The sequence below is a fragment of the Lytechinus variegatus genome, chromosome 3 (genome assembly GCF_018143015.1).
Source record: "Lytechinus variegatus isolate NC3 chromosome 3, Lvar_3.0, whole genome shotgun sequence".
NCBI classification, from domain to species: Eukaryota; Metazoa; Echinodermata; class Echinoidea; order Temnopleuroida; family Toxopneustidae; genus Lytechinus; species Lytechinus variegatus.
Window position 1 is genome coordinate 26,294,801 of NC_054742.1, and position 144,179 is coordinate 26,438,979.

At 35.4% G+C, this 144,179-nt stretch overlaps 3 protein-coding genes across 4 annotated transcripts; 1 reads left to right on the forward strand and 2 right to left on the reverse strand.

Annotated features, from left to right (window-relative positions):
- Positions 1-1,079: 1,079 nt before the first annotated feature.
- On the reverse strand, positions 1,080-3,550 carry LOC121411995. The gene is made up of 2 exons (XM_041604907.1): positions 3,251-3,550; positions 1,080-1,355 (listed from the first exon to the last, which is right to left on the reverse strand). Exons 1-2 carry the CDS (start codon positions 3,455-3,457, stop codon positions 1,080-1,082), a joined length of 483 nt encoding a protein of 160 aa, XP_041460841.1. The 5' UTR covers positions 3,458-3,550.
- Positions 3,551-39,488: 35,938 nt separating this feature from the next.
- On the forward strand, positions 39,489-114,346 carry LOC121410634 (NADPH oxidase 5-like). 2 transcript variants are annotated; one of them, XM_041602852.1, is made up of 14 exons: positions 39,489-39,601; positions 40,229-40,725; positions 51,369-51,519; positions 59,349-59,559; positions 74,840-75,036; positions 85,156-85,356; positions 93,376-93,566; positions 94,834-95,025; positions 98,466-98,598; positions 103,427-103,743; positions 104,178-104,270; positions 105,225-105,434; positions 107,715-107,978; positions 109,434-114,346. In XM_041602852.1, exons 2-14 carry the CDS (start codon positions 40,543-40,545, stop codon positions 109,563-109,565), a joined length of 2,475 nt encoding a protein of 824 aa, XP_041458786.1. In that variant the 5' UTR covers positions 39,489-39,601; positions 40,229-40,542; the 3' UTR covers positions 109,566-114,346. The 2 variants fall into 2 exon arrangements, with proteins under 2 accessions (XP_041458786.1, XP_041458785.1); XM_041602851.1 differs by lacking the exon at positions 39,489-39,601 and having other exon boundaries at positions 40,019-40,725.
- A 10,802-nt stretch (positions 114,347-125,148) lies between these two features.
- On the reverse strand, positions 125,149-131,737 carry LOC121410635 (ras-like protein rasD). The gene is made up of 5 exons (XM_041602853.1): positions 131,487-131,737; positions 130,911-131,074; positions 128,057-128,113; positions 127,702-127,775; positions 125,149-127,082 (listed from the first exon to the last, which is right to left on the reverse strand). The coding sequence occupies exons 1-5, from the start codon at positions 131,510-131,512 to the stop codon at positions 126,552-126,554; spliced, it is 852 nt and encodes a 283-aa protein (XP_041458787.1). The 5' UTR covers positions 131,513-131,737; the 3' UTR covers positions 125,149-126,551.
- Positions 131,738-144,179: the final 12,442 nt, after the last annotated feature.

A 144,179-nucleotide genomic window follows, 5' to 3' on the forward strand; every position in this document is an offset into this window, starting at 1 on the left:
AATTCAACGTGAGGACAGAGTTTAAAAACCCCACGTAGTGCCCACTGGATTAGTTTTCCAATTCTAGGTAAAATTTCCCATCCACTATGTGGAGGTATATAGTATGTAGGTGTGTGAAGCTATAACCCCTCTTAGACCTTCAGTTAACCAAACATGGGAGGGAGTGGAGGGCACATTAGCTCTTCACTACACCTACTTCATAAAATGGAGATCAAACTTCAAACAGGTAAGTTTTCGTTTAATCTCTTCATTTTATTTCGAACGGTGTACGTTCGATCTAATGTGAGACTTTAAAGTAAACTCTGGCCTCGAAACCATAACTGAAAAGACAAATGTTTGACGTAAAACTCACATGAGCTATTTACAAATCCGTTACTTCATTGGTCGAATCTGCAGTATCCCCTAAGAGCGCAGACACAAACGAGTCAACTTCCTCTACTATTGGCTTGTTATAGAATTCCTGGAATGTTGCTTCTGACCTCCATCCCACATGATGCATAATGTTTTCTACTGGTAAAGTCCTGCCAACTTTAGAGGCAGCAGCAGATCGCGTGGAGTAGGGTTTAAACACCCCAATGTCTATACCTGCTTTAGACATTACTAACTTAAGTCATCTGGCAATAGTATCCCTAGACACACGGCAATGTGGTTTCCGGGTGCTGATAAACAGGTAGGTTTCCTGTCCTCTAAGAGGCCTAGTACGGCCAACATATTCTAACAAATGCGTATAGATGCAAACACGCGAGTCATGTCCATACTTCTTAAGCACTAACTTCTGCCCAGTTTTTCCTGGTTTGCTTGTTTTTAACAGTTCATCTACTGAAAAGGTGACTGCTGAGTCTGTAACATCCATACTGGTGAGACTAAGAAGGTGAAGGGTCTGCTGTCGTTGAGCAGACACTAATGCTAAGAGCATGCAAGTTTTCATTGTCAAGTCCTGAAGGGATAAGGACGTCATGGGCCATAATCCTCGCAAATAAGATAATACAATTGTCACATCCCAAGTTCTTTCATACCTAGGTCTGGGAGGCTTCAAATTAAACACACCCTTCATGAAGCGGGTAACAAGTGGATGTGTACTAAGACTGATACCATCTGACAGTCACTGTAGCTGCCAGTGCTGATCTAGCTGTATTAACCGCACTGTATCCTACTCTCTCATATAATGAACTCAAGAATTCTAGCACAGCTATCACAGATGTTTGCACTGAATCAATTTTTCGTGTGCGACAAAAGTCCAACCACTGGTTAATGTAGGTAGCATACTGCTTAGTTGTTGAGGGCCTCCAGGCAGCAATGATAATGTCTGCAGTCGATCTCGAAAGGCCCTTGTCTTGGAGGTCTTTCCTGACAATCTGCAAGACATAAGGTTTAAACGGTTAATCAGTGGGTGACTGTCCCTGGTATTTGGGAGAGTAATCAAGTACTTTCCCTTTGGAAGAATGATGGGCTTACTGATGAGCATTGTCAGCAATTTCCCAAACCATGGCTGAGTGGGCCATCTAGGCACTATCATCATGACTTCACATTCATCAATTTCTATTTTTTGCAAACACTTTCCAATTAAACAAAAAGGTGGGAAGGCATAGAGCAACTTCCCTTGTTGCCAAGTGATAGAGAAAGCATCTGTGCCCACTGCACCTGGGTCTGGGAGCCATGAAACATACGTCTCAACTTGAGCATTAAGGCGTGTTGCAAATAGATCAATCTCTGGCCTACCATGGATATCACACAATTTCGAAAAAACATCTTTATCTAATGTCCACTCCAGTTGGTCATTGAAATTCCGTGACTTTTTGTCTGCTATAGTATTCATCACACCCGGCAAGTGTTTAGCTGAAACTGAGATATCTCTCTCAATACACCAGCTCCAAAAAACCTTAGCAAGTTCGTTACATGATGGGGATTTCATTCCACCATAATTGTTTATGTAGGCAACTGCCGTGACATTATCTGACTCCAAAGACACATGTATGTTCTTTTTATTGGAACAAAATGATTGCATAGCTAGGAAGGCTGCCTTTAATTCTAAATAGTTAATCTCATTATTCTGTGCTCTGATCTCTTCTTGAGCATTCCAACGTCCTCCCACATGGACCGAACCATTAGATGCACCCCAACCTAAACCAGAGGCATCACTTGTGATATGCATAGCCGGGGCTTGCTTAGAGATTCGTGATTTTGAGCATTGAATGTTTGAGATCCACCACCTCAAGTCATCCTTAGCAGCCCTTGACAGGGTCATATCGCGGTCATAGTGACCTTTATTGAGCTTAAGTGCTTTTTGTTTCTCTCTCTCAAGCTCTCGGTAATGTAGCTGACCAAATTGAACACCCGGAAAAGCTGCAACAAGCTTTCCAATTACTGTTGACACAAAACGTATTGTTACTGTGCCGGATGATAGTAGTTGGGAACACAAATGGCTAATTTCTTGAGTCCTCTCTGTCAGCCTGACACACATGCCTTGAGAGTTCAGTATACAACCTAAAAATGTTATTTCTTGTACAGGCTTCAGGATTGACTTTTGGGGGTGGATGACAAAGCCTAGGTCAGATAATATTTGGGCTGTGTCTCTTACAGCTTCTTGTGCTGCTTGGCTTGAATTGGCAACTATCAATGTATCATCAATATAGGCTACTACACTGTGCCCTTTGCACCTCATAACTGACAAAGGAGGTTTTAGGAGTTTTGTAAATATCCTTGGCCCTGAACTGAGCCCATTTGGGAGTGATTTAAATTGCCATAAATCTTTGTTCCAATAGAACTTAAGATATTTCCTATGATGCACAGCAATAGGCACAGAGTAATATGCATCCTTGAGGTCTATGGAAGCTAAGAAGCAATCTGATCTCAGTAATTGGAGTGCAGTCTCTAGAGTATCCATCTTAAAATGATGATATTCTAAATGATCATTCAATCGTGACAAATCTAAAATCATCCGATGGCTACCATCTTTCTTAGGCCTTGTAAATATATTGGAGATGAATTCTCCTTGCTCATTCACAGATTTTTCAATCACACCTTTGCTCTGAAGACGATCAATTTCAAGAGTTACGGCCTGTTTTTCCCTTTCATCTAATTTATATGGATAAGGAATATGATCTTGGACTGGTGGTCCATTTTCATTGAACTCTAATTCATAACCAGAGACTGTTTTAAGAATATTACTGTCAGAAGTGATTGCTTTCCAAGCTTCAATATGACTCCTCAAACGTCCACCAATCTGCTCAAAAACTGAACATTCACTTACTTGTGATATGTGTTGTCTTGCTTGCCCTTCTGGCATGTCTTCTACCGTCTCTCTGGATTTGGGTAGGTTGAGGCTGGCTTGCCCCGCTTGGGTTTCATGGGGCGGTGACCCCTGGTTGGTGCTTGCTGGAACGGGGCGGCAAACTGCCCCTGCCTTCCGCCTAAAAAAGGCTGGTGTCCCAAGCTTGAACTTGAAGATGACACCCATCCAGCGTCCTGGTATCTCTGGCTGGGTTTAGCATACGGCTTTGCAAAAGGCCTGGCAAATCCTCCAGCTGCAACCGGCCCTTGACTGGGATTGATTCGATATCGATGCTTCCGCATCACTCCCACTGCCTTTTGTTCTTCATCCATTTCCTTTATGGTCCTGGAAAGTTCATCTCCGAACAACCACTGCGTGGTTTTGACAGAGGGTTTGCACAAGTAAGTGTATCTAGGGTGCAATTCCGGTTTGATAAAATTTTTACGGAGCTGGTTTAGTTCGAAATGTGCATTCCCTAACAATGCCACGGCATCTTGTTGGGTTTCATTCAGCTCAGGCACGTCCTTTAAGGAGTTCATAAGAGCAGTAATCCCTTTAACTAAAGGCCTCTGGCACCTCTGAATTTTCATATCAAGTGTACGGGCATGAGGACGCAGATTATCCCAAACCAACGGGTTAACTCGAGGAACTAGCAGGTGAGTGGAGTTAGCAGGTCTCATATACTTCTCGCATGTCCCTGCCAAATATTTTTCCTCGAGTGGGTGTGTAAGAAGAAAATCAACACTTCGTGCGTGCTCAGATCCGAGAACGTCGCCTACCTCAGCAGAGACAGCGAACCTAGAAGCGAACCCAATTTCTTCCTGACCTTCATCAGTTTGCAGGGTATTAGCATCAGTTACATGTTTAGTCAGTCTTCGTTTCTTGGCAACTTCAACCTGCTGATCTGGAGCAGTGTCAACCGGCTGCATAGTTTCAGAGGATGCGTAAGTAGGAGAGTCTGGGTACCCCATCTCTATATCTACGTCCATTTGAGTAGATCTATCATAATCATAATCATGTTCTCCATAGTCTGCATGTTCATAAACATCCCCATAATCATATTCTTCAGGGTCATAATCACGCGTATGATCCCGCTCAAACCTGTGAGTACGTGCACTGCCTGCACCACCAGGCCTTAATCTAGATTTTTGTTTATCACTCTGAGTCTGAGGTTTTGTTTGTGACTGCGAGCACAAAGTCTCTAACATAGACTTGATCTCTATCCGCTCCTCCCGGGAGCGTTTCAACTCCTCCTCAAGTTTTCCCATCCTGCTTACCAAACTTATATTCTTAGTTTTCTTCATACCTGGCTCCGCGGAACCGGTACTTGCCGTACCGGGCGAGCTTGAGCTCCCTCCCTTGGCGGCAGCGGTAGCTGTAGCGGCGGCTGTAGTCCCGGGCGCACCCGAAGCTCCGGCGGAGGACCCGCTCACGGCGTGGTCCCGAGAAACAATGCCTGACCCCGCAGGATCGACAGACAATTTCTTCTTTTGGCTTGGGCCCGCAGGCTCGCCAGTTTTCCTCTTTGTGCAGGAGCCCGCAGGCTCCACTTTCTCCGAATCCTTCATGATGTTTTGGTCGAAAAAGGAGAAATTTTCTGAACTTTTGTAGGTCCACAGATCTTCAAAAGTGTAGTGGCAAACGCAAAAACGTAGCGAAAGTGGCAAGGCGCATGCGCGGGGCGGGCTTCTCACATTAGATCGAACGTACACCGTTCGAAATAAAATACCCATTATGGCGCGAGTGTCAACGTCGACTATCTTGACTGCTAATTCTCCCCAGGTAATGAAGATTGTAAATAAACTGTATGCGAGCTAGCCAAAATCCTGTCTGCAAAATACTTCGAATGTGGAAAGTGCCGGTATATAACATATTGATGTAAAAATTGAATAACATTTAAAAAAAATGTTTGGCCCCTTATCTTGTATTTCTGGTTTGTACTATTTCATCAAGTTTGCAATAAATTTTTGATTTACAGTTTGTTGATTCTTCTCAAGTAATGGTTTTGGCGGGCTTGATTTTTAATCAAATTGGTCATATTCTCGGAGTATATTCTCTATTCATTCTATGTTCATTCTCTAGAATGAAAAGAAATTGGGGCCAAAAATAGTACAGTAGACATGGTACAGAGTTAGAGAAATGATAATCTGTATCACCTAACTGACTGTATACTAACTATCCATTCATAGTGATATGTGGGTACAATTTGGTCGATTGAAATAAACTTTCTTCCAAATCCCTTTTCCTTGTAAGCCAAGGCACGTGTGGAATACATGTAGATAGATAACCTACCTGTCGCCACCATGTGATAAGTGGGTTTTCCACATAACAAACACACCCTATGTTGTTTAAATATATAAAACTACGTCACTCTCAGTAGGGGCAATTAAAAGGTCAGGGAATGGATGTCCTACTTCACATGGGATACTCCGTTTATTCGAGCTTTACCTTCTTCTCCTTCATTGTGTGTGTCCTTGGACATGACTATATGGACTTTACTCTATGGTTACAGGACTAGAACACTCCCAAGAACGCCAAATACTACGATAGGATTGAATAGAACAAAACCAAATCGATTCTCCTTTAATGCATGCGCATGCGCCGTCTTCTGTATTTTCATGTGAACGAGCAACTCCTTTGTCTAACTATAGGCCTACTTTCATAAACTTTCAAGCTGGAAATATTACCTGAAAGTGCGCGCATGACTGAATTGTCTTGTAGTATTATACGTTCTCAGGAACGCTTCCGCCCTGTAACATACAGCAAAGAGAACGACAGATTCAAGTAAAATTGATCTGTGCATGCTCAGTCCTAGATTTCATGGGACTGAGCATGCGTATAATATATAGATCTATATCTAAATACACCTTCATCTATATACCCATTCCGTCGAGATTTTGTTGAAAGCTCACAAAATAAACCCAGTCTTAATTGGCCCACCTCGATCATCCCGTGCATTTTCTAGATCAGTACAATAAACTAGATTTTATCGACGCTTCTGTAAATTTACGAGGAGGTGTCAGGTGCAGTGTAACGATTTATGTGTTGAGTTTACTCATTATCAATTTAACAAGTTCAATGTGTTATAATAGGAATATTGGTTGTACGGTTAATATGTGCGGTGATTATGTCTAGCGAAACAGAATAAATTTTTAAGTAAAAATAGGAAATTACTACGTGAATAGTAATACATTCTCCTTAAATCCTTTATAGCATAATATTGACAAGCCAAATGCGCCCCTCCTAAGAGCACATACCGAGGACATTGTGATAATATTTGCTTAACACGGAGCAGTGATTCACATGGAATGTGATAATCATTGTCATGCTTGGGGAAAAATGTGAAGAAAAAAGTATCGAATGAAATATGGAATGTAAACCCACTTTGAATGATGAAAAATTTGTTAAAAAAATGCTGGAGATGTCTAAAATAAACCTTTGTTTACATTCAGTTATGTCCTCAGATCCAGCTGGCACAGAAAGGTAAAGATTATGCTCACCTCGAGTTAAAATGCTAATTTGAGTTGCAAGGTTGTTGCAAAATGTTGAAATGTATCTGTTGTCTTTAAATTGGTTGAAAATGCAAAACGAAAAATATAAGACATGTACCACACGGTCAGTTTGTTTTCAACATTTTCGTTGACACAGTGTGGAAACGAGCATGTCCGCACAAACCGATTTCTGCAAGCTTTACTAAAATGGACAGTGCTTACTCAAGTCTAACATTCTGTCAAAATTGTAACTTTCATTCGATAGAGGAGACACAAACCCAAGAATACATGCATGTGAAAACATTATCCCCAAGGTTGTATCTTTTTCAATTCCCAGACTTTTTCAGTGTTAATTGTCTCGCCCACCAGAGGTGAAGGTGAGACTTAGGGATCCAAATGTCGTCCGTCCGTCCGTCACAAACCTAATGACACATAACTCCACAACCATAAGTCGCTTTTCAACCAAACTTGGACGGTAGATGGACTTGGGGGACCTACATATTGTGCTGCAGTCGGAGGTCACATGGTATGGTCAAAGGTCATTTTCAGGTCAACGATAAAGTTTACATGCAAGACTCTCTTACGACACCTAATTCCGCAACCATTAGTCACTTTTCAACCAAACTTGGATGGTAGATGGACTTGGGGGACATGCATGTTATGCTGCAGTCGGAGGTCACATGATAAGGTCAAGGATATTTTTTAGGTCAACGTTAAAGTTTACATGCAAGACTCTCTTATGACACCTAACTCCGCAACTGTAAGTCACTTTTCAACAAAATTTGGATGGTAGATGTACTTTGGCGACCTGCATGTCCTGATGCAGTCGTAGGTCACATGGTAAGGTCAAAGGTCATTTTCAGGTCAACATTAAAGTTTACGTCCAAGGATCTTATGACAAGTGTTATTCCATCCCAGTCATTTCACAATGAAGTTTCGATACAATTTTGTTGCGTGCCCTCGCAAATCACGATATTTCTGGTTATTCTCATAAGTGGGCGAGACACAAAATCGCATTTGCCTTGTTTTTTATTGATACGCACTGTATGTCACATTATGCAGATGCAAAACCATGAAGGCAGACAGATTCACCCCTTGATATTTCTCACGGGCATTAATGAGGATATGGTTATTGTTTGAAACCATTTGTCAAACGCTCTTTTAAATCTCTTTAAATCGATGGGAATACGAAAGACATCTTATCAGAGCGCGAGCAATCAATACGATTACACGTTTTTATCCTTTTTCTTTCTTCTGATCTGGATACTTAATCGCTGAAGTGAAAAGACCTATTATGAAAGGGTGAATGTACATGTGGAGCTCAAGAAAACATGGATTGTGTAAACTGACTAACCGATGTCGACCTCTTGGCTCTTGAGTAAGGTTGCTGGTGATACAGTGGGTTGAAGCCGGCGTAGGATGCGACCTCAAACCCGACGCAAGTGTATCAGGGGCAAAGAGTAGACTTTAGCAAACTTGCTTGTAGAGGGAATACCCATTGGCTATGACTATTGAGGTAAATGGTCAGTGATATCCGACAATGAGAATGACCAGTAAACCCTCTTGGGATGAACCAGTCGGCATCATTAGGATTATTACAAAGCACATTGGATTACAACAGCGGCACAAGGTAATTAAAGCGATATACTTTAAAGAGATTTGATCTGTACTATATATATTCATAATCAATGTTTGTGACAGATTGATGAATCTCTGAAAATTGAAAACTATAGTTATGTCTGCCCTCTGATACAGTTTAATGACTGTCATTCTGCCAGTCGTCATTGCAACCAATAGTCTTTACAGACTAATTGTATTATAGGCCTGCCTCTAGCCAAACTTTAATCAACTTCTTTTAAGGTTTTACTGTCTACTGCATTTTTGGAGATCGGATTTGTCTGACCTGTGTTATGAGGAATTAGTGGGTGTTTTTTTTCCTGTTTGCAGCATGTTTGTATTGTGGATAATCGTTATCATAATTTTCGTTTTATAGTCCCGATTTGCTTATTACGTTGGCATCTTTTGTCGTGAAAATATAATATGAACTGAATATCTATATGATATTTAATACTACCGACAAAATTGTGACTTTATCTTTGCAGAGTGGACTTGGCGCACGATAAATTATCTATACCATTATTATTATTATTAACATTATTATTATTACATATCATTATTAACATTATTATTATTACTATCATTATTTCTTAATCATAAACATATATTGTTCATTTCATTTATAATGCTCGTTCTTGTTCTGCTTATTTCTAATCTTCATAATTACTTTCTTAGATACCCTATTTTATTTTTATACATGACTTTTATGAACATTTTGATATTGAAAATATCACACTTTTCACTCTCGTTTTCCTCCAAATATTGCATTTTTTCAGCAGGTGTCCCATCCATCACATTTAATGTATGAAGATCTTATGAAAATACAATGCTTTGAATGAGAATAGGTCTCAAAATATTATTTCATCTTGTCATAAATTGCAATCTGAATAGTATACAGTTCATAGCCAAGTCCTTGCGTACCTATACTTGATGGAAAGACAACATAGTTTTGCTTTACCTAAACGCTCTTTCGTGTATCTTTCCTCAATACACATTCTTCTATATCATACATGTTTTTTTTAATCTGAAGAGACATAATAAGCTAAAAGGGATGGAACAAAAACATGACTAAACATAGATAAGAGATGCTTCGTAGTTCTCCTCATGCTTGTAAAACGAAATAGATAATACCTGTCATTCCTTTTTGCATGTTGAAGCGTGAAATGCTGTGAATCGGAGGATTGCATCCCTTGTAAATCTTCATCGATTTTGATAATTCATGATATCTCTCTGTGCGTGCCAAATCTACTCTACGCAAGACAAAATGCAGATACGTATATTGGTATTTTTAGAAATGATTTTGAAAACTCATTTTAAATGGTACTCCCTTTCAAGAATTCTCTTAACATTTTTTTCCTGAAAATTTTGAACAACATGATATTATATGATTTTGCTGTAATTATGATGCTCTGTATTTTTGTTTTATTGTTTGACACAAAAATATAAGAGGGTAAGATACTAACTTACGGATATGTAGAATACTATAACCCATATGCAACACTAGAAATACATTGTAAGAATCAAAGAGAAATTGTTATACAGCATGATTATTGAGATCCTAGATCGCCTAGTTAAAAAAAGAGGGAATTGTGCTTGTATGTAACATACATACATGTGAAGATGAAATGGCAAAATCGACAAAAGTCCTTCTTTATAACCTTACCGTCTAATTTCCGTCGCCTTACCAAATGGGATTTATGGATATAATGCGATCACGGAATGTTTTTTGAAGTTTGTGAGCACGTCGGAAGGGAGTAAAGGGTCCAGTCTGTAATTGCAGTATCTGTTAGTTCTGGTAAGCTCAGGGCGGTTCCACAAGGAGAGATTACCAACCAAGACGGAGAGAGTGGTCATCGCTGAATGCATCCCTCCATCTCATCAATCATGCCGACAATGATAATGATAAGAAAATACAAATGATTTGCACAGAGTGTGTGCACAAGAATTCGGTGTCTCTCAACTTCGAAAATATACGCAATAATGAAATGTCTCTCAAAATTTAAATTTGTGATGACTGCATGACTGTGTCTGTGTTGAGGGATAAGGGTGATGCGAATCGTTTGACTGTGACCATTATTCTACATGTATACGATTAGTATTATTGCTGCCATTGCATTCTATATACTCTTCTACTACTTCTACTTCTACTACTACTACTACTACTACTACTACTACTACTACTACTACTACTACTACTACTACTACTACTACTACTACTGCTACTACTATACTACTTCTACTACTACTACTTTCATCATTCTACTGCTGCTGCAACGATTGCTTTTACTAATTATAATAAACTGCTATGAACTTCTACTGCTATACTGCTATTGTTCTATTTCTCTACGAATATACTAGGCCTACTATACACTGTTACCAATCCCAGGTGTGTTGATATACCACACTTCGTTCCGAGTAAGAAAAAAATGACATGGAATAAAGTCCAATGTAACTATTCTGGGTCAGATCTTATGTGACGTAATTTCGACATGGCAGTATTACATAAAATCATATTTTCAGGACTTGTAAAACAGCAAAGCCATACCGCAAAGCGGGCCAGCTTTCAACTTGGAATATTTTCTCCTCCGAGAATATTTGCGTCGGCGCAAGACCTCAGTCTGACGTGACTGATTACACAAACATATGAATTGAAAATTGTTTGGCATGAAACGCAGTTTCATGATTATGATGTAAAAACAATTTATATTCTCAATTATTAGCAGTTATAGTACTACAATACTGTGATGTGTCTTCTTCCTTCCGCTTTAGCTCTCTATTTTTTCCTCACCCTATTTCACTCTTACCTTTTCTCCTTTTTTCTCCTATAGCTCGCCATCTACAGTTCTGGTGTACACTATTCCCAATTCTATGTACAATTTTATCATTAGACGTAAATTAAACATTCAATCTGTTTATGTTTATAATCATGTATCTGTCTACTAAAGTGTCTAACATTTTTAAAGAATACCAAATTAAAAGAAAATAATTAGCAATTTATTGTTTGGGTGTAAACATTTTTATTCACCCGTTTTACCCTTGTCCCTCTTCACTTGTGATAGGCCTAAGTAGTTTCCTGTGAGCATAACATGTTTACCAAAATGACAATGAAAACAGAAACATCTACATTTCTGTTGGCTAAGGCATTGTCTGATTATTATCATGATTATGTCGAAATAAGGTCTTAATATCGACACTCATACATATCAGAAATTGAAATCAGTGCCCACAGAAGATCTTATTCCTTGAAGCAGTTATACGATTTACGAAACATATCAAGAACCAATGATGAACAACGACAAATTACATTGAGGTATGACATTATTTGCCTCAGGTTCGAAAATAAAATGATCAGATCAAGGATATTGAATTACACCTTCAGCGGTTTTTACATAATCAGAACCGTATATAAAATGTACTGCACATCATTTTCTTAATGAATTACGGAGAAATACTGAAATTGGCTTTATCATCAAGAGCAATCAATAATGCCTAACAACTTACTTTGCAGAATTCGAAGTAAACTAATTCATCTTGAAGGGAGTTTGAAGTCATCTTTCTCTCTTCATAATTACGCCCCATGCAGTGGCGAACGATGGACGGTCTTGGGGCGCTTGCCCCCCAAAAAAAATAATAATAATGATAATAATTAATAAATAAGAGTTAACCACAATCACAATCATATGATCACAAACTTTGATCTTTGTGATGAAAATGTTGACATTTTTGCTCGCTTGCAACTTTTTAATAAATATGCCATATCTAGCCCCCTCAAAATTTTGGACTGGTTATGCCACTGATATTTCCATCATTTCTTTATTCGTACAAATGAGAAAGTTCATAATCATCAGATGCGCTTTGCAATAGATATCTTGGGTTTGCCAGAACATGCCTCGCCTGGGTTGGGTTCAGCATGTTTTGGCTTGACAAATTCTTGCTGACTGAGGGTAACACTTGGGGTAGGCAGCATGATTTTGGGCATTAGGTGTTTAATACTTTTCTAGCTCTACCCTTACTTTTAAACGTCATGAACCCTGCCCATGTCACTACGTACATTTTACATGATGTTTATGCTTTCCAAAACTTATCAATGTTAACGGATTTAACTTGATAGCCACACCATATTTTAATCCATCAGAATATTTCGTAAAATGTGAGGTAGATAGATAAGATTTCCCAATGACCTGTGTATTTGTATGGTATTTTTTCAATGCAATTATATTTGTATTGACTTGACAATGATCGAATAATGAAAATGGCAATGGCAACATCAAGAAGCCAACGGATGGGCCATAAGAACGTGCTTGAATCATTTCTTTCTAAGGATTTCAATGACAAGCTGACCACACCATTACACCCCTTTCCACCTTCTTTCTAAATCAAACAGGAACTGACTTTCTCAATCCTCATGTCGACAAGAAAGACCGTTGTTTAACCCTCTTTTACCCCATTATTCTCCTATCCTCGGTCTCCCTTTCCTCCCAGTGGAGATATCCTTAAACGTGCTGCTGGAAGAATTTTGCTTTTCACCCCCACCTGCCGGCCACTTCACATTGGCTTTCCAATATTGAATTTCTCTCCACGTTTCATCTGCAATCTACACTTTTTTGTTCAAGATGGTCTTTTATAAGACCTCTTGCTCTGATATGCAGGCAAACAGCTCACACTATCATGAGTACAAACATGTAATGTGAAACTCACCTTTTGACAATGGATTTAAACTCACGTTTGTATACAACGAAATGAATGTCGATTACATTATTAACAACTGTGGAGTATTGAATGATATGAAACTCGTTATACACCTCCAATTATACTTATGTTTCATCGATCTAATTTTAGCAAATGTATTTTCGAAATATTTAAGCCTTTACTGAGTCTTGATATCAACTGTCGTAGTTCATTCTTGCAATTACTAAAAACTCCAAGTCGAAGTGTCGAGCTGATACTGATAAGTAATCGAAGAAAGACATGGAAATGTCCATTAAAGGGGAATGAAACCTTTGGAACAAATAGGCTTGTGTAGAAACAGAAAAATCAAAAAATAAGAATAAAAAAGTTTGAGAAAAGTCGGACAAATAGTGAGAAAGTTATGAGCATTTGAATATTGCAATCACTATAATGCTATGGTGATCCTCACTTTGGCAATGCGACAAGGATGTGTGATGTCACTGATGAACAACTTTCCCTTTGGTGGACTATAAAATACCCTCAAAATGTCTCTTTTTGCTTTTTCTTATGATGATACAAACTCTTTATCCATGATGTATTCTTGAAAATATGTATTACATGCCCTCATGAAAACAGAACACATTATTTATGGATAGATGTGATAAAAGAGGCAATTCTAGTGAAATATATACTGAAGTAATGGGAGAGTTGTTCACAAGTGACATCACACATCTTTGTCGCATTGCCAATTTGCTATCTCCATAGCATTAGTGATCGCAATATACAAATGCTCATAACTTTCTCATTATTTGTCCGATTTTTCTCAAACTTTCGTTGATCTGTTTCTTTGTTTTTTTCTGTTTTCACACAAGCTATCTTGTTCCAATGGTTTCATTCTCCTTTAATGACTTACCAAATGAGCTGTCATATTTCTCTGGCATACTGTTATACTGTGGACTATTAAATGAACAAAATTACAATATACACCTCCAAAAATACTTATTATGTTTCATCGATCTAATTATTACAAATGTATTTTTCGAAATATTTAAGCCTTTACTGGGTCTTGTCACATTTTTTTAAAATAAAAACTTTCAGGGGCTCCCAATCTTATGTTTTTTTAATTCAAATTTGCATATACCTGTATTTTGATGATTGATTGATCGATTGAAATATATTTTGAATTGAAAAATATTCAATCTTAAACGACCGTCCTCTTTGGCTTCCGTCATGTTTGTAATTCTCAAAGTATGATATGATTATCGCTTTGTTGGTTGGTTTTGGCATTCATGATATGTATTTTATTATGCATGCAATATGAAAAAGCGCAGAAATCCTACTAACTGCCCTTCATGTCTTATGTCCAAAACTTGTTTGTACAATATTTTGTCGTACTCCACGATCCTGTGAATGGTTTTCATTAACGATGATTATTATTCAGGGTGGATTTTCTTTATGATCCCATAAATATTTCCACATATTTCACTCATCCTCAACTCGGGAGATACTGGCCCTATAACTCGTGGAATATTTCTGGTATCCCACTCTGAGCCACCCAACATTACGTACAACATATTCAAGGGAGGGGGTCTATAAAGATGTCTTCATCGCATGGCAAAGGGACTGTTTTGAAAAGGTCGATTGAATTTACGGAGCTCTTTATCATATTGCAGTTGATTAGTCGATATACTCTTCGGAAGCCGTGAATTCTCTTGAAAACACCATCTTAACGACTTTCATGAAATCATCTTCTGCTTATAAATACCCAAATTATCTTCGAAATGGTCGTATTAGATCTATGATATATAAGGACAAAACAACTGACACTGCAAAATAACAATAGTGATTTGCAGTTTGGTACAATTAAAAGATATTCTGAATGCTATATGGTGGAATATCTTCATATCTACTTGAGATTGGTGCAATAGTAATCATCTTTAGAACACATTTCTTATCTTTCTTTTTTACCAGTCACACTATTCAAAGTATCTGTTGTTTGACAAAGGTTTCTTGACTTGCGTCGTGTACCCAATCATTCTCCTGACTAGACTTCTTGAATAATGGCTTCTTGTGTATTCTTCATTATGAAAACAAATAAGACTGAGCAATCGTGACGAGTGTAGAGGTCTAGTGTATGATAATGATTACTAAAAAGAAAATGCTATAGGAACCGCAGAATTCCTCAGCAACTTGAATTACCCCCTCTAATTCTCCACCCTCTCTATATAAAGCCCCCCCCCCCCTCTTAAAACAACTCTCCCGTTCTACTTTCCAACTGTTCTTTATTTTTCTTATTTCCTTTTCTTTCCTCTATTGGTTTTTAGTCGATGTTATACCTAACTTATTAATTTGGTATATCTTACTTCATTTATCTTGTGCTTTTGCTTTTCCATGTTCCTTTTTTTTCCATTCTCGCTCTCTTTTATTCGTATTTTCCTTAGTCCAATAGGGTCCATCAGTCAATCGATTTATGCTGTCTATATCTGTCTATTATTACTTGACGTAAACAACATTCTTAATCTGTTATCATATCAAATTATAATAGTTTCTACAATGCTCCCGCTCTCTCTTATCCTTTGCTATCTCTCTTTAACTTTGCCTTTACCCTCTCCACCCTTTCCTTCGTTTGTTCTTCTTTACCCCCACTATTCCCCTCTCTCTTTATCTATCTTCTCTATCTCCACCCCATTTCTCTTCATTCATCCCTTACGCTATTATCGAGATATTTACCTCTCCTCCACTAAATTTTTCGTCATTTTTTTTCTCATCTTGAGCATTGATAATAGGATGTGTAACCAAGTGCACATCCACATGTAATATATTCCAGTCTATTGCGAAGCGTTTTCAAACTCAGTGTTCCTTGGAGCTTTCCTTATCCTAAACAGTTAAATATTTCAATCACGATAATTTTGTTTTTAAATTTCGATCCAGCTCTCTTTCCTTTTATTTTTGATAGTTAATGTAATTATAATGACACATGAGAATTAATTCATCACCATCTAAACCAATTACATGTTTAACTTTCGTCTTCTTTGACATACTCATTAGGATCTCTTCCTAGTTTATAGTAATAAAAACATTCAAATTTCCTTCACATTGATCATTGAGACAGCTATCCAAATAATATCTTGAATGATTTGGCACTGTTTGCATTATTAATTTCACCGCTTCTACAAATTCTTGGTGGTCCCTTCTTTATTTGCTTTGCTCTCGGAGAACGGTAATTATGGTGGCGTTCATGGTGGTATTCATTTCTCTATTTAACAACAGAAAGAACTTAATGTCAGAACCGATATTGGAAGAGGCATAAATTATCTAAGCATAATGCGTCATACACCCATACGAATTTACATCTTTTTTTTCAGGAGTATATGAAATATATGGAGCCAATACTAGATATACTGAGTGAATATTTCTAAATATCAATATGCCTTCATGGGTTTTTAGATATACAGAATATAGATATATAGAATAACATAATCCCAATTCTCGGATTATTCATTTGTGTAAAAGTTCACTTAATTGGAATTTTACACTTTAAGTTATCCGATGATAGTTGAAAAAAGACGTTAAAATCCTTTTATTTCAATAAACCAAGTTACCTTGGTGATAATCCTCAACAGATGATACCGCGATTTATAAGTTCTTAATTCACTCTCTGAACAGATAACCTCAGGATGGTTTACACCCCCATATGCTTGAATTTCCGTTCGTAAAACACCATATCAAAATATTAACTGTAACCTTACCAAGCTTAGGCTACCTTCTGAAAACACCGTTTGACGTGAACTTCATATCGATTTCTTATTACCTCTACGCCGTGCATATTTTGCCAAAGTTGATATTATTCATTATGATTATGTTTAAGGTCTTGATATATTCGTTCATGATTTTAGATTGTCATCATTCGATGTCCGGCAAAACCTTCACAGGTTCAAGGCCATACCGATTTAGAGCAAACTTAAGTATATAAAGCAACTTTGATGATGCGGCTCAAGACCTTCAGTTATTACATAGTAATTAAATCCGACCTGTACATCCAAAAGTTGACTGACGCAAAGACCACTATGCTACATTCACATTCACTAGGGTAACCAAATCAACATTTAAACACCTGTTATATAATATGTTCGAAACTTATCACATTTTTAAAATGTGTGATTGTGTAAAGTTGTAAAGTATTACATGCACATTGTACCAAAGGAACTGATTCTAATAATGCACTATGTTCAAACATGCGCTCTTATCAGTTCTATTCATTTAAGGGTCAGTTTCACTCTGCTGAATGTTACATGTCGTGTTGTGAAACTAGTGTTTTTTGAAAATTAGTCATTCTTTTGATTTTTTAAGGGGGTTGGGATAAACATTAATGAGCATTCTTATTCTTGGATCATATCGGAGTAGACATTAGTGATTTAAATTGAAATACAAAGCGCTATGTATGATCAGGGTAGTGTTTCATTAATCCATGATGGCTTGCTGGCATCTGAATAATTGTATATTCATTCATACGTCATACGAAAAGGGGTAGGTGCTTCAGAAAGTAGGCAGAGATAGCATGGAAATACCGATATGAAATTTCAAAATCGTCTTACATGCATACTTACATTACATTGTTGGGGGAGGGAATCACGCGAATTTAGGAGTATTAGAATTGGAGATATTTTCATAGATAAAGGACTTTTGCTGCCCTCTTTCGTATTTTGGAGATTTCCTATAGGGACTTCCCCCATAAAGTGGGGGCTTTCCCTATGTCAATAATGACAATTTTAATGATTTATTACTTTTAATTTGTACATGGATTAAAGACAAAACCAATGCCCCATAATTTAATGTTAGATCTCTTATTGCGCACAGTAATTCACCTCAAATACGTAATACAGGTTGATATTTGTGAGAAACAGAGAGTGTGAAAAGGGCCTTAAGCTTTGCAGACGGGAGAGAAAGGGGAGGGTGGTTTTCGGAAGTGAAATTTTGTTTCAATTTCTCGAGCAGCTTGGCAAGAAGTGGTGCAATATTTTTTTGCTGTGATCTTGAAACACGCGCCTCTAGTTGAGATTATAGCCTTTAGTTGTTCAAAAACGATCGAGTCGAAGATAAAAGGAGGCCGCCTTTGCAGAGTCTGATTGCTCTATATACTCTTTTTTCTCGCTTCATTTAGAATAGGCCCTAGTGATGAAGCTCTATGCCAGTCGGTAACATCATATCGTCTTCGCTATAAACAAAGCACTTTGAAGATTTATTAATTTTCATGCTCTGTAATTGCTTTTCTCTTATTAAAATATGAGAATGTAGTGGACAAAATTATTTTGCAGAAGTGTAATGAATTGTCAACCATACGAAAACCGTGAAGCGACTCAAATTAAAAGTTCATGGATTTGCTTTTTTTTTCTTTCGTAATCTCAGTGTCTGTCATCGCATATAATATTTGGTCAAGTTTCAGCATCTTTGAATAATTAGACTAGTTGATAAAAATGGATTTGCCATCAAATTTTAAGTTTTGCTGACCTTTTCGTATTGCATCTATTAATCTAGTTATTCTCCTACCGTTTCTTTGTTATCTATTATTGCTGCTAATCTTGATAATCATTTCTGTTTACATGCAATGATAGGATAAAACCTTGTACATTTAATTTGCTGGATTATTTTCACCGAGCTATACAAAACGGAGACATTGTTTTCAGAAGGGAGAAAACGCAGTTACAATATAGATTCAAATAACTTTGTTTGATGTGTTCCCTTGTTACAGATTGCATCAGTTATTACCTTGTTGATTTTTTTCTTTTGTTGTAAATTGTTCTAGTATTAATTTTCAAGTTCAAGATAACTCATACAATTTATGCAAACAATGATTTAAAATAAATTGAAGAAAAAACTATGTTGGGATCCGTTAGCTACAGTTAACTTGTAAAAAGCGGTCCATTGATAATAAGGAACCAAACAAAACATGACATAGAAAAATATATGAAAATCAAAAGGGAAAACTTATAGCATTTGTTCTTAGAGTCTCTTATATTAATATATTATATTAAATTGAACTGCAAGGTTCTGTTTCTCACTTTTCATACATATTTGTGAGAGATTAAAAAAGTTTTATAAAAACGAAGGGTGCTGTAGCCCCCCCCCCCCCCCACTGCTGGATACAGCTCATGGCCATGTGAAGCGGGTTGATGATGGTGCGGGTTATGCTAAATAGCAGAAATAAGGCACAATCGCCTTCATTTTGTAGTGAAAACCTTTTTGATTATTCAATTTGTTTTTTATTTTATTTCATTTTTTGCTTGTCAAATGTAAACAGGCGCTCCATGTAAAAAAAAATCATTCCCACTGCCCCGGTATGGCTGTGATTTAAAAAATAAAGAAATGGGATGATGGTGGTGATGGTGATGTGGTTATGGCTGAATGATAATGATGATGATGGTGATGATGGTGATGATGATGATGATGATGATGATGATGATGATGATGGTAATGATGATAATGATGTTGATGACCGACAACGAGGACAAGGAGGAAAATTATTATGTGTTCCATGTCTGTTTTTGCCATTACATCTCATCACTGAAAAATACAAATTAGCTGAGCAATGACTAAACACGTTACTGATATCAATATCAGCAGAATCCATAGAGAAGAATGAAAATATAAATAATGCTATTAAGGCCTATTGCTGATAGTGACATCTCTATCATGTATTGTTTTCGTATTTTGTAACGCGTCTCTTTTATTTCTTGAGAGAAAGAGAAACAGAGAGAGGATTATTTAATCGAGATGAGTCTTATAGTATGGATAAAATCCTTTTATTTCCTTAAGGCTACTTGCCTATATTTCATCAGATACGTGTGTCTTGTTATTTCTATTTACCGCTCACTATTTCTTTGACTATAAACACTAGTTCCCATCACTACGAAGACCCCAAGTGGATACTGGGCGTCTTTAAGAAACTATCAGACAAACCATTATACATGTATCTAAGGTTGATTGAATGAAAGAGAAAAAACAGAGATGAAAAGATTGGTAAAAATTCAAAATGTATTGAAAATCGCGAAAAAGCTGAACCAGATCTGAGGAGCTCTAAGTAGTCTAAGAGTATATCCTTAAACCATGAATTACATGTTTCTTCATTGTACTTATTGTGTTACGCTACGCCATTTATACTTACACCTAGCAATCCTCTGAAATAATTGTATTTGAAAATTGCCTTAAATTTTGACAAATAATCCATAAAGAGGTAATAAAATAATTACAAGGCAATAATTATTCTAATTGAGCCATTTCAACAGACAATATAAATGCTTTTTACTCATATAAATGACGTTTTATCCTTTCACCCTTTTATCATCGTTTTATCCTTTAATTGTGGTACACAAGAAACAATAAAATGTTTCTTGTGTACCACTTTGAAAGGAAAATTGGACGACATTTACGTTAACAATTTAGATTCTGATCTAATTACATTTTCTCATAAACACTGTGCTTTGTCTCTTCCTTCAACGAGTATGCTGCGGCTGAACATTGCATATACTGATATGATAAAAATTAAAACAGAGACTCTTGTCTTATTATCAAAATGAATTGGAGACATGGGAGAAATATATGAAAAAGAAGGGCGGAAATTAAGAACGGCCTCGATCGAAATTCTCTTTGTTTCCACTATTTAGTAAATACATTATAATTCATGATATTGGTATTCTTTACAACATTAACATTAAAACATAAAGAAGAGTGTCGGCAATGCATCATGAAGTAAAAAGTAGTTATCGATATGAATGACGGGGGAGGGGACTTGATGGAAAAAAAGGAGTTTGAAGCCCTTTGATTTGCGTATATTTTTTGTTTAAGAAATACATTAATACAAATTACATATCAATCAAGAAGCAATTGAACAACTTAACGTCTTGTTACCATGACAATTTACAACAAAGACATACACACCCACCCACCCCCTTCTCTCTTTATCCCCACCCCCTCTGTCTCTCTATCTACCCCTCTCTCGTCAAGTTGATGTACTGTAAGTAATACTTGGGTGAACAATTCAAATAATATCCCAATTTTGCATTTATTCATTTTATTCATTTATAAAATATAGGTATAAGTTGTATAAAGCACTGTTTTCATGTAAATACTATATCTTTAATAAGTTACCAGCAATTCATGAGGAAAATAAACTATCCAACTCCTCACTTGTCGTTACATTACTTTTGTATATAATTTAGTAAAGATTGACGACAGAATTAATAGCAAGTTGCATTTATTTTGGGGACGGTAGGCTACTCTATTTGTGTCTATGTCTGTTTGTTCTATTACAAAGTTTTTAATCGTTGCTGACGGAAAGTCCAGTGGAACTGTGTCGTAGCCAGGCCTATGGGCATTCAGGTATCGTCTTTAAACCCATGAGGAAACTTGGTGACGAAATGACGGTGCATGGGGGTGACGGTCATCAAAATTACGTCACACTTGGTTCGTATTTTGGAGGCTGATAATCTGGATAGAAATAGGTTTGTCTTTCATTCACCCAGATTTAAAGAGGTCTGACTTGAAGTTTGTATACCTTTGAAACTCTCCTTGGGTATTCTTGGTAAAGGCTAAACTAGACTCCATGCATGTATCCGTCATTGTTACCCTTCTCTACCCGTCAAAGTTGGGTACACGTAAGACTTGCGGATAGGGTATCCCTTGTAGGGCATGGGTCACCTTCGATTAAAAGCCAATCTCACATAAAAGAGCACGTTCCCCCATGACACCTTGGTCATACCTTCCCCAATCTCTTGTTTTATATGTCATGGTGTATTGCAATACATCATTCGTCCTGGGTCCATGCAATGTCCTGTGTTACGGGTTTGTTTCGGAACCATTACCGAGTGACATACATCTGTACATATGGGACAGAAAAGAAGATGTATTACGGGTACATGTCTAATCAGTCACAACAGATAAAAAGAAAGAAAGATGCTCGTTCGAAGAAATACTGAGAACTAGGAACGAACACCACCTTTCTCCTTTGGATTTTAGTGGCGATCCAAATAAAATACTTGTAGTTTTGCATGATGTCTCTTTTCAATTCCAAATAAATGAATTAGCGTAAAAGTCACATGAATGCAGCCCAGTGTTTGCCCATACCCTTACATCGAAACCGCTCGATAAATTTAGAGTGGTTTGAAGGACACACAAGACTGACTTCTGGGAGAAAAAGCGATAGTAAATATTTTTTACACCCTCAGTGCATTCGAATTCTACAAGTAAGGGTTTTCTTCTGCGAAAGATCGTGTTTGATGCATTATTATGTAAAAACCACGTCGTAATGCTGAATTGTATATAAAGTATGACTTTAAACTGGTATTAAAAATCATGTTATAGGCCTAAATGGTGGTAAAAGTTTGAAAGAAACCGTATATGCTAAGAATGAGAGAACCATGATAGTTTGATTAAATTAGATCACACAGTGAGCTATGGAAATATCGAATTAGCAATATTGGGAGTCTAAATTATGACCATTGGTATGGTTAATTCTCTCATTTCATCGTAAAATGAATAGGAAATTGTGGCTTTATCTCAAGTAACTTATCACTGCGGAAAGCAGTAATCAAAATATTAGTATAGCATTACCATGGCTATACATCGAGAAAACAAATGACATTAAAATCTAGTCATGTCGTGTAATAAATTCGATATTTGTTATCCGATTTTGATGAAATTTTCAGCATTTTGCTCTGTGAATTTTACTTTTACTTTTATTTAGATATCCCTTTTAAACCATGGTGTAAATTCTGATGGCTTCAATTGGCGAAGAAGAATAGTGTAGTAGGTTTCTTCACAGTACACATGGTACACCATGTATCTTTCTTGGGCAAATGTTTGTCCTGAAAAAAAAAAGACCACCCAAAACTATGGTTATTCAGGGTAGGAAAAAATCAGCTCCCAATCTAAAGAGCTTTTCTCTCTTTTTTGTATAAGCAGTATGAACAATTCTATAGACAATATAATTTCAAATCTGTTATTTCTGCCTGCTTAGAATAATCGAAGTTGAAATTAAGGCGTACCCGTTAAGAATAATTTATTGTAAAGTATTTTACATATTTTAACCCATTGGTTGGCTGAAACATGCGTATATAATTTACAAATAAATATCGCTCTGTGGGATTTATGAACATGAAAGCAAGAGTACCGGAAAGTTTTATTTTATCGTTTGCAATAAATGGGACCAATAGAGAGAAGCTGTAAAAAAAAAATTAGAGCTCATTATTATGTGCCCTGGCGTTCGGAAGGCCATCGTAGCAAGGGACCAGAGATGACCCACGTAAATGGGTAAGGGTTAAATGCAAGGGAGAGAGAGAGCACTTGGGAGTGTGAACGACCTTGTATCGGCTGGTCACTACCTCCAATCTCCAACCTTGACTTTCATCTTACCGATCTAAGCTTGTCGCCTTTTCTCCCTCGATGATTCATGAGATCCTAACACATATTACTTTCATCTCTTCTATACAAATCCTCTTTCCAGATCATCACCCTTCATAATCATCCGGCTTCCCGAGCTCCCTATCCTAATTAATTGCCTCTTCTCCTATTGTCCTCCCATCGTCCGCATGTCTCTCTGGTGGGGTTATATCTTGGTTTTCCAACAAGGCCGTCCACCTTCTTTCCTTCATTCTTTATTTCCCTGGTGGAAATGGATAGTTCTCTTTGTTTCGTCCAAATTAGTGGGGTGGTAACCAATCATCAGTCTCCTACTACACAGTGCTATCATCCAGTGTGTTTTCCAGTTCCTTGTTTACCAACATCAACAATCTACTTTTCGGTTATCTTGGACTATCTTCTCACCTTCTAACAAGGTATCATCATCTGATATTATAAGGAAATGAAAAATCCAGTTTACTTACGATTGTGTTATACAAGACAAGAGAATCCTATGAAAATTCCTTTCCCTCCTTTTTTCCGATACACCAAGAAACATCATCATACCTTCTCAGATTAGGAGCCCGTTGCAGATAGAGTTGCAATCGATCGCAACTCTAAAAAACATGCGCAACTTGATTTTCAACCAATCAACAGCGCGCATTTGGGACTTGCGATTGATTTTTTGGCTTGTTTAAACGCAACCCTTTCTGCAACGGGTCCCTATGGAAGCTTATCTGTCTCGAAAAGTGCCACCGAGATGTTGAGATAATTATCTCGGGAAGTCGACATCTTGATAGCAAAAGATAAGATGACGAGATCCTGGATCTCATCATGTCGACATCTTTTAGAAGAGATGATGAGATGACAAGATCCTGGATCTCATCATGTCAACATCTTTTAGAAGAGATGATGAGATGACAAGATCCCGGATCTCATCATGTCAACATCTTTTAGAAGAGATGTTGAGATGACAAGATCCCGGATCTCATCATGTTGACATCTTTTAGAAGAGATGATGAGATGACAAGATCCTGGATCTCATCATGTTGACATCTTGTAGAAGAGATGATGAGATGACAAGATCCTGGATCTCATCATGTCAACATCTTAAGAAGAGATGTTGAGATGACAAGATCATCTCATCATCTCATCATCTTTTCTACAAGATGTCAACATGATGAGATCCGGGATCTTGTCATCTCAACATCTCTTCTAAAAGATGTTGACATGATGAGATCCGGGATCTTGTCATCTCATCATCTGTTCTAAAAGATGTTGACATGATGAGATCCAGGATCTTGTCATCTCATCATCTCTTCTAAAAGATGTCGACATGATGAGATCCAGGATCTCGTCATCTCAACATCTCTTCTAAAAGATGTTGACATGATGAGATCCAGGATCTCGTCATCTCATCACCTCTTCTAAAAGATGTCAACATGATGAGATCCAGGATCTCGTCATCTTATATTTTGCTATCAAGATGTCTACTTCCCGAGATAATTATCTCAACATCTCGTTGGCACTTTTAAGCTGCCATAAGTCCCAGCTATCATTTACCTTAAATCTCATGGTCAGATTTATTTGTAACCTTGTTATTAATCTGACACTGATTAAATTTCATTCAAATTGTCCACCTTGAATATAGATGTCCAAGATCATCTGATCTCCCACTCATTATTTATATCAGTAAATAGAAATGGGCCAATAATAAAGGACATTTAACCTAAATTGGGTCAAATCAACCCTTTACTTCCCTGCGGTGCGTTTGGCGTGGAATCCCAAAGCGATGCGTATAATCGGGGAAAGTAATCTGACATAAATTGGACACATGATGCACATTCTTTTGCAAGGTTAGCCCGACATATTTTGTTCCTTTAGTATCATTTTATTGAGAAAAATTAGAGTTTATTTTAAATTGAAATGCTTTTTGCCTGTATCTCTCTCTCTCTTCATTTACAGAAATCATTTATTTTTAAAGGTCAAGTCCACTTCAGAAAAATGTTGATTTGAATCAATAGTGAAAAATCAGACAAGCACAATGCTGACAATTTCATCAAAATCGGATATGAAATAAGAAAGTTATGACATTTCTAAGTTTCGGTTATTTTTAACAAAATAGATATATGAACGAGCCAATTACATCTAAATGAGAGAGTCGATGATGTCACTCACTCACTATTTCTTTTATTTTTTATTGTTTGAATTATACAATATTTCAATTTTTACGAATTTGATGATTAGGACCTCTTTGCCTGAAGCACAAAATGTTGAAATAATGAAATTCCAGGTTTTCAGGGAAGACTGAAACTTCATTTCACATGACAATGACGAGAAAATAAAAATATTTCATATTTCATATAATGAAATGCAAAAGAAATAGTGAGTGAGTGATGTCATCAGTTCCCTCATCTGCATACCGACCGAGATGTGCATATATAATTGTTTTGTGAAATGAAGCGAAACTTTAAAATGTCATAACTTTCTTATTTTACATCCGATTTTGATGAAATTTTCAGTGTTATGCTTGTTGATTTTTTCTCTTTTTATTCAAATCAAGTTTTTGTTGGGGTGGACTTGTCCTTTAAGGATATTGCCTTTTAATTCTCACCACAACTAGAATTGGCGTTTAAGACCTGGATATTGAAAGATATTAATTTCTTCTTATTGTATTTCTTGGTTGTATCTTATTTCTCTGTCTTTATTTGGTTTGACGCTCTTTCTTCAGGGTAAGATGTCAAAGATCAGTGTTTTAATGCTTGCCAACGCCAGAGCTCCAGGAACATCTGTCGCTTAGAGACACGTAATGGTCACCTAAGACGTTAATCCGTTGAAACATTACCCAAACATTCTTTTGATTATTGTTATGTCGAGTTTCGCTGTCGGTGAATAATATCATAATTTAATGAGTTTGTTTCGAAAAGAAATTTGCGCGAATATTTTCAGATGACCCTATCATTTGATTAGGTTACCTTAGCCGTCCCACCCCTTTCTGTCTCTTTATGTGTGTGTGTATCATGGTCCCCTTTTATTCGTCTGTCATGTTTAACCCTGTCTCTCTTTCTTTCCATCCCTCCTTTCTTGTCCCTTCTCTTGTCAAAATCTTTCTCCCTCCTCTCCTTCTCTCCATTTCTTCTTCTTTCTCTCTCTCTCTCGTCCTTTTCTTCCAATTTGCTGGCTGTAATAACTCATTCACTCCTCCCATTTCTCTTTCTCTTATTCTCTTAAGCGATCTACACCTGGTATACTATGTATCAATTGGAGTGTGATTAGATGTATCATTTGCTTTCCTTATCTGTCTAAGTCATTTATAGCTCTATTCCCTGATCTATACACCTGGTGTTTGATATTTGTAGTAGATGGGTCAATGACCCCTTGTCATTGCCTCTCACACCATCTTAAATCTCTTTATTTTCATGTAATTATAATAATGTGTATCATTATATGTACTTTTGAAGTGGTTTAAATATTTTGTTGTCATGTCTCGCTTCTTGGAAAATATACCTTTATGAACAGTAAATAAAAGCTTGTGTACAGTCCTTACGTAATGTTCAAATTTAGTCACAAGCACGAAATTTGTAAATGTTATCTATTTTGTCGAAGAAACGATGGAATTACTTCCGTTTGTCACCTTCACACAAGATTATAATACCAACTATTCTATATTTAGATATATTCATTCTAGTTCTCTATATGAATCCATATTGGAGACATCGACACGTTTTAGAAACAAGACATTGTAGCAGAAGTCCCCTGAGATTTCTCCTCCTCCATTTGTGCGTGATGGTCGCTGGTGATTTACTTGATGCTGATAGTGAAAGTATATATACAACACCAATCATTTGCTTTATCGAGTTGTAAAGGGTCCTGTGTTTGGGTGTAGATGACGTCTGTCTTCAAGAAGTATCGAATGTTTCATTCCTTCCGTGGTATTAGGGTCTGTGTGGCAGATTAGTTGCTCAAACAAAACTTAATCACATCTCCACGCATAGTGCCAAGCTAGATGGTATGCCGGACCGACGTCAAGTTCAATTTCAAGGGGGCGGCTACTAACTAAAAGAGAAAACGATACATGCTCTCTACAAACGATCCGCACAGGGTGAATTATGATTAGGCAGGTAAGAGGGCATGTCAAAATGTGGTCGTTAATAATGAATGGTTGATCCATGTCATATCCCTTCCTTTAAATGTCAAGCCCACTCCAAGAACATAATTTCTTATGGAATATAAATCTAAAAAGCAAACATGCCAAAGATGTCGGCCTATATTGCTGATGACTCTAGTGATTGAATCTTTCTGAATGAGGGTATTACGAGACTTTAGAACCTCAACAAGGTTGAGCTACAATAAATGGCTAGAAGATTATCATGTATGCCAGGGACTACCCCATAAACATGATAAAGACAAGATTATCATGTGCACAATTTGAATTGACTGAATCTTGAAAATTGGAATGAGACAAAACCAAACTAGTTTAGGTTGTTCTCGGTATACAAAAGTCATAATATTTGTGATTTATTTTACTCCAGAGCATGCGGAGCCTGCTTTTTGCAGCAAGGACAACATATAACTATGAAATGTGTTATTAGATTCACATGATATATGTTTTTTTTTCATGTGGCTAAGATATTTTAATACTAATCGATGAATATATCGTGTGACCCGACTATCGATCGCTACGTCACCAGGTCGAATCGGGTCACTTAGATCATCGCTGAGGAAGGCTGCAGTTAGCAGCCGAAAATTTCGAGGTAATTCTTTGAATTTTATTTCTTTGTGTTGAGATCAAAAGTTTCAACTTTATGTTATATCTTATGACAATAGGTAGAAGAAGTGTCATGAAATAGAACATTCTTGTACATCTAGACAAATTACTTTAAATAAACACCACATGATTGCACAAAATGAATAATTATTAAGTTATATTTTAATTAGTCGATTTGTTGTTATCCAATAAAATAAAGATGGCATCAAATCTTATGTATGGATGCACAGAACTGACTTGTATCAAAACTATATACTCGGCAACGAGACGTTGTCAATATATTCTAAATTGGTCTAGATGACGTTGTACACCTGGTGTGATAATGGGTATTATTTTCTTAATACATTCAGATGTGTATTGTCAAACGACCGATAATCCTGGAGCTGGATATTAATGAATAAAAGTTAGTCCTTTCATAAACACCATTTAATGTTATTTTGTTCAATCTGTGAGAAGAATTTCATTTTCTGACAATTGTATAAAATGTATCATGTCGATAAAAATAGTGTACGACAGTGGAATGTTCGGGTTGATCCCATTCAACGGCAGTGTGAACGTCCACCGTCTTCCGAGGTTCTCATTTTGGTTTATCAGTCCACTTGAATGTGTGTGTTACCAAGCCGATACGGGTTGGATGAATTTGATGCTTTTAGAAGGGTTCCAGATGACAGCTATGTGACCTTTATAACTATCCACAATCAACGCGTAGTAGGAATAAAATTAATGACAGGACCCCCTACAAAAACCATAATGGTAAGATTTGACACATTACTCGAGGTAAACCTTTTACATAAATTTTTATCTCTCATTTTTATCAAAAATAGGTGCACGAATCATTTGACATGATTCTATAATTAATCGTTCAGTATTAAGGGCAATACTTTTCAAGAAATGTATTCAGCATTTATTACTTTCAGTTATGAGGCGATCTATCAGACTATTTGACGCAATAGAACATATCTTATATAATGAAAATATTGAATCAACATTTCATATAAGAATCATTTTCGTTATGACATTCACATGCTCATAGCCATTTTGATATATAACGCTTAATAATTACCATCAATGAGGCCTATAACACTAAGATCAAAATCACCGTCTACGTGCATTACCATACACTAGTGTAAATGTTCAACATCAATAATTTATCCCAAGTATTTGATTAAAAGTGTATGATATGATGATGTAGTTGAATATGAGAGTTTATATAATATATATGAGAGTATATATATTCGACACATTATTCATTTACCTTATCTTTAGTAAAGGGAGAATATTCATGTTGGATAAATTTGCGCAGTGTTGTGTGAATGTTTTACCCATAAACATGTTTTCCACCCAATATTTAAGAAAAACCAAGATTCATGTTCCTTCTCTTACCGGCAATGGGTTTATTTTCTATTCAAAATCGTTAGGGTTTATTATATCATGTACAGTGTTATAGCAGAGTGTTTCGTTGGGTCATATGTATACACGTGTTACAATATTATGCATGGTGAAACCGAAGCTGATAAACAACCTTTATATTGTGAGTGAAGGTTAATGATATCAGGTCATTAGTCCAGCTTTGATACCTTGTCACGTCCCTTTCTACAATGAGATCATGAAAGATAGTTCTGAATCCTCTCCGAGGGAATTGTTAACAATGATTAAGTTAGAATGGCTACCAGGCCAATTCAGGCTCTACTGAAATGACTAAAGACAACTTCTCTTCGTCCAATTTTTCTCAAAATAATTTTAATAGAGAAAAATGAATAGATAGAAAGATGACTAAATCAATTAACTCGTAACTGCAATCACATAAATACATGAATGAAGAAATGTCAAAATAATGGTCTTTTAACATTAAACTTGATGGCAGGAGATATCACGTATCAAAACAAATACAGTTCTTTTACAAATATGATATCAGTTCAGTGCAGTATATCAGGATTGCTGTTTTTTTTATAGAACAATTTTCGAGTGTTAAATGGTAGTAATATAGCACATGATTCCCATTAAAAACTTGGTGTTTATCATAATTGATGCGCTAGTAAAAGGCACATTTTTTGAATAAAGCTCGGAGGGGCATTATTTGGAGTAAACTTTCAGACTCTTGCGGCTCATGGCGACAGTATTTTTACGGTAATAAAATAAAAATGACGTACCTTGATTCGTTATGATCAAAGTACCACAAATACGTCATAGAGTCATTTCTGCGTTCTGCATCGTATATCATCTAAGAGCAACACAACATACAACCGTCCTATTTTAAGCAACCATGTCAATTTATATCCTTCTTAATACTTTTGCCTTTCTTTCAAAACCTTAATGGATTTCCTGAAAGAACTCCGTAATGACTGATCCAAGTCTTGGTACAAGTCTAGAAAAATAAACCGAGCTATGTTTCCGAGTCGTTTGGGGGTTGCGACATTCCGACATTCAGCAAGCAATTAGCGCATTATACTACCCTTGGTGAACATCATTTTGTAGTCTGAGCATGGAGGCAAGAAAGTCAGACGATTTGATTTGCACTCTTGTTGTTCGCGCCATCCGTTACATTCCAACCAATAGGATTCACGCTGCGATAAAAACGTTAACGAGTTTGTATTCATATAATAGGTCTCCTTGCGGGGGTAAAATGTTAACCAATTACTACTCTCTGAAAAAGGTCACCATTTTGAAACTTGAGCAGCTTTTGTTTGCACCATAATGGAGAGACAGATGACGTGACTAAGATCCTAATGTTCAACAGTTTACATGCAGGTTATATTGGATAATTCATTCGATTTCTTTCAGAGCTAATATATAAGTACTTCTCTGTAAAACATCATGCGTTATAGGAACATATTCGACATTATATTTTGGTTGGCAGTTGCATTAGTAGACGATGCAGTATTATTTGTGCCTTTATCGTAATAGTAGTAGTAGCAGCAGTAACAGCAACAGTCATAGTAGTGGGGGCGTCGTGGTCTAGTGGTTACGACACTCGTCTTTCAATCAGAGGGACGTGGGTTCGAATCCCAGGTATGGAGTGTTTTCAATTAGCAAGAAGTTTATCCACATTGTGCTGTACTCAACCCAGGTGAGGTGATGGGTACCCGGAATCATTCCTTGAATGCACCAAGCGCCTTTAGCAGTTGAAGCTTAAAGCCGGGTAATATAGTGCGCCATTAAAAAGGCTCCTCGATAATCGGCGCCTCATAAATGCTATTCTGTTATCAAAAGCAGTTGTATGTAGTAGTAGGCAGTAGTAGAAGAAGTAGTAGTAGCAGGGACGTATCCAGGATTTTCCAAAGGGTAAGGCACATTATCCGAGGAAAAAATTGACAAGCAAAAAAGGGGGGTTTTAACCAAAAATTAAGGACCTTTCGTCCACGAAAATGTTTGAAAAGCCCCCAAACCCCAAAATGTTCAAATCTAACGGCATTTTTACATTAAAAAAATAAGTTGTACCTCTCAAAATGGACAAACATCCTATTAAAAGATATCTAGCAAAGTTTTGATTTTTTTTAAATCAGAGTTTGAAATTGTGACGTTGCATGTGAGTTGCTCGTTCATGCCACTTCCTATGTGCAACCACTGAGAATATTGCGCTCAAGTATTTCGAAGTACCATTAACAACTTTAGAGCGATGACTTCAAAATATCAGGGTGTATAAAAATTTAATGATTCATTTTAATATCCAATCTGGGCATGCTTTCTCTAACATTTTACTCAGCTATAGTGATAGGCATCATGTTAATCTTTTTTAAGCTGGGCGATTAACGAACAATGATAAGGAAGCTGGCGCCACTGGAATCTGGCCAAATCCCCTAATCTCCACTGTCTATTCCTCGTCATCACCCTTCTCCCCTCCCCCACCCTCCTCCCTCCTTCTCTTTCCTCATCTCTCTCTCGTCTCATCTCCTTTCTCGCCTCACTGGCGTAACGTGGGTCACGGCATGGGGGGGGGGCATCAGCAAAAATTTTGATTCGTCTAGTGAGCGCGCAAAGCGCCCTCAGATGCCAGGTATACCCATGGAACATTTTAAGACAGTGCCATATATCAAACAGATATGTATCTCACTGATCAAATGATGTGAGTGTGAAGCGCGAGCTTAACATTTTGATATTAAGAACTAAAAGGGGACATTATACTCAACTTTTTTTAATCATGATACGTACCTGTCTCGCTTAACAATGCGAGCGCGAAGCGCGAGCTGAAATTTTTGTATAAATTGACAGGGAAATTTTAAGGACTAAATTTAAGGAATCCATTGCATATCTCACCACAGATATCTAATGCGAGTGCTAAGCACTTGCTGATTTTATTAGAATTACACATGAAGCAATTGTAAAATTTAGGAAATTCAGACCTCAAAAGGGGCATTCTAAAGCTTGTTTGCTGGAATTCACTGAGACCATACGTATTTCATTGACCAAATGATGCGAGCGCGAAGCGCGAGCTGAAAATTTAGGAAATTCAGACCTGAAAATGGGACATCTTAAGGACTGATTCTAGAAATTCATGGAGAGCAGACACATCTCACCAATCCACTAATGCGAATATAAGCACGGACAATAAATGTTTTTATTAAGACCTTAATGTGGCAAACACTTTAAGTAGTCATGAAAAAGAAGCATACTACTGTACATAAAACAATAATTACTCGAATTGCTAGGAAGTATATGAAAATGGGAGGTTTTAGTACAACTGGATTATATATCTCGTTAAAGTTTAACAGACAATGCGAGCACCAGGAACAATGAAGACACAGGCCCTAATCAAATTATGTTTCATAAAAATGTGAAAAAATGTTTCTTGTGTAATATAACATAATTATAATATAACATAATGAACAATAATTTCTTCTTTCCCATTACGTTTATCTTCCCCTCTCCCGCTTTTTCTCACTTTTCCCGTTTTTTTGTCAGCCGATTGGGGGCACGTGCACCCCATGCCCCCCCCCCCCGTAGTTACGCCACTGCCCCTCCTCCTTCCTCGCTCTCTCTCTCTCACACTCTCTCTTTCCTTTTCTCACTCTAAACTCCTGTTGATGCCAACACGTGTATCATCATAAGATCACATTGTAATGTATCCATGTACTCTGTCTTCCGTATCAAGATCGGTGGGGGGGGTCAACATTCTCCAAGGAAAAAAAGAATCAGGGAGCAAAAATGTTATCAATAAACCAAAATTCGTTTTCAATGCGAAAAGCTCTCGGGACGTGAAGCTTTGAATCGAATTGAAAAGGATTTGACGATATGATTCTGTGCTTAATCCTCGGAGGATAGTTCATTTGCAGCTTGTATTGCACACAACCTCTGTCAAGGATGATGCAGATTTAATTATTTTAAACTGAATATTAAAGCTTCAAAGGTTATTTGATATTGAAAGTAAAGGCATCATTGTAGTCAAGAAATTATTTTGCATCAACAGTGGTTACATCCGTCACAAAAGCGGTTTTCATTGAGACAATCATTAGAATGATGAGGTTTGGTGTTTTAGGGATGTTTTTTTCTCTCGTCATGTCAACATGCTCTTGGTAATCATTAAGCTCATGTGGTTTCACAGACAAGTTTGTTGGTGAAAATTATTATTTCACTGGGATAGTGAGGCTGACACATATTATTTCATGGATAATGATGATTAGTGTTTTATACCTTGAGCTTAAAACTCTATTTCCTTGAATGCTTGTGGATAAGTCGTTCATTTTTATGTATACTATCCAACAGCGTAATTACATGTAGTCTACGGGAGTATAATTGGTGTCTTGTTGTACCTTGCCACAGAAATGACTATATAAATGAAAAATAGTTTTTAAAAAATGATTCACGATAAAGTCAAACTACGAAGATTGGAAGAGGGGGAAAAAGAATAAGAAATTAAATATCATAAAATTTTTGAATATTGTAAATGACTATCCAAAATTGTATTTTCATTCGCTCACGCACGACTTTTTGGACATTCTGCTCCATTCATCTCTTATATACTCATCAATCGATATAATACGCCGTCAATCATCCCCCATATTTGTATTCACGTCATCATGGTTTTGCGTTTCCAGTCATCTCTATGCATATTCCCGTCTTTATGGGTACACCGTGGTCCGTGTGCACAACCTATCACACCCTACCACATCATGTATCGTAATTTACCTTTTTACCATCTATTCGTATATACGCCCGCCACATCCTATGTATACACCGTCACAAGTAATGCCCGCCACCCTTCTATTTATACCCGCCACACCTTTTGCAAGCCCAACGCGCCCGATACATCCCCTCCACGACGTTACATTATAAGCACACCCGATTCATCTTTATGATGTATACTCGGGGAGCTTTTCATCAACATTTTCGCCCGACAAGTTTTCAGCGGAGCGTTTCATGAAAGGACTGACGTTTTATCCGACAGTTGCCATAGTAACAGTGCTTCTCAGCCAATCAACATCAAGGAAAGTTGTTAGGTCTGACAACTTGTCGGACAAAAATGCTGATGAAACATTCCCCAGGTCTGACAACTTTTCTTCATAATGATTGGATGAGAGGCAATGTTACCATAGTAACTGTCGGATAAAAAGTCTGACAAGTCCTTTCATGAAACGCTCCCCGGTCAGTCACACCCCGTGTATACCACGTCCGCCTCTGCGTATACTCTGCCACGCCCTATACACCATAGCATACCATACAAGCCCCCTGTACATCCCCCTTCCACAATGTATTTTTGCGCCATCCTTACGTCTTCTACTCATCCCTCGTTCCCTGTCAGCTGTCACCCGAATGTACACCCCTTTGATACCACTTGTCCCATTGTTGTTGCCCTCGGGTGACCTCATTACTCCCCTGAACAAACATTGAATTTCAAATGATATAGAGTTACACTCTCGTTTTGTTCTTACTCTACATTGTAGGTAAAAAAGGTGACATTTTTATTTAGAAATCGTGAACCTGCAGCTATCTAAGGTAGATGTTAACATATTCATCGACGCGACTTGAAGCTTTGATCTTCTGGATTTATGGCAGATATCTTCCGCTTCTGACACATCTAAATGAATAGCTTTATTTGCATCGTAAAGGCCATATGCGTGTTATTGTCTAACAACCACTCCGCTTCCTCTTCAAATCCGTTTACATCTTTTTCAGAAATGGGATTACACAATGTCCAGTATTAATTGCAATTTGAAGGTCGTTACTACTCCAGGTCTTGTTTTAAGGTGAGATTTCATCTGCATTATGGCACCATTTCTTTATCAGTGAAAAGGTCAAGCAGAGAAGAGAAGTAATGGCTTCACGTTAACTGTCTTGTCATTAATGTTTGATTCAATTTAGGTATTAGCAGCAGATGGCGCGCGCCAGGCCATGTCAAGTAAATGCTCTGATGGGCAGTACGTAATATCTTAATCATCTTAGTTTTATAAATGGATATGATCTTAAGAAATTATCAATTCATTCTATGTCTGCTCACATTCCTTCTCTGTCTGTCTCTGTCCCTGTTCTCCTCGTTCCTTTTCCTCTTTTCCCCGTCCTTCCCATTTTTTTTATCCAAATGGAGGGAGATCTTGAAGCAATTGCCGTGCCAGCCGTCACTGCAAAGAGTAAATGAAGCGACAAGCCACCCGAGCCCATCGCGTCGGACTCCTGTAGTATTATCCCCATGCCGAGAAATAAAAACCTGACTAGGTGCTCTAGTGTTAGGGCCCCTGATAGTCTATGTCTACTGCTGATAATTGTCCGAGGCCCAGATTAGAATTGTACAAACTGAAAGAGAGAAGTAGAGAGAGAGAGTGAGAGGGAAAAAGAGAGAAAGAGAGAAAAGGATGGATAACAAATTAGAACGGCACTCTACCGCTTTTATAATATGTTGATTGAAGCGTGTAGGAGCCAATTTAGTGTTCAAATATGTAAAGATATTTTCTGCTACCTGTGCAGACAACCGAAAAACTAAGCAAGGCCGTGATTTCGGAGTATCGATATCAGAGCATATCGGAGCGAGACTTTCACTAATTGCATTGAGGGGTTTTATTCAGTTGGTATGCAACCCGTTGATCGAATCAAGACATATCTTCCAATTGGTTACATATCATAATTACATTACTACCGCTCTTTTACTGCCTAATAATCGATTCATTGTATTGTCCCCACGTAAATAGTATAATTCTGCTCACTTTTATTTATTTTTTCTCGTGAATGTACAATGATCATGTTTTTCAAAATAACTGGAAGAGAAGGGGAAACAGTAGCAATTCTATGTGCTCTAATTTCATGTCGGTGTGACCTGTTTACCAAAAGTGCCTTTGAAAGATATGAAGTTAAATGGCAATGCTATCTTTAGAAAGGCGCCAATATTGATACCCTGTTTTTACCAAACTGTCATTTCACTGATGGTGATGAATTTCTGGCCCAACACCTAGATAGTAATTTTTATTACTACCAATCCAGGTTGCTACCTCTACTGAGATTCAGTAGGCTCATAGCCAACAAACCTTACAGAGACAAACCATTTTCCACCCCATTCTTTATTCAGAGTCTAAATCTCTTTAATTGTTTGACGTCACTTGGTGGCTTTATGCGTTTAAGGCGACTTTAATATGAGTTTCGGTAGATGGGTATTAACGTGCCTTCTGACTTGCATTTAGTATCTTAACGTTAATATTTCAATGCGACACATAATTTAATCAATTCGATAATAGATATGTGACAGGTTGGTTTTTGGCAGCACTAGATTACCAACACTGTTGATCGATCGCTGTTAAGGGTGAAGAGATTACATTGAACTCTGATAGAAACACGTTTAATCAAAAGCAATATTTACGATACATATATACCAAACACTAATACACAAGCAAAGGAATCAATTTTGTTCGTCCTTTGCAGATTGCACCCAACCCATGACTTTGTTTTCGTCTGTCACACAACAGTATCAGCTCATCCTTTTTCAAATATATATGTAAGATACGGAGCAATTGTTTGACTCCCTGCCACCAGATGCAATATCAGCGCGATTCATTCAATATTCATTCATTTGATTGAGTATCATTCAACCTCTGGATCCGTTTCGCGGTATCTTTCTTTTAAGATTCTAATCACGTGACATGCTTTATAGGATGCAACATGTTACTATTGTCTGAAGGAGGTTGGCAGACTTATTGGTCTTGAATGAAACTGTCACCGTGTTTCCCGCCAAACCGCTAAAGGACCCTTCGAGATCAAATTGCATTTTATTTCCTTCATAATTAAAACGTAACCTGGAGATTATACGATAAACTCGGAAACGGATTCCGTACTTGATGGTCTATTATAATCTGCTTCATTACATACATTACACAACTCATTAGAAGTATACTGAGCTCAACGTAATTTGATATTGCATGCTTAAAGTAAAATCAACGGCCAAGGCTACACGGAGCTTGCTGTAAGAGCACGATCAGTAAGATTTAATTGATGTTATTTATCCGATAGTCATCACCTCAAATCGGGTTAAAGCTAGAATATGTGTTACTCTAGCCACACATACACTACTCTCAACCTCCACTGTAATGATTGTCACGATCTATTTGAGAAAATCTGACCTTCTCTCGTTTCGCCACTCTCCAGTTTCAAATTTGGAAATTCGACTCAAGAAATTGAAGGGCCGACTTCTCCAAAATATAAAGAAATGTCCATTTTGAGTGGTAGGGTTGCTGTAAATAACGCCTGACGTTGGAACACCAGATAAATAAGTAACGGAAAGCACGTGTAGCGATGACATTTCTGGAACCCTTGTGCAAATTCGATGGTGAGATGAATGTCTATACATGCCCAATCTATCCTACTTGTGACTCTGTGTGTCAAGCGTCGAGGGGAGGCACTTTACTTAAGCTTATTGTATAAAGGTAGGAACCTAACGTGGATCCACACAGGGGGCCGAAGTGACACGAAAGGGTACAAATATAAACCCCTCTCTATCCCTGCATTCCGATGGAGGTACGCATACAAGCCCACTAACGAATCTTTTCTCAGTACTTTATTAGCAAATCAAGTCACAAGTAGAGTACAATCACATAGAGTCACTCAATTACCTCAGAAGTAGAGCGATAGAAACCTAATAATATTGAAAGTACTTTACTCTTTCTCATGCACGCGTAATGGTTCGAAAAACAAAATGTGTTTGACCCTGACAGTGTCCCTGTTGATATTCATGTTTGAGAAAACACCAAAATGGCAAAGAATCATTTTGAACTGAAAATACCCCTTCTATTCATCTTTTCTACGAATCTTTTTTTTTTATTTTTCTATTAGAATCATCATCACTCATAATTAGTTGCATTGATTTGAGGGTAGAAGAAAACGAAAGATAATTTCATTTTATTTCTATTACGTTTTCTCCTAAGGTTTTATATTTTTCATACGTCACTTTCTCTGTAGATAGCATGACACACCGGACATTTATTTTAGATAAAGAGTGGCCCGAAGGAGAGCTTGCGATCCTAAGACAAACATTCATATTAGGAAGACTAATCATCGCCAAACATTCTCATGAAGTTTAATGTTACGGATTTAACGTCTCCCTTCCGAGACTAAACTAGATAGACACCAATAGGGTGCCGTTAAAAAAGATGGTCTTTATTAATCTTAAGTGGTTATTTCGTGATTGGTAAATGCCATTTTAGTGTTTTTCGATTATAATGAGACGCCAGGACTGGTCATTATAACGTCAAGTAATTTCAAGGCAGCGCCATCGTGGATGGTATTTCAACACTAACATGGTGTGTCTCTAGGTTCAATCCAATTAAACTCATCGTATATTCACGTTCTCATTGTGTCTTATTGTTTGTAAACTTGGAAGAGACCATGTCTCTTTCCTCACTTCCTTTCACCTTCTCTCCTTCGTCCTCTCATTTTCTCCACCGGCCTGATTCCCTGATGAATTGCTTCTCTTACCATATTTTAAGGGCAAATCCTTATTAGATATTAGAAGTGGACGGTTATCGTAAGGTAAGGATACCGCGGGAGAAGGGGTTTAAACAAGAGGGATCGAAATCCTCTTTTACGCTGGCCGCGGCGAGAATGAAGCGAGTTGTAAACAGTCTTGCGAAACGTAAGTTGTGTGCCATTTTTCAGCAGTCAGCTTGCATGACTTTCTAGTGAGTGATAGTCCAAGCTCAGACGGTGTCCTGTATCCGGGTATACTTCTTCTTCCACAGTTAAATATTTCTCTCGGCTCATCCCAGTGGCTTCTTCTTTTCTTAAGGCTCTTGCTTTTATCAACTGGGCATGCCTCTTCTATAAAATAAACACCACCAAACGGCAATTTCATTGACCATTATACCGCGGTGGAATGGCATACTTCATGGAATGTTTATTATTGGAATATAAGCACCTGTAATAGCCTCACTAGATATGCTAGATGCATTGTTTTCATGCGTTTTAGGATACTTTTATCAAAATGTAATTCCTTCTACAATAAGTTTAAGAAAGAAAATGCTTTTGTATAAATAAATATATAAAAAACATGAATTATGATTAAGATAATAGGCCATATTTCTACCATCCCGTTCTAAGTTAAATAAGCGAAGAGATAAAACAAAACGATGTACAGGCGCACATATCTCTTTATTTCATATGTATTTGTTGTTTATTTTCGCATCTATCATTTTCGATCTTCATTTAGCTGTACGGAATACTCCGCCATTGACATTTGTCAGTATCCCATATGTATATATAAATTATATTATATCATAAGGGAAATGTTTTACACCTGACCATTAAGAGTTAATTTGACTTTAGCCACGATTTGAGGGTAAATGGTGATGACGTCTTCCAAAACATATTTTAGATGCGTAGCACTCACCATTTTTCCAACGACGCCCCCACAGTAATAAATGAGCTAGGCATTCTCACACCGCACTGCTGATCGTGTAATTGTTACACTCGGCCTCCTCAGTAGGCATACCTCAACTCATTTCCATCCCTGCTCTTCTATCAAACAACCATAAAATAATGACGAAAACACATTTTCATATCAGATGTCTTAATTCTTTCATTTGATCTTTTTTTTATTTCCTCATATCACAGTGAGTTATCGGATGTTGCAGGACATCCCTTGGAGACGCTTATTTTTCATTAATATTTCTTCGGATGATACCACTTTAGTATAGACATTTGATCTCCTGCGAACGACCAGTTGGCTAGGTTATCAAAGAGCGGCTAATGAGACGAGCCATCGATTACGAATCATATTTCATTTCTTCTTGACGTCGATACATCACCGATAATGTGGGAAAAGACCTGACAATTGTCTCTGCTCAATCATATCAACTGGAGAAGCAAAAAGAAACATCTAATTTCATCTTGAGGAAGCAAAGTTTTACTTATAAAATCCGGCCAGGATGGAGATGGCAACAGCAAGAAGAAAGTCAAGTTTGGCCTTTTCTAGTGTTTGTGGGAATGCCCAACCGGCTGATGAAGATTCACAATGGCTCTCATGGGCCGAAAAACAGTTCATTCAAATTGCAGGAGAAGACAGGCAAATTGATGAGGATGAGTTTAAAATGGCACTTGGCATCAAAAAGGTGAGTTTATCTCTTTATTCTTTTAAATCACTTTATTACTTCTCCAATATAAACTTAAGTGTAGAGGAATTGATTTGCCAATGGTTTACAGTGATCAGTATATTTCGACTATCAATGAATGTTCATTTATTTCAATATCACAATAATTTAAGGTATCGAAGTATCAACGGATATCGAAGATGATTTTGGATTCAACGAGAGATTCATTTTGTTAACATGATTAACGGAATAGTAAAACAATCCTAAAACGTGTTCGGATGTAAAACTTTACTACACTCAAAGTTAATGCGTATACATTTATATCTGTACAGCGGAATGATAACGTTTTTGAAGAACAATGAAATAGTTTGTGTGTCATCGTAATTTCATTTGTAAATCACGATGATTTTTGGTTGGTGCTATACTTACTATTTGTAACGAAAGTAATGACGAAGACCTCTCAGATGATTTCCCTGATTTTTTTAATAAGAAACCATGCTTTAAATCAAGTATAGGGTTATCCAAAATAATGCCAAATCTCTGTTTTCGCTATGCATTTCCAATCTTAAAATGACAGGATTCTAGAAAAATTATTGAGAACAACTTTTTATGAATCGATTAAAAACCTTTGATTGGAAAATCAGTTTCAGTTTTTATTATTGTTCTGAAATGGAACTGAAAATATTACCCATTTTTGGTTTCGACCAATAACTAATGTCGGTGTGTGTGTTTTGTAAACTGCATTGGCCGCATGTCTTACATAATAACGACTCGGAAGGTGTTCAAGTTTCTAATCTTTCCTATGGGCAAAAATGTCTGCTAATTTTTTTTTTAATGACTGCTTTGGGCAGTCAAAGAATAAAATTTCTGTAATTAACGTTTTATCCGGCATGAACTCGAAAAAGGACAAAGAAAAAAAATACCATGGGTTTTTCCAGATTTTATTTTTCAAAAGTCCATCCAGGTAATATAATTACGCAATATAGCTAATTAAATTGAGTAAATTGTAAAAAAACAAGCCATATTCAAAGACAAGCAAGCAAACCATATTAAAGAGAAAAGACATGTGTTTGTTTTTGTTCTTCAAGATTTTACCCATTTAAAACGACCTGAGCACAATATTTTCTGATTTGCCAAAAAAAGCACCTACGTGTCAGTATTTTCTATTTTGTATATATTTCTCTATGAGTATATCCTAAAATGATATGACACTAAACAATAAAAACTGCGAATTCGAATTTCATATAAACCAATGGTAAGAGGAGGTGGCCAAAAAGAAAATATGGGTCCAAATCCCTGTGGATTGCTGTTATTACTCAAAATAAATAACTTAACTGGACTCGCTCAGGTTTTCCATAAATTGAAGTAAGTTATTGCTACTGTGAGCATGTATATTACCTTTGACTTTGTTTTTAATTTTAAGAAAGAAACACGTTTGTTTTATCAAACAGCAGTGTGTATCTTAAAATATGGTGCATTACTTCCTTGCGAAGATGTCTGCCATAAATTATGTGACTTTGGCGTTATTGTTGAGTCGATACAACATCATTGTGAATAAATCTAAGTATAAAAGATATTTTTTTATGATTCATAAACAAGACTAGAATATTTTCGAACGAAATTTCATAAGTAGTGATATTAAATTTCATAACAAGGGTTTTTTCTGAGTGCATGATAGTGTTTGACACTGAGTTTCGCAAACGATCGTTAAGTTTGGGTTGATTTGCTCCTGAGAGTCCGAAACATTTTTATCAAGTTTAACAGCTAAAATTAATCTTTGCAAATGCTTGGTGTGATAACTTCCTATGCGAGACATTTCAGACTCCGATCCGATTACAAAGCATAATATAACACAGATCGTCTTTTCATCAGCAATTACTATCGGGATGGTCAAGATAGTATCTTGTCTATTAGGAAACCCATTAGGAGAATGATTGCGATAATGCTTGTAACAAAGAAATCTCTATTATTTGCTTTCTTTTTATGTTTTTTGGTCTTTCATTTCCCCATCTCTTCCCTGTCTCTCGTATACTCTCCCCCTGTTTATTGTTATGTTTCTTCTTTTCTTATTCTTGAAGTCTTGTTCTTCTTCTTTTTATTTTCTCTTTTTTTCCTTTTCTTCTTCTTACTCTCCTTCTTTTCTATTTTTTATTTTTTACTTTCATTTAACTCGTTAAGTTTTTTCTCTGTCTTCTTTTCAATCATCCATTTCATTTTATGTCCACCCACTCTCACTTCGATCACCCCATTTCCTTTTGATTTTCACTCTTCATCTTCTCTGTTTTGCTCTCAAATTACCCCCTCCTCCTCCTTCCTCTATGTCTCTCTCTCTCTTTCTTTCTTTTCCTTAGACGCACATACACATCCCCAAATAAATCTAAGTCTCTCTCTTTATACCTCCCTTTTCTCCATTTCTCATTATCTCCCTTATCCCACATCTCTCAGTCTATTCTTTCTTTCCCGTTTCGGTTTCCATATAGTGCACATAACGCAAAGCATTCATCAGTGAAACAATTACGTACCCCCTCCTATTTGTCAGATAATCATCTCTCAAATTTCATATTTGATTTATTTTTCTTTGAATCGAATGAATGATTAAGGTTTTTCAACAAAGAAAGCAGAGTATGAAATCAGATAAGATTTCTATTATGAATGTGATTAAAGTGATCATCTTAGTGTTGTCATTCTGGAATATAATTATTATATCAGATCAGTTTATGTACAGCCCTCTGAACAATACCACAACCATTCAGTAATTAATTCGATTTTCACAACATATTTTTTTATTTTAGGATTTAAGGATGTACGGATTTCAGAACTATAAAGAAGGTTTCGAAACGTAAAAACAAGAAATTAAGGATTCAAAATATATATTTTAACATGAGGCTCAGTGATGTTGCAGTAAATTGGAATTATTGTAGTGTAAAGACTAATTCAGTCAGAGTAATTTTCGAAAAATATCTTAAAGAATTGTAAAATGAAGCGGACAATACCATTGATCTTGTTAAGTAAAGGAGTAGAAGATAAGACCATCATAAAGGTCTTGTTTTACTGATGAAAAAAAAAAGATTTTCATCATACTCATTCAAATCACCATGGCAACCAGGAAATTTGGATTTTTTTTTATTATTAAATATGTTAGTGAGAGGACAATGTAGAATATATTAATGTTTGCAGAACAAACAAGTGTATCCGTTTCTCGCTCTTTCGGTAAAGTTTTCATGAAAGCAAGACGGCATCACCTTTCCTTTTCGTTATTATCACATTTCCTTGCAAATTTATGTTGAGCATTCATAAAACCATTTATAATTTGATGAATATTAACTTTTCCTGGGGATTGATTGGTCTTTAATGTCATCATCACACATAATGTGATACTCAGAATTAACTTTAATAGTATCACCTATGATTGTGTATGATAATAAGTTTACCGCATTTAAAATGTAAGGTAAAACAATAAATCGACATGTGACTTTGAAAAATAGTGATGATTAGAATGATCTTTTTGATTATCAATGATTAGAATGATCTTTTCGATATTTGTTATTCAAATTTGGGAAAAATTATCATTAAATCTCTATAAACGCAAATTTAATTTGAAAAATTAGGATATGATTTATTTTCTTCCACCCCTTATCCTTCTCATTGTCTGCCACCCCACCCTTTCTGTCTTCCTCCCCCCCCCCCCCCTCACTCCCTCTCCTTCTCTCTCTTGCTATCTCCTTCCCTTTCTTTCTCTTACTATTTGACACATCTGCCCTACACTACCCCCTTGAAAATAGCTTATACCATGTATACCGGATTTTCAATGCCTGCGAGCAATATTATAAGTTTACTTAACACTTCACGTAGAGTAGTAAGCATTAAGTATACATTAAATGTAGTGTAATCAATATACAGTCAGGATGATTCGTAAAAAGCGTGAACACTTAAAGTCTCCGTCAAATCAGCTGTATCGTGTATCATATTCCAACAAAGCCAGATCTGTAATCAATATTTGCACTATTTGGTTATTGAGTGTATGCACTTACAAGGTGTTCTGACTATTTTATCATCATCATTGATTAAGATGATTCACACTTGCATAACAATCGTTCTAGTAAAGCTGGTTCTAAGACACATTTTGTGTAGAGAATATGTCCTTTCTCTTCTAAAAATGCAGAAAATTCAGAAAGTGAGTGGTTAAATATGAGTCATCATGTGATATATCGTCCTATGTAAACTGCTGTTATATCATATGATATTATAACATATTATATTATATCATATCATATTGTAGTATATTATTTCATATTCTATGATATTATATAGTTTACTTAATTATTTGATGCCAAGGGATAATCAGTTAGTTTACCACTAATATTAGTATGATAATCTTATATTTTGATTTATTTATACAATACAAAAATAATGACATACCCATAGAATCAAGTGAAACACAGAATGATGTCATGTTCGTATTGTTCAGTGAAAAATAATTTTCCATCATGGATTTTTATTAAGAGAACTGATGAGATCATATTCTTTCATTTTGTCTTTTATTATGAAATTGCATTTTCTAAGATTTTTTGCTCAGGGAATGTAAAAGAAAAAAAGTGTAGGACATGACCGCTGCATATAACTTCTTTCCTCCAATTGCTATGAACATTTTAAATGATATGCTTGCTTATTCTTATTCATGACATGTAGCAAAACTTCCGTTTAAATAGCACTTTGAAATTGCATCGATCATTAAAATAATACGTCTATAACTTATTATAGGATCACTTTTACAATTTTCCTTCTTAAATTAAATCACGTCGTAAGCGCGGGACAGTCTATTCATCATTCATTTATCATGTTTATGGACTATTCTAACTTTTTAGATTATGTCAGTTACAATTGACAAATTGACAAATTCCAATAACTATAAAGAAAATGGCTGTGGAATTTTATGTGTCGCAGAGAATATCCCCTATAGTAATTAATAAAGTAAATTTTAATCATAGAAGGCAGATTTTTATCTTTATAGTGGTGCTATTTATCTTATGATACTTTAAGAGATCGACGCGCATTGCTCAGCAAATCTCCCAAAGACAGTAATGGTTCACATACATGACATTGTGTTATCATCTTAATTAATCTTTGCGCCAGAGTTTCTTGGTGACAGCATTGTTAATGCAATCACTAAATTATATTTATTTGTCCACTGATGATCAAAATAGTAATGGTCAGAACCGAGAAAACTATTGTTTTCTTTTCTACTTTGTACAATGTATAATGAAGCCAGATGTATGTTATGTATTAAAAATTAGTCAGTGAAAATTAAGGTAATCGCTCTTTCACTTTCTTAGTGATCATTAATGTAAAGAAGAAAGTGGAGGGGAAAGGGAAAGAGAAAGATGTATAACCAAATTGAATATATATTTATATATAAATGTGTGAAGTTATACATGTACAACAGCTTTGGCAAGTCTTTTATTTTAAATATTTTGTGAAAAGAATGGATGAAGAGAACAATGGAAGGCGTAGCTTAAATCAATGTTCCCCAGAGCTATCTTCCCTTTGGAAAAAAATATATATATTCTTTTAAATATGAAGTAGGTTACTTTATGGATGTCATAATTCTTTTTTTTTCATCTAAGCCGCAACTAGACGAAGACATATTAAGATGCAATTTAATGCAGTATTACCAAACGTATAGCGGTTTTAATTAACACAGTCTCGGTGACTTCTTATTGAATTGTGGGTAGCGAATGCAGGGACGATTGTACGTTATTGATGTTGGGCGAACTGCTTACCTCGATCTACATGCTTATAGCTTTCTCCAAGCTAGATATATTCGGTCTTTCTCTATCCCTCGTCCGATCTAGATGTGAAATTAGGAATTAAATGCCGATGAAAAGCATCAGGCAGTTGCAAATCGATATGCAGAAATCAATTTCTCGTCATTTCCTTGCAATTACACGGGAGTAAAATGTCACAAGGGGGTTTGGGGAAAGCAGGCGGGTTGCCTTTCCTCTGGATGCCTAGCAGCGTATGGAAAGTAGACCAGTAACAGGTGGGGGAAAGAATGGTCTTGGTAGGTTGTTCATCATGCGTGCAACCTGATCGTGATCTTGCTTAAAGGCCACACCGAGACCTTGGCAATATTCTGGTCACATATCTGCTAATGTTTCCCGTTTGTTAAGGCTGCTTCATTCGCTGCCTAACCTGTGTAGAGATTGGCCTTTCACTCACTCTCTGTTGACGACAGCCTACTTGAGACACTTGTCAACCTTGCTGGGTCCACTCAAATTCTCCTTCTAGAGATCAGCCAATCTTTAAAAACATTTCCTCTCTAATCTTCAATGCTTGTCAGGAGAAGCAAAATGATTGCAATAAAGTGTCCTTTACTATAACATTTTCGTTTAGTTATGAAAAAAGCTGTTGCATTTAAAAACATTTTTAAAAATCAGTAATGATTTAAAAATATGAATTTATTCCATCAAAAAAAGTAAGAAAAGAAGTCTTGTTTTGGCAATCTTATCACTCCCATTTAGATTGCTTTTATTTTGTTTCGAAGCTATTACTATATATTCTCATTATCATTTCTTTTCTTATTAATATTTTTACTGTAACTTGGAAAAATAAAATAAAAAGAAGTGATATAAAGTATAAAATGACAGTTGAAACCAGAATTTTTAACATAATATAATCTCCATGATCTTTCAAAATAAACCAGTGAATTATTAATTGCAATATATCCTTACTTTATGAAATCATTTGACAGCTTATTAAATACTGATATTTCAATAACTCATAACGCTTCAAATGATCTGAAGAACTCCCTTGTCATAATAAACTCTTTTTTAATATCCTTTTTATATGTCTTCAGTGCAGTCAAGAAAATATTTGTTCAGTGGGTTAATGATTCACAGAAAGTGAAGAATATGGTAGCATCAAATTCAATATCATCCAGACTGTAAAAAGATAAAATAAAATGAAATTGAGATCCGCTGTAGCCATACCAACGTTGGAATTTATTCAAGTCACCAGCATCATGGACTAATGAAGTTTCACGAAGTCACATACAACACGTAGGCTTAAATTACCACTGATCACATGCATCCCTGATCCAAATTGCTTAACAAGTAATAAGAAACAGATCAAATCTTTGGACTATCATCAAGTACATGAAAAACCTGCCATTTCCATTCAAAACACGTTTTAGAGATTTTGTTTTTTGAGCCGAAATACTTAAAGAATTAACGATGATCCAAACAAACTCATTCTTCAGTTCAATTGCTTTTGTGAAACATATCATGTTCATGTGAAGGTCTTTCTCACCAAGTAAGCAGTGAATGCTGCTTTGGTGAAAAGTCAGTAATATCAATTGATATGAAAATTATGTATGTGAAAATTAGCTCCATTTAATTTTTAGTATATAAAAAAGTGAAATTGAATAGAATTAACACCGATTTCATCTGTATACGACCGATTTTGTGTTGAGGTGGTTGAATTTTTGAGTTGCGATAAGGGACTGGCTTACTTTAAATTATATTTGCTCAACACTCCTGAAGACAATTAAGTAATATTACATTTTTCCCCAACTTTTAATCAAATTTAGCCTCCAGAACTTTCGTCATTAGCTTACCCATTTAGGAGCGCAATTTCGGTGGGGCTGGAATTTGGATGAGGTGTGTAGCGTGTGCTTTTCTGAACAATTATGCAAGCGAAACTCCACATAACTAATTGGTCCATTCATAGATTTGGCATGCCATGAGGAGATAGGCTAGCTATTCAATAAGATCATGGACCTACCAGCAAATGATAAGATTAAGATGTTGAAAGATACAATGATGAAACCATTTCTTTGTTTGGGGGGTGGGGCGGGGGTGTAGGAGATACAGCTTTGAAGCCCAGTAGTAAGCAAACGCGTAAATAAATTGTGAAATCACTGTAACATCCGATCTTATAGTCAATCTTGTCTTGAAAGTTAGTACCATATCAATGGCAGAGTTACAAAAGCGCAATGTTATGCAACAGGGCTCTGGTTTACCCAAGAATGTTCGAGTGCTTTATCCAATAAGGGATACTGTCAATCACCTCATTACTAAACCTTCAATTTAATGATTCACATGTCTTATATAATGATCTGTAGAATGTTTGATTGCCCGACATGGAAAAGTCATTATCTGTGTAAAGACAAGAGGATGAAAGGGGAACTTCTTTATTTGATGAGGTCATGCATGGTTGTTGCTACATGTTCAAGACTTACATGACCGGTTGTGCCATTTTTACCATTATTGGTATTTGCGAATTTACCAAACGGTAATCCTATTGTAATCATGCTAAATGACTTCAGTGAGTAACGGTTTTATCAATGAGTTGGATTGACATAAAACACAACAGTTTGTACAATGAATTAACTCCTTGTCATCATAGATCTGGATATTTAATATGTGATTTCCCGGGATATGATGATTATAATAATAACAATATTAATGATATTAATATATGATAATAAAAATGATAATAATAATAATAATAATAATTATAATAATAGTAATAATGATAACAATAGTGATAATAATAAATCATTAGTGACGCATAATACCATACAAATAGCCTCAATGCGTGTGGAAGAACTGTTTTAAATTTTGTATATATGGCTAATACATGTGCTTTATAAAAGGTATGTTTTGAACACAGATTTGAATCTGTTGAAATATGTTATTGATCTTATCTTATGAAGTATGTTGTTCCACAATTTTGGTGCCATTTTCCCAAAAGCTCCATCACCAAAAGTCTTGGACTTATTTCAGATATACTGCTGTTTAACCTTGAAGATTGGAGGAAGTATAGCATTTCCAGTCACTTACTCATTATTTCAATATTTCAATGCAGATCATTATTTCAAATTCATATTCAACTTCGTAGCATATAAGTACACAAAGCTCGAACCCGGCCCATGAAAAAAAAATGGTAATAAAGGTCATCATGCCATCATTCCTGCACATGTATCATCATTTGAAATTAGAACAAATTGTAGTACTCTTTTTGCTTGTGTAAGATCGAATAATAGCAATGATGAATAAATATTTAAAGGGTCAGTGAGGAGGAAGACAAAGAAAGAGGATGGTTAAGAATAGGGACTGTGACAGAGAGAGACAACGTGCGCCTAGAGACGGAATAAAGGGTTAATAATTTATGGATAGGGGTGTAGAAAGCAGATGGAGAGGTGATATAATGTGAATAGTTTCAAGAACAAGGATGGGAAACAAATAGATGCACAAGATTAAGAGAAAGCGGATGGTCCGGTGAGTTCAAACAGACGTTAAAGGGAGGGAGAGGGGAGTAGACGAGAGATGAATAGGAGAACACTGAAAGAGGTAAGGGGAGGTGAATATCTTGATTAAAAGTACTTACCGAAAAGAGGTTTGATAATAATCACCTGGTTGGGATTGGTCCGGGTTCCTTTCTGTACTTTAGAAGGTCATGGTCTTTAAAGGGCACAGGATCTGAAAAAAAATGTGCATGCTCTGTACACCTGGTCAACCAGAGTGTTGTTTAAAAGGTGAGTTTACATGAAAAGTGACAGATTGGGAGGCAGTGGTGCAATCAATGAACACATCTTCATAGAGATATGTTTGTGAAAGTTTAAAACTCAGAATTGTCACTTTATTAAGAAGTAAGCTAAAGAGGATGGTCAGATATATCAAGAAAGTAGACAGAGGTGCAAACTTTATATTCTCTAAAGAAAAAGAAGACTCATGAATAACAAGGTCCTAAAATTATACAACTTCGAAAGCTAAAATCATAGAGGAGGTTTGGACAGGCAGAACAAAAGGAATGTATATTGGCAATAGTCTATCATTTTTTAATTGTAGAGAAAAACATAGCCAAAAAACGAGAAGACTTTAAATATGGAAAGTGTGTTTGCTAGCTTTTGTGGGAATATGTGAGATGGAGAGAGAAACATAGAAAGAGAGAGAGAGGGAGTAAGAGATATGACGTATTTAAATTCTTTTGGAGCTGTATAGAAGGTGAGACAGGGCTTGGCAGACACACAGAAAGAAAAAATAGCAATAATGAATGAAAAAAAAAACGAAGACACAAAGACAGAGGGAAAGCACACAAACCTCCTCGTACCAAGGAGATATCACCTCTCGTACTCGCTTAGATCTGCAACTTGATAGTTAGGGGTATGCAGAAGTTTAATTGTTTTCGATCATTTTGACATGTAAAATCAAATTATTCGATTTTAAATCGGCTAGGGATGAATCATGAGTATCACTGCCAAATACATGGACATTTACCATTCTCTATCACCCTCCGGAGAAAAAAAGGGTTGACTCATTATAGTTTTACAAGGTCGTCATATTATACGATATATTCTAAATGACTGTAAATACTGTAAGTTTTGCGGACACTACACTCATGGATAAACACAAATTCTGTAAAGAAATGGATAAGAATATCATATCATTTTGACGAATCAAGTATGAACAAATGAGTCATTGTCATTTTTGTGTATTCACGGCTATCTAAAACAACACTACCATTAAAAAATGCCTGGACCAATACAGTAGATTATACGTCATTATCATCATCACCTTCATATCGTCATTATCATCATCGTCACTAATTCCAAGTTCTGATAAGATTTTGTTGTCCTTTCTTTCTTTATCTCCTCCGTGCAGTCGTTCTTCGCAGAGCGTTTCTTTCATCTATTTGACCAGGATGGAAGTGGTTATATCTCCTTGGATGAACTGATGGAAGGTCTCTATCTCCTCACCAAGGGAGATCCCGTCGATAAACTTCGATTCCTCTTCAGTGTCTACGATGTCGATGGTATGTAACCATGTAACACATGGGGGTTTTAACCATTCTGAGTGGGAGTGGCTGGTCCATCCTAGCAAGCAGGTGCATGGGGCCATTCATAATTATAACAGTCACAGGAGTTTCAAACCTTATTTGCTAGTTTCGCACGGGGACGCAGTGCGCTTTTAAGAACATAGAAAATGCATATTGTCAAATGCGCTTCAAGACAATGAGCAACCAAGAAGTCTTTGTCGAAAATTGGTGAATCAAAACACCAGTTTCCTCCTGGACCCTGGACAGGCGACATAAATTCATTTGTATTTTTTTTTCGTCAGCTCCGAAACTTGGGACGAACTGCTGTTTCGGTTCACAATTTTGACAAAGAATCCCAGGTGTTTTCTATGCGTTCAATTCGTTTGCTTGGCGGTAAGAAAGTTCCCTATTCACCGGATCGTAATATCATAATATTATATCCTTCCCGTTTTCGTAATCAAACACAGAAGAGTTAAACAAGAATACTAAAATCCTCTATGAATGTCTAATTACGAACATGACATAAAGCATTGTCTAAGACAAAACTAAAAACAAATTAGGAAAGTGCCAAGGTCATTCACTTTTGTTTTAAAGATAATACGAATGACTTATTTTCTTGTATGGCTTGCCTGACGAACGGTATCAAAGTGATTATGCACGAGCTCTTTAGTATCAGTTAGTATTCTTTCAAAGGACATAAACTTCACATGATAAGAGGGTGCATAAACTTTCTTGATTCCCTAGTACATCGAAAGCTGTCGAATAGGGTTTATGATTTAAAGCCATTGTTGTTGAGACATAATCTCTGAATAACTTATTCTCTTATGAAAGTATATCCTGTCGGAGGTCGTTTGAACTCGAAAATATCATCTCATATTTTCTAACAACTTCTTAACTACCCTGATTCGGCTTGTATGTTTTCGTGAAAGAAAATGTTGAGCACGTCTGTTATGTATGAGCACATCAAAGACAATACGTGTTCTGCATGATAATATTGGAGACAGGTGATCAACATCACATGTTCTCAAAACCTTGATATGCCCAAATCAAAGGCCCAAATATTTGAACATAAATTGTGTCACGACAGGTGTTCTTGTTTACCATGGAGGTTCATGAAACTAAAACCGGTTAAACAATAAAAATTATGGTACGAGCTACATATCTCTGTTAAATTGTCTTTCTTTTCATGAAGTGGCGTCAGCCAGCATAAAGGCTCCTTTTGGTTTAATTGTGGGATATCGTAGTCCGAGTCAGACCTTCTTAAAACTAAGGGTGGTAAAATATACGCCTATCAGAATCCGTATTTGTATACACGTTTGTTTCTTGATGTTCTTAGTTTTACTTGTTATCAGTGATATAAGTTATCCCTTCCAATTAAGATGTTTTGCATTTAAAGCAATTTGATAGTCTATCAATTAAATAATATGATTATATAATATAAGAATGGTAGGAGACCAGTGCCGCTCACACAAACATTACACGATAAATTTCTTAAACCACTATTCTGATCGATTGATAGTGGGAATGATCAGGCAAATGCATTGCTGTTTTATGATTGATTGTAAACACTCGTGTAATGGAACCCAGAGGTCTATTAAAATTATTACTTTATACATCAAATGGCCAAAGGTGTGTTTTTCAATTGGGTTATTAGTACTAAAACCATCAACTATAGTAACTAAACGTACCAATTCAACATCTTATAAAAGAAGATTATTACAAAATTGAATTGAATTGAATTGAAATCATTCTAACCAGCCAAAAACCAGGAGGGCAAAGTACAAACAAAATGTTACATAATAGAGAATTGAAAATGATAGGTTTGGGACCCCAATGAAGTACAGCTTGTAGTCAGGGGTCCCTGCATATGACATTTTACTCGAACATGGAATAACTTTGAGAAAAACTTTTTACAAGGTAATTAAAGATCACAACAGACCACACGCACACAAACACACCACACACACACACCACACGCACACAAACGCACGCTCAAACACACACATTCACACTCCAAACATGTCACCCCCAGGTGCAACTAATAACTGATCTTAAATACACTCAGCAAAAAAAGTTCTTGGACACTTATAAAAGTTGAAATATTCTATATAGATATTTGATTAAAGGCAAATTATTGTATATCAACATGACCAGACAATATTCTTAATTCCAGTATGACATGACATTTTCATGTGAACAGTCATGCATGAGTGGTTAAATGCTTTAAACAATAACAATGTCAGTAAAAGAAAATTGCAAGTAATACACCGATGCTAGTACATCTGCAAAGTGTAAAGAAATGACCAATCAAAAACAATAAGATCTTGTGTAAAACTTTCTAATCAAAATGATGGTGAATGATATCAACCAAACTATTGGTTAAAATATACACAAATTTGGTTGATTTTGACAATGTTTGTTCAGAAATATTAAGAGTATGATTTAAGTGAAAATCTCTGGTTAGATTACAAAGTTAAGTTGTTCAGAAATAGATCAGCGTCAGCACATTTTTTTCCGACCACACGGATTGTCTCTTTTTCTTCCTTCAACTATTATTATGTGAATTATTCAGAAAATAAATGAACCGACACGGGACAAGAACACAGTTAATGACAGTAAAATGTGAACTACCCCCAATGGCGTGTCACTTTGCTGTTATGTCTCAGAAAACAAAAAAAAAAATGACGAATCCAAACTATTTTGAAACCATATATTTTTCCTTGTAAATTATTAATTTGATGGTTTTTTAACTTGTTAATTCATAAATGTAAGGTGGCGGTGAGATGATTTATTTTAGAAATCTAATACATTTTTTGTCTCGAGGGAGAATTTTTGTAGAGCGACAGAATTGTGTTGTGGGGGGTTTTTATACTCACTCCCCGTTTACGATCGAACGCACGATCGGCAAATATGAAATGCAAAATGATCGACCGTTGATATCGATTGAGGGTTGTTGATAAGGGGAAGTCCGTCTAGATTTTAACCATGCTGTACATCTCGATCAGCGTGTCCTTCTCATATTGGCTCTCCTAAATCAAAGCTTAGCAAATAATTGCCGCGAACTACGTTTTCACACTTTGCGATTTGCTGGAATCAGGTGGTTTGTGACTGGGAGACGGTTTGGTGCTGCTGGCTCGCGACTTTTTACAAGCATATCATGTAACGATTCGCCCCCAGTCTGGAAGTAGAACTTTCTTTATTTAAATGAAAACGCACCACAGTGTATCTTAGTCAAGAAGATTATAAAGCTAATATAATAAAAAAAAAATGCTCTCTTTAAACATCATATGTAAGACAGATCCTTTATCGCGTTCTACGAGACGATTTTTGTTTGAATGTCGGTGTACTTGTCTTGGACATTTTCCGGTTTCTCGCGTACTGAGCGCGAGACTCTAGCGTACTGTGGAGAAGTGAAAAAGGGGGGAGAAAGAAAGTAGGTCATGAAATAGATCAGTTTTTACTTCAGTCATGTTCTAGAATTTGATGTGAATGCAAAAACTACTTCCAACCCTCATGTCCAGAGAGCAAAACTGACAAAGTGAACGTGCATTTTAGTTGAATAATGCCGATGTGATCTGACTGATAAACAGCATGGGTATAGAGAGTTCACATCTTCACAAGATCACGGCATAAAAGATCTGAAATATTGGCAAACTGACGGAGTTAGGGTGCTGGTGACCCCCTAAAATATCACGATCAATTAATAAATTTGATGGCAAAATCAGTGTGTAATTATTTTAAGAGCATCATTTTCATCGAATTTCCTTTATCAAAATGCATAATATTTTTGCAAAACTAAAGAGCAACTTTATAGTTTAACACTGTATGATTACAAATAACCATGCTAATTCATAATCTTCCAGGATATTTTCCCAGTTGATTCCAGGTTTCTTCAGCAATTTTGAAAGCAATCTTTCATCTTTCTGGACAATGTATTATTCACGTTTTTCTGTGCGTGAATATGATGCAGTTATATTGGCGGACAAACGTCATTTACGTCAATGAATAAAACACATTGTTAATATTACTATCAAGGCCATGAGTGAGTCTAAATTTGGTTTATACCCGAAATAACATCCGATGGCATTTACGCAGAAGAGAACGTTTGAAACTGGCGACCGCCCCTGGGATTTATTTATCCTGATAAATTCAGAGCAGAAAACTAGCTTGGATTTGATAAACGATGGGGTGTCTACAAAGTGAATGGCTGTTCGTTTAATTGGCTGAGATTGGGAGAGAAACACTAAATTCCTGACGCAAACGGTTTATCCCCTCAATCCTGACTAAGACTGTTAGTTGTAGCCGGGATTACAGCATTTAATTCGAAAATGGATGCAAGTCAATCACAATCATTTCAATAATATGAACCTTATATTTCATGAAAAAGAGAGAAGGTACCTGCTGTTGTGTTTAAATGTTGGAAAACATATTCGAATCATATTCAACCTGTTAGAATCATTGTTTATGAAATGCTCCATTGGCACTTTAGTTATACCCTGTGAACGAAAAAGCTACAAAATAGGTCAACCTTGCCAGTAAACCAGGCATTTTATGTCCTGGTTCTCGTCTTATAAAGAGTAAATGATTGATCCGATCAAACCCAACGAAGGAAATCCATCAATATCATAATTTTCATCAAAAAATCGTCACAGTATCCTTTTTTTTTAACAAAGAGAGACACACTTGACAATGATGTACGCATGTATCATTTAGAATACGTGGGGGGTTGGGGTGCTTCCTATCAATAATTGTGCATACATTGTTCATGTGTTTGAAAGTAATTTTGGACAATATTACCAATAATCAATTCTGAGAAATTTGTTTGTGTATTCAGATGAACAAAAGTATGCTGTTCCAAGTTAGTGATATGGGGAATTCAAAGAGAATGAATTCCGTCACGTTTACCTTTGATCTTATCAAAACAGGACGGATTATCATTAATTACCCCGTCACTTAGGGAATACAAGTGATTGTTTCAATTGGACTTGGAATAAACTTAATTACCTTTTATAAAAGGTTAATTCAGCCAAGAGAAAATTGAGCCAATGACCATTTTCTACATGAATTTAACTAAGTAATCAATGTCACGTTGCGCTAAGAATTCGTCGATTGCAAAAAGAACTGCGATGACCCAGCATGTGAGTCGTACAAAAAACTGCGATATGTATTTATATATCTATGGTACGTTGACACCAAACTGAGTGTGACGTCATATGTACTCCAGCTTTCTACGTATGCTCTTTGAGCTTGGAGCAAAGCGGGAATCAATCATTTCTATGTGACGTCATTTTTAGATTTCATTGGATTAGGTGTAAGCAACCGACTGAATGGAAACGGGTTTTTCTTTGATTTCTCAAGGCAAGGTGCTTTATGTTGAGATAATAGGCACGTGATAGCAGTTAGAATGGCCTGAGAGAAGAAAACAGAACAACAATGCTAAAAATACACCTCTATCAATAATGTTTCTATACTTAAGTTCCATTTAGGATGTTTTCCGAATAAAAGTTTTGATAAACATAACGATTTGTCACTTACATATTGCTGTTTGTATCACATTACACATTCTTTGTCGCTCATGCCTTCATGAACGAGTTTCTTTCCTGCCTTTCTGGTATAGTTCCATGAATGAACAATATATGTCTTGTAAAGATACCACTATTATGATTTTTTTTTCAAATTTCCACGTGATATTGGATGGAACGTGCTTGTTTGCTTAGTTGAGGGTATGTCAAGTGCATGCTTTAAGTGAAAAATAACCATTACCAATTAATACCTTTGACTTAATATTCAGTACCTGACAAACATGCTTTTTCATTTTTAATGAATATTTGGTAAATATCTTTGATGTGATTATATCACTTAAAACTATCGGAAACACATATCTTAATGCAGTGGCGTACCGTGGGTCACGGCATTGGGGGGCACCAGCAAAAATTTTGAGTCACTTAGGGAGCGCTCGAAGCGCGCTCAGTTGCCAGGTATACTGACCTAATAGAGACATTTTAAGGACATGCAGTGCCATTAAACGGACATGTATCTCACTGATTAAATAATGCGAGCGCGAAGCGCGAGCTGAAAATTTTTGATATTCAGACCTAAAAAGGGACATTATAAGCAATTTGTTTGTAATCATGATACGTACCTCTCGCTAAACAAACAATGCGAGCGCGAGCTGAAATTTTTGTATATATTGACCCCAAACAGGGACATTTTAAGGACTTTATTTCATAGTCATCTAATGCTATAATGCCATCCTTTGCTGATTTTGTTAGAATTACATCTAAACACATGAAACACATTTTGTTGTCATAGTCATACGCATCTCACTAATAAAATACTGCGAGCGCGAAGCGCGAGCTGAAAATTTAGGAAATTCAGACCTGAAGAGGCTTGTTTGCAGGGATTCACTAAGACCGTACGTATTTCACTTACCAAATGATGCGAGCGCGAAGCGCGAGCTGAAAATTTTTAATATTGAGATCAGAAAATTTGACATTTTTAGGACTGACTTTAGGAATTTATGAAGAGCAGACATCTCACCAATCAATGTGAACGTTAGCACGGACAGGACATGTTTTATATTAAGACCTTAAAATAGGGCAATCACTTTAAGTGGTCATGAAAAGAAGCAAATGTCACTACATAAAACAATAACTCGAATAGCGAGGAAATATATTTGGCTTACAGTATATTGATATGAAAACGGGAAGTTTTAGTACAACAGGGTTATAGATCTCGTTAAACAGTCTATGCGAGCACCACGAACAGTGAAGACATAGGCCCTGAGCAAATAATGTTTCATAAAGTGATGAAAAATGCTTTTTTGTGATATAACATAACATAATGTAATATAACATATTATAATGAACAATAATTTCTTCTTTCCCCACTACGTTTCTCTTCCTTTCTTCCTCTTTTTTCTCCTTTTCCCCGATTTGGGGGAACGTGCCCCCCATGCCCCCCGTACTTACGCCACTGGCCTAATGGAATATAAAGCTAGAAACAAATCCTTGTGTGATGTCTTTGTCATTGAATGTGAATTCAAAGATTTTATAAACCCAAATCGGCATTACTATCATGTCTGATCTTTGACGCTCTCCATTGCTAATATATTAATTGCAAGACAGTTTGAAGGGTACTATATTATGGAGTTATTAAAGCTGCAACGGGGACCGATTTAAGAACACAGTAAATCTATTGCAAATACCCGTCAAATGACAAAAAACAGCTAGGAAGTTTTTGTTAAAATATGTGATCCGGAACACCAGTTTCGTCCTGAGTTTCGGAGCTGACGAAAACTTGCAAATATATGGTTTGTCACGAGTCCAGGAAGAAACTGCTATTTTGATTCAGCAAGTTTCAACAAAGTCTTCTTGGTTTTAGGTTGTCATAAAAGAAATTTGACAATACATTTTCTATGTTCTTGAATTGATTCTGTGCGTAGTGGAAAAACATCATTAGTTTAGCGATGCTCTCGTTCTTTTCTCCTGTCGAAAGAATAAAAGTCTAGAAGAGGTACTAAGAAAGATCATGACATAATTTAGCTTGAAAAGGGGGCAACATGAAGAAACAGCCAATGTGCTTATCTTTATCATTATCATTAATATTGATATTATCTATAAAAGAAAATATTATCTTAATTCATGTTACTGTTTAAGCGTTCATGAAAACTTGTTGCATTATTTTCAAATGAAAAATTACGACACACTATTGACAAATTTGCCAAAACGTGAATGACGTGGTTTATTTCAAGACTGTATCATGTTTATGAAATCAAAATCAGTCTGTGCATTCAAACTGATATGATCTCTTTCTATTTTTTTTAGGTAATGGTGCAATAGACCACGATGAATTAAAGGTGGTATTGCGAGCTTGTTTACATGAGAGTTCGATGACGATCAGTGAAGCAACTATTGATGCACTCACCTCGGCTTTATTCGAAGCAGCCGACACAGATGGAAGCGGTGCAATTAGTTTTGAGGAGCTCAAAGAGGAATTGGAAAAGAACCCGGATGTCATGGAAAACTTGACCATAAGGTTTGTTCTTCATTCAAGGAGGGATGGGTGTTGCATGAAAATTAGTTTCAATTGATTTAAAGTATCAATCAAAAATCGTCAAAATATCTTCAAGCTTGTTGAATCAAGTCGTATATACATGCTTCCATGCCCTACATTTTCGTTAGATTTTTTTATCCCTCAAGAGGGAAATTCACCCTGACAACAAGTTTATTGTAAAAATAAGAGAAAAATGATAATAAACATTATTGAAGGTTCTAGAATAATCCATCAAAGAATGAAAAAAGTTATTAGAATTTGTATTATTTCATCTGTGACGTCATAATATATGCGAGTAGCTTTCCTACATAGTGTGTGGTAAAAAAAAATCAATATAATGTCATTGTCTCAGAAAATTGAAAACGGTTTTTACTGTACCTCCAGTATATCAATAGACTAATTATTTCACACCTGTCTCTAATAAAGTATTTAAAAAATGTTTAATTAAAATCTATAAAGTTTATTTTCTTTTATTCTTTTAACAAACTTTTCTTTTGGGTGGACTTCCCCTTTAATGGGGTGGGGGATTTGGGACGACCATCTCTCGTATAGGCTGATGTATGCATAAATCGAAAGTTGAGGAGAAACAGGTTCCCCACCCCCCCCCCCCCCCTGATCGCCGCCCATTCACGTTGCATAAAGCTGAGCAGTAGTCAATTGTTAAATCAAATAATAAATTGCAATACATGCATATAATTATCACTGTTTTGTTTTATTGAAAAGGGATTATTCTTAATTTCTCATTAACAACCTTCTATCACCTTATTCGAAAGTTTGAACCTAAAGCCAACTATTTGTCAAAAAAAAAACACAAAACAATCTTCACATAAATGGATTTGGACTGAGATGAAATGCATGACAATATAGAATAGAAGAGTGCAAGGATTACCAGTTATTTGAGGCCTATCTATTAGGAATGTTTGTAACTGTTCTGACTTTAAGATTAAGAAATCCTATATAGGGAATAATATTGTAGACAACCCAAAACCTTTTTCTCAGTAATTTAAAAATGTATTTCGTTGCCAATCATTTCTTTCTAATGGATTAATTTCCGTTGTACAATTCCTTCTAATAGATTAATTTCCGTTTTAAACAGACAGTCAATCACCTTAATTTATGAAATACAATGGCTATAAAAATGATAAATGAAATCATTAAGACGTTGGTTCCTAAGGTGACCTTTTTAGAATTGTCATTTTTTATGAAAACTTGATGACTTTCTGTTGACCATATATCAATCCTCTGACTTCCTTTAGTCACCTCATGCCACTTTTTTTTTCTTCAAAATAAACAGTAATAAAAGTGTCTAAAAAATACAATTTTTATAACATATACTTGTTGAATGGCAGGTTTGTTACGTGGGTATTACCTCACTATTGTCCATGCCGTGCATTTTGATCTTTCAACACTACATCGAGGTATCAACGTTCTTCCGTTTGGTTAAATAGCAGTCAATATTGACAGTTGATCAACAACGATGCGAAATATAATTGAGAATCGTCTCCTATTATCCTTCAACCTTCAACGCCTTTGGAGGATGAATACAGAGGATGGTATAAGAGAAGTGTGAGTGGGTGTGTATGTGGGTTGGGCGTTGATGTGGGTGTGAGTATAGGTTTCAGAGTTCGTATCTTCTTGCCGCAAATCCCATTAAATCAAATAAACATTCACTTATTCAAAATTTGTGAAAATGACTAAAAGGGAAGATTAATGAAACTAGCAGTCTATCAAAATTCAATTAAAAACAATTTTGATGATTTCACTGTGCCATGTTTGAGTGGGACTCTATAATTTGAAAATTTTCTAAGCCTAATTTTTACGCACAAAATTGGCATATCGAGCATTCAAGATTATTCGATAATCAATTAAGTGTATCAAAGAGATTGTTAGCCAATCAATCAATCAAGACAGTAATCAATGAACTAATGGATTAGTCAACAACATATTTTTATTTTGCTACTTGCACTTTCTTACATGAGACTATTTTGGATTTATGGCAAGTCATTTGGCACCGAGTTTGGCACTGGTGTGAGACAATCACGAGATTTATAACCTTATGGATTTACAATAGAAATCTAAAGATTTAATGTTCTTCAGACAATGTTATAAAACACAAGCAATAAATAAGAATTCAACATCTTACACAGTGCAGTTCAATTGGGATTTTTCTTTATCTCTATCTAACTTTCTCGCCTCCTCTCTCATCATACTCCTTCATTTTATCGACTTGGTAAAATGTAATACGGACGATGTGAAGGAGGGAAGGTAGCCTTCACTATTCATATTCCATGTACCGACTCGCAATGCAGCCGACGTATATAATAATCCTCTTAAAGATCGTTGCGTGCGTGTAATTCATTGATGATATTCCTCGGGTCGACCTTCCAATCGTCTTCTTTGAACTGTCCCCTTCAAATACACCACCATGTATTATGAACAATTCTAATCTACCAAAAGTGGATTCCTGCACTCATTGAGTGACTAGACCGCCGACAAATACAGCTCGTGCATGATAGGAGAAACATTGTAAAAGCTACATGTTTGTGCTTCTCCTGTCATGTTCTGTGTGTATAAACATATTATTTTCCCTTGCCTGTTGAATAGTCGAAACAATTAGTATTTTTGACTTCTTAGAGAGGTAAAAACATCTTTAGGTTTGTTGATGCTATACTGTTTGTGGGAGGGAAAAATAAACTGGAAATGAACACGAAGGTCACAAAACGACAAATATTTGTGTATAGTTAAATTGATAGAAAACATTTCATATTTTCTATATACTGGTCGTATGAGAATTAAGACTTTATAGAATTCTTTTTCAAACAAAAGTCCTTGGTATGTCTTGTATCTCGAAAAAAAACGTCGACGATTTCATAGCTTTCCTAGAAATTAAGTTAACAGATATGCAACGACATATCGCGAACGCGCTGCGTCTTGGTTGTTACCCTGGTCATTTTCATCCAATAAATCTTGTGTTAAGAGCAATTGATGCCCTTGGACTGATAAACAGTCGTGATCTCGTTCCACGACAAGTGAAGATATGTAGATTAATGAGGAATACTCGGGGAATTCCAATTTCCCTTTATTTTTGTCCTTAGTAGTAGGATGATAACACGGTCAATTATCTAGTGACCGTGATCTCTCTGGGTCATCTGCCCTCTTTTAATCCAGTTTTACCAAGGGGCTATTCCAATCTCTCCTATCTTTTCGTTTAAAGTTGTCCATTCTGATTTCTAAACAGAGAGGGTCGATGGAGAAGGCCTTCTCTTATTTATACATATATGTATATATCACAGGTTGTTTCTTTGCTTTCGTTATGGTTTTTGCCTCGCCCACCAGAGATGAAGGCGAGACTGAGGGATCCAAATGTCGTCCGTCCGTCCGTCATAAAACATCATGACACATAATTTCTCAACCGTAAGTCAATTTTTACCCAAACTTGGATAGTAGATGCACTTAGGGGACCTGCATGTAATGCTGCAGTTGAAGGTCACATGGTAAGGTCAAAAGTCATTTTCCGGTCAACGTTTACGTGCAAGACTCTTATGACACATAACTCCGCAACCGTTAGTCACTTTTCAGCTAAACTTGGACGGTAAATGTATTAAGGGGACCTAAATGTCATGCTGCAGTCGGAGGTCAGATGGTGAGGTCAAAGGTTATTTTCAGGTTAACGTTAACGTGTAAGACACTTATGAAATATTGCTCAGCAATCGTAAGTCACTATCTACCCAAAGTTTGGTTGTAGATGTAGTTAGGGAACCTGCATGTTACGCTGCAGTTGGATGTCTCATGGTAAGGTCAAACGTCATTTTCTGGTCAATGTTAAAGTTTACATGCAAGACTCTGTTATGACATAATTATGGCTCTGCAATCTTACGCCACTTTTCACAAAAAAAAACTTTGGTTGTAGATGTATTTAGGAGACCTGCATGTCATGGCGCTGTCAGAGATCACATGGTAAGGTCAAGTTTCAATTTCAGGTCTACATTAAAGTTTACGTTGAAGACTCTCTTATGACACATAACTCCGCAACCGTAATTCATTTTTCAACCAAACTTGGGTTGTAAATGTAATTATAAGACCTTCATGTAATGGTACAGTCGGATTTCACATGGTAAGGTCAAAGACCATTTTAAAGTCAATGATAAAGTTTACATGCAAGAATCTCTTATGATACAAAACTCCGCAACCGCAAGTCACTTTTCACCCAAGCTCGTGTTGTAGATGTACTTAGGAGACCTGCATGTCATGGTGCAATCAGAGGTCACATGATAAGGTCAAAGGTCATTTCGGGTCAACTTTAAATTTTACATGCAAGACTCTCTTGACACATAACTCCGCAATCGTAATTCATTTTTCACCCAAACTTGATTTGTAGATGTACTTGGGAGACCTGCATAAGATGGCGCAGTCAGAGGTCACATGGTAAGGTCAAAGGTCATTTTGAGGTCATTATAATGGCATAACTCCTCAACCGTAAATCACTTTTGAACCAAACTTGGGTTGTAGCTGTACTTCGGAAACCTGCATGTTACTGTGTTCAGATGTCACACAATAAGGTCAAAGGCCATTTTAGGTCAACATTAAAGTTTACGTGCAAGACTCTTATGATAAATGTTATTCCATTCCAGTTATTTTACAATGAATATTTGATACAATTCTGCTGCGTGCCTTTGCAAATGACAATATTTCTGGTTACTTTCACAAATGGACGAGACACAACATCGCTTATGCCATGTTTCCTTTTCCATTGACGTATTGGTAGCAACGTAGTCTTATTCAATGAATATACTAATGTGTTTGTTTATTGTCGATCATTCTATCCTTTACGAACTATTGATATTGTTCAATATTTTTATTTAACCATGAAACTTGTAAAATCTGAGATAATTATTCTTATAGTAAGAACCACTTCCATAAATAATATCTAACCACACATTTAACACCTCAATTCCAACTTGCTGTATCACTCAATTAGATAATAGTTTTGATAATGGCAGAAAATAATCTCTTTCTGACGTTAAATGGGCTTCAATGTATAAATATCAACAATGCGATAATGTTATAATATTAAGTTGTGTTTTAAATACGTTTTAACCATTCTCCAATTCAGTCATAAATATACATTACAGGATCCGTCATTCAATATAATCTGATCCACGTCGATATTCGATTGCTACACTACCCAATCAAATATTTGACTTTATTTGATATAGGGTAGATATAGGTCAATTTGTTTTTGTAATTACGTAACATTGTGAGTAGTGGATAATTTCCATATAAAATAAGTAAAAGTAACCTTTGATTACAACTTCATATCAATCAGGTATAATGTATATTAGAATGTCACTACTTAGTATGGTGTCACTGGTCACATAGTGGACGTCTTGGGGGATTGACAGTATTCCCAATGCTATCATTGTTTATGTACAAATCATAATAGCATAACGTTTAATCCAGGGTGACCAACAGTTATTTTGATGTGTGAAACTGCCATCAAGTGGGTCTTGCAAATATGTTATTATTTCCTTTTCAAAACTAATCAATGAGCGCAGAGCTATAAAGTCTTATTTGGTATACCGTCGATTACAGATCGACCCCATAAACTTCCCATTCAAGAAGCGAACACTCTATCACTAAACCACCTTGTTCAAACATCTTAAGTTTGATGATTAAATCATCATTGAATGTGAGCGCACATGCATGTATTGTTTTCGAACGGAGATCCTCTTAAAACGTATTGAATTGATGACTTCTCTCTAAAGTTGCATCCAGATGCATATAGTAAGAATGATTATATTAACTCAAAATTTAGTGGCACTGTCATTCATCATATTTTGTTCGAGGCCCCTAGCGCTGTAAGGACTGTGTCAGGTTATAACGGTCATTAATGGCTTCCATTCTGAGTAAAGGAAAGATAAGATCAGGCATAATTATTTGATGTTTTAGTCAGACTTACAGACTTGTTTTCTGTAATGCGTTTTATCCTGCTATACTCGAAGATGCCATCCTAATTGTCACTTTGGCTTGAATCAAAATATAGACCAACATTAGTATAGTCCTAAATACATATGTTGTGATAATAAAAGCAGATTGATGCACATATATCATTCTTCATTCCATGTCGAACTATACAGTTATCATCTATATCATTCTAAACTGCTATGATACGACGACAATAAGTTGTTCCCTATTTCGTCAAGTGGCTAAGATTCATCTTTAATCATACTTTCGGAAGCATATACATGTATGAAAGTTTTTTTAATATGTTTTATATGGAGTGATACTGAAACAACTTCCAAATAATCATCCTAGTTTAAATTAACTTTTTAAAAATGGCGTCATTTGGACCCACGATTTTGTATAATTAGTATTGAGTGTTTCTTATATTTGCCAGACCACGTCTTGGCCCGGCGAGATTCTCCTTCAGAAGACGATGTACTGTAATGTCTGAGATTACGTGTGATGTCATATTCCTAGCTAGGGGAGGTTTTTCTCATTTCGCCTCGTGTGCATGTTGAGTAATATGGTTTAGGTAGCGTACGTGATGGGATAATAGTAGTCAAGAAGTAGAAGGGCCATAGCTTGCAGTATCAAATTCTCGTGATGACGAGAGACGGTTTCTGCTCTGTAAACACAGCCACTATTCTTTACCATTCTGTGCTCACTCTATCGCCACATTTCATGCCGTCTTAGTGCTTTAAAATCGCCAGTGTCGCTACCATTCTAAAAATCTCTCTTTGAACAGCTTATCTTCAATTTATAAGCTCGTTCTGCCCATCCCCTTGGGAAAAGAAAGTCAAGGAAATACAACTGGTACTGCACGAAAATATAAGAACACCGGTAAAAGAGAATTCAACGTTTTGTATCTCTTTTTTCCCCTTATTTCTTTTTTTCTGGAACGGAAAGTTGGGTCATGATGAAATAGTAGTATCATCAATAAGAATGTTTTCCGGGTTTTTCATCCCTGTGGATTACTATATCTTGTGGAATGGGTCGATATATCGAAACTATCTATGTCTTGAAGATAGATACGCGCACCTGCGAGTCGAGGGGATGTGGAAACGAGGGTCCAACGAGAAGTTAATAAGTAGATAACATGGGGATTATTTGACAGGATTTGACCCACATATAATTTCATTGGCGTCCCTTCCATGGCTAGGCTTAAGTTCCCGACGCTTTTCACGCGCTCCTGTAATCAAATGCAGTCCAATTATTATTTCGGTGGAATGAAAGATTGGTTGCGGGTGATTTCTTACACCCTTGTAAATGATGGAATCACACCTCTATTTTCTTATTCCGTCTTTCTTGCTCCCCTCTCAACTGAACCGACGTCAGATGATGGTTCTGGTCCAATGACGCCCCGATATTCGGACCGCACTTACAAACCAGTGGATATCATTTTGCGAGGTATTGATCTACGATATGACACGTTATTAGTCAAGCTATGGCATCCAATGATTTCAGTTAATCATCCCAATTATTTCGGTAGGGTAGTTTGAAAAGAAAAGGTTTCCAAGGTACCATTATTAGTTCTTCTGACCTGATTACCATTGCTTTATGAGCTATTTCATTTTGAGTGAACAGGTAATAGAAACAGTCGGACAATACAGACGATCTGAGTATAACCTTTAGGGAGCAGTATCGCTTTTATTCCATTATCTCCTCCAGTCCTTGTTCTCTCTCTCCTCCTCATTTTCCTCCTCCACCACCACCTTCCCGTTCTATTGCCGATGGTAGGTAGTGATGCGTTAACCATGTTTGTCTCTCTGGTTGACTGCCTGGGCGTGGGAGACTCTAAACGACTTAGAAACCTCTTTTCAGGTGTTGCTTTTAATTACGCAGTGTCAAAGACCCTAATCTCAGAAAATCAAAGGCATGTTCTCTTTTCTCTTTTATTTACAGTAATTTCAGTTAAATCTACTTATCGCCATGATCGCACATAATCAATCCATGGAAACTTAGGATATCATGCTAACATTTCCCTTAGGAATATTAATTTTATTGAATTACGTCCATAATTACAAGCAATTATTGTGTAACGAGTAAAATATTCCGTCAGTGATTTACAATTCCTAATCCAATTTATATTATTACATATAAACTCATATTTCGGTCTCAAGAGATGAAGAAATTTGGTAATTGTCTGGGTTATAATGATTTGTTTTCTCGTGTACTATTACATTTTTTTATACAACAATTCCACTGCTTTTCTAAAATCCCATTCCACTACTGACTTTGTATATATCAGGATAATAATTATGTGGGTTTTTTTTCAGTCATTACCATTCATTTACAATTTCGACTAGCTAGAATTTTAAAAAAGCGCTAACGATGATTCTGGAAAGATGACAATAGTTGAACATCTTTTTACAGACCTTCACTTAATTTTTTACAATGCAATTTATATCATAGACTAATATGCAGCAATTACTTTGTCAAGTAATATTTCACAATTCTGTGTTTATGATATAAGTTTTGTAAGTTATATTTTATTCTATATCCGAACCTTGTTTGATACGGTGGTCATTATGTTGTTTTCAGTAACCCTTTGTAGAATGTTTATGGATCATCCCCAATTTTTGGTGGTGAAATTCTGATCCCTTATTGGGTAAAATATCCACCTATTTGTTTGAAAGAAACGTAACACATCATTTTGTAAATATTAAACAGTATCTGATATAATTTTACTCTCAATATTTATATCCCCTTTATACACTTCACCTGTTCATTTGGTGGATTCTCACTCAATCTATAGATCAGCGATCTTTAGTAGATCTGGAGTTAGTGCAATCCATGCACACATTTCTTACTTTAATTCTAAATTCTAAATATAAATTAGATCAGGTCAATACCGATTTGTTTAGGGAGCCTTTCAAACAAATTTTGTAATATTTTGTTCAATATTTATTGTGCTTTCTTTTCAGTAATCAGCGATCTTAATTAGATGTGGAAGTAGCATAGGTGTTGTTTCATTGTTCAAGTAGTTTATGGAAGCTTGTCGTCGAAATTATAAGGGTTGCTCTTTACAGGTCAACCAATCAACAATAATCCATTATGATTATCAAAGTTTAATCCTCACTGGAAACCTTTTCAAGCTTTGTAATAAGAGTTAAGACAATACACGTTTGTAGCGCCCCCCCCCCCCATCCCAATGCATCGAGTTTGTTCATAAAAGTTTTATGGCACTTATTATGACATCAAGATATTATTTCTCTGGCTGTAGAGTAGTTCAAATCAATAGTTACATACATTCGAAACAACTCTTATAAAGTTAATAACCTATGGCTGATTCCTTATTATTAACCATCTTTGTCCGTTTTTTTATAAATCCTGGCTTAACCTAATGATATCTTAATCTGCAATTTTACTAGTTGTAGCAAATACCAGATTGATGATGTCAAAGTTGTTAATACATTTGAAAGTAATGATATTTAAAAAACTTATTGGAAAAAGTAAGAAAATAATATATTTATCTCTACATCCGAGCCTGAGGGAAAGAAATCAAATAACCTAATATCAAATATACTAACCAAAGATTGAAACTTTTTGTCTTCAAACTAGATTTTAGAATATTTACCATCGTTTTTAACTTTTACTGATAAAATATCTCCTTAGATGTAAACTTAACTTACCGCCATCGAAACAGAAACAAGAATATAGTCATTTTCGAGGTCATTAATTTTTTTCTTCCAAATTACATGACTAATAAGTGATGTCCAAGAGTAAATGAACTACGATTAAAACCTGATAATGTAAGTAATTTTAAGTATGTCTCCTATATTTATATTTACACGTAGATAAAACAATCTTTATCAGAAATTATAGACTTGATTTTATCCCCTCTGGTGCATCGATAGTATGAGCCAGTGGTATCACACTATGTTGTTTTAGGCCCAATCAACAGACAACCAGAAGTTACATGTAATATACTTTTCCAATCAAGTTATTTTTTTATTTCATAATTCTTTATAAGATAAAATTACTTAAGGACCTTTCTGACAATGCATAATTTAGGACGTGTATTAATATATAATGTGTTTCGTTGAGTGATCAGAACTAATTATTTGACCTATCGCACCATTGACGATCAAGCGACTAGTACTGCCAGTCTACCAATTAGCTATGATTCAGAAATGATGATTATAGTTTTATCATTTTTAGAGACCTTCACCTGATTGTCTAGATTTATACAATGCAGTTTAGATTAATATATGCTTTTTAATTTTGTAGCTTACATAGCATCTATCACTATCGCAGAGCAGATTATATTTTTTACAATTGTGTTTTATGATATCAACGAGGGGCGATCAACCTTCCCATAAATCGGCAACAATAGAACGCGTGTGATATTACCCGTCTCCACATACCAAAAAAAAAATCCGCGTTTGATATGAATTTCCTTGTCGTGTGACAAATTGAAATTCTCAATCAAACCTCTAAAAGCCATCAGCATTGCGGAAAGTAATTCTTATTTACCAAAAAGTAGAGGGAAGAGAAACATCCTGAAATAACTCGGACATCACAATATGGCTGTCAATATTTCAGGCGATGAAGGTATAACCTCTTGGCGTCAGTGTTTCATCGCTCTAGCCGATGTTTTACTTTTTCCAATCACGTGCAAATATGCGTTGCTCAATTTTGCCATTAGTCGAAAAAATGATCCCACAATCAGACTATTGTCCTTTCATTTATTCAAAAAACTAATCTCTAATGACAGTAAGAAAGAGGTCTTGCTAGATTGCTGTGTGACATCATAGTGACGTATGTTTTCCTCTATTGTAGAGGTGAAAGGATAGATCTTGCCGACGTATAGCTGGAGCTATCGAAGTATCATTTGAAATTAGTAGTGTTTATTATGACTCCGGAAGTGGGAAGGTTGAAAAAGAGTGGAGATATAATTCATTTTATTTTCATCTCGGTAAATGTCATAATTTATTTAAACTAAGATATTGTGGAACTTTCTTCACGATATCCTCTAGAAATATATTAAAATGAGTCTTATTTTCATAGCATTACAAAGAAACGGTGACAGTTTAAGCAAGTGATGTATATACCGTAAAATATATATGAGTGATAAGTTCCACTTATCGGTCTTTGTCTTTCAAGACCTCATTTTGTTGTCTATTTTCCCTTCATCTAGAGTATATATTACGGTACTTGCATATTGCACAAACAAATCAGTTAAAATCTAAACATATCGGCGAAGAAGAAAAATACAAGTATTTTTTTTAAACATTTGAACACAAAATTACTTATTTACACATGCAGCACCATTTACTTCACAATTTGTTTTCATTATAATATATTTTCAGAGTACGGTTGTGTGATTGTACATACATGGATATGACCTATAGCCCTTACCCATGGGTGTCGATCCTTGGGGATCAAGTATATATCCACCCCAATATTTCAAGTAGGGGGTGTCCTGTGTTATCAGCCTCCCCACGGTCGAACATGATAATATTTATGGTGAATGGTATATGATTTTTTACGAATAATATTGCTGTGTACATGCATCATCCTCGTTGGATCAATATATGTAAACGTATTACCACCAGACCACGTGAACGTATTTGAATATACTCTCAAGCTTTAATCCGATAAAAATTTCCTATTGAAAACCTCTTACAGACTTTAATCCTTTTAACCGAAACCACTCTGGTACTACTACCATGCAGTGTAAAAGTGAGATACATTTATGGAGCAAGTAAAAGCAATTTTGTCATTTTCACGATATTATCATCCATGCATTATATGAATTAATACCCTACATTCTTGCAATCATGCGATACCCATATTATTAACATTTTATTGTAAGCGCCTTCGGGCCTGGCCTAGCAAATATGCAAACCGTGCATATGAAACTAAAGGAACTGATATATATATTTTTATTTACTTCAAAGTTGGATTTAACGATGAATAAATGAATCATTTCATGTCGACAGTGAAGATCCCTATATAGTCCATAAGTAGTTCTTAATGTATTTCATTTTTTCGTAATCATAGTTAAACTTCCATACTTCAATCACTCTTCATTTCATTTTATCACACGACCATTCAACCACTGTCATTATACTATTCTTTTTTGCGACAGATAATCCAAATTAGCATAGCCAACACAATTGCGACTGTCCACCTTTTTGTTAACTTTGTTCGATTATAAGCCATAATAGAGAGCTGAATTTGCCCTTTTGTAGTGCCACTTGGGTTTCATTGACGTACCGTTTCTATGAAATATTTTGTTCTCATCTCACTGTGGTAAAAATACATCTTGAAATATGACCAGAGTGAGTGTTGCCTATAACAACGTGTATTCACAATTTTCAGTCACTGGACAAATAATCACAGTAAACGGATATATGACCAGGTTGAAATAAAATTGCATGGAATTTTATTTGATTTTTTTACGAAATCGCACTATTGTCTTCACAATCTTTCCCCTTGACTTTATTCGTCAATATATACATGTACATATATATATATATATATACATATATATATTACGCATTCCTGATTTCATCATAGAAGCTTAAGATCCGTCTACCTATTGTCACTTGTCACTTCTTATTATTCATTCAACACTTCTCATGATTTAAGTCATTTTCTGCTTGACACAATTTTTCGAGTATGAATGCTCTCGAACATGAAAGGTCGTTAGTAGAGATTTTACCAAAGGTTCACTTAAGATGAATTCAGACGTGAGTTTTGATTAGCCGAGGATCGCAGTAGCACTCATGTAGGTGGAGTTTTTCAATTATCTACCCATCCATTACCAAACTTAGCAATCGTCGATAAATAGACACTTATGGCCAATTCAGATGATGAAAGTACATTTTGACACAACTGAAAGTGTGCTGCGCCATATACGACGTTTGTTAATGACTGTGCAATACTCCTTAGATGTTCTAATACAAAATGCAAATTTTCATTTTTTGGTGAATTCTTAGTCCCGTAATCGTGGTAATAGCAAAGTATATGAATAGAAAATACAACTTTTACTTTCACTATTCCTTGACACATTTTCTAGAGCTATGAAACTAGAAAAGCGTAACGTGCGTTGAACATCAAATTACAAGTAACCATGTACTCTATCATTATACCTTCATGGACCTCCATGGACCTCTTGTGGTAAACATTAATTTTCTTTAAAGTCCTGAAATCGTACAGGGCATATCAAATTTATGTTTGGTAATTTATTCATTTATTTTTTTATTGTGTTTGAGAAACAGAATGAAGAGTTCGTAAGAATGATGAATCTATATGTCATGAATGAATATCCATTGTAGTCAATTTGTCCAGGCAAAATTATTTTATGCTTTTACGTAGATTGTCAAGTGATTTCTTTCGTTATCTGTGCACAATAGATGCATGTTTACATCGCAATAAAATTGCCTTCCTTATATAGATCAAAATCTTTCAGTCATTCATGGCTGTGGAGAAGACGTAATCCAGTACACTTAAACATGTCTTAGATATAATTTTAGAATCCCATATGTAGTCAGTAAAATGCTACAGGAGAAGATGAAATATTTTCAAATAATTGATTGGAAATGAACTCGGAAATTGCGCTTAAAATTCTTCCCATTTTCCTTCTGCGAAAAAAAAATGTGTTCCCCGGGGCGGGCTTCTTGGGCTGCCCTGCTTCATCTTTGTATAGTTGTATCTCAGCTGGCCCACCAGTCTCTAATATCTATCAACTCTTACCATCATTCATTTGATCAATTTAGACGCGGGGATTGACGGAAAATATCCAAGGAGACAAGCTTTACATCAATCTTAACAGCAATATAGTATTCTCACTCGCTTTCCCCTCCTACTTTCGCCCACTATCATGTTTTCTCCTCTCTTTTTCTATTCACCGATATGATTTATCCTTTGTAGTCTATGCTGGTGATCTAAATTGGCAGTAATTTGTTACTTTGTGAAGGAAGAATCAGCGAACAAGATTCGCTTAAATGCAAAAAAAGGCTACCCTGCCGCTCGTCGATAGGTTGTTATAAATATTTAATTTAAAAGGGATTTACAGGGGCTTCACTAGGATGAGGCGTTTATGAACAAAAGTGGGTATGAAAAGATGCAATATCGTGTTAAGGTATATGCATTCAACGTCATCAAACTTGCCTTTCATGTTTCATTTTTTACGAATTTTTGTTTTCATCGTGACGGGGGTTGACTCTTATTTTTTCATACCAATGCACTTTTACGATGTAATCCCTTGGTGAGAAAATGTCTTTCATGGATGGGCTTACAATCAGGTACATTATACTATCGTATCACAGTGATCATAACATGATCGACCTTGAAAAAAATGAACTTCTCTATTTTGCTATTTTCTCTTTTGTTATACCATATGATCCAAGGCCAATTTTTATAGCCGAACTTTTAATCATAAGGCAAATGAAAGACAACATAAATATGCAAAAGAAAGTCAGCCTATGTGGCGAAATAAATGTATGAATGTATGTCCGGTTTTGATATCCTTTAAAATAGTTTATAGGAATGATTTGGTTCATCAAAGAAGTATATTATGTCCCCCTAAAATGTTATTTCATATCCATTAAGCTCTTGGTTATATCCAATATCATGAACCTATACTCCCACTCTTCCGTTTGTCTAACATATTTCCATCTATCCTGCACTCTAAAAACAAATCAGTCAAAAATGACTGATTAATAGGGTCAGCTGGGAGCAACTGTTATTCTAGTCATATTTGACTATTTTCTAGTCATATTTTACTAGAACAGAGTTATTTCAGACTAGAATATATGTCAGAAATGTGAATAGCAGTGATTACCATATCAGTTGCTCCCAGCTGACTACTCGTCTAGTCAATTTGACTGATTTGTTTTAAGAGTGTGGTATTCCTATCAGATAGCAGAATTTACCAGGCTTGGTGTGTATTCCCATTAAAAAGGCAAAAATTATAATCATGCGTGACATTTTGAAGTAGAAGGGCTATCATACTCGATGAACTAACCCTCTAAATTCCTTCGATTGAAATAGATTGCGAGCAGGGACCAATCCAAAGTCGATTGAAACTTTCGAACCTAAATTTTGGTTTCGGTTGGTCCCTGACCACAATGTATTAGACTTTCAATCTAAGGGATTCAAAAATAAGATTGATAACTGTATTAGGAGCCATGATTCATAAAAGTATGAAATCCAGCAAAACTGTACTTTTAGTCTTAGTACATCCGTTCGTAATATAAAAATTGCATATAACTATTCAAACTCTATTTGATATTTTCTTTGATAACAGTGCAGCTAGTTGGTTAAAACCACCGGCCCTGAAATCATCGAGAAGGGTTCTACCCAGGTATCTCACTTGGAGATATGTACACAACAACTACAGAAAAATTCTCTTCCTCGTTGTATTCATATTAATCAACGTTGCTCTCTTCACTGAGGCCGCATATCGATACGCCAAAAAGAAATCAAATTGGTGCCTCATAACAGGTAAGAGCTCTTTCTAAGTTTTTTACATACCAACCCCCCCCCACACACACACACACACGCCCTACCACTCCAACCCCTTGAATGATGGCTTGTATTCCTTCACTCCTAAATAATTGGTCATAAAAACCCAAAGTTGACGACTTGGTGAATATTCACTCTCAGAAAATGTTTGAACAACTTAGGTTGGGTAATTAAAAAAAATCACCTTTTGCTCTCTATGCGTTTTTTTACCAACATTTGTTTATTATCAGACATAAATTTTTAGTTTGTAAAGAGTGTGTATATTGAACTCCAGCTTTTAACCGAACTCATGAAACTTTTGAACCAAAATTCTATAAAAATGACCATTGGTCAACATTTGCTAGTACTTTTGTAATTTTTGACCAATCATCACCAAATGTCAATTAATTTTCTCTATTTCTAAACGACTCTACTGGGTGATGCTGTCAGTTGGGCTAGAAATGGTCGTTGCTATACAGTTTCAAAATTATTTTATAAAACTTATTTCTAGTAATGAAAGGGATTTTTCGACTTCTTGAAATAATTCCAACTCTACATCAGATGCAAAAAGGGGTCCCTTTGGTTTCTATGACCATGTACAGTATGGTAACATTCGAGGTCTTGGTTTATCTTTATTCGAAAAAAAATATTCTTCAGTTCTTATATCCTTCATATTATCTTACTGATATAAAAATATAATCTTACACTACCATCTCCCCCTTACGTGTATGCCCTGACTTCTTTTCAGGGTTCACAATGAAAACAATCTTTTGAAAAATATATCGAAACGTATACTGTCTTAGCAATGCAAAAAAAATGAATAGGTAAGTGGGGTTAAACTGTCTCTTATTAAAAACAACTTTAACATACGAATTAATGTTTCGAATATTTTTATAGATATCTATATATAATGTATCGTATTGGCTCTATTAATCTTATTGATGCAATATCAATTGTTAATCAATTAGATGAATATCAAAGATAGCTTATCATTAACAAACAAAAATCAGGCGTGGTATAGTGGAATATCAAACATCCGTCAATCAATATTGAATTCCAACACAAGGGGTATAGCAGAAATACATTTATTAATATCCCGAAATGAAATGGCATTGGTCTAATATGTCTGGTTTTAATTCATTACTATTTTGATCTTGAATTTCTATCTGGATTATCTATCTCTGTAGCAGTAATCTACAAACTGGCGGTATTTCTGTCTCTCTATTTTTTTCTTCATCAAATGGATTTCACCAATTACTTCGTTAATAGACAGACGCCCAATAAAATGAGCGAAAATGATAGGATAAATGGTTACAACTAAGAGAATATTAAATGTATTTCAAGAGGATGCACACCTATGAAGCAGTATTGCTCCAATGTGTGTGGCAATACAACAGTCTATTTGATTTATATTTATAATCGCATCTCAGAAATTGATACAAATGGTAAGATAGAAATAGAGAAAGAGAGGTGAGAGGAGAGATAAGCAACGAGAGAGAGGGTACCCCTAAATGAGTTCTTTTCGAGGTCAATTAAGAGGTTTTCTGATTTATTTATTTCTTTCGTCGAATTAATTTTTAACGCTGTTGCTTCCCCTTTCATTGTAAGTGGATTCCTGCATGAGTTTGGCAACCGTCATCTCTTCCCTGGTCCTTATTTAATCTAGCCGATCGCTCAAGAAATTAGAGTCACATTCCACCAGTCGAATCGCAAATAAGCACTTTTAATCAAATCCACATATATCATGTCAGTGTTGACTCCTTTAATCGAATTGTAGATGCAATGTTTACTGAATCAACCCAGCCAGAGATATTCAACTAGCGTTGGTATGTCAGGGAAAAAAAACCTTTCCACCATCAGTTCACCCATCCCCTCTCGCCTCCCTCTACCCCCCCCCCCTCCCTCCCTCTCTCTCTCTCCCTTTCTTTCTCTTTTCATTCTCTTTCTCTCTTTCTTTCTCTATCTATCCATATGTATATTTATCTTAAATTCTTGATATTTTTTTCTATCATCTTATTCTCCTTCTTTCTTCCTGTGGTATCTCATTGTGCCATACCTTTCTCTTCTCTTATGATTCATCCACCTGTCTCCCTTTTATAAACTATTTTCCTTCTATCTCAAATAACCAAGTGTTCATTCATTTATTTTTAAAATTTTAAAAACACTTTATTCAGCCTTTTGTTTCAATCGCAACCACACCGATGTACGAAAGTAAAATCTCATATTTTAATAAACTAAAGCAAATCAATACATATAAATAAATTTTGAGCAGTCCTGGAGTCTGTTATATCTTACATGGAAAAGCATTATTAATAGGAACTCCAAATAAATCTCTAGTATTGAAATCGCATTTTGAAAAGAAAAAAAGTGTTCTGATTTCTTTCAATTCGAATCATTTTATGATATCTAACCATCGCGGTTAATTTAACTTTATTTCTAAGACTGAATACATATCCTTTGTTGGATTTTAATTTTGTTAAGCTGGTAGATATTGGAGATCAATATTTGGTTTATAAACCATACCGAACAGAGGCGCTGCGATATTTCCACGATATTGTTCCCTTCATATTTTTTAGTAATTAATGTTTATTTTATCTATGAAAAAGAAATCCATGATCAAATAAATGCCTTGGAATTATTTCATAACCAAGGATAAGAATCGATGTAAGAGTATGGGGTTGGAGGTTTGCTCCCAATATATGAAGTATGAAGACTCAAAATAACATTCTTTCACAGTCGATAAAGATATTCTTCACAGTCTATGATCTTCATTTTATATCTTATATCTAAAAATGATTTCCTACATTGGTTGGTAAGCAATAATGAAGTAAGGTTATACCTAATTATAATTCAAACTAATTAGCTATATCATGATTATTGTTTTTCTGTTGATTTGCATAATCTATCGTCCTTTGCTAAATTGCCTTCATCGCGGATCAATAGGCAATCATAAAATCGCTTTGATATCGGATGGTGGTATTGAACTTACCACGTAGAGCTATTGGCCCGTATTCTGAAGTCGGGTTTAACTTAAAATCAGGTTTAAAGTTGTGGTTTAAGTATGGGAAGCCAATTGTTACATAAATCACTAACGGTAGAGAAATCATATTTCAGCTCATTTGGCTCTCAAATCATTCATAATTGTCTAAAAAGTATATATAGAATATTGTCTTCACCATCGATGAATCAGGAAAGAGCACAGTAAACATAAGAAACGTACAACTTAAGAAAAAAATTGATACTTTTGGCTTCCCATACTTAAACCACAACTTTAAACCTGAGTTTAAGTTAAACCTGACTTCAGAATACGGGCCATTGTGTTCTGAATGGCAACTCAATTGGAATAGGGTATTGATAACTGAATACATAATAAACCCATCGGTTTCTTTCATATTAAAAAAACAACTTGAATGTTGTAGCGATTTTTCTTCGATTGTTATTGTCAGTGCCAGTGAATATCGATAGACCTTTGGGCCATTTAAAATCATCTCAGATGACAATAATCTGTCTATTCTAGTGGTGAACTTTGCCGTCAATGGTGCATGATATCATTATTGATAAAATGAAAGCGATGGACAATAGATCAAATGACCCCTTGTGCAAATATTGACCATTGGCGAGAATTTGTATTAACAGTTTATTAATGATCGAGTACTTTCAAAAAGGTTCCTGGCGCACTTTTTTTCCTGATGGTTTTATGATACACAAGATGCGTGTGGTATTACTTATATTGTTGAAATGTCTGCAAAAATAACCTTTTCTAACATCATCGTTGGCTGTTTATTAGATTCCACCCTGCAATGGAAATATTGATCCAAATTGAACTTGTGGGTAAAGCTTTGGAAGGCATGAAAATCTAAAATTGGATAAACGCCGAGGTTTTGTATGGATGGTAATGAAATATTCGGCATATTTTTTCGAAGTTTCATTCAATTGTTTCATATTGTTTCTGTGGCAGTTATCTATTCAGTAAAAATGCAAAATATAGCCCCTTGACCTAACTGACTCGCAAATCCCAACAAACTCAATTTTATTTTTTTTTAAGAAAAGAGATGATCATTACTGATAAAGAAATATACATATCATCATAAAATTCATCCCGTGCAACAATCGTGACTCATTATGTTATTGACCACGATCTTGTCTTCATGATGATATTATTTTGAGCGTAGTTATTTATTTAAGGATGTTTCAAAAAATTTGCATTGAATCAATCGCAAGGTTTCCCGTTAATCATGATTAATTACAAAAGTCAAAATCAGTGTTAATTTCCTTCTTGCGATGGAAATTAAATACATCGGCTTGCTGGATAAAAGAAGGAGTTAAAAAGTATAGCGCTAATTATGGCAATTTTGTTTATCTATCATTTGTAATCAATTTCAAATAAGTTTATCAATAAAACACACGAAACGTATTGAATATAGAAAAATATAGAAGAATAGATATTATGCGTAACCTCAATATAAGATTTGAGCACTTCTTTTACTTCTAATACAGATATTTCATAATGGAAGGTATGTACACTCATTTTACATCTTATACAGATATTGTACCTAATCTCATGAAGATATGGACACTTCATCTTGCTATCTTGCATCATGCTATTCTTCATCACAATATGAGGTATTAGCAATCCTTTTGCAAATTATATAAGCACCCTATTCTCATCTTTGACAGATATCATACTTCATCTCAATATGAGATATGAATACTCTTTTTATATCTTATACAGATGTGATAATTATTGAACACTAATTTTACATCTTATTCAGATATCCTATTATACTTTAATATGAGATATAAATACTTCTTTGACAATCTTATACAGAAATGATAATTCATCTCTATGTGAGATATTAATACTACTTTTACATCTTATACAGATATCGTATTATTATGGAAGATATGAACACTCCTTTGAAAATCTTATACAGATATCGTAATTCATCTCAATATGAGATATGAATACTCCTTTTTACATGTTACACAAATATCATAATTATGGAAGATAATGAACACTCCTTTTACATTTATACAAATATGAGATATGAATACTCTTGAAAATCTTATACAGATGAGATTTGAATACTCTTGACAATCTTATACAGATATCATATTTCATCTCAATATGAGATATGAATACTCCTTTTACATCTCATACAGATATCAAAATTATGGAAGATATTATCACTCCTTCTACATCTTATACAGATATCATAATTATGGAAGATATGAACACTCCTTTTACATCTTATACAGATATCATAATTATGGAAGGTATGAACACTCCTTTTACATCTTATACAGATATCATAATTATGGAAGGTATGAACACTCCTTTTACATCTTTTATATATATATATCATAATTGTGGAAGATATGAGTATACTCCGTTTACATCTTATACAGATATTATAATTATGGAAGATATGAACACTCCTTTTACATCTTATACAGATATCCTATTCCATCTCAATATGAGATATAAACACTCTGTTTACATCTTATACATATATCCTATTCCATCTCAATATGAGGTATGAACACTCCTTTTGCATCTTATACAGATATCATAATTATGGAATATATGAACACTCCTTTTACATCTCATACAGATATCATAGTTATGGAAAATATTAACACTCCTTTTACATCCTATACAAATATCCTATTTCATCTTTATATGAGATATAAATACTTCTTTTACATCTTATACAGATATAATAATTATGGAAGGTATGAACAGTCCTTTTACATCTTATACAGATATCATAATTATGGAAGATATGAACACTCCTTTTACATCTTATACAGATATCATAATTATGGAAGGTATGAACACTCCTTTTACATCTTATACAGATATCATAATTATGGAAGATATGAACACTCCTTTTACATCTTATATATATATATATCATAATTGTGGAAGATATGAATACTCCGTTTACATCTTATACAGATATTATAATTATGGAAGATATGAACACTCCTTTTCATCTTATACAGATATCCTATTCCATCTCAATATGAGATATAAACACTCTGTTTACATCTTATACATATATCCTATTCCATCTCAATATGAGGTATGAACACTCCTTTTGCATCTTATACAGATATCATAATTATGGAATATATGAACACTCCTTTTACATCTCATACAGATATCATAGTTATGGAAAATATTAACACTCCTTTTACATCCTATACAAATATCCTATTTCATCTTTATATGAAATATAAATACTTCTTTTACATCTTATACAGATATAATTATGGAAGGTATGAACAGTCCTTTTAAATCTTATACAGATATCATAATTATGGAAGATATGAAAACTCCTTTTACATTTTATAAAGATATCATAATTATGGAAGCTATGAACACTCCTTTTACATCTTATACAGATATCATAATTATGGAAGATATGAACACTCCTTTTACATTTTATAAAGATATCATAATTATGGAAGATATGAACACTCCTTTTACATGTTATACAGATATCATAATTATGGAAGATATGAACACTCCTTTTACATCTTATACAGATATCATAATTATGGAATATATTAACACTCCTTTTACATCTTATATAGATATCATAATTATGGAAGATATGAAAACTCCTTTTACATCTTATACAGATATCATAATTATGGAAGATATGAACACTCCTTTTACATCTTATACAGATATCATAATTATGGAATATATTAACACTCCTTTTACATCTTATATAGATATCATGATTGTGGAAGATATGAATACTCCTTTTACATCTTATACAGATATGATAATTATGGAAGTTATGAACACTCCTTTTACATCTTACACAGATATCCAATTTCATATCAATATGAGATATGAATACTCCTTTTACATATTATAAAGTATTTTATCTGACTAATACATTCACCATGGAAACGTGTCAATATGAGTCAAGTTAGAAGCTGCATATCCTAACAACAGTCTTACAAGGATTGCATATGTTCTTAAATAGCGATTACTTTTCATCTTTAATGCATGCATGCCAGCGATATATTCTATATACTTTCTCTATTGAATCGGATATAATACGGCTAAAAGGAATATGCATCTAAGATATCATCAAACTAAATGACATTTCAAAGAAGGATGAAGCGAAGCATGAAATGTAAAGAGCACATTACATTAGTTTCATGTTAGTTCAGTTGAATGGAAACTCATTTTCCATAGTATATATTATGTAACCCCTAAATAGAATATTGTGTGATCACTGTAAAAATGTTGGGTAAAATTTTAACCAGTATGAAGGTAATTATGTGTCCAACCAATTTGGGGCAGTATTTTACCCAATGCAGGAAGCATATTGTCCATTAAGGCTAGTAAAGGATAAATATCAATTTTTATTCTTTTCTTTTGGGTATTTTACCCAATGCAGGATTAAAAAATGAATAAGTAGCGATTTCTTTTCAAATTTTTCATCACACTGGATAAATAAAAATTCCTAAATTACCATCATGGAGCATTTTTACCCAATATCTTTAAACGGTAATGATAATCTCTTATCTACATGTACATATCAACTTCAATAACGTAAATGTGTTTTAGGGAGATCTCTTGAATCAGTGACGAAAAGACAATTTGTTCATTCAAGATTTTAATGATATTTTTTCCACACAGTTTATTGATTTATATTGATAGATCGTTTGATTGATGAATTCATTGAAGAATGGAGTGGTTATTATTGATTGATTCATTCATTCATCCATTCATCGATATTCATTGTTACAAAATGATCATTTAATCTGAAGCTTACATGATCAATGTACTAATGTCACATTGATTGTGTAATAATGCTGAGACTGAAAACAAAAATTATCTTATAAGTTATTCCCTCATCCCTTTCCTAGCTCAATTCTATATCATACGATACTGCAAAGTTGTTACCCGAAATCAAAAATATATTCCAGTACCTAAGATCGGGCTCCTATAAACATTTGATTAAGTCCACTTAAATCATCTTATCATTTTTTTCTCATTTACTGAAGAGCAATGAGTTCTGTTTTAGCCAGAAGCCACAAGCTTCGAAGTTTATGACTGAGTAGAATATAGATGTAGAAAGAAAGAAAAAGAGAGATTTAGGAATGAGAAGAGCAATAGGGCGGTATGTATGAGAGAAAGAAAATACATATTGAAAGGAAATATGAAAAGAGCAAGAAAGAGAGAGAGAAAAAAAGAATGAGACAATCAGACAGACTAAAATATCAAGTATGTGGACATGCAAACAAAAGAGACAGACGTTAATGTAAAACATGACATGCAGAGCTAGAGAACTCCCTGTATAGACACAATGAGAGAAAGATGTGGAACCTAACAACAATTCTCCCTCAAAGAACAAAATGTTTGTAAATAAAAATAAACTAAAGGCGGAGTTTTTCTTTGTAGTGAACATTAAACTATATTGATGCCGCTAAAAATGTAAGACTTTTATGTTGAAGTAATTTCGCCACAGTGACATTCTATTTTATCTAAATTTTAGTGGAAATTTCTTTGTGTTCGGGTTGAATGCCCTTTCATATTTTTTTAGAAAGCCATGCCACTGCCAACAATATTCTGGCAAAGAAATAATTGCGCGGGACATGCACAAGTTGTTTTTCTGTCGAAAATGGATAGGGATGAATATTTTGTGATTGAATGGTGCTGAGTTACAGACTCTGTAAAAACGATCAGAGCAAACCGAAAAAATATATAATTGCTGTTGTCTTCATTTATCTCATGGCGGGAAACATTTAGTTCATTTTACATGTTATATGGTACGGGAATATCGCCACAGAAATTATTTACTAGACTCCTTTTTTCAGGCATCTTATTTCAATTTGTATTACCTCATTATGATGTATACTTTGTATCAGGTTGATGAACAGAGGAATGCTAAATTGAACTACATAGAAATAAAGTGTGAAATGTGATCATAAAACGAATAAGTCTTTTAAAATGTGCTGCGAGTTTCGATGAAGAATTCAAATATAAGTCAAATACCATCTGGTTACAGAAATCCGAAACTATATTTATGAGACAGTCATAAATAGAAAAGGGTGTACAAGACATCACATTTCACTTCTTAATACTTCTCAGAAAACAATTATAACCATGGTGGTGTTTCATAAAGCTGTTGGTAAAGTTACGCACAACTTTACGAACGACTGGAACCTGTACTTAAGGCCACCGCACATGCACCTTACGACTGTTCGCGATCCGATTTTAGAACAAATCGCATTTTGCTCATTTTCTGAAAATGTGAATGGAACATATAATTTTATTTGAGGTTAAAATTAATTGAAAGAATACTAATATAACCATTTTGAAAGATCGCAAGCCTTTATTTTGGAGTAAAGGCAAAATTAGTTTCACATCGTAGCCAATCGTACTACTGCTATGACGTCATTACGACTAGATATTAAAATTGTTTTTATTCTAAGAAGGATGATTGCAGAGTCACAGATTTGAACATAGGTAATCGTACGATGATTTAGAACATTATACAGTAAGATATTCCAAGTCTCAATATTAACATCACGTGCTACTACATTTTATTCTGAAATCGGGTCGCAGACCAATCGTAAGGTGTGCGGTCGCCTTTAGGTGCTAAATCAGTTACATAGGGATATCATGTAAAACAAGAAATTGTCACCAGTCGTGCGTAAAGTCATTTGTAAAATGGGCCCCAGCTCATATTTATCGTAGAAATAGGTTATATTAGATTGCAAGGGTATCCCAATTTTAAATGATGTCGTAAGTAAAGGAGGAAGTAAGGTTACTTCTCGACATGTACCTTGTGAATAGAGCTCTGAGTTCTACTAGAAATACAGTCCTCAGAATAAACTATTAACCAAAAGCAATTACAATAAATTGTGATAACTTTGATATACTTGTAAACGAGAACACTTCAAATGTAGACGGTATATGGGAGAGAATGTTGCGATTCTTTCTTGGGACTTGTATGCACAAATCTATTATTTGATATCATTTGTAATGATGAGGATTGATTATGGATCGTCAAGATTTAGATGTTGAAACAAATATAATACTTGATTATATCAACATTTTTTTCATTTTTCTTTGTTTTGCAGCTCGTGGTTGTGGTCAGTGCCTGAATTTTAACTCTGCCTTCGTCCTTGTCCTCATGTTGCGAAAGACTATCACTACTTTACGGACGACGAAAGCCGCTGAGATCCTACCAACAGACCAGAATATCATATTCCACAAAATGGTTGGAATCTTCATCGCATTGCTTTCTGGGATACATACCCTGGGACACATAGGCAATGCATGTAAGTATATCATAGGCACTTGATGATAATTGCGATGGATAGAAACCAAACTTGATAACATTTCCTCCTAACAAAGACGATGCATAAAGTACTTTTCAATCAAGTTGACCGTTGATTATGCCATGGCCATACTCGGATTGCTTGTTTAAGTGGCGTTGGGGAAAAATAAGTAAAAAAAGTGAAGGAGTGAATCGACCAAGTTAATGACAAAAGTTTTTCTTAAAACGAAACATATGGATTTGGTGCATATATCAGGAGGACTTTTCTAGAAATTCACATCAATTTTTTTATGATCTTACGGCTATAGCCCCCCCCCCCCTCCGCTTCCCCTCTACCTGCGTCGCCGATTTAAATTATCTTTTATTGGTGGTTCAATGTCAATGTTATTGTGATACTGACCTATCCTTTTATTAGTTTACGTCATTAGTCATCAGTATTTTTGCTGAAGTTCGTAATATTTTTGTATTAACTGAGTGCAATCTACATTAAACATAAGGGGAAGACGAGAAAACAAGATGAACAAGCGGAGACCACACGAAAATGACCGTATAATATTCCTCCTCTATTTTTGATTAGCTGTACCCCATTTCGCCGTTCCAGTTTACCCTTTCTTAATGGCAGTATACACCCATTGCACAGGCCTATACATGAAGAAAAAAATAATTTAGTCCAAATTGTCTTTCTCAGTATCCCACATCCTGAATTATGAGTAATGTTGATTTAGATCCTATACTATCTCATCCTACATCCCACTGGTTTTATAAAACACTCACAACTGTCCATCAAGATCAGTCTTGTGTCAATTTATTTGGACTATATCATCGAAACGCACAATCAGATGCTGATTGCGATGGTACAGGTGATAATAACCGTGAAGGCGATGAAAGTGATAATGGTTAAGATGATGATAATGTGAGTGACGACGAAGATTATGATCATGATATTGTTGCTGCTACAACTTCTGATGATGATGGTGGTGGCGTTGGTGGTGGGGGTGATGATGATGATGATGATGATAGTGATGACGATGATGAATATGATGAAGATTGTGTTGTTGATGAAGATGATGATGCTAAAGATGATGATGATTATGGTGTTGGTGGTGGTGGTGATGGTGTTGGTGGTGGTGGTGGTGGTGATGGTGTTGGTGTTGGTGGTGATGGTGTTGTTAGTTGTGGTGGTGGTGGTGGTGGTGATGATGCTGGTGATGGTGCCGATTGTGAAGTTAATAAATAGATTGACGAGTTTAGCCTCATGGTGACGATGACCATAATAATTAAATATGATTTCCCTAATATTTAACAATTTCCAGATTTCTTTCTAGATCCATCGAACGTTTCATGATGTACAGTGATGTAAACGTCACAATATATTTTGTCTTAAAACGAATATCCATAGGATAATGCTCACGATCAAACTGTGTCGTCGTTCACGGCATAACAAGAAGCTATGAACAAACACTGGACTTGAATGTAATTTAGCAATTAGTGTGGGCAGTCGAATAATTGTCACATGGTTATTCAAACTCCCAAGGCACTTATTTTCTAATTCGGAATTTCACATTAAGGATGAAAATTCTGGAGAACAAGGATCAAGACGGCACGCCGCTCACTCACCTAATTGCGGCATATTTTGAGCGATGGCGTACATGGTAATGAACTGGACTTCATCGAGAGGGGTTGGTGAGCGCAGCGTGTAAGTTAATATATGCGATAGCTGTTCTTTATTCCTTTTCTCGGAGATGAGAAATCGTTTTTTTTTTTTTAATAGTCTCGTACTCACATATCAAACCATCTACTGACAAATGCGAAGGGTGATTCCTATTTTCACAAAGAGATCCATGATCTTCTGATGAATTTATAATCACTTCGCTCTTAGGTCCATGGCTCATCCGTCTCCTCGACATCCAGTATCCCCTTTAAACCCCCTTCTCCCCCAATCTCTGTCTGTTTCTCCTCTCTCTGTCCGTCTCTGTTTCTTAGTTTTGTCATTCTCTTTAATTGCCTTTGCAGCCATGTACCTCATGTGGATGTACCGTGGCCGAGTGGTCTAAGGCGCTACGTAAACACTTTAGTCCGGGGTTCGATTCCCGGCCACGGCATCTTGGGGAAGGCATATTATGCTCTGTTCTTTTATCATACATGAAATGCTTTAAGCTTTGTTTGTGTAAACGTATGTACTTGTAATATATATATATATATATATATATTCAGAATTATACTGCTTTTCGTAACTACATCTCGTATGCAGTTAGCATCATCAAAAATGAACGCAACCAATTTGCCAAACCATTCTTTTATTTTATTATTGGCTATTAGCATTGAATTTCATTGAAAATAGTACTGTATTTCACTTTATTGCATCTGTATATCCCTGGATTATAGGTTAGAGGGTTAATGTTAGTCTGATGACGTGTCCCTGAAATGTCACTTCTAACCCCCAGTGTGGGCGAAATCAGTTACCTGATGAACCTGTTCCATTTTCACAAAACTAACATTGCTTTCTTTTGTGGCAATAGCAAGAAATAAAGGATGCCATATTTTTAATATCGCAATCGCTAAGAAATACATCTCACATGCCACTTGGCAAACGAGCCGTGTACATTCTAAACAATACCATGTCACTTCAGCAATCAGAAGTTCGTGTTATTAGTGCGTGGGAGGTAAACCCATTTTATTCTTCTCAACTTGCTAATTTTCTCCAGTTTCTCCTTCATTTGCTTTCACTTGCTCACGGCTACGCGAGAAACCTTTTAAAAATACTACGGCTATAGCTGCTTTTCCTTGGGCTTTTAGAACCATTCTTGCAGATTCCATATTCACAACAAGGAGAATGCCAATGAAGACCTTCACGTGAAACGAAGTTTTAAGAAAATTATCTCTTAATTTGTGGTATGAAAAAAAAACTTAAAGCCTGAATCATACCGTTTACATATCAGCTCCTGTATACGGAATTATCAAACCACTGACAATATATACATATACTCTGTATACTATTGATAAACACTAATGTCGTTGAATTTAACATTTTGTGATGGTTTCTCTACAACTAGGATATTTTGCAAACATGGAGAAGTAAGCCATTCTGACAGCTATCAAATGATACTCTTTACTTTAATTTCACCTAATCTATAAAAAATAAGAACCAGACATAAGAAATTCTACGTAAATCAGGATAACTCCATGAATGTAAGATTGTAATCGAGAAAGCAGGGAAAAAATAATTCGACCAGGAAAATGTTGTTGCGTACGATAAACACACATTGGTTTTGGTAACTCTGCGGGAAACTTTTGGAAATCATAATTATTGTGCATTTTGACGCTTCGAACGTCGCAGTGCTGCCATTAATAGTGCAGAAGATGTTACCTGTCGCCAGTGGAAATAAAATGTGAATAGCATGTCATTGATAACCATGGTGATTGATAGCGCTATCAATCGCGAGTGGGGATAACTAACGTCGATGCGCTGCGTTAAATCAAACTGGCTATCATTGAGAACTGCAATAGCGTACTAAAACGTATCGAGAGCACAAGAAAGCGAGAACGTTTATTGCATGGCATGGTATGTATGATCTCTGGAGACCAATCTTCCGACACGTGAATTTTAAGCATGTCCAATTTCCAAAGTCAGAACAGTGCCATTAACACAATAGTAACATTTTTATTACCTATACTAACATCTCTATCGACGTAGCATAAATGTAGCGGACACGGACAGTTAGTGGCAAACCTGACAACGCAATATGAACTTCATTATCACGTAGCATGGACGTAGCGTGTACAGGACGATTTCACCCTTTTTTCAACACCGTAGTGCAAACTTTCCCTGGTATAAAGGGGGCATTAGTTGATGGTGATCGCTATAGTGTGAATTAAAATCACCAAGCGTACCTTAAGCTCGCAATATTTGGGCGTTGGTACGGTATTATATAGATCAATCAAATATCAATGTTGTCTAAATAATTCACATTCGCACGATAGTTAAAGCATTTTATGTTGAGACATTAATGCACAGGCCGCCATAAAAGCTGGCATTATCCCCATCCATCTCATTGTGCCTTTAGTCGTCTTTAGTTTGACGTAACACAGCCCTCACCAACGCTTGCAAACACTGGTCCTCGTTTCCCTTCGCGCAGAAATCGAAACATTGCCCGTAGCTTTGAGCTACAGGAAGCGATCACATAAATGTATGATATTCTAGAACTACTATTGATAAGCTGTGGCAGGTGATAGATTCTATTAATCGTGTTAGTATTGCAGTTACAAAATAACATCACCGGAGGATAATAAGCGACTGAAACATCACATTTATTTTCTTAAAGAAGAAATCATATACATAAAATTTGTATGAGACAACTCCGTATTTTGTTTTTATTAATTTTGAAAATTAAACGTTTTTCTTTCTCAAAATGCCAAGACAGATAACGTAAGTGATATGACTATAAGCCAGTTAACACATTTATACAGTGATTACGGTCAATATCCTGGTTATTTGTTTTGTTATATTCATGAGATACTGATTACTCTTATTCCATGGCATAAAAATAAACTAAGTTTGAAATTGTAGAATATTTCATGTTAGCGACATTGAGATTAATAGAGGATAAAGCGGTTGATAGCGCGTCCATAGATCAGCTGAAAATTTAAATTAAAGAAAAAACCCACCGATTACGTTCCATTTAACAATGTCATATTTATTTCAGTCCTCTATAAGGAAATATGAATATTTATCAGCATTGCGTCTTTACTTTAAAATGAACCCTTAATCATTTTTCCTCACTTGTTCATGTAAATCTTCGAAGGTGCTTCTTTTTCTCCTTTCATGTAAAGATTCGCAAAAAGAGATGACGATTCTGACTAATTCAAATTTTAAATATTGTGTCAGATTATCTACTTCAGTTAAACAAGCACTGTTACTTTCTACACCTGTCGCTTATATAAATTCCTAATGACTTAACTCCTTATTGCTAATAAATATATTGGGCCTCTGTTTTGCTGACAAACATACCATATGGACAAATACATCCATGAAATATGTAAACAAACCATAATCTTATCAAGATCGATAAAATATTGAACTTAACAGGAGGTAAGTTCGACGACCGAATTGGAAGAAAAGAAGCAGGCCTGAAGGACGCAATGGCGGCAATCGAAAGATTACACCATCGACAAAGAAAAAAGACTAAAGGAAAATATAGTGAGAGAGGGATGACAGAAAGAGAGAGATAGGGACAGAGTTGGATGGGTGGAGATTAAAACGTTTAATAGAAATGATTCGATTAGGCCCATTAGAATAAAAGGTGAAGACGCACCCGTGGCGGGGTCCATGAGGCAACGCCGTGTAACGCAGGTCGAGTGGCGACGGGACAGGTGCTTTAGCTTGTGGAAGAGATTCAATTAATGTCATTGTCGGGACTCTAATTCACATGGCAAAGACAAATAGGATGCAGAAAAGAGTGAATAGGTGTTTCACCCGTGGGTATAGCATAAACAAAAAGAAAAAAGGGAAACGTGATTTATGATAATGACTCTGAGATATCTAGAACTATTTATTCAGGTTAAATAAATGATATTGGGGAAGCGGTGTGAACGGCACCTGCTGTACAGAAGCACAAAACAGACTCTTTGACGCCGAAATCATTTTTTTTTCTTTCCATGCGGTCGCCATGGACACGCAAAATTGGTATCATGTAATGTCGGCGTATGGAGAATAGAGTAGTTTGGATATAGTGCTACTTTTTCTGGGATTGGTGGGGAATATCAAATCAATATACGTCGGATATCGGTTGTTCATAAACATTTAGAAATCAATAATTGCTATAATTGATGCTCCGTCTGGCAGTAATACAGCAGATTATCTACGTTTTGTAGAGGTCTGAACTGTTGATTGCATACTATAGTATACATATTAATTATTTAGAATGAAATGTGATTGCTATCATAAAGTAATATTTTGCATTTAAAATACACCTACTCCTGTAGTTCGGTAGTAAAAAGTATAACATTTATTATGACTTTATTCTATATCATCTCCCCGGGCTCAAATCACATTTACGAAATTTACTTTGTTTTTGCTTTTTTGTGCGTGTTTTTTACTATCTACGTCTATTCCTAGTTCTTTGAACTTCATCAAGGTACAATATTGAATAACTATTAACATATCGTTCAATTCATCACAGTCAGACCATTTTTTGTCATCTTATATTGTTTATTTTATTACAACATTTTTTTAATTGTGCCATTCTTAAGGGACCCAGCCTCATTTAATCCCATTTCCTGTGGCCCGTAACACAAAGCTTAGCAATGATCGTAGAACATTTTTCTACGATTGATATCATTGACTACAATGTACAATCAGTCGTAAAAATCAAGCATACGATTAATCGTAACTTTTTGTTACGAAACCAAGAATTCAAGGATATTTCTTACCAACACAAATATTAAGAATTCAAATAGGAAGAAATAATTTTGTTTTGTTAACGAAATTAAGATCTTAATTATCAAGATAATGGGATTTGTAAAATGGCTTGTCATCGCCTACGTACCTCAGGGTACGCAGGCTAAAATCTTCAAGTGTGACAGCCCTGTGATCTTTATCTCATCATAACCATTTTAAGTTTTTTCTTTCTTTCTTTAGCCTTTGTATGAATGCGCAGCTTTGCATCCATCATGTGACCTCTTGGTTGTCATTATGAAATTTTCTTTAATAATCAGTCGATTCAAGTCTCGATAAAATCAATGACACATACTCTTTCACCTTTATGTCGCAGTAATACAGCCCGCTCTTAATGAGTTACGTCCACCAAAATACCACCTGAGATTTTTTTTTACCCTATTTTTTTCCCTTTTTGCCACTGTGCTATAATGATCGTCTAATGGTTGTGCTAACCCCGATGGAAGCTCGTTACACCATTCAATGCATCTGTAATTGATTTGATTAATTCATAAATGCGTTACCAATTGTTATCATCGACGGCAGTTATCTCCCAATTTCGAAAAGGATAAGTCAATTGATAGTCCCCTAATGAGCTGAAGTAGTCGTAATGGGAATAAACAGTTTGAACGTGCGCTTTCCATTACTAACAAGACCGCCATGTCTGCTGTGCAATGTTAAGCTTCTATTTATATTTTCAGAATCTTGAGGAATAAAAGTGATTCTGTACAGACCTTATTCATTCGACATGTCAATGTCAAAGACTTAACATTAAATAGGGTTAATAGATGATATCAATATTTGCTTAGAAACAGTCACTCCTGACATAACATTCGTTATCTAATGGCACAGTCGCATTCCCCTACGGCAGCCGTATGGGGAGTCGAAAACATCCATTTTAATATTTTTTTTTTTACAGTCAGCTTCATAATAGATGGTTTGAATAAAAGTGAATAAAACGGCTATTTTCGACTCGCCGTATACGACCGCCGTAGGGAAATGTGAGTGCAGCATATGCAAAGGAACAAATAGGGAAAGATAAGGTTATATTCACTCGGGATGACCAATTGTGCATTCATAAATTCCTTCATAAACTGAAGGTTAAAATCATAGGCATTTTACTTTGAAGTTACAGTATATCGATTAATATCAATGTTGAGTATTTAATAAGTCAGTGAATACGGTTGACTTGACTTAGCTCGATAAGACACTGAGCTTTAGTTATTTCGTAATGGAATAACTTTATATTCGCTCTAAAAACAGGCTATCAAATGTGTCAAAACAATGATTGAATTTATATGTCTTCACATGACTTTTATAAATATTGATTTGTTTCTTTAAAAAAAATCTTAGGTTATGTTTTTTTTAACAATCCCCTATGAAGTTTCGAGTGAAAATCATGTTTTGGACGTTGGATAAACATTATCAATACAGCTTTTTCATATGTGACTGGGTATTTCATGGTAACGATTTTACATATAGGAGTGAAACAAGTCAACAGCAATAAATCATTTAATTATTATTCATTTCCCATTATCTTTACATATATCAAAGCTTCTATATCCACCTGTATTCTTACATTTTCAGGGTTTGTGGAGAAGGTAAGTGAGGGTAACATCACGATGTCTGCTTTACTCTTCTCAAACCCTCACTTGACGAACCTCGGGCTTGCTCCCGTAGCCGGAAGTGCCTTTCTCACTGGGTGGGTGTTGGACGTCGTCCTCGCCATCATGGTCATATGCTCAATGCCCTTTGTCAGACGATCAGGACATTTTCAAGTAAGTCACTATCCTTTGCATTCTATTGAGGAAGGGGAGTATAGGCCCTGCATGCCCCTCTTCCAAGAAATTGTTTTTCCATAAATCATTGTCTTGTGTCATTAGTTTCTATCGAATTTTCCTGGTTCAGTTATGGGACATGAGAAAATGAGAAAATATTTAAAGTGGTCATTTTGGGTTTTTGAGAAATATTACAACGCATCCCAGCGACTCAAGCCCTCTTCTTCTTTTATCCTCACTACGCCATGGTCACTACTATGGCAATCTTAGAACTCTTGTAAAATAAATTATGGCTAAGTGGCTTGCTCGTCAATGTTTTTCCCCATTTTTTTTTAAGTTTCAATAAATTCTTTCATTGGATTTAATCAGATATCATCTTGGCAAGGTAACATCTTTCTTTGCCAGATCATATCGAAGAAAGAAAAGATGCCTATCAAATTAATTAGTTTTCTTTTATAAAGAAAAACATAAGCAGACTTTCATAACAACGTGTTATTGAGAACATTTTTATTATAGTACACGTCCATCGTTTTGACCTCTATCTCCCCCTCCCTCTATCTACACTGTTAAAAACACTGATTTTACAGAAAAAAAGAGAAGATTTTGCAGAAAGCAATAAAAGATTCATTCTGTAAATTCATGAAACATGAACTTTTCTGCGATTTAACAGAACAGGTCTGTTTAAACAGGGGAAAAGGGCGTTTTCTTTAAGGAAATTTGTAAGGTTCCATAAACCAAATACCAATTTTCTGTAAGATTACGCAATCTGGTAAGATTACAGGTGTTCTCGAAACTCTGCTGCAGGAACTTCTTTTATTTTGAGGATAAATTTTCTTACAGTGTATCTCTCCCTCCCTCTATCTGTCTCTCTAGTTATCTATATCTCACCCTTCCTCTGTATTCATCCCTCTCTAACCTTTTTATTCATCCTCTCCGATATATCCCAAATTTAAGGCAAACAACCTACCCCTGTATCACCAAGGCAGTTTTACCTATATCAACAATGATCGCAATAATATTTCTTTTATCCAGAGTAGCAATATGTGTTACATAATTTTCCTACCAACAGGCTCTACAATCTCTCAATCTAAAGGACTAAGCGCCAAACTAAAAATCATGTCACATTTTATAAATCATTGATATGACTCGGCTGGGGATTGAACCCACAACCTCCCGTTAATTATTGAGTAGGTGCTTAACCACTGCACTCCCATTAAATTCCTTTATTTTCACTTTTCGTTCTTTCCCGCGTTCTTGGTTTTTTTAGGTGTTTTACTTCACGCACATGTTATACGTGGTGTTCTGGGGTCTTCTTCTCATACACGGACCAAGGTTCTGGTACTGGTTTGTAGTACCGGGTATCATCTTCATCGTGGAAAAACTCAGTCAGACTAAATGCGTCAAGCAAGCCCGTTATGGAAAGACTTACGTACAGGAGGTTAACCTTCTCCCTTCAGGGGTAAGTAAATTGGGAAGAGGTTTTGAGATGATTGGGGACAGTCCTTACTAGTACGAGCAGTTGCCTATCATTTTTCCGAAGTAGATGATAAATATAGCTTGGGTGCGGAACGTGAAAAGAAATTTTTCCTTTAAGTGTTTCAGTGTTTTCCGCCAAAACCAGTAAGTCACCTGACCCAAAATACATCCATGAAGACGCTTCTCATAAAAAAATGACTCGACTTCGTGCGAAAATGACCTGGTGGGTGTTTCATAAAGCTGTTCGTAAGTTAAGAGCGACTTTAAGAATGACATGGTGATCCTTTCTTTTAGAAAATGGTACATTCGTTGACGATGGTTAAGCGAGTAAGAAAGGCTCACCAGTCGTTCTTAAAGTCGCTGTTAACTTACGAACAGCTTTATGGCACGGCCCCCAGGACTCCAACTTGTCTTAGTGCCCATGAATTTATATTCGGTTTCAACCTTAAATGCCTGGTTTAAACCTCTGTTTGCAGGCTCTTACCTCCGTTCGGACTAAACATTGTTAGTTCTTTTTTTTTCGTTTAGTTGGAATTTAGTCTATAGATGCTATCACTTTTAGATCCATTTTGGGCTAATTATCACTTGAGGTGAATACTACTTCGTCCCAAAGCCGAAGTTGAGAGCAGTTCTAGACCGTAAGACAAACTTGTGTATGTCAAATTATAGCAGGCAAACAGTTATGCCAAGCGAAGATTACATGCGGTAAGTTTTAAGAAGATGAACTAAATTTGACGAAAGGGAGAAAGACCGGAATTTAACTACTTGGTAAAGTAGACCAAGGGTCCGTAACACAAAGCTTGGCAATGAACGTAGAACATTTTTCCATGATTGATTGCATTGACTACAATGTACAATCAATCATGAAAATCAAACGTACGATTAATCGCTAACCTTTGTGTTACGGGCCCATAAGCAAGAGTGCATACCCGGATGTACCTTCGTTATACATTGTACCCGTGGTACACCACTACTGGCTTATGGCAACTGAAGATAAAGAATGCATGATAATGAATCCTTGTCGCACTAATCCAATTTAAAACGATGCTTCGAGCTGATGGGAGTATTCATTCGTATAACGCTTTCCACCAAATTTCACCAAATTTTACCAAATCTCATGTATTTTAAGGAAATCAAGTTCTTTGCATGATATCGTTTAATCACATTTGCTTTAATGTAATCTATTGAATATATTGATTTATTTTAGTTAGACGTATTAAATGGTGTTTGATATTTTGAGGTTTGGAGAAAAAAAACTTCATAACAGGAAAATATTTATCCGTTGAAATATTGATATTTCCTTCCGTGATACACGTAGTAGGTCTGATAATAACTTAACCACGGTTAAAGGAATTTTTCGTTCATTTTCGTTCACTTTCAGTATATACAAAAACATATGCCTAGGCCTATTTTGTATGATTATACGACACCGTAGTTAACAAAAGCAATAATATTAAGGGAAAAAATTAAATTGAGTATTTGGGAAATATTTTAGTTTATAAACACAGTATAGGACACAAAATAAAGAGGTTTTTACGTAAAATGAAGAATAATCGGGAAAGGAAGGTAGGCCTATATACTTCACAGTATGGAATTCAGATAGTAATTTTGAAAGCTAATTAAACTCAAGAGATGATACAACATTTTTCAAATCTTTATCTCTTGGCTACAGTACACACTGACATGATAACTTTAAAATATACCAATCTGAATAGATGTGATTATGCTTTGCATTATTACCCCCGAGGGATTGTTTCAAAGAAAATTGTAAACAAAGACTGAGAGTGTGTTAGGGTAGTGATGCGAATGGACTGCCAGCTCTATTAATAGTAATGCACTATCACGATAATGTATGTCTGTTATGAGTATATTCTTTGGGGAACACCAGATATTGAAATAAGTATGACGTAAAAAGAGTATACATTGTGAAGTCTACAATGAAATGATATAATACTATGTCACTAAAGTTTCGAGTTTTTATTTTTAGAACCCGTTGTATGAATTGAAGTGAATGAATTGATTTTATTGGATGTCATGCAAAAAATCAAATGTTGTATAGACATCATCTCCTGGCTCACGTTTCATAATACACATAAATATATTAAGCATTGATACAAATAATCACATACAAAGGAATCCAAATTAAAGAACATACACTGTAAAAATGTTGTTAAAACTTAATGTTAAGCAATGCTGTTTAAGCCCGTCTCTCTAACAACTATTTTTTAAACATTTAATCAAATTTTTAAACTTTTGAAAAAAACTTGTTTAAAATTTGATTAAATGTTCTTAGAGTGACGGGCATAAACAGCGCTGCTTAACATTTTTAACAGCATTTTCACAGTGTAATACTACACATTTCGTATTTCTGCGGAGGGCCAGGGGAGAGCAGCTTAACACGTTGATGTCCACTGGCCCCAGAGTAAAACTAACTTAAAAACTTTAACAATCAATTGTAGAAATTCACATGGCAAGAATCATATGTACTAGTATATTTCAATCAGGTGATTGGAATAACTTTGTAAAAAACAAATAATAAAAAATAAAGATTTATTTTTTGGGAATTTCACATTTGAATTATTCGTGGCAACACCTGTATCGAACTACAGCGACCATACACAATAATACTAAAACATCAGGGAAGAAGAAATAAGAGAAGAAATAGGAGGAAATAAAGAGAGAGAGACAGAGAAAGGGAGATAGGAAGAGACAGAGAGAATGAATAGATTTATATAAATATATACAATTTTCTTTGCTGTTTTCAGAAATAATTTTTACTCTGATACACGCCAGGAATGAAAAAATCGGACTGACACATATTTCTTTAGTTGTGTATACCAATATTTTAATGATAATTGTTAAAATGAAATTATTAATTAAATTATAGGACCTCTTTTCGTTCCTTTCTCTAACTTTAAGATATTTCACTGATATATAAAGCCTGTTGAAGGATGCCATGTTTTTTAAATAAACTGATGTATAGCTAGTACATGAGCATCAGTTATCGGTTATCCCAAGCATCAGTAATTATGAAAAATAAAAAGACCCAGGACTCTATTTCATTAAATACCTTATTTAATTCAATTTTTACATAATATCTCTTAAGTTACACTTGATCCCCATCCCGAACTTGACATCTTCCGAGTTGCGATCAGGCGCGCCAGAACACTTTTGCATGGTTTTAATAATGTGACAGCATGAGATTCTCGGCGAGGGAGCGAAGCCTTCGAGCAGGAAAAGGTGTGGGAGTGGGATTGTATTGATCAATTACAGCAACATAATTGATGTGGGTTCAAATCCAGATTGGCAGGTTGAGGCAAATCAGAAATTCATCGACATCGAAACTGATAATTGATACTTCATACGTACAGTCCAGTATTGTTTTATACTGAACAATTTATTCTATTTCCTTTATTTTTTCAGGTAACGCATCTTGCATTGACGAGACCGAATCGATTCCATTATAAAGCTGGTGATTATATATTCATCAATATTCCTCAGATTGCTCAATATGAGTGGCATCCATTCACCATCAGCAGTGCACCAGAACAACAAGGTATTTACAGGGAGGGTGAAGAGGGGCTCATCATCCCACTTTTTTTGGGGGGGTATATTTTGTTATACAAATATGTAAAGTGTTTTGAAATGTCGGATTTTGGGGTTCCTTCGCTTAAGTGACGTACATCATTTTTTTCTATCACAACAATATGCCTCCAATATTCTTCAAGATCAATGTCGTTTTACGTTTTTGTTCCAATTTGATCATCAACGACTAACTAAATTAATAGGTTGAAGTTTAGAGCCCCATCAACATTATCATCTTTATTAAAATCTGTTTGAAAGGCACACTTTGGGGCAACATTTCAACGATTTTTTTGGGGGGATAGCCGCTGAATCGACTTAATACTGTAATAGGTTGATCAATGTTTTCGACTTTGCAGGTGGCAGAATGTCTGCCAAAAATATTTTCCTATCGTGGATATATTGAGAATAGAGACAAATACAATGCCAGTTATTGAAGCACTCCAAGAGTTATGGTATAGGGTGTATTCACAATCACTACCACCATGTTTGTGTGAAAATAGACCTCATTGTTAGACCAGGACTCCAGTGACTCCAGTTAGACCTCAGTTACTCCCGACATATTTTGACGGATTTCCCGTATATTTCGTCGATTAAATTGATTGCTATTCCACGGTTTTTCAACCAAGATGATCTCATCTGATGTGTGACTCTATCTTTATCCATTTTATCTGCTCTTTGAATAGTTTTCATACATCACAAATCTGAGTAAAAGTAAATGCCCTAGGATTTGAATGTAAAACTTTTTTATGAAAGCACTTTGACGTGACCATTTTGACCCTTTTGATTTCCCTGAGCGCCCTCAATACGCCTTTCACTCCGTGGTTTACCATACCCAAAGTGCTATAACACTTGAGAGTTGATGGGAAATCATATACCTGACTCGGCTGAGCCCCTAGGCGAAATGTAAGAATCCTTCTAGTCAGGTTTCGTTCCATCCACCCATGCATACTCTCAATGACTGGAATCAGGGCAGTGAAAAACATAGTATTTAGTGCGATCCTGAGGGGAGCTTGCACACAGATTTTGCTTACGAGTTTTTAAGGGTACTAGTGAAGAAATAATACACTGAGCTTAATTGGCGTAATCTAATTTTTTTTGCATGAAGCCTTCATTTCTTCGTATAATACTTAGCAAAAGTAAGATAGGTGCGTGCATGTGCGTAAGGCTTTTGGCGTGACTTTTCTCCGGACAAGTAACTATTCGTCCAAGAAAACTTCTAGAAACTTTTCTTTTTTGCTCTGAATAACATCGTTTGTCCCAGATGACGATCGTCCATGATAACCCTGATTATCAATTGGTAATACACCCATTTGGAATCAGCAAAAAAAAAACAATAAGTCAATTGGATTTTTTTTTTGGAAAACCTTGATTCATTACTACATTCACATCTACTATAGATTATGGAGTTTTTCGGATTTTCTGAGTATTGATGAATTTCAGACTTCTCAACCCCTTAAAACCTTTTACAGCATTTTCAACAAAAAAATTGCAACCGAACGATGACTATATCCTAAGGATTATAGTCTAATATGTCTCCTGATATGAATGAAGATCAAGGAAAGATGTTTTCCTGCTATCCTGTATAAATATATTTTAATAAATAAATAAATAAAAGAAATAAACAAATTTATATAGTCTCCTTTTAAAGAGGTAATCAATCCTTTTCTGTTTCTTAATCGCCCTTTCGTAAGTACAACAGATAATTGAGATGGGAATATACATGTACTTACACGATCTATATTTTTCTATGACTATAGCAAGTATAATAAAGGCTGAAGGCTGAACAAAACCTGCAAATTGGTTTCTTAATGCCATCGATCGGTTGGAAGAAATAGAAATATAAGAGACAGAATGTAATATAAGGCTGGCTTGAATTTCTAATTACCTTTTTGAAAGGTTTTCTTGTTGTTTAAACGATACCCCCGAAACGTTTATCTGTGAATTTTTGAGGTTGGTTATATTTGAAATGAGTCGGAGCAATAAATTGGGCAGAATGCATGTGCGATGAAATGGGTACCAATTGAACCGGATACTTTTTCTTCTAGTGTTCTACTCTAGGGGCTCTGAAGTCAATGTTGAAATCCAACTGACGGACTAGAGTCCTGGGTGAACTGTCTGCTCGAAATCCTTAATTACTCTGTCCTAATAGCGCGTATCAGATGCTAGAAATTGGAGCAAACTGGATGGAAAGAGATCGGAGCAGAAAGATTGGCGCGCTCGCAGCTGTTGAATCTGTAATTCAACGATACGATGACATTGGTCGTATCGTAATCATTCACTGAATTCATCTATTACACGACCAACCAATCCACACACTTTTACACTTTTATATACATGTAATCTTGAGAGAAGAAAGTGAGTGGGAAAAAACCAAGAGAAAGTCAATGCGTCAAGTCATGTACTTCTTTCGATTTTTACCGGAGGGGATGGATTACTTTTCACATACGGAGCTTTAATCAAACGTGTTTGCATAAATGCTGCTCAATAATTATTCTACTCCGATCCTTCAAGGGAAAGGCTCATTTTTTCATCTTCCTAGTGGAGTATTTCGTTCGGGATTACTTTCCAAAGAAAAGGAAATGACGACTTTATTTTTTCCAATCCATTCCTGGATGTTGTTTTAAAGGTCTGATTGATGAGCTTGGCTTGCGATGTTGATCGTATGACCTATTAATCAATCTTACAAATAGCTGCTACCACCTCAAATCACCCTCATTACCAATAACAGTCGCGTCATCTACTGGCTCATACCGTGTATTGCATTACACCTGCCATGCTACCTCCATTAACCCTATCAGACCCAATGACGCTTTCTAAGTACACTCTCGCATATTGTTTTAAAATTCATGGCGTTCAGGACAACTGATGGTGTTGGTTACAACCGAGTTATCAATGTCTGCCTATACAAACATCATGTATAATCCCCCAAGTATGATCGATATCATCCTGACATTATCACAGGGTGCATTCCTATATATCAATGTTATCATCATTGTGGGAGGACATTCTTCCAAGCGGTTTGGATGGAACAAGATGGCTTTACGAGTAACATATTTTATGACGTCATTTGCTTTTATATTCGTACATTTTTATGAATAGTGAGCAGAGAAAATGGGCAGTCTGAATGATACCAGGGCAAGTTAATGGTGGACTTCTTGATACAAAGCCTACCATGTATATAAACATTCTTTTCTTCTTCTTCCATCTTGTCTACCTGCATCTACCTTATCAATATATCTGTATCGTTCCTTCATCCATCCAACCATCTTCCTATCTGTCTATCGAATTCATTTATGAATGGGCTCATGGTACTTTTTATGTCTATGATTTATGAGCAACTTCAATGCATCACACACGCCGACAGAAATAGATTCTCAAAAGCGCGATGGCCTTGATTAATCAAATAAAAGAAAATTACAAAAAAAAATCAGGATCATTGTTCTTCTTTGTTGCGAATACATAGGAAAGAATCGTATCGGCGAAGGCGTTCAATGAATTGGTGAAATTATATTACATTGCAATATGTGACGCTATCATGTTTTTTATCTGAATGACTTTAATTAATTTCATTGTTGGAAAGAAACCATAATCAAATCAGATATCATCTTTCTCCCTCTGCCATCTGATTAGGTTGTTATTATTTTTTATTTCTTTCTAAGCAAACTGATATTGAAAGGTCGTTAAAACAACACTTGCAATTATTATTACATAATAATGAGCTTCTTTGCGTGTTCAACAAGAAATACACATTGAGTAATTAATGAGATACCCATACATAGGATTTGATTGGTTTGCTTAGAAATATGAGCAACTCACCGAGCCTTTAGTATTAGAATTACTCTAATAAACATGATGAAAATAAGAAGAAAAATGCTCCAGGTCTATTTCCTGTTTCGCTTTATCAGTTTTAATATGATTAAATCAACCCTTTTTTGTGTTTTCAACGAAAAATAAAAAGATTTCTACAAAAAAAATGTTTTCTTCCTCCTTAGCAATAATGAGTATTTTGTTAAAACCTTGTTTATGTCAATTTGCTAACGAAGATTAGAACATTCGCAAAGGAAGATGAGCTTTTATTGGTAGTTCATTTTTAATTTATTTATTAACGGAAATGAGTTGGTTTTTGACCGGAATCCCCGTCTGTCAACAGCGCAATTTACCTAATATCCTTAAATAATAATATCACAAATTATTATTTTTTTCAAAGCAAACATTAATTTCATATTGTACAACTGGAATGATGCACTCTTAATAGTCTACTCAAATATCATGAGATACTGTACCTTGGCCATCTGGTCACTTAATGTTGACATTATTTTTGTACCAGGTACTCACATTTTAACATAAATTGTATTAAGTACACCATCTGCTATACGGTGTCTATTCAATTTGAGTACGTTGATTTTCGAGTGGATATAAAAACCGTATACTGGTATGATGCTAATCCCTTTACTTTAGTATGGATACATTGACTGAAATTAAACGAATCTAGATAAATATTGGTATATAATATTTAATTCCCGATTTGGCCATAACGTAACTCTTTTCTTTGATTTTAAATGGGAAATTCTGTGTACCAAAGTGTCCAGGAATCGAATAATATAGTCGTCATAACATCCCTTTCCCAAGTTCAAGGTATATTGAAAGTGAACTACCGTTCATTTACCCTTACGTGCGTATGTATTGCCATTAAAGTACCTATTAGAGATAAGCTTTAGGTGAGTATTTGTGGAGTTTTGAGATTTATGACGAACTTCGGTTAAACGTTTGCATTCCTCACCCTACTACCTATTTTCTAGGCACAATATCAATGCATATTCGATCAGCGGGTAACTGGACAAACCGACTCTATGCATTCTTCGAGGACCGGCAGAAGAGGAACCGGGATGAGACCGAGCTCCTCCTGGGCAGCGCCTCAGACATCCGCGTTGCCATGGAAACGGAGGAAGTTGAGGAGACAAACCACGCTGGCGAGTTCATTCGTCTAAGGGAGATGGAATGCGATGCAGCCGAAGCTGATGTTAAACCTGCCCTCAACCATCGTGGAGCTAACGGGAACCTTCCTCATGGCCTGCCGCGGGGCTACTCTGTCGAGAGAGAAGAAAGCGAGGATAATGTAAGGATCTCTTCTTAACATAAGTGGCCGGAGGTTATGATTTCTCCTTTGAATAGTTTTTTTTATCTATCTTTAAATTAAAATTGAATGAAAATTACATAAAACAGGCGGATTTAAAAATCTATTAAACTTCAAAACAAATACAAACCATCTTCATTTTCGCTTACGAAGTCCTAGTAAGTCATTTACCTTTATTCAATGTTCCAGATTCAATACAGATGAATTTGTTACAGTTATACTGACTGCAATTAAAGACATGGTGATGCATTCAGATGATTTGATCACCTCTAGCCGAACTTTCCACCATGACGTGTTCATCACGGATTCGAAGTCGACCCCTTTTCCATTAGTCTAGTCATATTTGTCTATAGTAGTGTAGTTAAAGTACTTTACCAGTTTACTGAGAATAAACATTTTCTATGAAAAAATTACAGCAACACCAGCACAGGACTATTGCGTGTCAGACCACATTTGAAATGAAAGGTGCCAAGTCCTGGAGAAGTTCACTTCGAGAGGAAAAGATACAGGTGAGGGCGCCTTTTATTGCAATGTCTTCTAAAAAGGGTTTACTCTGTGGTGTATGAAAGAGAACAAGCATGTTTGTTGGGCAAAATAAAGTCAAATGGAACGTAAATTTTACGCAATTTTATGTAAATAATTTCCTACAAATACGTAGTTTGTACCTAATAAAATGTGCATTCCCCTCCTTCATCAACATTTTCTTTTATTCATCCGCCAATCGCCCGTGAAGAGAAAAATTGATTTTTTTTTGTTGGATAACAAATAAAAATATTGATTTGATAGTTGTAATTATCTTCTTTTGTTCTCTATAACATTGCCTAACATTTTTTAACAAATTGATGAAACCTCGCTTGTTAGTTTTTCCAAATGGCTGTCAAAAATTGATCATCCGGACACACAACAACTGGGGCATGTTTGGTGCCAAACTATTCCACGTCATATCGATCTGGCAGTCAGTTTCATTTGAACATTTTAACGGTTGTTGAATTCGCAGAAATACGAACTAATCAACTGGAATATTCGTGTAGTTATACGTCTGTATAAATTATTCAAATTATTAATGGTGAAAATATAATAAAGAAAGAAGGTGTATGCAATAAGCTAAGCAAAAAATCTGACATTTTGAAAGCTCCAGATTCAGTTACATCTTGCAGTTCCGTACTTTTCAGCTTTCATTATATTGGTTAAAAGATAATCGTCAAGAAGCAAGGAATTCAAAAGTATAAGCATTTGACTCAACAGCGTTTACTTGCTCCTATAAAATACGGGGAGAAAAGCACATGCATGTAGATTAGTGTGTAGCAGTGAACCCCAAGTCTAATGATTTACCGTCCAGGGGACCAATTTAAAAGATTTGAATCTAAACTGTTTGAAGAATTAAGATCATGTTATTTGGAGCCTAAAACTGGTTTGACTTTTAGAGAAAATACCCACAAAATTACTTTGACTTTTCTGTTTAGGTATTCATCGATGGGCCGTATGGTACTGCTACGAGAGGTATCTTCCAAGCAGAACATGCGGTGCTTGTCGGAGCTGGTATCGGCGTAACACCGTTTGCATCTATTCTTCAGTCTATAATGCACCGTTATCGTGTAGGCAGACAGACATGTCCGATGTGTCAACACACGTGGTTAGGAAACATACCAACTGACATGATGAGACTCAAGAAAGTAAGGAACCATGGAGAGAAAAAACATTTCCTAAACATTATCCCAAGAGTTTTTGTTTTACATAAGGCTCCCGTTTCCAATGTCTGACAGTTAAAGTCAACTTTGCCACTATGGATACCTTGATTTTGATTGGCTGATGAGCCTGGTCACCATGGTATTTACATAGAGAGCGGTGTTGGCTCAGTCGGTAACGCGTCTGCCCGTCGAACCAAAGATCGTGGGTTCGAGTCCACCCCGGGCGGATGACTGAAGTCAGTGCGTTGTGTGTAAACGTCTCTCCCATGTTTCATAGATGCAGGCTATGTTACAATGGAAAACACTCCGTCCCTCGGATAGGACGTTAAGTGGAGGCCCCGTGTAGAGGAGAGTCACCACCTTTGCACGTTAAGAACCCACACTATTCGTATAAGAGTAGGGGGAAACCCCGGTGTAGTGGTCCACCTGCATGCCCCCCCCCCCCCCAATTTGTTATATCGGGAGGAGAGACCTGCGGGTCATAGTAATTCAGTTCGCTTTTCGCCTCCCAGGCACAGGTAACGCCAAACAATTAATAGCAATAATAATAGCGATGTAAATGTAAGTTCTTTATGAACAGGATCAAAAGACACTCACATCATTGTATAGAGAGTTATCGCATTTAGGTCTACCTCACAATTCAATTCTCAAGGACCAATACAGTATAGACCCATCTATTCATATTATTTTTTATTCCAATTTAACAATACCCGCCCATTTTTAGTTCAATTCAATTCAACATTTACTTCCAAAGATAAAAGCATTAATACAATTTCAAAAATTTAACTGTGGAAGTAGCAACGCTGTAAGCAGTGCTTGTGACATATATAAAATAAAGACATAATGCATAAAAAAAATGCATAAAAAACTTATTCATACGAAGTACATTAAACAACAAGGGGGAGAAAGTTTAACGTATTTCATGACACCTAACTTGCTTTTAGTCCTAGTTAGGCCCGAGTTAATTGCTCGAGACGGTGTGTTTGGTACATTATTTCCAAATTAAACGAGCTTTCCTGGACTCCGGGAGAAGGGGCTGGGTCTTGCATACTTACTGTAGTGGATACCTTTTGGCAAAAATATTCCAAACAAAATTATTATGATTGTGTCTGAGCGTTAAAACATTAAACAGAGGTCGTGGCTTTGTAGTGTTATTGAGCTGAGGAATGTACCTTGGGTGCATTTGAAATGTAAACCCTAGAGGAAATCTCCGTTGAGAATAAGTTCAGATATAAAGGCTTCGGCACTGAACCCCATCCTAAGAAATCTGGAGCCCCCCCCCCTCATGTTCTGTAGGAAAAAATGCAAGCGGGAATTTTATAAGATCATCTTAACCCTTACTTCACTAAGGTGTTACTATGACAACCCCGACTTTCATAATGTTGACAACTCCGTGGTCGCACCAGATTTGTGAAGATAAATTTCATTATTTTTTTTATAAGTCTGAAATATATTTTGGTACCAACTTTAAGAAAATTTGACTGACAGTCTGAGGCCGTGGCTTATTTAGTAATCGCATAGAGGCTTTTAAAAACACAGCATTTTCATTAATTCTTGTTCAACGAATAAAATACTGATCCTCCTTTAGTGTAATAAAGACATTATTACTTTCCCATTTATAATAGGTCAAACTTAAATTCTGGAACAAATTCAGTCATAAAACCGAAATAAACAAGAAAACACTCAATATTTCTTTTATTTTTTTTTCGTTAATAATGTTGGAATTGCTTTCCACCAATTATTATTATTATCATTGCTTCTCAAACAATTCTCGACGCGAAATTGCATCCAAGCTCGATGAGCTCCAAGCACCCACCTCCCCAGTCCCTTCGCCTCTCATGTTGAATCCTGGATCATTCCCTAGGTTACTGGAAGATATTGAAATTCATTACTGGTCCGTAATATATATAACACTATTAATGCTGACTACTAGTTTGGTGGATTGTTTGTTGATCTTTTATAATGCACTTGTTCAAGTTTTCTCGGCCTGTATTGCCTCATTGATTTAAAGTTACGTTTCTCATGCACTTTACATGACTATTACTGATAATACTCTAGTGTGGTAATTCATTTAAGGAACTCCTTTTTGCAGAGGTATACCCATTCAGTACACTTGGGTGAAAATGTCAGATACAGATAAATGTCTGGATATCAATGCCATCGATGACATTGAATAATACAGAAGCCCACAACATTTACGCTTTTTTTTCTTCTGTTGAATTTCGAGTGTTAGACATTTTTTTCTCTACCATTATCTAATGACAGGTGGATTTCATCTGGATCAATCGAAATCAGAACGCATTCGAGTGGTTTGTCAGCCTTCTCACACAACTTGAAATGGAACAGGCACAGGAACCGTTCGATCGGTTCCTGGAACTACACATGTACATGACGTCAGCGATGGCCAAAAATGACATGAAGGGAATTGGTCTACAGATGGCATTAGATATCATGCACAAGAAAGGACATCGAGATCTTATCACTGGACTTAAGACCAGGACACAGCCAGGAAGACCAGACTGGAACAAGGTAATCTAATTTTCGATACACGAACCGCATATTAGTTTGGCGTAATTAATACTATGTGGAATTTTTTACATTTCACTATTAATCTCAGTGAATCGTTGCATAGCGCTTGATACGGCATTTCTCATCAAATTTTAACGTGTGATTGATAATGTGTGCAGTTATTACACTGGGAGGTGCTTTCCTAACATTTGCTGTCTGACAAATCGTTAGATTTGACAACTTTCATTGAGTTTGATTTGATGAGAAGCACTATTTATTTCACTCTAAAAAAAAACAAGGTTTACCAACTATTGGGTAAAATGGGAACATGCATGTTGGTTGGGGAAAAAGATACCCAATATTTTGTCAATTTTACGCAATGTTTTCCCACAATATGGGGTAAAAAAAAAATACCCAGCAAACATGCATGTCCCCTTTCTACCAAGTATTGGATAAAATTTAACTCAGTGTTTTTAGAGTGTTGGTAAGTGTCGTATAAACGTCCGTCAAGTGTTTTAATGAAACGCACCCTTGGTCAATTAATTTAAGCGTTTTTTTCACTCGTAATGCGCACTCCAGCCATACAATAGTTAAAAAAAAAACCTGGTATTTGCACCCTGCTAAAGAGCTAGGTAACTGTTTAACACCTGGATTTAGACTGGCAAATGAAGAAACATATGCCAAACGATGTAGTGCCGGATGACATCCAATCAAATAGATAAATCTTGTTGATCCAACACATAGATTGAGGGTCAAGTGTGAAACCGTCATATTCATCAACTTGATATTCGATCGATAAATTTAACAATGGATCGTATGAATATGCCCACCAATAATGCATAGAGGTTGAACTATAGCCAAAAACAGTTTGATGATAAAAAAAAATCGCTGGTGTTGACATTTAGGCAGTGCGAATGGTCAGTTTTAGCATTCCATTGAAATGAAATTCATCTAATAAATTTAGTGCTATCGTGACTAATATCGCATGGCGCCACTTTACTGTATAATTGATAAAACTAATTGATTTTATGTAGCTAAGCGAAAGGGCAGCATGTAAAGCGCGATAAATAATCTGATTAAAGTAATACAAGCAACAAAAGTAACGATCTAAACTGATTTATTACTGTTTGAAATTGATTTATTGCTTATACAAACGAAAGTAATTGCAAAATAACAATAAGGTCTAAACAATGATTGATTGATTCATATAGGTGGAAATATCTATGAATTGTTGGTAAAAATCTTGCGTTGATATATGAGCACCCGCTCCCCCTTCCATCTCTCTCTTCCTCTCTCTCTCTCTTTCACACACTCCTTTTGGCTCGATAATTTTGTTTGTTTTTTAAACCATTTGGTGTTGGAACCGTATTCTCCTTTTACTACCTTCCTTCACTTTATGCCACCTTCGGCAGTTCTTTGTGTAACATATTTAGGCAACATTATTTCTAATTTTCTTCCTGTTTTTTCTCTGGACAGATTTTCACACAGATTGCTCGAGAGAAGAAAGGAAAAGTCCAGGTATTCTTTTGCGGTTCTCCAACTTTAGCAAAGGTCATCAAGAAGAGCTGCGAGAAATTTAACTTTAGTTTCCACAAAGAAAATTTCTAAATCGACTTTTGAACTCATGGAACAAAGATAAAGGACTAAATGATGATTGATGACGATGATTCGTTCTGCTATGAACGGAGATGGAAAGACAAAATGATTTGATTATTTTTTTTAAAGGAGCATTTATTGACACGGACAAAACATGTTTAAGGACTTGGCTTTTATTTATTCTGTCAGATGTTGCTCCTAACGAGAACATTAACGAAATTATTATCGGTGATTTCTTAATCAATAATGCATGAAAATGGGAACGTGTATTGTTGAGAATAATATTGTTTACAGTGAGAGTCAGAAAGAGTGAGAGGAAGGCGAATGCGTATGTGTTCATAATGGTGTGAGGGTGTGTGTGTATGCGGGGGTGCAAGGATGTGTGTGTGTGTGTGTGTGTACGCTTGTTTGTGCGTGTGAAAGAGGAGAAAGAGGCATAGAATCAAGGGAAGAAGGCAAGACGATTGGGAGAATATTACAAATTCTCTTGAAAATGTTCGAAAATTTGAAAATAGTTATTTTGGTCATACACTGTATGCAAATCAGTATAAGTGAGAGATACTTCTATTTTGATTGGTGTTCTTGCAAGCAAGAATCGAAAATCTTATATGCCTGTATATTACAGTTACATGCAGAGCATGATCAGATTGAATTGCCAGAGGATTTGTACATTACTTTCTTGAACGATTACTCTTTTTTTGCTTTGATGATCCTATCTTCCTAAATTATATCGTGTGGTTGTTATCGTGCTTCGTTTATTATCATTATCATTACTCTGATGTCTAACGCCGAATGCACCAAAAATGGTTGTGAATACGTCAGTCATTTTCATTTTAATCAATTGGGTGGATTTTAGACTAGCTTTATAATAATCTCGCAAGGATACAGTAAACACGAGTTAACATCGTCCGTTGTTATGAGAGAAGATACAGGTACCGTCTCTCATAAATGATACGCTTCTGTAGTTTACGCTTCTGTGGTTTCTCTATAATACTGCATAGTAGAAATTGCATGCACTTTGTTAAGAAAGAGAACAAATGTAATGAGAATTAAATAATGCTTCCAGTTTAGTACATTTTGCCATTCTTGAATAAAAGTTGTTCAAATTAAGCGAATAATTACACTCTAATGGCAACATGGTTAAAATGGAATCCATATTTTAAAGTTCTTCGATAGTTTTCAATTTCACGATATAATTGTAATTTATTTTTACATGCGTCATTGTAGGGTACATACTAATAATTGTTAACGAGAAGACAGAATGCGGCGAATCAGAAGATTTCTGAATACTCGTAGTTGCGTGGGATAGTGAGCGAAACTGACATTTTTAAAATATAACTCTCAACATTATATAGCGAAATGAATTTAATAATTTACGCTGTACCCTTTCTTTTATCGTTTTTTTTTTATTCTCTCGGTTGTGGAAGCTTGGGAGGGGGATAACTTCCATAAAGCACCTATTTGTACGTCCATGATTGCCACTATTTCTGAAAAGAATCACCATGATTATGCCTGTCTTTGAATCCATTACCTTCTAAACTTGGACTGTTGTCGAAAAGTTTCTGGAAACTGTTTTAAATTATCAGAATTCACCCTTCTTTATTTTGGTTCATAAATACGTGGATTCGTACTTGTGAAAATTTATCTTTAAAAATCCTGAGACAAGATTTTACGTAGGCCTATAATAGAAAGACATATAAAAATAGTAATAACAAAGAAAAAATGATATAAATGATAATGATAATTTAAAAAATAATAATAACAATGTCATACTTAACCCAAGGTAGCCACTTCAGACCTCGCAGAGGTTCCTGCTTAACATGATAATGTTATTATTACCGGTGTTTTGCACCGCTACTTTGATCGGGCGCTCAAGCATTCGTTGAATTTCTTCCTATACCGGGTAATGGGTACATTAAATTTTCTATTTTAAAAGGAAGGAGTATTCGAAGAATAAACATACATTTCTTTCAGGAATAAATTTCAAATGAAACTTAATGAATTAGCGGTACGAAGTCAAATAGGTCACACTGGATATTTCATTTTTATTTGATCAACACAAAAGATTTTCCTTCTATTATGTGATAGGAGCATACAATATTCAAAGGGTTCTACCTTTGCACCTTTTTTTTTTTTACAAAATTCGAAATCCGAGGGGGTTCCTCCTGTCCTATCCGAGATCACCACCAATGGCTTGTACTACATTTCCCATTATTTTGGGAAATTTATTTCCTGTGTTTGTGTTATGATTAACTTGCAATATCACTAAAAGCAGATGATTATGCGTCAGTTTTCTTCAGTCGAAAGGGAAAAGCTTTATAAATCATTTTTAGAGTTAAAGTGGATTGAAAACTTTGATGAAAAAGACGAAGCCTTCATACTTTTTTATAACCTTGTAGATACTTATCATGCTGATTAACTGGGAGACCAAATGTAATATAATCAAGTTCGAGTATTTTGAAGAGTGATATTCAACAGCAATTATGATATAGAATACGAATATTTTGCAGATAAATGGTGTGCTACTTAATCAGTGTGCTTACTTAATCATTTAGGTTTGCGTTCTGTTCTCATGTTTTAAAAAGGTCAACATTTTACGAAGTGAAGCATATTCCACTATCCAGTCAACATGTTACTCGAAAGAAATATTTTGTATAATCATATAATCATGTCCATTCATTTTCGTTGGCGTGAATATTCTATCTTTTAATCTCCTTCACGTGATCGCAATATCCTTTGAATTTATTTATTATTTATTTATTTATTGATATATTCATATTCCACAATCATCAAAGTAATTGATTCAAATGAAATTCAAGAGTTATATTGCAATAGCATGAATGATTATAATAAATTGCTCTACATTATTTTTATTAATGTTGAATTTAAATTTTACTCGTATCCTCAGTTCATGCAATCTGGATTATTTGAGATATGCATTTAGGTCGGTCATGATAAAATCAATGTAGAACCAACCGACTAAATAATTTTCTGGCCATTTTTCAAATTTGACTGACAAATCTTATTTCTAACATTAGTCTAATTGGACTACTTTATTTTATTTTATAGTTTTTATCTGTGGGCGAATCCTTATCCGTAGGCAATTATTTTTTCACCACATTTGACCATTTCACGAGAAACGAAATCGTGCAAGATCATGAAGCGATTGAGAATATAATTTAAGAATACCATTACCCACAATTGAAGGGAAATGTGACTCAATGAATACTATTATCAATAATTACAGTATGGATGAATCATGGGTATCTTAAAAAAAACTATTTATGAAATTTGGACACGATGTCATTTTTATGCATAAAGCTATCTCTGTGCGCAACTTTACTCTAAAACAATTTATAGCAACTTTACTCTAAAACAATTTATAGAGTATCAGATTTCTTAAATTGCTTGCACTGTGACAAAGGTAATCCTGATACAAAACATATCTGAACACAATTCTAGTGATATTTCTATATAGATTGTACCAATAAGTGCATGGTAGTTGGCCTGTATATATAGTTTTGTTACATGTTATAAATTTTCATCAGGCAGTGTGATTTTTGTGGTTTCAACTATAAAAGATTCTTCAAAATGGTAAAAAAAAATGTATCGATATTTTATGAAATCCTAATCATTTGACAATGTTAATCAGTCGGCATATCATTTACGAGTACAACATTTTATGTTTGAAAGTGTGGTTTTTATAGTAAAATTTAGTTCATCTTAACGAACAAAGTGTATTTTCAATCGAAAAAGATTGTGCATGTTCACGTCACTTGGGTCTTAACAGTGTGTTAATGTTTCAGCGTGATGAACAATGCTTATGATTATGATGATTATGAAATAAAAATATTTGTTTGTCATCATTCATCTGTAAATAGAATAAACTAAAAATTATAATATCACTCCCCAACGAAAAACAAAGTATATCAAGATATTTTGCCAATCTCAACATATCTTATGCCGAAGTGCCAAAAACAGAGGAAATTTATCATATCTATAATATCTTTACTTCCCTCCCTCAATGTTGTTAGCGTATACCAACCGTTATATTATTTTAAAGAAAAAGAGGAAATGTAAGTAGACCTTCAGAATATTCATCACCAATCAGTAACACGAAGGTTTATTATACCCCCATGTGTGTAAAATATATATATACGAGTCAAGTACTATCCCCCTTAACGTGGGATAAAATATCACTTATATCACTCAAGAGAACTATGCAGATTTACTTCTTAGTATTCTAATGATGCTTTATCCTAGTAAAGATCTTCATTCTCTTCTACTTGCAGTTATACTTTATTTTGTACTCCGTAACTTTACACGAATACTTTAGTATGACTATTTGTATTAGTTTAGAGTTAGCGGTAAACACATAAAAGAAGAGCATGAACAGCTAGAAATACAATAAGCAAAATTCTACTTTTGCTGCTGCCACTACTGCTAGTACTGCCGGTACCAGTGGCGTAAATCCATGACGTTGTACTATTCTAGTGGGTATGAAATAATAGTTCACCCCCCTGAACAATAGATTCATCTCTTGGATTTACGCCAGTGACTAGAAAGTATATACATTATTGCTTTGCAGCTAACTACGTCTACTACTGTTGCTGCCTAAGCAACTACCTCTACCTCTATACTTCCACTTAAACATAATTATTTCCCTTTTTAACACGGCTCCAACAACTATACCACTGTTACGACTTCTACTATATAACTACTTCTACCATTGCTGCTACTTCTACTGTTCATGCTACTACTTTTTCTACTACTATGGCACTACTATACTACTGCTGCTACACTCCAAAACAGTTTACCCAATATTGGGTAAAATCTGAACACGTATGCTTGCCGAGTAAAATGATACCAATTACTCTGTAATTTATACGCAATGTTGCGTTGAAATTTACCCTTTAAACTAGCATTTTACCCAATATGAGGGAAAATTAAGCAGCAAAAATGCTTGTTCCCTTTCTACCCAATTTTAGGTAAATTTTTACTCAATCTTTTTCGAGTGTACTACTGACACTACTACCATGACTAATTCTCCCATACTTAACTTCTCTTGCTTGTCAATACCTCTACTACTACTACTACTACTATACTACTACTACTACTACTACTACTACTACTATTACTACTACTGCTATACTACTACTACTACTACTATTACTACACTGCACTGCACTACGCTGCACTGCTATACTACTACTGCTACTACTATTTCTACTGCTATTACTACTACTACTATTACTATTAATACTGCTACTATTACTACTGCTACTACTATTTCTACTACTATTTTTACTACTATTACTGCTACAATTACTACTACTAACATAGCTGTTAATAACTATTATTTCTTACTTCCAATCCTATACTCTTACCATTATCACCACTACTACTTTTACTACTACTATTACTACTAAAATACTTTTACCACTACAGTAACCGTAGCTATTAATATACTATCACTACTGCTATTACTACTACTACACTCTAAAAAATATTGGTTACAAGTGCTCCATGAGGGTAATTATGTGCCCAACCAACATTGGGCATTTTTATTTATCCAGTGTGATGAATACGCTTCCCTCATTGGGTAAAATACTGCCCCAAATTGGTTGCACACGTAATTACCCTCGTGGTGGTAAAATTTTACCAAATATTTTTCACAGTGTACTACTACTTCAACTACTACTACTACTTCTACTACTAGTAGTAGTAGTACTACTACTCCTAATAATGATAACGATAATAATACTCAAACGGCTCCTGCTACTACAATTACTGAAGGAGCTACTATTACTTTTTCTACTTTTCACTACTCATTGTGTTAATCCTTACTAATATTATTACCCCTATCACTACTACTTGATATATCTAAAACTTCTGTTATTGCATTCTTTTTATAATATTTATACTCTTTTCGACAAGTTGATACATGAGTGTATTTTACTACTATTTCTATACTTTTGCTTCTGGTAGTGATCTTCAATGAAAACAATGAAACAACAATAACAATATCTACTACCACTTCTACTTCTACTACTGCTACTATTACTACTACCACTACTACTATTTCTGCTACTCCTACTACCTCTACTACTACTAGACCTGCTCAAATTACTTCTACTTATTGTCGTATATTTCACCGCCCGAATGCGATAAGTATTTAAACAATACTATTGAATTGACCAAACGAACTTATCTGCCAAATTGAGAGCGATCATTTGTAATATTACTCAAAATGTCAAAACACAAAATTAATGTAGGTTTCTATCTAAATAAATTAACAAAATCAACGCGTATAAATGGACACTTTTGTTTGTAAACGTGTGTGTTGTGAAAAAAAAGCATAGTTTGGCATTATTTTATAAGGTAAAAATTGCGTTCCTGTATATATTAATTTATGCCTCCTTGCACCGTATTTGCTATTGTAGTTTTTTTGATGTATATATTGCATGTAAATATCATGTATTTCACTGTGTTTTGAGTCTATATTGCATTCCGTCAAGGTATAATTATGTCAAATGCATTTATTTACATTTTGATATGCAAGTTTATCCGTCGAGTAAAAAAAGCTTTATTTGTGTGTACCATACTACTTCATTTGACAAATTAGAATATTTAATACCAATTTATCAAATTATTTATTTATCTAGATTTCTGGCGACAAAAAATAGAATATTAATATATGAATATAAATAAGTAGTAAAGAGTGTGCAAACTAAATTCTATTGAGCCTGAATACACTATAAACGAGTTTGTCATCTTTGTATGATAACATTTCGAGTAATAAATACTTTCTATACGACGCAAATCTCGACTGCCATTTGTTTCATTATTTTAACAGGAATAATTTTCCTCTTGAGTTGATGAGTGTCATAATCTGGGCGACATCCACACCAATAATCGTTATCGGAAGGTTCTTAACCTATTCGCCATAGTCTAGTCAGATATTATAAAACATGTTGCTAACATATTTCTTTCTGGTGTGTATGGGATATTTTCCTTGGCCATGTATAGAAATAAAATCAAAATTCCATCATTTTTCTCACAAACGTTCATACCAAGTCATGATCGTCAAAATTGATGTTTGAAACCTTTTCTTAATTAAATATTTTTTTATTGTTATTCTATGTGATTTTTTGCAGATATCCAATAGTATATATCAATGAATCAACAAGTCCAGCTGCTTACTGACTTCTAAAAAAGGGACAGTACTATATTATTTGGTAATCCACATCAATGATCGTAATTATGAATACAGAACAATGACGATGATCCTAATAATAACTAAAAATAGAGAAATAGTGGTATATACTGGTAATGAAAATGGTGATGATGAAGTAATCGATAAATTGCAATATGTACACTTTTGTTTATTCAGAGTACAAACCCACTTAGCCTTCAGCTTTTGCTATTAACCATCGGGTATCCAGTGCCTACCGGCGTGATCGCTATGGTTAATGGCTTGGTTTATGCATGAACCCTCATTTACCTCTTTTGTCCTCTCCCGCCGAGCCAAGAAAGTTACTTTCTGGTGAATTTGTAAGCTAATGAAAACTGGCTGTTGTTATGCGACTGCAAAACCTAATTGTATAGTTTAGAGATAATAAAGACCCAAAATGACGTAGTGGCTAAGTGGTAACAGCCTGGATTCAGATCCACTTTTGCCATATAAAAGTCAAGCCTGGCAATGTTGTCATACTGATAGAAATATAATATGACTTTATCAACGACGATGCCATACATGATTTTATACAGTGCATATAAAAAAAAAGTTTACACTTTGAAAAAGCCATGGGAATTTGAAAATATTAAACATGTGGGTAATCTTGGGTTTGGGTCTCATCTATCCAATGAAAGTTAAAGGACAAGTCCACCCCAACAAAAACTTGATTTGAATAAAAATAGAAAAATTCAACAAGCATAACACTGAAAATTTCATCAAAATTGGATGTAAAATAAGAAAGTTATGGCATTTTAAAGTTTTGCTTATTTTAAACAAAATAGTTATATGAACGAGCCAGTTACATCCAAATGAGAGAGTTGATGATGTCACTCACTCACTATTTCTTTTGTATTTTATCATATGAAATATGAAATATTTTGATTTTCTCGTCATTGTCATGTGAAATGAAGTTTCATTCCTCCCTGAACACGTGGAATTCCATTATTTTAACATTTTGTGCTTCAGGCTAGGAGGTCCTAATCGTCATATTCGTAAAAATTGAAATATTGTATAATTCAAACAATGAAAAAAAAGAAATAGTGAGTGAGTGACATCGTCGACTCTCTCAGTTGGGTGTAACTGGCTCGTTCATATAACTATTTTGTTGAAAACAAGCGAAATTTTGAAATGTCATAACTTTCTTATTTTACATCCGATTTTGATGAAATTTTCAGTATTGTGCTTGTCTGATTTTTCTCTATTGATTCAAATCAACATTTTTCTGAGGTGGACTTGACCTTTAAAAGTTTTGACAGAATGTTACACTTGAGCGAGCACTGTCCATTTTTGTAAAGCTCGCAGAAATGCTTGTTTTTACGCTGTGTCAAGGGGAAAGGGCGAAATCAAATTTACCCTGCGAAACATTTCTCATACGTTTCCCTTGCACTTTTAGTCAATTGAATAAAACGGATATACATTTAAGCATTTTGTAACCCAAAATTGAAATTTCAACACTTAGTGGAACCTTTACCCTGTTTGGATCTGAGGACATAACTGAATCTGGAAAAAGGTTTATATCAGACATCTCCAGCATTTTTTCACTAGGTTTTTATCATTAAAAGTGGGTTTACATGCCATTTTTCATTTACTACTTGTTTATCAACACTTTCTAAAGCTTGACAATAATTAACAAAATGAAAATCAAGCGTAAGCCATTTCATGTAAATCACAGCTCAGTGTAAAACACATATCGTCACGATGGCCTCGGTGTATGGGGGAATGGGGTGGGTTGCAATGCACTCTTCGAAGTGTTTTGGGGCAAGGAAACAAGTTAAAAAGGGTAAAAGATATCTTCAAATCAATTTTACTAGCTAAATTCTACGTGTTCTTTATGATTAAGGTCTACTTTTAGTCGCTGAACTATTTCAAAGTTCTGCGCAAATCATTTTTCACTAACTTTTCAAAAGTAAGTGGTGCTCACTCAAACGGAAATATTTTTCGACAGTTATATCATCATTTGCTTAAATGGATCTGTACCAATGTTAAAATGTGAAAAAATCTTCAGGATACTACAAATGTATAATTATACAGGATTTTTCTAAGTGTAAACTTTTTTACGCACTGTATAAGACAATTATATTTAAAGTGCTGACATAAATAAAGTTGTGTATATTCCACGGTCCATCTCATTGTGATTATTTGGGTTCACAGCATCACCCCTTAAGATTGTATAATGTTATTACCAGTGGCGTAACTATGGGGGGCACGTGCCCCCCCCCCCCAATCGGCTGGCCAAAAAAAAGAAAAAAACGGGGAAAAAGAGAAAAAGAGGGAGAAAGTGAAAGAAACAGCGGGAAGGAAGAAATTATTGTTAATTATGTTATATTATAATTATGTTATGTTATATTACATAGAAATAAAAAGATATATATAACTTTATAAGACATAATTTTCTCAGGGCCTATGTCTTCATTCCATAATATCCAATGAAGCGCATAGGGACGCATTTAGCAGTGATATGCGCTATATAAGCATGTTGGTATTATTATTATTATTCATTGTTCCTGATACTCGCATTGTCTGTTTAACGAGATATGTAATCCTGTTGTACTAAAACCTCCCGTTTTCAAGTCAATATACACCAAATATATCTCCTCGCACTTCGAATTATTATTGCTTTATGTAGTGACATATCATTTTAAGGTCTTAATATAAAAAAATTTCCCGTCCGTGCTTACGTTCGCATTAGTGGATTAGTGAGATAATACGTCTGCTCTTCATGATTTCCTAAGATTAGTCCTTAAAATGTCATTCTTTTAAATCTGAATATCAAAGATCTCAGCTTGCGCTCGCATCATTTGGTTAGTGGTCTACGTGAATTCTTACAAACAAGCCTTAGAATGCCCCTCTTCAGGTGTGAATTTCCAAAATTTCCAGCTCGCGCTCGCAATATTTGAATAATGAGATGCGTATGATAATCATGACTACAATGACTACAAAAAAGTATGTCTTTAGGTGTAATTCTAACAAAATCAGCATGCGCTTGGCTAAAAATAGTCCTTAAACTATCCATGTTTGGGGTCAATATATACAAAAATTTCAGCTCGCGCTTCGCGCTCGCTTCATTTGGTTATTTTTTTTAATTCTTTTTTTTTTATTCTTTTTTTTTATATGGTTAATGAAATACGTAGGGTCGTCTTGAATTCCTACAAAAAAGCCTTAAAATGTCCCTTTTCAGGTCTAAATTTTTAGCTCGCGCTTCGCGCTCGCAATATTTGATTAGTGAGATGCGCATTTTAATCATGATTACAATTACAATTGCTTTATGTGTTTGGATGCATATAATTCTAACAAAATCAGCAAGCGCTTTGCACTTGCATTAGAATACTATGGCGAGATATGTATACTCTTAATAGATTCCTAAAATATAGTCCTTAGAATATCTGATTGGGATCAATATATACAAAAATTTCAGCTCGCGCTTCGCGGTCGCATTGTTTGTTTAGCGTAACAGGTACATATCATGATTACAAAAATTTGCTTGTAATTTCCCCTTTTAGGTCTGAATATAAAAAAATTTCAGCTCGCGCTTCGCACTCGCATTAGGTGATCAGTGACATGCATATCCGTTTAATGATACTGTTCTTAAAATATCTCTATTAGGTCAGCATAATTAGCAACTGAGCACTTGGGGACTCAAATTTTTTGCTGGTGCCCCCCAATGCCGTGACCCACGGTACGCCACTGGTTATACCTTACAGTACTCTAAATGCACAAGAATAAAAATGAGAATGAATATGACAGACTCATCTGTATCTCCATGACACCTTTTTGAAGAAATCCCGTTTGTCCAATTCCACGTGGTTCCTGAATTGTGCGTCATACCCAATTCGTATGAATTATAAAACTCTCCTCGGACTGGCCATCGTGCACTAAAATCACAGTCGCAGCTCGTGTGATTACCCTTCGCAGCTCTCACAACACACTTTATCTCTATCAATACATCATATAGGGGGAGTACAATCCTGGCGCCGTCATCACATGATTGACCCCCCCCCCTCCCTCATTCTTCGTCGCACACTTTTCTCTTCGTCCAGCATGAACGTCATCATAACACCTGTTATTTTTTCCGATGTCGTCACGACCTTGATCTTTTCAGTAAATTAAGCATAAGTTATTCGTACGATCTTTGGTAAATGACGTATGAATAAGCGTATATATATATATATATATATATATATATATATATATATATATATATATATATATATATATATATATATATATATATATATATGTATATATATATATATATATATGTATATATATATATATATATATATATATATATATATATATATATATATATATATATATATATATATATGCATATATGTATATGCTTGGAACGCCATTACCTCAACCACTTTTTCGGCATTACCTATTTTTCCAAAGGGTGGATAGCTCTGGGGAACCTTGATTTTGATAAGCTACGCCTACCATTCTTCTCTTCATCCATTTCTTTCACACAATATTTAAATAAAAGAGTTTCCAAAGCTGTTTTTTTTTCAAGTGCACACCTAGTTACCAATAATGCATATAGCATTTCCATTTATTTGAAAGCAATATAAAAGAGCATTGTAGATTAAATGCTTTGCTCACGGGCATAGGTGCCGCAGCCGGGGATCGAACCCCGGACTTTCCATGTATAGCCAGGCGCCTTAGACCACTCGGCCACGGCACCTGTACATGTATAATTTCACATACGCACACACGCACAGACACCCACACACACACACACACACACACACACACACATATATATATATATATATATATATATATATATATATATATATATATATATATATATTATTTATATTATTATATATATATATATATATTATATTTTTTTCAAAGGTACCAATAAAGTCATCCGAATCTTAACTGCGAGAATAATTGGAGTATTATCAAAATAGCATATCCCAATATTTTGTATGGCGAGTCGAAACAGCCATTTCATTTATTTTATTCAAACCACCTATTTTGTAGCTGTTCATAAAATGTTAAGACTCTAGTTTTCGACTCGCCGTACGGCCGTCGTAGGAGAAATGTGACTGCAACATTAAACGCAGTCTCTCTCTCTCTCTCTCTCTCTGGAAAGGTGAAGGTTCAAAACCGGACTGACATATCTGAATAATGTATGAACTCATCACCTTAAATACCATATTGTTAAGATGTGCATTTCTGTTCAAGGAAATCCCTCCAAAAATCATTGAGATCTATTTAAAAAAAATAATAATAAAATAAATAAAAACTCACATAGGCATACAGTTTATTTTATTGCAATATTGAGGAAACGCTCAAGATGTCCCAAAGAATTTGTAAAAACTAACATCACAAATCAAAATTTAAGAGAGAGCAAAAAAAGACCCAAATATATTTATAATAGAAATAGAGGGGATACAGAAATAGAAGGAACGATAGAGAAAAATAGACGGGCAACATTTTAGTTGACGCATACAGAAGCTCATTAACATGAATATTATAGCGAACTTTTTTTCAGATAGAGTCATTTTTCAAAAAGATATGATTTTTTTATTGAAATATGATGTTAATGTAAACACGGAGCCCGTGTCAATATACGATATGACCTTAGTTATTTCTTTCTATGTTTATGAGTATCCTTAGTGACCTCGTTTGTATCTGTATACGTTTCCTATAAATTACCATCTCCGGTATCACCTTCAACAAATTTAATTCGATGATCTAGAACTTCGTATTTCCCAGGCGAATTACCTAATTTTCCCCTATAACAGTATCAGGAAGGTAGGTAGATTTGGGTAGTTGGTTGAAAAACAAATGAATTTTATTAAAACATTTCAAATTCTCTTTATAGTTTTAACAAATGGCCGATTCAGTTTTTCAATTGAAATCGTGGCTCGTTTTAAATTTCATATAAAACATTATATTGTTCCTAAAGAACCAATTTTTTTCAGAGAACTATAACATTCATTTGAAATTTAGAACTAAAAGACGGAGTTATAGATTTTGGTTGATGTCAAATGCATTGGTCTGTTCACAACTCTTCAAGATCAATGCAACCATTACACTGTTATTGAATCATTGTGAAGATCTCATTTGACTTACAGCAAAAATGGCGCCATCTATTGACATCCGTCATTATCAATACACGTATGCCTTCCAAATCATAATTTTATAAATTTAGAAGATTTATATCAGAAAGTTTGAAATGAATTATTCGGAAGTTTCTCTCCCGATCCATTCCTTTTTTATATTTATATTAATATAAAAATAGTTCCTTATTCCGAGACTCCGTCTTTTGAATTTAGATATTTTTACTGTATTATTATGCACATTTATAATGATCTGTCAGATCTCATGTATCAAATGAGAAGTGTTTTATGATTAATATGTATATATATATATATATATATATACATATATATATATATATATATTCATTTCTTTATTAATTTATTTATTTCTCGCTCACAGTCTTATGGGGTGATTTCTTGAGGTTCTTGACAGTGGGGAGGATACTTTCTCATTAAATGAGGACTAGTACCCACCCTCCCTTCCTGGTCACAGTACATTCAAACTTTGACAGTTTATATTGATAGATTTACCAAACTATACACCCTAGTTTCGAGATATCCCTATTTTTTTTCAAGTGAACATAATTATAAAGAAACGACGAAAGATCAATTTCACGTTCTCATTGTTTTAAAGAGATCTTGAAATATTTTTAGCTCTCCGTGAAAGCAGTCATGTAAGATATACTCGATGAGACCTTTTTTAATTTGTTTTTAACTCTTATCAACTAATCAACAAGGGGCAATGTTCCCCCAACCCTATGACGTTTATCGTGATGACTAAATAACAGTTCACCTCAATCTAAAAAAATGATTTTTTTTTAAGTTATTGTTCACAGCAACTTTTTGAGACTGGCGTTAGGTTTTGGTGTGGTCAGCATTCAGTAGATCAAAAAGATGGGTCATAATTTTCTGAAAAGCAAATCAAAAGTTCCATCACTTAAAAATGGACACAATCACCTGATCACTAAAAATTCGCTAAATGGGTATCACTTTTAAAGCAGGACACTTCTCAGATAAGTGCGAGTGATTTTGGTGAGTCTTTAAGTGATGATAGTAGAGAAGGAATACTAAGCCTCAATAGTGATAATCATAATGAACTGATACTATAAATGATGAAAGAAAATTCGTTTACATGTACAATGCGTAATAATAGATATGATACTACAGTGATCGTACATTGATCACAATGGAAACAAATAACTAATCGAGAGATAATGATGCGTAACCTTTAATCTAGCTACTGTCATTATTTTCCAATTCCCCTTTATTATGGATTGAGAGTGGTCAAATCTTGTAGCTCATGGCCGAATGACGATCAGTGACCTTGATTCACTTTTGCACAATACATGTTCTGTACCTTGATAAACATTACATATAGCACGTAAAGAGTACATGGGAGAAAATAAGATGTGTGTGTGGGGGGTGTGAGTGTGTGTGAGATTTTGCTTGTGTGGGTGTGTGTGTGTTTGCGTATTAGGATAGAGAGGAAACAAGAAGTTGGGATATGAAAAAGATGCCAAGAGAAAAGGGGTGAAATTAAAAAAAAAACTGGGTCAGAATGGAAAACAAAAACTAAATGAATGAGCGAAAGAAAAAGAGAGGGAAGGAAGGAAAGAAAGTGATGGATAGGGAGGCAGAAAAGAGAGACAGAACTGATGGTGTTTCTGAGAGGAAAGGGGAGAGAAAGAAAGAAAGGAAGGAAGAAAGAAAGAAAGAAAGAAAGGAAGAAAGGAAGAAAGGAAGAAAGGAAGAAAGGAAGAAAGGAAGAAAGGAAGAAAGGAAGAAAGGAAGAAAGGAAGAAAGGAAGAAAGGAAGAAAGAAAGAAAGAAAAAAAAAAGAAATGCATAGTATAAAGTTCTCAATAAAATGAGTTTTAATATTTTCAAAGAAATTTTACTGTTATAATAAAGTAGAAAGTTCGGCATTGTATTTTTATCGGTATTATTCGCTGGATCAATTAAAATCATCACGTCAATATCTCATTCTATTTTTTCAGTCCATAATATAATTTTATGAAATTATTTTATATATTTAGATATTTGGCAGATAAATCGACCGCACTTCTCTGTGACAACAGCTACACAAATCACATTCGCTCACGCTTTGCACACACCAGCACCCTCACACACCGAAATACATACACACACACGTCAACAGCCGTTATTCACACGCCCTCTGTCATTTCGACACCACTTTATTAGTCCCAATGGGTGAGTAACGATACTTGGCTTTTTATTGAAGGAATTGGATCAGAAAAGTAACCTCGGAATACACAGAAAGACATCAACAAACAGTGGTATAATGAATCAAAATAATGGAGATGTTTTTATTCTACTTTCCACCGATGGAAGTATCAAAATGGGAAGACGACGGCGTTTTAAATGACTTACAAGGAAGTGAATAATTAATATATTATCTATTCTTTTTTTTAATTGATTTGAACTTATCTTGACCTCAAGAATTTAACAGTAATGAATACCACTAGAACATTAAAGAGTACAATTAAGTATGTGAAAACTGTTTCTGTTCTTTTACTATAAATCTTAATATGATTTTATGATTCATGGTATATGCATGATTTTACCATCGCGTCAAAAAAATATCAGTGATAAATATTCGGGTTGTATGTTTAAATACTCTTACTTATTCTTAATGGCACTATGTTTATGAACGATTCTAAATCTTTGGAAAATACACTCTATTATGTAAAACATATTACGGTTTTCTGGAAAAAAGTATGACTTTAATTTATTTGTCAATCTGCATCGAAATGTTTGAAACGGAGGAAAGAGTATACGGGAATTGATCATTGTTTCAAGGGCATTAAAATCCATGAAGTCGTGGGCTTCTTCAACTGTAATCTTAGTAGACAGTTTCAGGGGTTGATTCGGACATTATACAAGTACTAATGCCCTTATACAGAAACTCTTATACATATCCATATATGTCAATCGTATATTATCTGTTAATATGAAATGGGAATACCAGAGTTGTCGGATATGACAACGTTCCTTGCATATAATTGACTGTGAATTACTGTTACCATGGTAACTGTCTGATAAACTGGTCGGATAAAACTCTGATAAGTCCTTTCATGAAATGCTCCCCCATGGTCATCAAAATACTTTTTTAACCATGTTCTTAATTAGGTTGTCATTTTTTTTTCAATAAAAAGTTAATGAAGATTATATACTTTTCTGAAGGTGGGGATTTGTCGTACACTTCTCTAAAAACACTAGATTTTATAAGGTTACACACTGTCGGGGCTCACTATTTCAAAAGTTAACTTTTGAAATTGGTTCCTGATTTTTTCGTTAATAACTTAGCTTATAGATTTGAAACAAAATCATGTCGTTTACATTAAATCACTATTTCATAGAAACAAATACACATTATAGTGCAAAATCATTGCACACGTTAAAGATCTATTATTTACATTCTTCAAGCATTCTTCATCTTATAGCGTCCATGGCACTAAACGCCGATGAAGTGCATACACCCGTCATTAGTATTCATAACTTGACATTAAAGCCTTTCTTCTCAGTCAATATAAATGAAGACTGGTGGTCATAATCACGTCAAGCACATCACATTGTACCTGTCGCCTCAAGGGTTCGTTCGAGACAAGTCATTACTATTGCAACGTTCCTTCTGGCACTTTTTTGAAGTTGTCAGTAATCTGACATTAAGTTCACCAGTCCTTTAAATGCTCGGACATGTCATTCTCCTTTGGTAAACTTTTGGACTGAGGACGCCAATGTGCAGTAAATTGAGAGTCCATTCTGGAAGTGGTGATAACGTGTCATCTTTCGATGTGTTTTTGGAGGAGTTGGTGGTGGCAGTGTTATTGTTACTGTGGTGTCCAGAAAGAGCGGAGACCGCTCTTCTAAAGTACCGTCCTTTCCTGCTTGCTTTCACTTTTTTCATCTCGATCTGCACGTCACGGATGAACTCCAAGATACTTTCCTTGAGTTTGCCCTTGTCGGTTGCTGCGGATACCTCTCTAAAGGTCCATCCAGAGTCCCTAGCTAGAATGTAACCTTCTTTGAAGCTGACTCGCCTTCCTCGCTCCATCTCTCGCTTATTACCGACTAGCATGACAGGTATGTGTGATTTACCACGGAGGAACAGTTGTGAGTTTAGCTGTTGGGCCTTTTCAAAACTTGTTCGATCTGTAATGGAGTAGACGTAGAGGATGGCGTCGGCATCTGTTAGGTAGTCAATCAGTGGTGCCTGTATTGCAGGAGAGAGACAGAAAGAAAATATATCAGTTAGAATCAGTACTGGCTGTAAATTATTAAAACGATATGCTATTCCCAGACTGTAATCCGTTTCAATTACGACCGTGCACTAGCCAACAGGCAATTTTATTAATATAACCATGTTATTGTATATCATGTGCTAAGTATTTACATACATCTATCACATTCACCTGTTTGAAATAGTTGCATCAAAATTCATGCATTCTGCATTTCAATAGTAGAAATGTCATTTGCATGTTTGACTGTTTTTAGTAAAGCAAGGTATATTTTTGAAATTGTTCAGTTTCATTAGTGCCAGTGATTAGACAAACAGATAACATTGATTTCAAATTTCTGTGTAAGACTGGATTTTTTTGTGCTCAAGCAGGATCAAATCGTCAGAAAATTATATTTTATTTTAAATATAGCAATACAGTGATAAAATAGATATGAAACATATATAAAAGGTTGAATTTCAACAGATCAAATGTTTTGTGGAAGAGCTCGAGAGGAAATCAAATGTGCTTATATTTGAAAACATACTGGGTTACATTTTACAATAATTCCTAATTTTCCTTAAGAACTTTAAAATATATTATTTGAAATCTCACCTGATTTGCCGTGTCGTAAAGCTCTATCTTGGTTTGTCTTCCATCAATTATCTCAGTTTTCTCATGGCAGCTTTCTATTTGAAAAGAAAGTAATAAACAAATATTCGCTTGTTAAAATGATTCATGAAAGTAAATTCGGTCATATCAAGTACCTTCACGACTATAGAAAATATATCGAGAATTTAAGAAAAAAAAATATTTCAATCAAAATATGATCTCTCGTTCTTACTTGGAATCCGGTATTCATTCTACTCTTTGTTCTATCAATTGATCATGAAATGTAATGTATAAATCTATTAAAATTCAATGAGTTTCCCCCTCCCCTCCCCGAAAAAAGGTACTTTTAAAAACATACCTAATGTTGGATCGTATTCATGCAGGTATCGACCACACAAAAAGCGAACAGAAATTGCTGTAAGGAAAGAAAGAGAGACAAAGACAAACGAAATAATATTACAATCCAACTCGAAAACCTATTGATTCAAAAAGATCATTGTAGAAATAAAATTATAAGTTTCAGCAGAACTATGCCAAAATCTGTCATGTAAAGAGGGAAAACGGAATAATGCCACGATCATAATAAGAGAGATTCGAAACGCGAGGTCATCGAATTAATTACCTCCTAACAAAAGTATGATGGAATGTAAACCGTATTTGATATCTGAAAAAGAGCAATATAAGAACATTCCGGGATTTGAATGGTTATTTTGCAGAATGATAAGGACTAAAGATTCAGAGAGTAAGCGTGAAATGTTGGATTTCTATTGAGAAGCATTCCTTCTCTCCATAGTTGATTCCCTAATAAATTGATGGGAAAGCTCTTATCATTACCTTTAAAAAGATACCCAACTGTGGACAGAAAGCAAATTAAATGTACATTCTTTCATCAGCTATCATTCATGTTATCATGTGGAGTCATTTGATTACCTATTGTAACAGCCATTAATCCGACATTATTTGCCGTTAGGTCTGGTCTATATTAGCAATTAAGTATTTTTTTAATCTTCCTATATTGAATACGGATTAAGGATTGAAAATTCGTTTATAGTGATTTCGTACTCGAAAATCGTGTTATTTTTAGAAATCTGTGAATGCCTTCTAAACAAAATTAGATGATCCAAATGAGCAACTGAATAGGCGGATTTTAATGCGTATTTTAATGTGACGTTAAAGTAATGCAATTTAAGGGTAGCTTATCCTGATTAATATATTCATAAATGATTGCGGTGGTATTGGGTTAGGTGTGTAAGAATGCAAGTATATAACGGCCAACTGTATGATAAGAGGGTAAAATCGTTTTGATCTCGGTATCTTTACTTCCCTCTCATAAAAAAATAATTCATCCATCATCAGACTCTCAAATCAAATAATCAATTACATGAGTATAATGCATAACTTAAAATTACTGAAACTGCATGTGAGACTTATTTTCTTTGGAGGTACTTTTTCCCCTTTTCCTTTCCCTGTGTTTCATGTTTTAATTCAAGACACTTCATTCAAGTTAAATGATCTTCCTGAGATAAACCATGTCACCCTCAAGTCAAAATTGATATGTTTGTGATTGATGAATGTCAACAGCGACTGCAATCCGTGACAATCTTCAAACAGAGCCGCTCATGCAAACTTTCATTTTAGGTATGTCTAGATGACTTAATCGGTGATTTAGAATGTCTCATCTTCTTTTAAGGAAAGACAACGGTTGGCACCTCAAGTGGTAAATGTTGACTTTACTATAAATAACATGAATGGAAAGAGCCGCTTAGTCAATGATGGGAATGTATAGATACCGACCAAAGGGTTACTAGGTGAAGATATCCCTTTGCTGCGGATCATGAAAAACGGGTTTATCTTTGGAGTTGAAGTGAAGTAAAGACTGACTTTCGATGGCTAAAAAGTTGCAAACCATGAAAAGAAACTCTTCTGGTATGTACTGACAGTATTTAATGAATGCTGGCTTGAAAGATCGTAACTATTGTACCAAGAGTATCAATCTGGTGCAATAAGAGGGCAAATATTCAACTGTCTCTGACGGTGCGTGGCGGAATTATCTGATTGAGATTTTGTTTTTCAAGAATATTGTATTGTGAAAATTTGTCTGAAATACTATGCAGCATGGTAATATTTCCAGGGTCCCTCGCTCATATTTAATGACCAACATCAACAACTAAGACTTTAGTTTCGTCTTAGACACACAAGTGTGCGCTGTTTGCTTTAAAACTAGAAATGACTCACGCGGTAATTAGTCGCTTTACCATTGGCCATGTAAATAGGTCAACAAATTAAGATGATACAGACACTACCACCTGACCCTATTAAGCGATATAAAGTAGGCAAAAGGTCATGGAACTTCAATTGCTTTTACTATGACATTTTGTCAAACTGATCGTCCCACGCCATGGAAATTTCGATTACTCTATCAATTAATCATTTATAATCATCTATATAAAATAATATGATTCTGGATTTCTAGTCTTCAGTGAAAATGTACATGTAAACGCAATTTTTTTTTCATTAATATTGTTATCTATTTATATGCTTTTAATTTAAAGTCACATACATCTTATGAACATATCAATATTGAATATCCATTTTCCTACAAAAATTCAGAGAACAACAGTGGGTCTACCCGATCAACAATAAGAATTCACAGACCATAATATTTACTGAAATTAGTTTGGCGCAATTCAATCTGATAAAGGGATTTAAGAGGCAGACCTTTCAAGCTGAAATATACAATAAAATAAAGTACCGACTGTTTACACATCATTCTGATTACAATCTCGGGTCGTGTTCATCTTAGTGGAAAACGGTTACCTCAAGAAATACAAAATAATTTTCGATAAGATATAGGATTGACATTCCATTCTCTATTTCATCTACAGAACAGGTGTATTTTAGTATACGACATAAGCATGATAAGTATACATTTAATGAATATACACAAAATTATTATATAATTCTGAATCGTTTAGTGTGATATTCTTTCACAATGTCCAATAGGTTTATTTCTTTCTGAATAGTCGGAGAAATCAAATCAATGCAGTTTGGCAATTAGTTCGATAATAAAAGTTTTTAAGCTGAAAATGATGAAGTTATGTGCCTGCGCTCCTTCATAAAAAGATGCGCATAATATGAGAGGACAATAGACCAAGGCAATATAGGCCTATTATACATACATCATATTTAAAAAAATGGCAGTTGGAACTTACCAGATTTTCCAACACCATCTTCACCAAGAAGAACTAGCCTAAAACGATTTGAAGTCTTCTCATTCCTGACCATGTTGTTCTGGTTGTCAAGTGTTTTGATCGATGAGGAAAATGTCACTGATCTGTCTTTACCCTTCTGCATGTTTTGTACAGAGCGCAGTGGGCTGTAAAAAACAAGAATTTATGTATAAGATGGTTAAACATTTATCTAGAATATTCACGTATGATAGTGAGAGTATATAAAAATAATCTTATTACATGTTCAGATGCTGCAGATTGAGTTTCTTCCCATACTCTTCATTGGTGAAACTTCAGAACGAGAGCTATTGTTACCATGAATATTTGCCCGACATTCATGTCCATGTGCACATGCTCAATTTTAAAATTTTTCGGAAAAGAAAAGTAAAAAAGCAAGAAAATTTTCAAATTGAAATATATTATGTATGTATGGTTACTCTCTTTTCGAGATAGGCAAAGCAATATCTTTGAAAAGTGCACAGCAATTTTGCGAACGTAAGCACCAGGATCAAAATCCGGGATGAATGCTTCTGGAAATTTATTGAAAAAGAAACTTACCTTTTTATGTAAGGAGAGATCGTCATGTCAAATATAAATATTCTCCGAGTAGAGAAATCGTCTGGAATAAAATATTAACTCTCACTGTGGTGGTATATAGTTCGTCGATGGAGATGAGTCCGTTAGTGTATTAATGAACTCTCTGGCAATGTCTGGTGGATCAAAGCGCTTGAGATCGTCTTGTCAACTGAGTATCTGTTGACAAATCAACTCGGTTTTATGAGAGGAGGGACAAAGAAGGCAGTTCGGTTGGCTAGGCTTGCGGGGGTGAGAGATAGGTATTGTTCAGGTGCATCTTTACTCTCCAGTCAGAGGCCATCGAACGCTTTGTACTCGAGGATCAAGAAAGAAAGAATACAAGTAATCTTCACTAAGGGGTGAATCCAGGCCACTTATATTGGACAGTCACGAAATAGTGATTAACAGTCTTAAGGCTTTACATCTCCCCCCCCCCCCCTCTCTCTCTCTCTCACTATCTCTCTCTATCTGTATCTATCTTAACTTTCTGAACTTATCTGGGCCAGAGAGGTGCTTGTGATTTTCTTATTCATCATTGGTGTTTGGAATGTAGTTACCTCTGAGAGGGGTAAAGGATTTTGAATTGATAGACATGGGGATTGAATGGAATAAAATTCATGGTATTTGCGCCCCAAGCTGGCTGGTCCTTGGGCGTGTGTTTTTAACACTTTCTCGTGATCGTGCCGTAAGAAAGTGTCTTGGTAGAAAACATCTTATCATGACGATTGTTTGGTCACGTAAATAGGTTGGTTGACTGGTGGAATCAACAAGTGTTCAAGTGGGCAGCACGGACCATTCTCTTACCCATTCCCCACTCGTCTAAATCAATTACGTCATAACAGCATGCATTGCAGTTTAAATATCATGCAGATGAATTTTCAAAGATTTGTCGACAGTCTTTCATTATCCGAACATTGATTACTTTAAAACTTAACTGTCGATTTCTGCGACGCTGTAATATCTGAAAACTAGTAGAAAAAAAAGAATAGCAACACCCATGTCTTAAAGAATACGAGATGAAATGTTTGTATCCCTGCTTTTTCAAGGAAATATGTAAAAAGTCCAGGGATTTTTTTTTCTTCGGGCGAATTGGCAGAATGAGAATTTCCATTTTTTTTCGTGTGGTGTGGACCTTTGTATGATGTGAATCTTAAGTTGAGTCCCAATAAGAGACACTACTACAGTGAAAATACTGATTTGTTAAAGGGGTTCTCAAGTATTCGTTTCAGCTCATTAGCGCACTTATACCCATTACCTCTATCGCTCGAGTCCCTGGGACGGCTTGTAATTGAATTGTCAATTTTCTCCTTTTTTAGCAGTTTGTAATGCCCCTCAAAATTATCTTTAAGCGATATGTACTCCTCTACGATATCTCCACAACAAATTCAATCTCTTCTTTCATTAAAATCCAGATCGATCCATCCATAATCTTAAGAGAGAAAGAATTCCTTTTTATTCGCATAAAGCGTGATTGTTATACTTTCTTCTTTGAAGTATTTTGAGTGAAAGAAAAAAAACCCAAATAATCTAGATTAGCTTTTAAATCCCTTCTCTTTATCCTACTTTTTAAGTTGACATGATTGTGTGAGGTTATAAACCATCCGTTTACATGAAAAAAAATCCCAAAATATCTTTGTTCAAAACCCGTCATGTCTTCATAGACATGTCCCTGCAGCACTATTGCCTTCCATTTGCAAACTTAAACCTTTCTCTTAATTATCAATTCAAAGTGCATGTAGATCAGTGACATTGTTAGCTTGGCAAGATGCCATCCTTTATATCAATGACAGTGTTGTTTAAAACATTCTGTAGACGGGGTAATTGTATAACAATGAACATGTTTGCTCCTTTATTTAGTTGAAAGCCCCAGGGCAACCCCTGGGACAGTACCTTACTCCGACATCACCTTTAGGTGTATTTTTTTATTCTTTTAATCTTTACCCCATTATACTTTATAAGCTCACCTGATCATCCTTGCTTTTATACACTTTTTCGCGTGTTAAACGATCAAAGCGGTACAGAGAAAAGATAGAAGAATAAGTAGATCTAATCCAGATTAGCAGCACCCTTGTTTTGACAATCAGTGTGTTGGATGAACTAACAATACTGATTTGCACATTGTTAAACTCTGCATTCAGACCAACACTTAATTCTTGGTAAGCTTTATTATCCCGTCGTGCGATGTTATGTTAGGCGATAACCCAAGCCTGTAATAAAGACATTCTACTCATTTCAGCGTCAAACTCATCCAAAGAATGAAGACAAATTGTATAGGCGTATATCAACCACCACTTAACAGTTTGTCAATGCCATCACTATTCTACATTATAGAAAATAAGTTTTCATTATCAATACATATCTGAATCATTGTGTCATCCATGTGTTTTATAACGTTTGTTGGTTGTACAACCTGTTCTATCATGTTCTTGTGTGTACTATATACTAGAATGCAAATGTTTCTGTTTACTGCGAAGATTTGGCGTGTTTGTTAAAAAGTGGTTCTAAGGCCATATATCAAAGGACACCCTCAATGAAGATGGTATAAACTGTCTCCCAAACTATAGCACTATTCGTGATAAATGACTGTGATGACGGTGGTGCATAATCTCAGTTAAGTGACCTGTTCGAAGAACCTTCCTTTTTAAGGCAAACGTCAGGTAACTGCTAAGATTGACACCTGCGAGGGTTTTTCATTCATTGAAAAGTATTCATTGAATCAAACGAATACATTTCAATTATTCTTTATGTGTATGTTGCCCCATTATCTGCCCTCGTTCGGCCATTCTTGTTTGTTTGGATCCTACCAAACATGGACAAGGCTAATTTATAGGACTTTTACCTTGGGCACCGTAATCTCTACTTTCCCGAGAACTAGATAATGGATTCGTGCAGAACATATATAAGAAACAAATTGGTGGTGAGAACACGCAACATATTATATTACCATGAAATCTCCATGTCTTGTCCGATTAGCCAAGTACTGGTTGTTTTACAGACATTCGCCGGAGAGCAGTTCGGCAATCTCCTCAAGGAAGGACCTGCTTAATCTTTAAAGAAGCATCATTAGTAATCATTAGATGTTATGATTTTAAGTTTAATTTCACCAAGATATTGCGGCAAATCCTTCTCGGAATGGGATTTTTCTAATAAGACACACTATTACAGTTTCTTCCTTCTATATTTGGAATCAATGAGCTATAGATATGGCAAACCCAATAATTTGTATTATAAAAGAGCGAGGTCTACTATCTATTTTTAGAAATTGTAAGCAATAGATTTTTCTGTAATCAGTGAAACAAAATTTTAAGTAAAGGGTAATCCTGAAATATGATAAGGATTACAAAGTAGTATTCTGAAAGCAATCTGGTTTAATGCTACAAATAGTTACTAAATTTAGAATAACAAAGGAAAAAACGATACAGGAAAATACGATTGCAAATAGATTATCATAAAGTAAGAACATTGAATCCAAATATTTGCAGAGTAATAACATCGATATGACACTGTAAAACAAACGTTTGTGGCTCGTTATAGAAAGATATATGAAATTTAACCTAATTCCCAAACTCAAACACAACTTGATTCTTAACCAATCAAATGTATATAATTATGTTGGTACTTGGGTTTGATTTTTGTTAAAAGAAGCTCTACATGCGATCTTTTTTACACTGGCATTAGAAATGTTCAACAGTACAAACATGAGAAAGAAACGTCAATGCAAAAACCTCCCAAATGAAATATTCTTTTAACATATCTTAAAAAAGTACCGAAAATTATTCTGGGATTTATTTAATCCTTTATTGAAAAAATATAACACTTTTTACCACATTTTGTTACTTCCATGTTTTATCTAATTTGCAAATGATCATTCAAAATGACATGCTGGGAACACTATTTTGGTGTTTTAAATATAGGGCAAAATTTCCTGATGAATAAACTTTAGGTCACCAATACTCAGAGTGTGCCCTCTGCCCACCCACCCCCTTATTGCAGGTGCAGGTACGCTGGCGGTCAAAGACCGAGGCTAATTATTTAAGCCCCTTTCACAATTGACGTACGACCATTTGCGACCTTTTGGTCGTGCGACAGGCTGCAACAGGCATCAATCGCCAGTTATCTCATAAGATCGCACAGAGGCTTTCACAGTTGCAACAGCTGTCGTACAACAAAAACAACCAGTAAAACCCGTTGCACGAGTAAGTCGCTTATGATCCTATTGTGCTCGTGCGTTCATATGCGAGTGTTGCACGAGGGATTGCGAGGGAACGGTCGCATACATGCGAATGAAACGGTAGTGCAATGTTGTAAGCCGTTGCGATCGGTCTTGCAACAGTTTTATGGCCCATATATTATCGCACCCAGCCGCAAGACAGGTCTCTGTACATGTAGGTCGCTAGCACATGTGCAATTGTTGTACGACCCCCAGTCGAGTAGATTTAATTGTGCCACCTCTCGCACCAAGTCGTGCAACATTGCACAGCACTCGCACGATGATCGCCCGATCGATAGTACGACCCCGGATACGACCTGATGCGAGTGAAACGATCGTATTTGATCGCATTCGGATTTTGAACATGTTCAAAGTTCAGAAGTGACCAGTCACGAGCACCTCGAGTTCGTGCGACCGTCTACAACGACTGCGAGTGCTCGCAAGACACCTATATAGAGATCGATCGTGCAACAGCAAGAAAAAACTGTTGCAGCCGGTCGTAAACTGGTCGGAGGTCAATTGTGAAAGTGGCTGAACGGTCGCATAAATGCGAATGCAACGGTAGTGGAATGTTGTAAGCCGTTATTTCGATCGGTCTTGCAACATTCTTATATTATCGCCCCCAGTCGCAAGACTGGTCTCTGTAGGTCTCTAGCACATGTGCAAGTGTTGTACGACCTCCAGCCGACTAAATGCGACTATACATAGTTGTGCCACCTCTCGCACCAAGTCGTACAAAACTCACACGATGATCGCCTGACCGATGGTACGACCTGACGCGAGTAAATCAATCGTATTTGATCGCGTTTGGATTTTGAACATGTTCAAATTCAGATGCGACCAGTCACGACCATCTCCGACCATCTCAAAGTTTTACAACGACTGCTAGAGCTCGCAAGAGACCAAGAGATCGATCGTGCAACAACAGGAAAAAAAAACTGTTGCAGGCGGTCGTAAACAGGTCGTACGTCAATTGTGAAAGGGGCTTAAGGGATGTGTTTTTTCCTTAACAATTGAGTATATAACAGATGCTTGTACTTGCTTCGGTGTTAAGTCCTGGTCCTGATTAAGTTAATTCAATTAACAGTTTGCTTGATGTTTTGGGAGCGAATATTCCAAACATGTTGCTTTATGGATAATATTGAATAATTATAATCGTCAAATATCTCTTTATAGAATCACAGATGATGATTTCATATAGAGCTTTGAAGTCTGACAAGCATTGGGCAAAGGTATTTTGTTCAAGGCGAGGCGCCATTCTTTGCAAATTATTGACGGAATTACTAAAGGCAGTTCTTATATTTTGTAGGCAATTACGAACATCACCAAAATAAAGATGCATATTAAAAATATATGAATCATCAGGAACCAATGGCTGGAAATAAACGGGTAAAGTGATGATGGACGCATGGAATACATGAAAACAATAACCACGATGAAGAAAATGATGATATCATTCAATTTGTTTGTTACAAATAAGCACGAACCAGCTAGAAGATCGAATTCCAAACCAGTGACAGAGTGTTGCTGTTTATCCTTTTTGCTCTTCTATTATTAAAGTTGCTTAACCATTATTAATCTCTTTGTATCTTTAAGACGAACTATTAACTCGAAGAAGATCACACCTGAAACCCAGTCACTGAACTCGTTTGTATGTAAACAAATTAAATAGAAAGAATAGGATCAATCAAGTGATAAGACTTTCGAGTTTCATTCACTGTATATGAATCCGTGCGTGCAAAAGACTTCGAACTACTTGGTAAAGGGGGGGGGTAATCTTCGTCATCGTCGATAAAGGGAATAAAAAACATTACTATGCTTGATTTTTGTCTATATTAACTGTAAAAAGTATCATCTACTTAACAAAATGTTGCTTGTGAGAATACTTTCTGGCGTTTGCATTAATGTTGTTTCATGATTTTTCTCTATATTTGTGATGTTGTTGTTTTAGTTGAGCCCAACGGTGCATATCATTCAGGTAGTTTGCTGCTCTGTGATTTAATTTGTGATATTCTTAGGCTATGTCCCAGCAATAATCATAATTCATCCGAATTTTAATTGGCTCCTGCATAGTATATGGACATCTTATGGTCACTTTCTGTTGTAAATTGCTATTTGTTAGTTAAAAGAGAGACAGTAATTTATTATACATCCAAAATTTATGCCCAAAGATTGAGAAATTCTTGGAATTACTGGAGGGTGGAGGCTTGTAATGACTCACAATAGATCAAATTTTGAACAGCGTGAAAAGATTAATTACATGACTTCTAATCGTTATTGGCCATTCTTAATATGTTTTATAATCCCATAAAACAACAAATCTTACCACCACAAATCAAATTCCATTCAGATGAGAGTTTTTACACTTCGGTTATTTCTTGAAATCGTATGAATCATCATAATCTCCTTTTTTTTCCTTAAAGTCTGGTGATATTAAGTTCGAAGATCTCTCCCGAATCGAGTCAATGAACCACGACTTCCAGCACATGCACAATTCCAAACAGTGAGCTGGAGCGTTACTAAATATACTGATTCTTCAGTGGAGAATAATATGTTTTAGAATGTAACTTTCAAATATCAGGCGAGTTGTTTGAAGAAATGGTAGTCTCCACTGTATCAGAAATTATGGAATTGGTTGCCTTAGCGTCTATTAATATGGCGGCTCAGCTATAGCCGGGGTAATAATATGACACCAAGAGTATCGAAGCGCCACTAGCGTACTTACGGGGGGGGCAGTCTGCCCCCCTGACGAGGCTTTTTTTTTGCTCGTCAATTTTTTTTCTGGGACGAAATCCTACATTTGTGGTTGAAGACCTTTTTTGGGGGCTTGTCAAATTTTTGGGCGGACAAATTTGCCCCACCCCCTGTGAAAAATCATGCAAAGCGCAGTTGAGTATATATCCACATAGCAACTGCGCTATATAAATGGACATACTGCGACTTTTTAGAGTGAAAATCCAGATTTGAATCGATTTATACTTCAGTTGATATGTATTACTTTTCCCCTTTAAAATGCTATTTCTTGTTTCTTTTCATTGATTTCATTCATTTCTTGTTTCTTTTCATTGATTTCATTCATTTCTTGTTTCTTTTCATTGATAAAATTACTGCAACAAATTGTAGTTTTGATTAATTTATATGCAACATTTGTTACGGAATGTCATTGATTTGTCTGTATTATCTATTATATTGAATATGTATTGTTACTTTGATTGTATTTTGAAAAATTGTTGAACGGAAATAAATAAATCTAATCTAATCTATGTCGATAAAAGACAAACAGATACGAAATATTATCACGATTTATTTCGATCAAAATCATTGTTTACTGAATAATAATTACTTTTGATTTAATTATTGTTTTATTTAAGGAACAGAAAAGCCCATTTAAAAATAATTTGATCTCCCATGATGCCCTACGACCATCCTAGTTTACACCAGATGAAGTTCTTGCTACGTTGTTGAAATTCAGAAGAAAAAAACCCTAGGACTCAGCACCAACTTCCTTTGATTTTTTCCAAATATGTGAAATTGTCGCGTACACGCTACGTCTGTGCCTCATCCCTGTGAAGTTCATGTTGCGTGTGTGGTGTTCCCACTAAGTTTATTTTGCGTGAAACGGTTCTCGCTACGCATTCTCGCTACATCTAGCAGATTTCAATTTGTACCTTCATCCGTTTGGGCTGAGCGCGAATTGATACCCCCATTACACCAACGTTAACGCTAGGACCGTGCAGTTCTCACTGCGTCAAAGAAAAATGGCCATAACGCAGTAGGACCTGCTACAGCGTACCGAGAGCGTAGCGTACAACCTGTTGTACCTTCGTCTATTTGGACGGATCGCCAATGATACCCCCATTACACCAACGCTAAGACCGTGTAGAATCTCTGCGTCAACAGCGTAATGAGAGCGTAGCCATAACTGTTATAGACGTGGCATATCCTACTTTAGTCTGCATGATCTCCAGAGACCCATTTTTTGCCACGTGAACTTTGGAAATTTTAAAGTCCACGTAGCGGGAGCGCTATCTGAAGTTGTGAACAGTGTGTAGTTATGACTCAGTAAGGATGCCCTAACAGCTCCGTCGAGGTAGCATAGACGTAGCTGACACGGAAATAACGTGGCAACAAATTAACCCTGACCATGCACGCGACAAAACCTATGCGGCCATCACGCATGCTCAGTTTACGCTACGTTCAAATACACGAAGGTACACCAAGTCGCGTAATCTGCTGGATGTAGTCAGAACGTAACAGGAACCGTTTCGACGCAGCATGGACCGTTTCTGAGCCCAAAATGAACTTAGTTCGAACATCGCACACGCAACATGATCTTAACAAGGACGTGACAGATACGTGCATATAGCATCGGACAAAATTGTCAATCAATGTTAAAAAAACGAAATGTATGCTTTTCAGCAATTCTTTAGATAAATTACCATACGATATTAAATTGGACAACGCTGACATCGAAGTGGTCACTACAACAAAATTTTTAGGTCTGATAGTAGACAACAATTTATCTTGGAAAACACACATTGATTTTATATGCCGTACAATTTCGCGCAATATTGGTGTTATAAATAAGGTCAAGTTTTTTCTTCCACCTTCCTCCCTAAAAATGCTTTATTCAACATTAATTTTACCATATCTAAACTACGGGATAATTGTCTGGGGAAATACACATACATCATATTATGTAGAACGAATATTACTTTTACAGAAAAAGGTATTGCGCGTTATTTTTAATATGTCCTGGAGATCCCACACAGACCAATTGTTTATTGACAATAAAATCTTAAAAGTAAAAACATTATATCAGTATAACTTGGGTCAATTTATTTATCGATTAAATAATAATATGCTACCATCAATCTTTGATTCTTTATTTAATAAAAACAAAACTATTCATAAATACCCTACACGTCAATCCGAGGAATTTCATTTTCCTCTACCCCGGACAATTCTTGCCAAATCCATCTTCACTTTCGAAGGCCCTCGACTTTGGGGCACTCTTGATAATACTATCAAAGATTCCCCAAGCCTAAATTCTTTTAAATTTAAGTTGAAAAAGTTTCTCCAAGATACTCGTTAGTTTTTTTAACTCTTCATCACTCATACATTATATTTTTCATATATACTCAGCACTACGAGCTGTGAAATATGATATTTTTCGTTTTCCTGTTGATCCGTAAATTCGCTGTGAGTGTTGGGGCAAGAATCTGGAGACCACTGATCTTGCTATTTTCTCTCATTTCTATTTCTTTCTTTTTATTTCTTTTAAACTATTCATTCAGATAGTTTTACGTTCAAATTTCTACCATGTTGTGTTTGTGTTTTGTTTATATTCTTCATACGTATGTTATAGGAGGCTGCATCCTACAAGCTTCGCTTTTTAGCAGCCTCCTCCGTTTCCGACCTGTTATCTTGATTATTATACATAATAAGTTTCTTTGTTTTATTGATTATAATTATATCAAGATGTATGTAACAAAACTATTGTAAATGTAAATGATTGTTGGAAATGGAAAAAATAAATGAAATGAAATGAAAAGTTTTTACCGCGTCTTAGGTTTTCTTAAAAATTTCAACAACGTAGCGTGAGCTTCGTCTGGTGTAAAGAATATTAGTAGCAGCAGCGCAGTAAACATGGACAGATGTTGATACGTTCTTTTCGTTCCACGACGCATTTGCTACGTCGTTAGAGCTGTTGATACTTACAATAGGTCATAAGAAGATCTTTATTGCTTTATTACTACGCACTGACGGCGGTCCTGCTACGTGGGCTTTGGACATGTTCAAAGTCTACTTAGCGAAAATATATGTACATAGCATTCCATCTCAACGTATAAAAAAGCTATTGATTAATGTTATACATTATTTTTCCATTAAGATCCGCAACATGTAAATAATCAATTTTTAGAGTTAAATAGCACGACTTTCTTACCCTGGAAATTCAGGGGACTCGATCTTTTCGATGATTAATCAGAAAAAAAAAGAACTACATGTGCCTCCATTATCATTAATTAAGTAGCATTGGCCGTGGGCCACGGCATTTGGGGGTACCAGCAAAAATTTTGAGTTACTTTGTGGGCCTAGGTATGCTGACCTAACAGAGACATTTTAAAGGGATGCTTCGGGCTGAAGATATTTATATCAAGATAAATAGAGTAAAATTCACAAAGAGAAATGCTGAAATTTTCATCAAAATCGGATAACAAATATATTGTATAACGAAGTTATTGAATTTTAAAGTTTAGCAATATTTTGTGCTCGTCATCATTCATTAGGTGGGTTGACGATGTCACATCTCCACTCTCCTTTTTCTTATGTTATTACATGATATCATTATTGTTTCATAAATGTGTAAATGATGTGTCTCCATTATTATGAAATAAGTTACAGCAATGAATAAATAATGCTCTTGATCATTTGTCAATCCAATTGTTTTAGTTCTTAGTATAAAAACTTTGAATAAACCTAATTTCATGTAATAAAATACAAAAGAACAAATGAGGATTTCATCAGCCAACCAAATAAATATAAATGAAAACATGCCTAGAACTGTTTCTTCGGCGATATAATGCAAATCTTTAAAATTCAACTATGTTATTTGTTATCCGATTTTGATTAAACTTTCAGCACTTTGCGTTGTTAGTCTTACTATATTTATCAAGATATAAATATCTTTAGCATTCCCTTTCAGAACTTGTGCCGTTAAACGAATATGTATCTCACTGATCAAATAATGCGAGCGCGAAGCGCGAGCTGAATTTTTTTGATATTGAGACCTAAAAAAGGGACATTTTAAGGACTATTTTAGGAATACATGAAGAGCAGAAATATCTCACCAATCCACTAATGCGAACATCAGCATGGGCTGGAAATGTTTTACATTCAGACCTTAAAAGGGGCAATCACTTTAAGTAGTCATGAAAAAGAAGCATATTATGTCACTACATATAAAACAATAATAACTCAAAGTGCGAGGAAGTGGTGTATATTGACTTGAAAACGGGACGTATGTTACAGGATTATAATTATATCTCATTAAACATACAATGCGAGCACCTGGAATGATGAACGCATAGGCCTTAATCAATATGTTTCATGAAGTTATGAAAGACATATTAATAATATTAAATGATATAACATAATATAAATTAGACTAATTTCTTTTCCCTCACTACGTTTCCATTTTTTCTTTTCATTTTCTCCCTTTCCCCAGTGTTTTTTTTTCTGGGGGGGGGGGTGCCAGCCGATGGGGGGACACGTGCCTCCCTCCCCCGTAGTTACGCCACTGAGTATTGGATATTTTGAAATCATTCCAAAGTTGTTTCTCCAATATGTAACGGCAAAACCTAATTATTCAATGGGCCTTTTCACACGTGAATCTTAAGTCATCATTATAATGATGATTGCAATTGGTCCTTCATCGGACCTTTCACATAAAAAATTCGTACCGTGATTTGACTGAAACTTAATTGAAATTCATCCCCGGAGTAGAATTTGAATTTGTGATTGTGATTAGCCTTCGCGATTCTAGCATGGTTTCACACCTGCTGAAAATTCGCCATAGCCTTACTTTTCGCGGGAATCATCATTCATATTACGATTTATTTACTTTGTGAAAGGGCGGATAATCTCATTACATAATTGGATAATTTTTCCCCTCACTCATAGTGATAAGGTAATATCTCAATCAAAATAAAATCTCGCCTGAATCTAAGGGCATTTTCACACGTAAATCTTAATTCGTCATTTTAATGATGATTGCAATTGTAATCGTGATTGTGATTAGTGTTCGTGATTCTAATCATGTTCTCATTTGGTTTCACACGTGCTAATATTCGTCATTAGCCTTATATTTTCACTGGAATCATCATTCAAAAAGGGATTTTTTACCGTGTAAAAAGGCGGTAGGTATAAGATAATATTCTCGATAATTCGATAATAGTGTGTACTATTTTATAAATTCCTCATTTGGATCAAGAGCTGAATATATCATGTTAATTCGAGGTACATGTTTGTCCCCATCATCGAAATCAATGAAAGACAATGTATCATGTACAATTCTTGCAAATGGGTGATATGAACTCGTTTTATTTCGACATATATCTTGTTTGAAACATTTTAATCCCACATACCTGGAAACTGCAAAGATAATACTAGTACTTCATTATGCTTAGAGAATAAAAACATAATCCATTACAGTGACACGATCAATTCGAAGTAATTCTTATCATCATCATTGCAGATTTTGATTAATATAAAACAGCTCATGTTTCCCAGGGTTGAATTCCACCCCAATGAGGACGATTCTTTTTTTATTACAATGATGTTTTTGTGTGTCTACCCGCTAGATCACCTTAATCTCTTGTTTTTTCTGAGCCGGAGAAAAATGTAAAGGAACGCTCACCTGCAGTCAACGAACTAACGGGGGCGATGAACTGAAAGAGGGATAG

Excerpts from the sequence above, each read along its gene's own strand:
- LOC121410634 (XM_041602852.1), top strand. The coding sequence starts at position 40,543 with ATGGAGATGGCAACAGCAAGAAGAAAGTCAAGTTTGGCCTTTTCTAGT. Across the intron at positions 105,435-107,714 it reads ACATGATGAGACTCAAGAAA|GTGGATTTCATCTGGATCAA; the intron begins GTAAGGAACCAT and ends ATCTAATGACAG. Across the intron at positions 107,979-109,433 it reads GAAGACCAGACTGGAACAAG|ATTTTCACACAGATTGCTCG; the intron begins GTAATCTAATTT and ends TTCTCTGGACAG.
- LOC121411995 (XM_041604907.1), bottom strand. The coding sequence starts at position 3,457 with ATGGGTGTCATCTTCAAGTTCAAGCTTGGGACACCAGCCTTTTTTAGG. Across the intron at positions 1,356-3,250 it reads CAAGACAACACATATCACAA|ATTGTCAGGAAAGACCTCCA; the intron begins GTAAGTGAATGT and ends TATGTCTTGCAG.
- LOC121410635 (XM_041602853.1), bottom strand. The coding sequence starts at position 131,512 with ATGACGATCTCTCCTTACATAAAAAG. Across the intron at positions 131,075-131,486 it reads ATCTCTCCTTACATAAAAAG|CCCACTGCGCTCTGTACAAA; the intron begins GTAAGTTTCTTT and ends TGTTTTTTACAG. Across the intron at positions 127,776-128,056 it reads TGAATACGATCCAACATTAG|AAAGCTGCCATGAGAAAACT; the intron begins GTATGTTTTTAA and ends CTTTTCAAATAG.